This window comes from Urtica dioica, chromosome 2 (assembly GCF_054948205.1).
Source record: "Urtica dioica subsp. dioica isolate 48M chromosome 2, U.dioica_male_clone48M_v1_H2, whole genome shotgun sequence".
Lineage (NCBI taxonomy): Eukaryota > Viridiplantae > Streptophyta > Magnoliopsida > Rosales > Urticaceae > Urtica > Urtica dioica.
In genome coordinates, this window is record NC_142757.1 from 54427270 (window position 1) to 54544297 (window position 117028).

Genomic DNA, 117028 nt, shown 5'->3' on the forward strand with positions numbered 1-117028 from the left:
ATAACATAGACTCTTTGCTATGCTTTTTTTCTTCCAATAAAACGAGACAACGTGTATCCATAACATAGATAAGAAGCAAAATCATTTTCAATTTTGTTCCAGAGGCTGTCTCTTGACTTCTCCAAACAGCGACATGTGGCAGTTTCTAATTTTTTTTTTTTGTTGGTATTCTTCAAACCATTAAAACTCTTATTAAGATTAAATGAGGAAAATTAATTTGACAACGGAGGAAAAAAAAAATGTAAATAGGTTGACTTGAGGTGAAAGACTTTCGTAAACATATAATATCACGTATCTGTCTGTACATATTAAAAGATGTGAATAACATATATTATTTTAATCACACCTCTAACAGTCCAGGTCTCCATATTTACTACATTTGCGGATAACAACAAATATTTCATCTTGAGATGACAAACGTTTGATCTTGCGCTTTCCTCCTTTGTTTTTCTTCTTTAGGAGACCTGGGGTGTTTTCGCAATATGAACCTTGACCTTAACATTCACAACGCATTTGGAGCATTCCACTCATTTTCAAGACCACAAGGGTGACACAATAAATAGACATCTATGTTACACTTTGTTACAACACACGCGACATGCATACAAGGGACACCAAGAAGCTCAAACAACCCGCATGTGCATTCCTTGGTCAACATGTTTACCATGCCCTTCTCATCTCCACCGGTTACCAAAAAATCATGGTGAGAGACACCAAAATATTGCAAATGGCCGCACCATGCAGCCCAGGGGTTAGGGGTTTCCGAAACAAAGGTCGGATGCAAACCATGATCCACAGCCTTGCTTGCACTTGGACCAAGAGCTGCATCAACAATATTTATTTTCAAAGGGGTCACGCTCAACGAAATCCTTAGCTTTGAGAGACCAGAATTCTCTAACATAAATGCCGTCACATTAGCGTCTGATGCCAAAAACGAGAGGATGCATTGGTCTTCTAGGCATACGTATGCAGCTTCAAGTTTCAAATCTTATAACGATTCATCAACACAAAAAACAGCGTACACAACAATCATTAGCTCCGACCGAGTTATGTGTTTCGATAGTGCACGAAGTTTGAAACGCGATTCATTAGCATATTCTCATTTTCTCCCTTTGTTTACGCAAATATCTTCAAATAAACAGCATATATTCACGTTTGAACCTGTTCAAAAGTTAGCTGATTTAAATTGGATAAAAAAAAATGTCAAATCTATGTGAGAAAAGGTAAGAGTTCGAAATGATATTTAAAATTTCGAAATTGTAAGATATTAAGTTTAAAATGTTCGAAATGTTAACAACTACTTCGGAGTTTAAAGTTTGTAATGTTTGAGATTAATACTAAAATATTTGAAGTTACAAATCGAGACTTCGAAAAAAAAATTATGAGGAAATCTGACGAACATAAAAAAAAATTCCCGAAAACAAACTCTTTTCTTATAAAATTAAAATGCGTAAGTGATAGAAACTTACCTAATTTTCTTCTCTCAAGTGCCCAACAACATAAGAGGCCCGGGAAGCTTTCTACTTGTGAAACTTGAATTTTATGGAGACGGCGGAGAGATTGAGGCTCCGTGGGACGACAAAGGCGAAGTGGTTTGACCAAGAAGCTCTCTAATTTTCGAAGCTTTGTGTCTCTGATTTTTTGAATGGGCGTGAGAGAGAAGAACTGTGAGATTCGGCAATGAAGTGGGTTCGGCAATTGCGTGAAGTGGGGTTTCGGATTTTTGTTTTGCAATTTTTTGGGAGAGAACAGGCTTGAAGTGGAGAGAAAGAGAAGAGAAAAATAAGAGAAAGAAAAGAATTTTAATTTAAGGATAATTTTGACACCCCAAATATTTGGTTTCCTTAAAGACTTTAAAATATGGCTTGATTTTCAAATGTGGTATTACATTGGGTTAGAAACTTGAGTTTCCATATATTATATACATATAATATATCTACATTAATCAGTATAAATATTAGTATTTTATTGTAATTAATATATATAAATAGTATATAACCTATAGTTTTTAGTTTATTAGGATTTTAAAACAATCAGTTTTTCATTCCAATACATATATAGAGTTATAGACCTTGCGCAAACTATTGATATTTATGCAAGTTGTGCATTCTATAATAAAATCATTTCATCATTTTGTCTCAATATTCAATTCGTTGTCGTTATTCGTTATGTAAATATCTCCAGCAAAAGAAAAAAAAATAGATCTTGACTTTATTGACCTGGGTTTAGTCTTCCCTGTATTAAAAAAAAAAAAGTTAGGTACATGTACAACGTGAGGCCCGGGGACCATATCCCCCCTCAAGCTTCTAAAATTATAAATTATGTTCAATAATGCCCCCACTTAATTGATATTTCATCATTTACCCCTTTTAAAAATATAATCATGACTCCGCCACGGCAATATTAGAAGATATATACTTATGCAATATATATAATTTTTTTTAAGTAAGTAATGTTTGGTCTAATGTATTGAAAATTCACTGTTCAGACAAATCAGCGTTTTTCTAAAAATAACTAAAGTTTCAATATGTTGTAAATTTAAAGATTTGGCCTGTGTTATAAGAGAAAACTCAAAACATTTACATAGTCTTATATGATTAACAGATTTCAGAACGACAATCAACCATTAAAACTAATGAATCCAACAGTCATATTTATAGATGAACACGAGTTTTATAACCTGTGGGTTGTTACGGGTTAACTAAAAGATAGATATCATATTTTAAAATGTTAATTATATGTATGATAAATGTATAGATGCATTAATATAAATTATAATATTTTCATATATATTATACATACATGTTTTTATTATATTTTAAATTTAAATTATAATTTGTATTTATAAAATTATAATAAATTGTATTTACTTCGTATTTAAAATAACAATATGACGATAATATAAAAAAATAAGTGGTTGGATGATCAAAATAAAATTTCATTTCAAGTAGTGAGTTATAAATTTTGTACCCATGTCAAAAGTAAAATATAAATGATAAAATATTTTATTTTTATATATAAGTAATATATAGAAGTACATAGAATAATATTAGGAATATTAATTAAAAAAGTACTCAAAGTCCTTTTTGGTTTTATATACAAGGTTCAAACTTATCCTCTTTTTCTTTTGTTTCTTTACAACTCATCAATATATTTCTTATATATTTGCTTTATATTAATGGAATTTGGGTATTTATATTTTCTCTATTTGTCTAATGAAAAAAAATATTATTCATAGTTTTTGTAATTTAAATTAGACCATTTTTTATAAAATTATATGTAAAACCTAGTAATTAAGAATTAATTATATATCATTCAAAGAAAAAGATAACTAAATTTTCAAAGGTTATTACTACAGCTATATATAAATATGACAGCATTTAAAAAAAAATAATTATGTTATAATATATGTGTATAGCTGTGTTTATTAAAATGGACAAAATATAAGACCATAAACTAGCACAATGGATGTAAATACATTATGCTTTATGGTTTTAAAATGAAAATATAAAAATGAAAATATAAATGCATTTTTAAATGGGTCCATTAGGTATATAACCATATTTACAATTCACATTGCTATATAGTCAACGTTTTGTAAATCTTAGGTAAATAGTCACGTCCATGTATTTACACATGTAAATTGACGTAAATACCCCACCATTTTATTTCAATGAAATGGTAAACTAGGAATGTCATGTCATCTTTATGGTTTTTTACATAATATTTATCAAACGTTAGCTATATAGCAATCTCAAACGTTTTAGTTTGCTAGATACCTAATTTCTTTTGTTTTAAAATTAGTTAATTATGCTCACGACAGTTGAAAAATAGATAATACAAGTAGACTCGATATGACCATAAAGACCTATTTATATTAATTTCTACAACTTTTTATTTATTTATTACTTTACAAATTTTTCATGATGTATATAGATTTTTTTAATTTATTTTTTTATTTTTTATAGAGTATGAAATTTGAGATGAGACATCTTTTTTTTATTCTTAGTATTTGCATGGTTTTTGATGAATTTGATTCAACGGTTCTATTTTGTACTTTTGTTTTGATAAATTAACCCGAACAAATCACTTAAGTCACCCCAAATAAACCAAACCAAACCAACCCGATTAATATTGATTCAAATTGATTTGATTTCAGTATCATAAACGGTTTGAATTGAGTTATAAAAATGACAAGCCGAAGATTTCGGATCGAGTTCATGAAATGTATAACTTCTTACACTACCCTTCGCTTCTAATGCAACAAGTAGTGCACGCATTTATTTATTGTAACATACAAGTAAATAGATATTATTAGGGTTGATCAAGTTCAAGGGCAAAAGGTAACCCTGTAGTTGGTTCCACCGGGGCAAATGAAGGTACTGCTTGTGTCAATCAAACACACCGGCCGTTAATTATATAGAGAATATATTTTAATTATATTATAAAATAGTCTAATGATTATATTTTTATATAATGTAATAATTGACCATAAATATGAGAAATTATCTATGGCCAATCTAATCATTTGAAATCTAAATTTTCAATATAACATTATTAATAATTTTACTACTTTTTTTAGAGAACTAGTCAAACAATTTAATTTTTTTTACGACAGCCTCCGGGCCCTAAGGTCGGCGGGGTAGTCCCGCAAAATCCGTTCGCCAGCGCACCTAGGGCCAAGGTTGCAACCGTTCGACGTCGGCACGAACTCATGCACTCGAACGTGCCGCCGCAGTCGCTGGTCTCACACTGCCCGTTTCCGGCCGCGTCGAATCTGCAGTTGGTCCGGCCCCATATTCGGGCGGCGTTTAAGCCTTTCTTCTCGTTGATGAAGCACCTCTCGCCGCCATCCAGCTTCCGGCTTCCGCCTGGGATCGACGCCGCCCATACCGTGTATGAACATTTATTGTGGATCTCAAACACCTAACACAATGGTAGATGTTAGGACCCCACTCAGAACTTTTGAAAATTATAAATCTACCTTAGAAAGTTATTAACTTGTATATTTTTAGTCTAAATTATAGACAACAATTCTCGAGTTAGAGGACACGTTTAAAGGGGCTTATTTGAAAAATAATTCTCGGGACCAGAACTATTTAAAAATTTCATAGGTCAGTTTTAAAAATAAATTAAACATTTTAAATAAATAAAAGGAACTACGGTACGCGGCCATGATATCATATTTTGTTGGAATCGCTAACTAATTTTTCATACCGGATTGTACTTGGGCTTAGTGAGGCGGCAGCCTCGTCCGGGCAGAACACGACGTTGTACTCGATCCCGGTCTGGCAACGGCGGGACTTCGCCTGAGCGTCGTCTGGGTAAGATACAGCCTCCGGGCAAAGCCCGTCGAAAAACTTCGAGTAGGTCGTGGGATCGCAGTCTCCGACGCCGTCGCCGCAGCAAAACTGGTCGTTCTGGAAGACGGTGCAAGGGGATCTCATTCCTATCAACATGTAATCTTTTGGCCGTGTAAAATGCCTTCCAGCCGTTTGTAGGCAAGAATTCGGCCTTTTCCAATGTAAAATTCTAAAAAAATTGGGAATCCAATTAAAAAAACCAATAGATCTCTCTTTTATTCACCGCAGGTTTTTAGTCTTCTTCTTGTCATTTTCTTGTTTTTTCATATATTCACAAATCGCTTGATTATTTTGTTATTACTAGGTCTAACTGATTTGTAAAAAAATACAGAGTTCATTTTCGGAACGTTTCAAATTACAAAATACTAATTCTTTTGGAAATAAAGAAAAATGTGGAAGGAAAACGATTTTTACATGCAGATAAAGAATTCCACACATATTATCCTCACTATCGGCGTCGCGCAAAAGCCTACATTGCTGAACAACGCCGCACAAACTCCGCGCGTCAAGTTTGCGGAGAATGACGGCCAATAGCTACGACTCTAGGCTCAGAAGATCCCATTGCGAAACCTCCATTCTCATTCTCCGTGGTGCCATTGGAGTTTTTCGGCGAGAGTTTCATTGCTCTCGAGCTCGAAGGCATGACGGATGCCAAAATAGCCATTCTCCCAATTTTTTTTACTGTCTCAGAGATCAACAATTGAGCGTAATGCGATATTTGACATCGTAAATCCTATGTAGTACACGTTAATACGGATGGAAAACTATTTACAATATCTATTATATTTTAATGTATATTTATTTTTTAATGTAGTACACGTAGTCCTTCATGTGGTTTCCTGCGATGTAGTTCTCTAAGATGTTGCTGTTGGAAGTTGTTTATCTATAGAGTTAGGTTTTTTCTTTCTTTTTTGTTTAAAATAATTAGGATTTCGCTTTCAAAGGGATAAGAGTGCGTTGATTATTGGATTTTACAAGTGGATAAGTAACTCCTATTATTTCATTTTTCGAACCATATTGTTTATGTAGTGCCCTGATATGATTCTTCCTTTCTACGTCGAAGGCATGACAGATGCAAAAATAGCCGTTCTCCATGCCATCGACGTAGAGCCTCATCGTTGAATGCACAGCTCACCTCAAGAACTTATCAAACACGCCAACCGGTGAGAGTAACAGAAGAAGGCAGCTTCTTTGGGGTTTTAAGATTGTCAATCTTCTAAACTAATCCTCTAACAAAACACATCAATAATATGATTGGGATGAGTCCATTGGGTCCTCCATGGGCTGCACCTCATACACCACAATCGTCTTTCCAGCGCGCACCTCTTTAAGGAGCTTCTCTCTACCTGGAAGAAATCTGCAAGGAACTTCACGGAACGAATAATTTCTCCTCCACAATTCATCCATCCACAGTTTGGTGACCCTATCTGATAATGTATTCCAAACTAATAAATATACATTAAAAAATAATAGATATTTTAAAGAAATGAATACCATTGAAATATAATCTTACTTTATAAATAGTTTTCCATCCGTATTAACGCGTACTACGTAGGTTTTACGACGTCGAATATCACATTACGCTCAATTGTTGATCTCTGAGAAAGTCAAAAAATTTGGGAGAACGGCTATGTTGACAGGAATGATAAATTTTTTTACGGTCTCAGAGATCAACAATTGAACGTAATACGCGATATTTGGCGTCGTAAAGCCTACGTGGTACGCCAAACTGTGGGTGGATGAATTGAAGGGGGGGGGGGGGGGGGGGGGGGGGGGGGGGGGGGGGGATGGGGATCATTCGCTCCGTTAAGTTCGTAGCAGATTTCTTCCAAAAGCTGTGCATTCAACGATTAGGCTCTACGTCGAAGGCATGACGGATTCCAAAATAGCCGTTCTCCATGCCATCGACGTAGAGCCTCATCGTTGAATTCACAGCTTCTGGAAGAAATCTGCACCGAAGTTCATGGAACGAATAATTTATCCCCCAGTTCAATTCATCCGTCCACAGTTTGGTGACATTACCCCATCTGATAATCTATTCCAAACAAATAAATATACATTAAAAAATAATAGATATTTTAAAAAATGTATACCATTAAAATATAATCTTACTTTGTAAATAATTTTCCATCCGTGTTAACGCGTACCACGTAGGCGTTACGACGCCAAACATCGCATATTACGCTCAAATGTTGATCTATGAGACTGTCAATTTCTAATTCCTGTCAACATGTAATCTTTTGGCCGTGTAAAATGCCTTCTTGCCGTTTGTAGGCAAGAATTCGGCCTTTTCCAATGTAAAATCCTAAAAAAAAAATGGGAATCCGATTAAAAAAAACCAATAGATCTCTCTTTTATTCACCGCAGGTTTTTAGTCTTCTTGTCATTTTCTTGTTTTTTCATATATTCACAAATCGCCTGATTATTTTGTTATTACTAGGTCTAACTGATTTGTAAAATAATACAGAGTTCATTTTCGGAGCGTTTCAAATTACAAAATACTAATTCTTTTGGAAGTAAGGAAAAATGTGGAAGGAGAACGATTTTTACCTGCAGATAAAGAATTCCACACATATTATCCTCACTACCTGCGTCGCGCAAAAGCCTACATTGCTGAACAACGCCGCACAAACTCCGCGCGTCAAGTTTGCGGAGAATGTCGGCTAATAGCTACGACTCTAGGCTTAGAAGATCCCATTGCGAAACCTCCCTTCTCATTCTCCGTGGTGCCATTGGAGTTTTTCGGCGAGAGTTTCATTGCTCTCGAGCTTGAAGGCATGACGGATGCCAAAATAGCCATTCTCCCAATTTTTTTTACTGTCTCAGAGATCAACAATTGAGCGTAATGCGATATTTGACATCGTAAAGCCTATGTAGTACACGTTAATACGGATGGAAAACTATTTACAATATCTATTATATTTTAATGTATATTTAATTTTTAATGTAGTACACGTAGTCCTTCATGTGGTTTCCTGCGATGTAGTTCTCTAAGATGTTGCTGTTGGAAGTTGTTTATCTATAGAGTTAGGTTTTTTCTTTCTTTTTTGTTTAAAATAATTAGGATTTCGCTTTTCAAAGGGATAAGAGTGCGTTGATTATTGGATTTTAATTACAAGTGGATAAGTAACCCCTATTATTTCATTTTTCGAACCATATTGTTTGTGTAGTGCCCTCAACGACGATTATCCCTTGAAGTTTCTTGTAGCTGCTTCAATGATCTCTTTTCTACTTCGAGTTCCATGATCCGTTTGCCCGTGAAAAGAAGCTTCTGCTTTGTTGATGCTATGTGTTGTTGGAAGTTGGATTTTCTTGTAAATAATTCCTAGAAGCATAAAAATACCATAGCCTTCCCTCTACGTCACCAACGATGAGGCTCTACGTCGATGGCATGGAGAACGGCTATTTTGGCATCCATCATGCCTTCGACGTAGAGCCTCATCGTTGAATGCACAACTTTTGGAAGAAATCTGCAACGAACTTCACGGAGAGAATAATCCCCCCCTTCAATTCATCCGCCCACAGTTTGGTGACATTACCCTATCTGATAATGTATTCCAAACAAAGAAATCTACAATAAAATATAATAGACATTTTAAAGAAATGTATACCATTGAAATATAATCTTACTTTGTAATTTTTCATCCGTATTAACGTGTACCACGTAGGCTTTACGACGCTAAATATCGCGTATTACGTTCAATTGTTGATCTCTGAGACCGTAAAAAAATTTCTCATTCCTTTCAACATAGCCGTTCTCCCAAATTTTTTGACTGTCTCAGACATCAACAATTGAGCGTAATGCGATATTCGACGTCGTAAAACCTACGTAGTACGCGTTAATACGGATGGAAAACTATTTATAAAGTAAGATTATATTTCAATGGTATTCATTTCTTTAAAATATCTATTATTTTTTAACGTATATTTATTTGTTTGGAATACATTATCAGATGGGGTCACCAAACTGTGGATGGATGAATTGAACTGGGGGAGAAAGATACAAATTTTTTTTTTTGGGAATTTGAAGTTCGTTGCAGATTTCTTCCAAAAGCTGTGCATTCAACGATGAGGCTCTTCGTCGATGGCATGGAGAACGGCTATTCTTGCATCCGTCATGCCTTCGACGTAGAAAGGAAGAATCATATCACTACACAAACAATATGGTGCAAAAAATGAAATAATAGGGGTTACTTATCCACTTGTAAAATCCAATAATCAACGCACTCTTATCCCTTTGAAAAGCGAAATCCTAATTATTTTAAACAAAAAAGAAAGAAAAAACCTAACTCTATAGATAAACAACTCCCAACAGCAATATCATAGAGAACTACATCGCAGGAAACCACATACAGGACTACGTGGCTGATGGCGAGCCTCTAGATATTGCTGGTGTCGGCGACGCATTCAATTTTCTAGGTTAGAGAAATCCACTTCGTCCTCCCCGATTTCCTCGACGATCGGAAAAGATCTCCGACGCGAGCCCGGTGGAATTTCACGAAGGTCATTTTCCTTTTACCTCCGAGTATTCCGGTTATTTGGCGCCTCTTTTTCTCGATTTCAAGTTCTTCTCACCATCGCTTCATCGACGGAAGAAGCTTCATCGACGGAGCGCATTGGAAGTTCGGAGTGTTTTTATCAAGATTCTAGTCCGGCGAATTCAAAGCTGTTTCATCAACAAGAATCTATTTCCGGCGATTCAAGCCGTGTTAACTTTCAAGATCTTCTTCCGGCGATTTTCCGCTTTGTCAAGACTTCAAGATCTTTTTTTTTCTTTCGGCGATTCAACGTCGTATCAACGGGTTCAAGATCCCAATCCGGCGAGTCCCGCCGCGTCAACATTCAAGAATCTTCTTCCGGCGAGTCCCGCCGTGTCGATAGCACGTAGTTAGAACAGCAATATCATAGAGAACTACATCGCAGGAAACCACATACAGGACTACGTGGCTGATGGCGAGCCTCTAGATATTGCTGGTGTCGGCGACGCATTCAATTTTCTAGGTTAGAGAAATCCACTTCGTCCTCCCCGATTTCCTCGACGATCGGAAAAGATCTCCGACGCGAGCCCGGTGGAATTTCACGAAGGTCATTTTCCTTTTACCTCCGAGTATTCCGGTTATTTGGCGCCTCTTTTTCTCGATTTCAAGTTCTTCTCACCATCGCTTCATCGACGGAAGAAGCTTCATCGACGGAGCGCATTGGAAGTTCGGAGTGTTTTTATCAAGATTCTAGTCCGGCGAATTCAAAGCCGTTTCATCAACAAGAATCTATTTCCGGCGATTCAAGCCGTGTTAACTTTCAAGATCTTCTTCCGGCGATTTTCCGCTTTGTCAAGACTTCAAGATCTTTTTTTTTCTTTCGGCGATTCAACGTCGTATCAACGGGTTCAAGATCCCAATCCGGCGAGTCCCGCCGCGTCAACATTCAAGAATCTTCTTCCGGCGAGTCCCGCCGTGTCGATAGCACGTAGTTAGAACAGCAATATCATAGAGAACTACATCGCAGGAAACCACATACAGGACTACGTGGCTGATGGCGAGCCTCTAGATATTGCTGGTGTCGGCGACGCATTCAATTTTCTAGGTTAGAGAAATCCACTTCGTCCTCCCCGATTTCCTCGACGATCGGAAAAGATCTCCGACGCGAGCCCGGTGGAATTTCACGAAGGTCATTTTCCTTTTACCTCCAAGTATTCCGGTTATTTGGCGCCTCTTTTTCTCGATTTCAAGTTCTTCTCACCATCGCTTCATCGACGGAAGAAGCTTCATCGACGGAGCGCATTGGAAGTTCGGAGTGTTTTTATCAAGATTCTAGTCCGGCGAATTCAAAGCCGTTTCATCAACAAGAATCTATTTCCGGCGATTCAAGCCGTGTTAACTTTCAAGATCTTCTTCCGGCGATTTTCCGCTTTGTCAAGACTTCAAGATCTTTTTTTTCTTTCGGCGATTCAACGTCGTATCAACGGGTTCAAGATCCCAATCCGGCGAGTCCCGCCGCGTCAACATTCAAGAATCTTCTTCCGGCGAGTCCCGCCGTGTCGATAGCACGTAGTTAGAATTTTTCTGAGTGATCGTGTTAAGTTTTACTTCTCGCAAACTAATAAATTTTGATTGTACTTCTGAGAAAAGCAGTTAATAATCTATTGGTTGACGAAATTAGTTTCTAGAGTTTCTAGAGGTTCAAATTTCTAATTGAGTTTATGAAATTTACTGAAAAAAAACTTGTTGTACTGAAATGAATTTATCTCAGTGCCAAAATTTTAACGATGTCATTATGAACGCCATTTGTACTCTTTTGTGAAGTTCGCTAGCACAAAGCTATCCCAAGAAAACTTAACTCTACTCCTTAAGACTGTGTTTGGAACCCAAATGTTACCAAGGAATTGAGTGGAAATTAAGTTTATTTATTGCGTTAGAGTCATATACAAGATCTGAGAAAATAAAGTAGAGATTCCTTACTATTTTGTCATTCTTGCTTGGTTGTGCCTCTAAAATTTTAGGTTTGGGACTCGTAAAATGTTAAGAGGAGAGACGTCTATAATATTTTATTATCTTGTTCGAGGCAATTTGAGGAAGATAAATTTGGTGAGAATATATATAACTTCAATGCCGATACCATTTTTTCTTGAAATATATAGACAAAAATCAAGTATTTTATATGTGCATACGTATGCCTATCAAGGATTTCATTTTCCATATAATATGTGCACACGTATGCCCATTTTTTGTTCTTTGATATCTAGTATTTTATAATGTTTTCCTTGAATATTCTACAGAAGTACAAAGAATAAAATTCAATTTCCTTAGTTTTATTTATTTATTTTCTTCACCATTTAAAAAATAATAAAATCCACATTGTAGTTTTTTATTTTCCACCAAGTTCTTTGACAAATTTATCTCCCTTCCACAATAAAAAAACAAAACAAAAAGAAAATACCAAGTGATCGAGCTGTACATGATGTGTTAACTGTTAAGTATTGCTATATATCAGCGCAATCAGTGCTGATAAATATTTTTTTTAGACATATTTTTTTTTGTGTGTAGTGGGACCCACCAGCATTTTGTTTCTCCGGTCGTGCGTTGATAATTATTAGTGCTTTTTTTTTTTCTTTGTTTTTGAGGGGCAGTACAACTTTAGTTGGTATTCATCCGTAAATTCTATATTTGATTTTTTTTTTCTTTATTTTTTTGTTTGCCATTCTTTCAAATTCCGTTTCCTTGGAAATTTTCATAACGGCCCGTGTAATATCCGTTATAGAATATAACATTTGTAGTAGTGTATGCTTTATTGTTTTAAAATGAAAATATAAATGCATTTTTAAATGGATCCATCAGGTATATAATCATATTTACAATTTACATTGCTATATAGTCAATGCTTCGTAAATTTTAGGTAAATAGTCACGTCCATGTATTTACACATGTAAATTGACGTAAATACCTCACCATTTTATTTCAATGAAAGAGCAAATTAGGAATGTCATGTCATCTTTATGGTTATTTACATAACATTTATCAAACGTTAGCTATATAGCAATCTCAAACGTTTTAGTTTGCTAGATACCTAATTTTTTGTTTTTAAATTAGTGAATTATTTTGTAGGTGCATCTTTATGCTCACGACAATTGAAAATAGATAATACAAGTAGATTCGATATGACCATAAAGACCTATTTATACTAATTTCTACAAATTTTTATTTATTTATTACTTTACATATTTTTCATGAGGTATATAGATTTTTTTTATAGAGTATGAAATTTGAGATGAAACATCATTTATTTATTCTTAGTATTTGCATGGTTTTTGATGAATTTGATTCAACGATTCTATTTTGTACTTTTGTTGTGATAAATTAACTCGAACAAACCGATTTAAGTCATCCAAAATAAACCAAACCAAACCAAACCGATTAATATCGGTTCGAGTTTATTTGGTTTCAGTACCATAAACGGTTCAGATGAGTTCATAAAATGTATAAACATAAATAACCCAACCCGTACAGGCCTACCAGATACATCTTCTAGTAACTTCTTCCACAAGTACCCTTAATGCAACAAGTATTGCACGCATTTATCAATTGTAACACACAAGTAAATAGATATTATTAGGGTTGTTCAAGTTCAAGGGCAAAAGGTAACCCTGTAGTAGGTTCCACTGGGGCAAGTGAAGGTACTGGTCGGGTCGTCCTGAGGGTAACTATAAGCATCGGGACAACGTTCCTTGAAGAACCTCGAGAAGGTTGTGGGCTCACAACTTCCTTGGCCGTTGGTGCAACAATACTCGTTGGTCTTGAAAACCGTGCACGGGTTGTTGCAACCCCCGGGAGCCCTCAGCTCCCCGGGGCACTGCCCGTTGATATCCGCGGTGCACCTGATCGATCATCAATTTCGTCACACATGTACTATGGTTAGTAGTTTTCATTATTTATTATTATGCTAAAATAGACATGTGAGTGAATTTTCATTAAGATATTTATCGTACATAGTAAAATTTTTGTATTTAATTAAATTTTATCTAGCAATATTTTAACCAAAAAACAAATATGATGATAATAATTTATATGAACTTTCAAAACTCTTAATATATAAGTCAAACGTTAATGTATAACCTCACCATTTTGTTTGTACTAAAATTTAAAACACGTGATGTGTACTACATTATTATATTTCGGATAATTTTAGCAAATTTCTTCCAAAGTATATTGATAAAAAAGAAAAAAAAAAAAAAGAAAACCTAATTAATTTATTTTCTTTAACAATAATCATAATTAATTAGTGAAATAATAACCTGATTGGGCGGCAACCGCTGAACTCCATCGGAATGTTGAAGCCGTCGACTAGAGAGATGTCGAAGTAGTCGAGATTCTGGAAAGAATCCAGCGCGTACTCGGCGAGGGTGTTCGGAGGCTTCCCCCAACTCGTGCACTCGAACTTGCCGCCGCAGTCGCCGGTCTCACACTGCCCGTTTCAGGCCGCGTCGAAGATGCAGTTGGTCCGGCCCCATATTCGGGCGGAGCTTAAGCCTTTCTTCTCGTTGATGAACCACCTCTCGCCGCCCTCCAGCTTCCGGCTTCCGCCTGGGATCGACGCCGCCCATACCGTGTATGAACAGTTATTGTAGATCTCAAACAGCTAACACAATGGTAGATGAAAGTTATTAACTTATATATTTTTAGTCTAATTTATAGACAGCAATTCTTGAGTTAAGAGGACATGTTTAAAGGCGCTTATTTGAAAAACAATTCTAAAAAATTTCATAGGTCAGTTTTAAAAATAAATTAAACATTTTAAATAAATAATTTATACCGGATTGTACGCCGGGCTTGGTGAGGCGGCAGCCTCGTCCGGGCAGAACACGGCATTGTACTCGATCCCGGTCTGGCAGCGGTGGGTCTTCGCCAGAGCGTCGTTTGGGTAAGTTACAGCCTCCGGACAAAGCCCGTCGAAAAACTCCGAGTAGGTCGTGGGATCGCAGTCTCCGATGCCGCCGCCGCAGCAGAACTGGTCGTTCTGGAAGACGGTGCAAGGGGAGTTGCAGCCGCCCGGGTCCCGGAGCTCCATCGGGCACGGCGCGTTGACCTCGGTCGCGCACCGGGCAGACTCGTTGCAGACGTTGGCGGAGGAGGCCGCCGCGCCGAAGAGGATTGGGACGTTGAAGCCCTCGGCGACGGAGACGCGGAACTCGTCGCTCTCCGACTTGTTGATGGAAAATTCGACCACCGTGTTGGGCGGCCGGCCGTTGCCGGCGCACTCCAGGAGGCCTCCGCAGTCGCCGGACTCGCATCTTCCGCCGCTGCCTAAGGCGGCGCAGTTTTTCCGGCCCCAGATCCGGCCGCGGAGGCCAGACGGGAGGTCGGAGAGGGTCCACGTCTCGCCGTGGGAGAGGCGCTTGCCGCCGCCGGGGTTAGCGGCGGCCCAGACGGTGAAGGAGCAGTTGTTGGTAATTACTATTCGGGTGGACCCGACGGAGGAGGAAATGAGAGTCAATATGAGAACATGGGATAAAGATAAGAAGCTGTACGCTATCATCATTATAATTTTAATTCGTGAGCTATGTGGGTGGATTTTAATTTTATCATTTTAAAATTATCTTTATAATTATAATTTAGTTTACTTAACTTTTCTATTGACCCAGTCAGTCAATGATTATAGTTTGACCATTGACTTTCAACTCCACTACCGCTTGTGGTTCCAGTCAATTGTAGAGATGAAAAAAGGGGGATATTGAACCGGGCGTATTGATCGTGAAGAAAGCTAGCTATTCTATAAGAATTAAGCATCAACTTAATTGAACCGGGTCCGGGTGTATTGGTCTAAAACGAGTTATAGGCGAAGCTTGCTCTTCTTCTTTGGAGGTTGCTTCTTAGGAGTCGAGGTTTTAATTCATGTTCTAGTTCCCACCATTTTCAATAGACACATGAATGATATTACCATTAACGAAATCAACCAAGAATTTTTAACCATATCTTTTATAAAATGATGACAAATATCGAGTGATGCTTTGTTTACTTGTTGTGTTGAACGTTGATGTCACTCACATGGTCGGACTCGTGTTGATGGCACATGCAAACTGCAATTGAAAGACCACAACTCTTTTGTATTTTTCAATCTATGGATTCAGATACAACTTCGCTATTTAGATAATTTATTTTGTTTCTCTTGAATTGAATTAGGATTAAATTAGGTATTCAAATCCTAACAGATTGGCACATCATACTCTTCAAGCATCTATACTCTTCAAGCATTTGTATCCTTACAAAAGAGTTAGGCGCAACTACTTTCTACACGATATGTTCTTCCTTCGGTGCCTAAGTAGTAGATAACTGTGACGTTGTGCTTATTGAACCATGAGACAAAGTAGTTTAATTAAAAAAAGCATCCACACCTGATTATTTTTTCTATACTTGACACTCCCAATCTAGTCAGCATCACAATAGCCAACGAAGTTAGAAATTTCTATCAACAACACAAGGATCGAGCCATGGAGTTCCTACAGGGTTTCACCGACAACTACTCACCTCGGAGCCAAATCCTCTTGATGGAGCCATTCCTACCAGTCCAGCGCATCTACAACCTAGTTCGCCAAGATGAAAAGCAACAAGAACTCAACCTCCACTCCACCGTTTCCGCCGACTCTGCTGCCCTTCATTCTTTCAGGCATCCAAGTCCAAACAACCAACCATTTGAGAAACCCTAACTCCTGTTTGCCATCACTGCAACCGGAATGGTCACACTAAAGCCACATGTTATCAGCTTCATGGCTTCCCTGACAAAGATCAGCGACTAAGCAACTCGGGACCACCTGCAAAGCCCTCGGGACCACCCACAGGAAGCTCGGGAATACCTGCAACCTCCTTCTTAGCCGACCAACACACCGCTTGTTTTCACTGCTGGCCAAAGACTCATCCAATGCAAGGATTGAAATTCTGAGGATTCCGACCGGTTTTTAAGAGTCTTGGCACCAGTATGTACAAAATCAAAATTTTCCTTCGATTTCGAGGAAACTCGGATAGGAATTCTTTCACTTTCCGTCTTTCGCTACGTTTTTTGGAGAATCCTTCCACTTTTCGGCAGTCTTCAGGCAAATTCTCATTGTATTTCGACGGACACTTCGTGTAAGGCAATAACGAACACAATGGTAGATGTTAGGACCCCACTCAGAGCTTTTGAAAATTATAAATTTACCTTAGAAAGTTATTAACTTATATATTTTTAGTCTAAATTATAGACAGCAATTCTTGAGTTAGAGGACATGTTTAAAGGGGCTTATTTGAAAAATAATTCTCAGGACCAAAACTATTTAAAAATTTCATAGGTCAGTTTTAAAAATAAATTAAATATTATAAATAAATAAAAGGAACTACACGCTGCCATGATATCATATTTTGTTGGAATCGCTAACTAATTTTTCATACCGGATTGTACGCCGGGCTTGGTGAGGCGGCAGCCTCGTCCAGGCAGAACACGGCGTTGTACTCGATCCCAGTCTGGCAGCGGCAGGTCTTCGCCTGGGCGTTGTACACGCTGCCATGATATCATATTTTGTTGGAATCGCTAACTAATTTTTCATACCGGATTGTACGCCGGGCTTGGTGAGGCGGCACCCTCGTCCGGGCAGAACACGGCATTGTACTCGATCCCGCTCTGCCAGCGGCAGGTCTTCGCCTGGGCATCGTCTGGGTAAGTTACAACCTCCGGGCAAAGCCCGTCGAAAAACTTCGAGTAGGTCGTGGGATCGCAATCTCCGACGTTGCCGCCGCAACAGAACTGGTCATTCTGGAAGCAAGGGGAGTTCCAGCCGCCCGCATCCCAAAGCTCCATTGGGCACGGCATGTTGACGTTAGTCGTGCACCGGGCAGAATCACTCAAAGAGTGATATCTAACACCTCAAGAACGTATCAAACACGCCAAGCGATGAGAGCACAACAATGGAGAGTAACAGAAAAAGTCAACCTCTTTGGGGTTTTAAGATTGTCAATCTTCTAAACTAATCCTCTAACAAAACACATCAATAATATGATTGGGAGGAGTTCATTGGGTCCTCCATGGGCTGCACCTCATACACCACAATCGTCTTTCTAGCGCGCGCCTCTTTAAGGAGCTCCTCTCTAGTGAGAACATTCGGAACGTCGAGCCAGAAGCTATGATGTTGCATCAATTTCCATTAATTGCCCTCGAGGTCGAAGGTATGGAGGAAAGTAACTGTTCTCCCAAAAATTTAGACGGTCTCAGAGATCAACAATTGAGCGTAACGTGGCGTCGTAAAGCCTACGTGATACGCGTTAATACGGATGAGAAACTATTTACAAAGTAAGATTATATTTCAATGGTATACATTTCTTTAAATTATCTATTATTATTTTTATTTTAGATTTATTTGTTTGGAATACATTATCAGGTGGGCAAATGTCACAAAACTGTGGGGGGATGAATTGAACTGGGGGAGGAATTATTCGCTCCGTGAAGTTCGTTGCAACTTTCTTCCGGAAGCTGTGCATTCAACGATGAGGCTCTACATCGAAAGCATGGAGAACGGCTTCTGGAAGAAATCTGCACAGTTTGAATGCACAACTTCATGAAGAAATCTGCAACGAACTTCACGGAACGAATAATTTCTCCCCCAGTTCGTTTTATCCGCCCACAGTTTGGTGACATTACCCCATCTAATAATGTATTCCAAACAAATAAATCTACAATAAAAAATAATAGATATTTTAAATAAATGTATACCATTGAAATATAATCTTACTTTGTAAATAATTTTCCATCCGTATTAACTCGTACCACGTAGGCTTTACGACGCCAAACATTGCGTATTACGCTCAATTGTTGATCTCTGAGACCGTCAAAAAATTTCTCATTCATGTCAACATATAATCTTTTGGCCGTGTAAAATGCCTTCCAACCATTCGTAGGCAAGAATTCGGCATTTTCCAATGTAAAATCCTAAAAAAATGGGAATCCAATTAAAAAACAAATAAATCTCTCTTTTATTCACTGCAGGTTTTAAGTCCTCTTGTCATTTTCTTGGTTTTTTCATATATTCACAAATTCCCTGATTATTTTATTAGTAATAGGTCTAACTAATTCGTAAAAAAGTACAGAGTTCATTTTTGGAGCGTTTCAAATGATAAAATACTAATTCTTTTGGAAGTGAGGAAAAATGTGGAAGGAGAGCGATTTTTACCTGCTGATAAAGAATTCTCCACATATTATCCTCACTACCGGAGTCGCGCAAAAGCCTACATTGCTGAATAACGCCGCACAAACTACACACATCAAGTTTGCGGAGAATGGTGGCCAATAGCTCCGGCTACGAGCCCAGCCGATCCCATTGCAAAACCTGCCTTCTCATTCTCCATGGTGCCATTCGAGTTTTTCGGCGAGAGTTTTCAGGCGAATATTTTTTTATCGGACGCAAAGTTTGTTAAGACATATACGAGAGTTTCATTGCCCTCGAGCTCGAAGGCATGTCGGATGCCAAAATAGCCGTTCTCTCCCAAATTTTTTGACGGTCTCATAAATCATAATTGAGCGTAATACGCGATTTTTAGCATCGTAAAGCCTACGTGGTACGCGTTAATACAGATGGAAAATTATTTACAAAATAAGATTATATATCAATGGTATACATTTTTTTTAAATATCTATTATTTTTTTATTGTAGATTTGTTTGTTTGGAATACATTATCAGATGGGGTAATGTCACCAAACTGTGGGCGGATGAAATGAACTGGAGGAGAAATTATTCGTTTCGTGAAGTTCGTTACAAATTTCTTCCAGAAGCTGTGAGTTCAACGATGAAGCTCTACGTTGATGGCCTGGAGAACGACTATTTTGGCATCCGTCGTGCCTTCGACGTAGAGCTTCATCGTCGAATGCACAGCTTTCAGAAGAAGTCTGCAACGAACTTCACTCAATGAATAATTCCCCCCCTCACTTCAATTCATCCGCCCACAGTTTGGTGACATTACCTCATCTGATAATGTATTCAAAACAAAGAAATCTAAAATAAAAAATAATAGATATTTTAAAAAATGTATACCATTGAAATATAATCTTACTTTGTAAATAATTTTCCATCCGTATTAACGCGTACCATGTAGGCTTTACGACGCCAAATATCGCGAATTACGTTCAATTGTTGATCTTTGAGACCGTCAAAAAATTTCTCATTCCTGTCAACATAGCTGTTCTCCCAAAAAATTTTACGGTCTCAGATATCAACAATTGAGCGTAACGCGATATTTGGCGTCGTAAAGCCTACGTAGTACACATTAATACGGATGTAAATCTATTTACAAAGTAAGATTATATTTCAATGGTATACATTTCTTTTAAATGTCTATTATTTATTCTGTTTTAGATTTATTTGTTTCGAATACATTATCAAGTGAGCAAATGTCACCAAACTGTAGGCGGATGAATTGAACTGGGGGGAGGGATTATTCGCTCCGTGAACTTCGTTGCAGATTTCTTCTGGAACCTATGCATTCAACGATGAGTCTCTACGTTGAAGGCATGACGGATGCCAAAATAGTCGTTCTCCATGCCATCGACGTAGAGCTCATCGTTGAATGCACAGCTTCTGGAAGAAATCTGTAACTAACTTCACGGAACGAATAATTTCTTCCCTAGTTCTATTCATCCGTCCACAGTTTGTTGATATTACCCCATCTGATAATGTATTCTAAAAAAATAAATATTTATTAAAAAATAATAGATATTTTAAAGAAATGAATACGATTGAAATATAATCTTACTTTGTAAATAGATTTCCATCCGTATTAACGCGTACTACGTAGGCTTTACGACGCCAAGTATCGCGTTACGCTCAATTGTTGATCTCTGAGACCGTATGTTGACAGGAATGAATTTTTTTTTTATGGTCTCAGAGATCAACAATTGAACGTAATACGTGATATTTGACGTCGTAAAGCCTATGTGGTACGCGTTAATACGGATGGAATATTATATACAAAGTAAGATTATATTTCAATGAGATACATTTCTTTAAAATATATATTATTTTTTTTATTATAGATTTCTTTGTTTGAAATACATTATCAGACGGGGTAATGTCACCAAACTATGGGCAGATGAATTGAAGTGAACGCTCCGTGAAGTTCGTTACAGCTTTCTTCCGAAAGATGTGCATTCAACGATGAGGCTCTACATCGAAGGCATGACGCGTGCAAAAATAGCCGTTCTCCTTGCCATCGACGTAGAGCCTCATCGTTGAATTCACAGTTTCTGGAAGAAATCTAGAACGAACTTCATGGAACGAATAATTTCTCACCCAATTCAATTCATCCATCCACAGTTTGGTGACATTACCCCATCTGATAATGTATTCCAAACAAATAAATATACATTAAAAAATAATAGATATTTTAAAAAAATTATACCATTGAGATAAAATCTTACTTTGTAAATAACTTTCCATTTGTGTTAACGGGTACCACATAGGCTTTACGATGCCAAACATAGCATATTACGCTCAAATGTTGATCTATGTGACTGTCAAAAAATTTCTCATTCCTGTCAACATGTAATCTTTTAGCCGTGTAAAATGCCTTCCAACCATTTGTAGGCAAGAATTCGGCCTTTTCCAATGTAAAATCCTAAAAAATGGGAATCCGATTAAAAAAACCCAATAGATCTCTCTTTTATTCACCGCAGGTTTTTAGTCTTCTTATCTTTTTCTTGTTTTTTCATATATTCACAAATCGCCTGATTATTGCGTTGTTATTACCAGCGTCACGCAAAAGCCTACATTGCTGAACAATGCCGCATAAACTCGACGCGTCAAGTTTGCGGAGAATGAAGGCCAATAGCTACAAGTCCGGGTCCAGCCGATCCCATTGCGAAACCTGCCTTCTTATTCTCCATGGTGCCATTAGAGTTTTTTGGCGAAAGTTTCATTCCTCTCGAGCTCGAAGGCATGGCGAATGCCAAAATAGCCGTTCTCCCAAATTTTTTGACTGTCTCAGAGATCAACAGTTAAGCGTAATGCGATATTTGACGTCGTAAAGCCTATGTTATACACGTAAATACGGATGGAAAACTATTTATAAAGTAAGATTATATTTCAATGGTATTCATTTCTTTAAAAATATCTATTATTTTTAATGTATATTTATTTGTTTGGAATACATTATCAGATGGGATAATGTTACCAAATTGTGGACGGATGAATTGAACTGGGGGAGAAATTATTCGTTCCATGAAGTTCGTTGCAGAATTCTTCCAGAAGCTGTGAATTCAACGATGAGGCTCTACGTCGATGGCATGGAGAACGGCTATTTTGGCATCCATCATGAGCCTCATCGTTGAATGCACAATTTTCAGAAGAAATTTGCAACGAAATTCACGGAGAGAATAATCCCCCCCCCCCCCCAACTTTAATTCATCCGCCCACAATTTGGTGATATTACCCCATCTGATAATGTATTCCTAACAATTGAAATGTAATCTTACTTTGTAAATAATTTTCCATCTGTATTAACGTGTACCACGTACGTAGGCTTTACGACGCCAAATATCGCGTATTAAGCTCAATTGTTGATCTTTGAGACCATCAAAAAATTTATTATTCATGTCAACATAGACGTTCTCCCAAATATTATACGGTCTCATAGATCAACAATTGAGCGTAACGCAATATTTGGCGTTGTAAAGCCTACATAGTACGCGTGAATACGGATGGAAATCTATTTATCTTTAAGATATCTATTATTTTTTAATGTATATTTATTTGTTTGGAATACATTATCAGATGGGGTAATGTCACCAAACTGTGGACAAATGAATTGAAGTACTGGGGAAGAAATTATTCATTTTGTGAAGTTCGTTGCAGATTTCTTCTAGAAGCTGTGCATTCAACGATGAGACTCTACGTCGATGGCATGGAGAACGGCTATTTTGGCATCCATCATGCATTCTGTTAGGAATATTGCCCACTTGAAGATAATGAATAAATGATTACTAAATTCGATAATAAGATTACTTTATTAGCATTATATGATTAGTGGGTTGAGTTCTAAATAATTAGAATCAATAACAACTATCTTCCATAGCCTCCGTATTAAACTGAGTCACGTGCTGGGCACTTGAGTTCGGGCGGTGTGCTAAAACATGGTCGATGACTGATATACGCCTGGAAAGCTATATCTAAAGTCATATATGTGGAACACATAGGTGAAGGCTGATCACTATGTGGGAGCATTCTACACTTGTGGTAAGTGTACGACTTGGACAGGTCTTGGTGTAGATGTGTCGTTTAAGGACCGTTACGACACACTAACCGAGGTCACTATGATGGTCACGGTGAGACTTGATCTAAATCCTGAAGTGATCATGGACACTGGGTTATGTTACTGGGCTCTTTGACTCATTCGCTAAAAGGCTATTCATGCTAATCACAGCTTATGTCTTGGGAGTTTTCTCAGAGCATGATTCGAGTGGGAAGTGATTTACAGATACGGAATCCAGCCTTCCCGAAAGAAGGTTAATGTTCACTCACCTAAGGGTTGATTCCAAAACCGATAGATTGCTAGCACTTTCGAAGTAAGTAACGTTCGAAAGAATCTTTCGCTGGGGAAGCAACAATGCTTAGGGCTGATATGTATCAAGAGAAGTATAACGGAAAAATTGACTTCTCTTGACACGGGTTGAACCTGGAGGATCTTGATCACGAACTGACTATATCAGTGGACACTCGTCACGATGAGTAAATATAATTCTAGTATAAAGGAGAGTTCAGTCTTGGCTTACAAGGTGGAGTATTTGACCAAGATTAGACGAATCGATGGACAAAAGAGAAAGGACTATTTCGTCTTTTTCATCGGATTTGTTAAGCTCCTATTACTAGGTCCATAGTCCCCGATTCGGCTCTGATAAAGGCGGATAAGAACTTTCGTATAATAATGTCTATCATTATTAATCTCACTTGCTGTAATTGTGATTGACAGCATTAATTCTGGAAAACGGGTATTCGCAGAATTAAATAAATATTTATGGTAGAATTGTTTATTTATTGTTTGATCAAGTAAATAAACAATTATTAATTATTTGTTTATTGTTGGACCAAGTAAATAAATAATTAATTGGGTTTTAAGCAATTAGGCCTTGCACACATGAAAAACCGAATTTGGGAATTTTTGCACTAGGGTTTGCGCAAATCCCCTTGGCCGTGTGCCTAAAATTCGAATTTCATAATATTGGTATTTACCAATATTTTCTCTTTAGTTGTTTAAATAAAGGAGAGAGAAAAATATAAGATATTGTCCTATATTTTCTCCTTATTTAAATGAAAGTATTTAGGAGAATATTTAGGAGAATAATATATTCTCCTTTATTATCTCACTAAATAAATTATTCTCTATTTAAATAAAAGAATAATATCCCATAGATATTGATCTGATGGATGAGAGGAAAAGTAGGATTCACTTGTTGAGATCCAATGGCCTAGATTTAATCCACTAGTGTGAACACAATAAAATGAAATAAAATATTCTGGAAGATTCCATGAATATCTCCTTTTTACTACTATAAATAGGGGTTCATGAGAAGGCAAAAATTAAGGATTTTGACCTAATAATTTCGTGCAACCTAGCCCTCATTGGCCGTGCACTTCTGCTTCTCTTCCCCTCGGAAATTCGTTTCCATTCTTAGTAAAATAAGAGCGAGATCTCGAAACACCTAGTTTCGTGATCTAGTGAGATAAAGACTGTGCCCACTCATCTTTCTTATTCGCCTCGGAGATTACGTTTCGGAAGACTAAGGTGTCATCCTCGAGTCCTTCATCAAGACGACTCAAGACGAAGACGGATTGTGAAAGCTTTCAGTTCGTGAGCCAAAAACTGTAAGTATTCGTTTTTCGCTCTATATCGGTTGCTTGACTTATATGCTCACGTGAATTAAATTAATTAAACATAACTAGATCTTGTTAATTATAACCATAATTTAATTAGCTTATGATCAGCGTAATTAATTATTTTTTCCGCATTAATATGGTTATATGGTGGAATCATCTCAAAAGAGGCGCGTCGGAGCGATCGTTCGTGTCCGATGCGCGCTCGATCCACCAACACATTCGACGTAGAAAGGAAGAATCATATAAGTACACAACACAAACAATATGGTTCGAAAAATGAAATAATAGGGGTTACTTATCCCCTTGTAAAATCCAATAATCAACGCACTCTTATCCCTTTGAAAAACGAAATCCTAATTATTTTAAACAAAGAAAGAAAGAAAAAACCTAACTCTATAGGTAAACAAATATTGCTTCTATACTAATACTTTCCATTAATATTAACATCCAATCTTCCTATTTTTACGTCGAGAAAATAATGTAAGTAAGACAGAAGTTAAGTGATGGGTACAAACCGACTTAGAAATATAACAAAAAATTCTAACTTATTAAACATTAAAAAAAAAGAAGGCAATCTAAAATCTTTGTGGGGTTAAGACAAGAGGAGAGAGAACAAGGGGAGATAACGCAAAAAAATCATATTTACTTTGTGCATACTTAAGAGTAAAGTCTTTATCTTTAATTTGTGTATACTAAAGAGTAAAGTCTACCATTTGATAACTCATTTCTAGTTTGGACAAATCTATTAGTAAATCTTGGAGAAGAAATCGACGTAGAGTCTCATCGTTGAATGCACAGCTTCTGGAAGAGATCTGTAACGAACTTCACAGAATGAATAATTTCTTCCCTAGTTCAATTCATCCGTCCACAGTTTGGTGATATTACCCCATCTGATAATGTATTCTAAACAAATAAATATACATTAAAAAATAATAGATGTTTTAAAGAAATGAATACGATTGAAATATAATCTTACTTTGTAAATAGATATCCATCCGCATTAACGCGCGCGTACTATGTAGGCTTTACGACACCAAATATCGCGTTACGCTCAATTGTTGGTCTCTAAGACCATAAAAAAATGCAAGAGAAAGGTATTACTACATTATTTGAACTAATGGCACAAAATTAGATTAAATCTAAAAAAAACATACATGTAAAAATAAAAACTTACTTGTTCCATTTTTGGTCGGTGGAGAATGACAAGATTGGTATGCCGGAATGAGTAGCCTTAGTTCACACGCCTTCGACGTAGAGCCCCATCGTTGAATGCACAGCTTCCGGAAGAAATCTGTGATGAACTTCACGGAACGAATAATTTCTTCCCTAATTCAATTCATCCGTCCACAGTTTAGTGATATTACCCCATCAGATAATGTATTCCAAACAAATAAATATACATTAAAAATAATAGATATTTTAAAGAAATGAATATGATTGGAATATAATTTTACTTTGTAAATAGATTTCCATCCGTATTAACGCGTACTGTGTAGGCTTTACAACGCCAAACATCGCGTTATGCTCAATTGTTGATCTCTGAGACCATAAAAAAATGCAAGAGAAAAGTATTTTTTTTTTTAGGGAGCAAGAGAAAAGTATTAAGATTGTCAATATTCTAAGCTAATCCTCTAACAAAACACATCAATAATATGATTGGGAGGAGTCCATTGGGTCCCCCATGGGCTGCACCTCATACACCACAATCGTCTTTCCAGCGCATGCCTCTTTAAGGAGCTCCTCTCTAACTGGAAGAAATCTGCAACGAACTTCACGGAACGAATAATTTTTCCTCCACTTCAATTCATCCATCCACAGTTTGGTGACCCCATCTGATAATGTATTTTAAACCAATAAATATACATTAAAAAATAATAGATATTTTAAAGAAATGAATACCATTGAAATATAATCTTACTTTATAAATAGTTTTCCATCCGTATTAACGCGTACTACGTAGGTTTTATGACGTCGTATATCACACTATGCTCAATTGTTGATTTCTGAGAAAGTCAAAAAATTTGGGAGAACGGCTACGTTGACAGGAATGAGAAATTTTTTTTACGGTCTCAGAGATTAACAATTGAACGTAATACGCGATACTTGGCGTCGTAAAGCCTACGTGGTACGCCTTAATATAGATGAAAAATTATTTACAAAGTAAGATTATATTTCAATGGTATACATTTCTTTAAAATATCTATTATTTTTTTTATTATAGATTTCTTTGTTTGGAATACATTATCAGATGGGGGTAATGACGCCAAACTGTGGGCGGATGAATTGATAGGCTTTACGATGCCAAACATCGCATATTACGCTCAAATGTTGATCTATGAGACTGTCAAAAAATTTATCATTCCTGTCAACACGTAATCTTTTAGCCGTGTAAAATGTCTTCCAACCATTTGTAGGCAAGAAATCGGCCTTTTCTAATGTAAAATCCTAAAAAAATGGGAATCCGATTAAAAAAACCCAATAGATCTCTCTTTTATTAACCGCAGGTTTTTAGTCTTCTTGTCATTTTCTTGTTTTTCATATATTCATAAATCGCCTGACTATTTTGTTATTACTAGGTTTAACTGATTTGTAAAATAATACATAGTTCATTTTCGGAGCGTTTCAAATTACAAAATACTAATTCTTTTGGAAATAAGGAAAAATGTGGAAGGAGAACAATTTTTACTTGCACATAAAGAATTCCACATATATTATCCTCACTACCAGCGTCACGCAAAAGCCTACATTGCTGAACAATGCCGCACAAACTCCGCGCGTCAAGTTTGCAGAGAATGACGGCCAATAGCTACGACTCCGGGCCCAGCCGATCCCATTACGAAACCTCCCTTCTCATTCTCTGTTGTGCCATTGGAGTTTTTCAGTGAGAGTTTCATTGCTCTCGAGCTCGAAGGCATGGCGGATGCCAAAATAACCATTCTCCCAAATTTTTTTACTATCTCAGAGATCAAGAATTGAGCGTAATGCGATATTTGACGTCGTAAAGCCTATGTAGTACACGTTAATATGGATGGAAAACTATTTACAATATCTATTATTTTTTAATGTATATTTATTTTTTAATGTAGTACACGTAGTCTTTCATGTGGTTTCCTGCGATGTAGTTCTCTAGGATGTTGCTGTTGGGAGTTATTTACCTATAGAGTTAGGTTTTTTCTTTCTTTTTTTGTTTAAAATAATTAGGATTTCGGTTTTCAAAGGGATAAGAGTGCGTTGATTATTGGTTTTTACAAGTTGATAAGTAATCCCTATTATTTCATTTTTCGAACCATATTGTTTGTGTAGTGCCCTGATATGATTCTTCCTTTCTACGTCGAAGGCATGACGGATGCAAAAATAGCCGTTCTCCATGCCATCGACGTAGAGCCTCATCGTTGAATGCACTCGAAAGCGCCGCCGCAGTCACCGGTCTCGCACGTCCCGTTTCCGGCGGCGTCGAAGCTGCAGTTTGTCCGGCCCCATATTTGGGCGGCTTGAAGGCCTTCCTTCTCGTTGATGAACCACCTCTCGCCGCCATCCAGCTTCTTGCTCCCGCCCGGGATCGCCGCCGCCCATACCGTATATGAACAGTTGTTGTGGATCTCAAACACCTAATACAATGGCAGATAATCTATGTATTATCAGCGACAAAGCTATAAGAAAGAGGCTAATTATTCAGAGCTAAGCTTATTTTGAGTGTGAAAATTTCTTAGAACTTCAAGGACTTGCTAGCAATTTAGACAAAATTGAAGCAACTTGCTTTACTATTATTTCACTTTTTGAATATGATTGTTTCTTAAATGAGTTGTAGCTTGAAAATTAAATTTTATAATTTTGAGCTAAAAATATAAAATTTGTAAGCCATTTAAAGAAAAGTTGCAAGTCATTTTAATGGTTATAACTTTTCAAAAAAATTGTAACCATTAAAAGTTGTAAACTTATCAGAGGTGTGTAAGAAAAAATGTATTCTAATTAAGAGGTAAATATGAAAAAAAATTATATAAATTTAAATTTACAATATAAGATATTAAGATTTAATTTTTAAGCATTGGCCCACTCGTGATAGTGATCAACTTAGCAAAATAATATAAAATGTCGGCTCTGATCGTGATGGTGAGTAATACAATAATTTATATGACAGTTAAGGTAAATAAAGTTCATGACCATTTGCTAAATTTAGCGAATGCGAGAGGTATCGTCCCGGAGTACACTCTTTCTGGTTCCAAAACAAAAAAAATACTTTTTGGGAGTCGCGGATAAATCGATTTCAGCCGCGAAAAATGTCAGGTATATGAAAGTGATGATAATACAATACACTAAATCTCTTCTAGTAAACCTTTCCATAACAACTTTTAATTCAACAAGTAATGCACGTACGCATTTATTCAGAGAGTAACACGTACACTGAAATCAAAACAAAAACATTATACAAACACAACTTGATATCGTCTAGATTATTTTTTCTTCCATAAAAAACCCCTTCTTCTAATGCAACAAGTAGTGCACGCATTTATTCTTGCAACACAACACACATGCATATACATATACACATACATATATATATATACATATATATATACATATATATATATACATATATATATACATATATATATAAGTAGAGATATATTTGGTAGGGTTTTTTTTCAAAGGGCAAAAGGTGACTCTGTAGTTGGTTCCACCAGGACAACTGTTGGTACTCCTCTCCTCGGGGAAGCTGTAAGCATCGGGGCATCGTTGCTTGAAGAAATCCCTGTTGTTCCACGGGGCCAAAAGATAACAAAAAAGGCAGAATGTCGCATCTTTAGTTATACTATATTCTAACCGATTAGAATATTCAACAAACCAATCAAACTTATGATTGCGAGGTTGACAAGAACCCCTTTGCATATAAGCCCGACGAACTTGATCTCAGATGTAGGACTATACTCTGAAATTGGAGTTCGTAATCCAAGATCACTATGAAGCTCATAAAGATTGAATTCGAGCTTACTTGAGAAAAGAAATCCAAAGCTTAAGCACAAGTTTGATCAAAGAAAGATGAGTTTCCTAGAGAAGCATTGGGACTCAAGCCAAAGACTTAGGACGATAGTAGACCGCAAGCCTGCATTCTTCGACTCTCGGATTGGGAACACCAACCAAAAAGGAAACTTTCGTCTCGAAAAACTTTCCATTAGACGCCTCAAAAGTTACATAGAACTTAAATCCCGCTACAAGTTGCCCATTAGCGCTCACGATATTGGTAACTGTCAGATCCGTGCCCTGAGAAACAATGCAAACACATTTAACTTTTTATTATTATACGCTCAACACAATAAATTACCAAACAAAGAATAAGAAATCAGACAGACATGACTCTCGTTGTAGTGGGTGAGTCCGGCTTCAGCTGCCTTCGTAATCCTACCATTAAATCTCTTGCAAGGATTAATCCCGCCAATAAGCCTGACAGTTGTATTCGGATCAATATAATATCCCTGACAGACAAACACACACACAAAGACCATTATGTATTCTTCACAAGCGTATTTTCATCAACATAATATCCCTAGCAGACACGTACACACACACACAAACCATCACCAGATTACATTCTCTTCACAAGCTTATTTTCATCAACATAATATCTACCTAACACAGACACACACACACACACGCACAAAAACCATCACCAGATTATATCAAAACCGAACACCATCACCAGATCATTTAGATAATACCTCATATCTCTCCATCATATCTGCGAACTGTCGAGCCTCGGTAGCTGCAAGCGAACGATGGGAGAATATTAATTTGGGTTAATTACCAACACAATTCCATTCACTGCATAATTCTTAATTCTTCAAAACATAAACATAATAAAATAAATAAAGGAAAAGTACATACGTGTAGGTCTGGGGTGGTGGAGGCGCATGGTTTCGATCTCAGAGCGAGGCGACACAGAGAGAGAATGTTAAATCTAGGGTTTGTGAGAGAGAGAGGTCTGAATGAATGTTCTGATTTCTGATCGATATTTAGGACTTCAAGTTTTTAAGTACCGACTTTATAGTCTGACCAGGATCTTGCCGGCGAACCGGGCCTCATGATTGGGCCGACTGGATGTGGACATACGGCTCAATTTTCTAAATGAGAAATTGAAATATCTAATTTCTAATTTTGCACGTAAACCATAATTTTGTACAAATCTATTTGTAAATCTTTGAGAGAGTAAAAAAAGGGAAATTGCTTAATTTGTCACTAATTTTATAACATTTTTCTATTTTTCATCAAAATACTAATTTTTCCCAAGATGCCACCATCTACGTCAACAATGTGGACATCTATGTTTATCTTTCACTATTAGATGTCAATATTGTTGACATAGAGGCGGCATTTTGGAAAAAATTAACATTTTGGTGAAAAATGGAAAAATGTTATGAAATTGGTAGCAAATTAGACAATTTCTCTAAACAAAAATTGCTTAGATACTAATACTTTCCATAAATATTAACATCCAACAAACTCTTTCCATAAATACTAATACTAATACTCGATTTTCTTTGAATTTATTCTAATTATTGTGAGATATTCATTTTATGAATTGAACAAATTAAATATCTTCTAGATATTTTAATAAATATAATATTCGGATCATAACTGATATTTATATATTTCTCACATTAAAATATATTAATCAGGTAATTTATTAATATAGAATATCTCCATGATTATCTCAATAAATAATATAATATTTATTTCTCACAATAAGAGATATTATTATATGAATAGAATAGTAGATAATATCTCCATGATACTCCAATAAATAACATAATTAATACATTATTGGTTTATCACAATAAGATATATTATTCTATAAATATAACAATATAGTATAACTTCATGATACTCTCATAAATAATTACTATACTAAATACTCACAAAATGGGATCATATTCAGTATATAATATTTATTTTGTATTTGAGAAAAGCACCAATCGTATCAGGCTTTGATCAATCATATTGAGCTTTGATCAAACAAATCCAAGGCTCATGTATCTCTATGTACACAAATACCATAAGCCTTTTTTGGGCCTTGTGGACTGATTTAAATTGCTTTTTTATAAATTGAAGTTAAAGCAGTTGAAAATTTTAGATTGTTATAAAGTCATTTTATTTAAGTACTCTTGTTGTATTGTGTTTTAGACGAAATTTGCTTTGGACAAATTATTCTTGTTCATTTCATTCTCGAAAATTAGCTTGTTTCACAATTTAATTATATATATATATTTCATTCTAAAGATATGATAATTTTTTTTATTCAATTAGAATAAATGCTTTATTTTGTGAAGATGTGTTTATAAGTAAAAAAAAAAAATACCTAAGAATTCATTGGATTATTAAAAATTCTAGACATGTTCCAAAAATTTAACAAGCATGAAGTTGAAAATCAACTTAGCAAAATAATATAAGATGTCGGCTCTGATCGATGGTGAGTAATACAATTTAAAATAATATAAGGTCAATAACACCGTTTGCTAAATTTATAGCGAATGCGGGAGGTATCATCCCAATTCACACTCTTTCTGGTTCCAATACAAAAAATACTTTTTTGCCGCCATATTTTTTGTGGCTAAATCCCAAAGAGTCGCGGATAAAGCAATTTTAGCCACGAAAAATATCAAGTATGTTGAAATGATAGATAATACAATACATAGATATCTAAAAACCAATTGGCAATGAGAGGAGTAACCCATGACCTTATAAGCTCTTGTTAGTTCCCATTCACTTTCGATGTGAGATTCCTAACACGTCCCCTCAAGATGACGGCTCTTTGCGTTCGCTCATCTTGGGCCGAATCCCAACGATTGGATCGGATACCCGTTTGGGCTTAATGGGCTCTGATACCATGTGAAAGTATCATGTGGTTCCATCTCAAAACCAATTGGCAATGAGAGGAGTAACCCATGACCTTATAAGGTCTTGTTAGTTCTCATTCACTTTCGATGTGGGATTCCTAAGCTTCTAGTAAACTTTTCCATAACAGCTCTTTTAATGCAACAAGTACTTACTCAGAGGTACAAATACACGGAAATAAAAACAAAAACATTATACAAACACCACTTGATATCGTCTAGATTTCTTTTTTCTTCCATAAAAACCCTTCTTCTAATGCAACAAGTAGTGCACGCATCTATTCATTGCAACACAACACACATGCGTATACATATACATGTATATACATATACATATACATATACATATACATGTACATTTAAGTAGAGAGATATTGGGTAGGGTTGTTTTTCAAGGGCAAAAGGTAACCCTGTAGTTGGTTCCACCAGGGCAAGTGTTGGTACTCCTCTCCTCGGGGAAGCTGTAAGCATCGGGGCATCGTTGCTTGAAGAAATCCCTGTTGTCCCACGGGGCCCAAAAGATAACAAAAAAGGCAGAATGCCACATCTTTAGTTATATTATATTCTAACCAATTAGAATATTCAATAAACAAATCAGCAACAAATATTCTCGGTTGACTCTCCCGGCGGTTAATAAAAACTTATGATTACGAGGTTGACAAGGACCCCTTTGCATATAAGCCCGACGAACTTGATCTCGGATGTAGGACTATACTCTGAAATTGGAGTTCGTAATCCAGGATCACTATAAAGCTCATAAAGATTGAATTCGAGCTTACTTGAGAAAAGAAATCCAAAGCTTAAGCACAAGTTTGATCAAAGAAAAGATGAGTTTCCTAGAGAAGCATTGGGACTCAAGCCAAAGACTTGGGATGATAGTAGACCGCAAGCCTGCATTCTTCGACTCTCGGATTGGGAACACCAAACAAAGAGACAACTTTCGTCTCGAAAAACTTTCCGTTAGACGCCTCAAAAGTTACAAAGAACCTATATCCCGCTACAAGTTGCCGATTAGCGCTCACGATATTGGTAATTGTCAGATCAGTGCCCTGAGAAACAATACAAACACATTTTCACTTTTTACTAATATACCCTCACACGATAAATTACCAAACAAAGAATAAGAAATCAGACAGACATGACACTCGTTGTAGTGGGCGAGTCCGGCTTCAGCTGCCTTCGTAATCCTACCATTAATTCTCTTGCAAGGATTAATCCCGCCAATAAGCCTGACAGTTGTATTCGGATTAATATAATATCCCTGACAGACAAACACACACACAAAAACCATCACCAGATTATCAAAACTGAGCACCAACACCAGATTACATACTCATCACAAGATTATTTTCATCAACATAATATCCCTGACAGACAAACACACACACAAAGACCATTATGTATTCTTCACAAGCGTATCTCCATCAACATAATATCTACCTAACACAGACACACGCATAAAAACCATCACCAGATTATATCAAAACCGAACACCATAACCAGATCATATTATATAATACCTCATATCTCTCCATCATATCTGCGAACTGTCGAGCCTCGGTAGCTGCAAGCGAACGATTTGAGAATATTAATTTGGGTTAATTAACAACACAATTCCATCAACCTCTATTCACTGCATAATTCTTAATTCTTCAAAACGTAAGCATAATAAAATAAATAAAGGAAAGTACGTACGTGTAGGTCTGGGGTGGCGGAGGCGCATAATTTCGATCTCAGAGCGAGCCAACAGAGAGAGAGAGAGAGAGAGAGAGAGAGAGAGAGAGAGAGAGAGAGAGAGAGAGAGAGAGAATGTTAAATCTAGGGTTCGTGAGAGAGAGAGAGGTCTGAATGAATGTTCTGATTTCTGATCGAGATTTAGGACTTCAAGTTTTTAAGTACCGACTTTATAACCTGGCCAGGATTTTGCCGGCGAACCGGGCCTCAAGATTGGCCCGACTGGATGTGGACATACGACTCAATTTTCTATAATTGGGAAAATATCGTGAGTATTCTCGTGTTTAATCGAAATACAAGATTTATCTCCTTTATTTCTAGAAATATCAGACATATCCCTTCAGTTTAATATAAATGACATATACATCCCTTAAAAAATGTTATATTACAAATATCACCTTTTTCGTTTATTTTTTACAAAAAAATAATTTGAGCTCCCCAAAATACCATTAACATAATAATTTTTTATTTTCTATTCTATATTCAAAAAAATTAAATCAAAAAATTTCTTTATAAAAAGTTAAGGATTTTGTTTATAAAGAGAGATTTTGATTTTTTTTTAATAAAATAGTAAATAAATATTTATTCTATTAAGGGTATTTTGAGGAGTTCAAATTATTTTTTTTATAAAAAATAAACGAAAAAGGTGATATTTGTAATATAACATTTTTTTAGGGGAGGTATATGTCATTTATATTAAACTGAAGGGATATGTCTGATATTTCTAGAAATAGATGAGAAAAATCTCTCATTGCGATTAAACACGAGAGTAAACAAAAATTGCTTCGATACTAATACTTCCCATAAATATTAACATCCAACAAACTCTTTTCTCCGAAAGGACAGAGATCAATGTGTGGGCTAACTCTTTTCTCACTTATTACTCCAACAAGGTGTCCAAATAATTCTTTTTTTTTTTGGGAAATGGTACGAACGAATTTTTCAACTTGGGGATAGAAGAAAAACGTCCAAGCCAGTGGGGAGGGGCTGCCAAAATTCCAGGAGTGGAATGGTGCAGTTAGGCGATTTTTGTCTTAACCTAAGCCTCATATTTATAGCTTTCTAGCTTACCTCAAATAGGATATGCACTTACTCGATTTCCTTTGAATTTATTCTAATTATTGTGATATATTTATTCTATGAATAGAACAAATTAAATAGCTTCTAGATACTTTAATAAATAGAATATTCGGATCATAACTGATATTTATTTACTTATCACATTAGAATATATTAATCAGGTAATTTATTAATATATAATATCTCCATGATAATCTCAATAAATAACATAATATTTATTTCTCAAAATAAGAGATATTATTTTATAAATAGAATAGTAGATAATATCTTCATGATACTCCAATAAATAACATAATTAATACATTATTTGTTTCTCACAATAAGATATACTATTCTATAAATAGAACAATAGAGAATATCTTCATGATACTCTCATAAATAATTACTATCTTAAATATTCACAAAATCGGAACATATTTACTATGTAATATTTATTTTCTATTTGAGAAAAGCTCCAATCGTATCGGGCTTTGATCAATCATATTGAGCTTTGATCAAACAAATCCAAGGCTCATGTATCTCTATGTACACAAATACCATAAGCCTTTTTGGAACTTGTGGACTGATTTAAATTGCTCTTTTACAAGCCTATTTAAATCTAAGTGATATTATGAAGTTATTTAACAAGTAATAACTTATTCGTAAAATACTTTATTAAGAATGTGAAAGATATTGCAATCAAGTTGCCATAGTAAGTGTGTAATCAATTAACTAATTATTACGAGTATTATTATTCATCTTTATCAGAGTCACATTGGGGACTATCCCACTCACATAGTCAATGTGAGTCTGCCCCTGCCTAAATTGTTGAAAGTTAAGTTACGGTGAAATATACATCTATGTGGGTAATCACAAAAAATTGAAGTTAAAGCAGTTGAAAATTTTAGGTTGTGTTTGGTAGTTAACTCAAAAAGTTTTGGTTTTCTATTTTTAATTTTTGTAGTTATATTGAAAAATTATTTTGCAGTTGTTTTCAAAAAGCTGTTTGGTACAGTTTTCATTTTTGTTTTTGAGAAATTGAAAAAACTGAAAAAAAAAAGTGTTTGGTATAGTTTTTATTTTTGTTTTTGAAAAAATGAAAAGAGAAGATGAGGAGAAGGAGGAGAGAAGAGAAGAAATTTTTTTTTCCAAAAACACATTTTATTTGTTTTCAGTTTTCTTTACTCTTTTACAAAACAACTTCAAAATTTTTAGAAATTTTTTTCCAAAAACTTAAACCAAACATGTTTTCTATTTTTGTTTTCAATTTTTTTCCACTCAAAAACTAAAAAATTGTTATAAAGACATTTTATTTAAGTACTCTTGTTGTATTGTGTTTTAGACGAAATTTGCTTTGGACAAATTATTTTTGTTCATTTCATTCTCGAAAATTAGCTTGTTTCACAATTCAAATATATTTCATTCTAAAGATATGATAATTTTTATTCAATTTGAATAAATGCTTTATTTAGTGAAACTATGTTTATAAGTAAAAAAAAATGCCTAATGAGAATTCATTGGATTATACAAAATTCTAAACGTGTTCCAAAAATTTAACAAGCATAAAGTTGAAAATCAACTAAGCAAAATAATATAAGATGTCAGCTCTGATAGATGGTGAATAATACAATTTATATGACAGTTATGGTCAATAACGTCCATGACCGTTTGCTAAATTTATAGCGAATGCAGGAGGTATTAGCTGCGTTTGGTTAGGATTAAAAAGCCTTGTTTTTGCTTATAGAAAAAACTAAACTGCTTATCTGGTGTTTGACAAACCTGTTTTTACAAAAAATTTCAAAAGCGATTTTAGATTTTGTACATGAGATGGAAAATGTAGGATTCTTAGTTTTTAGAAAAAGTGTTTTTAAGTTTGCTATATAAATTACTGTAATATCCTCGTACAAAAATATTATTTATATATATATAAGCATATTAATAATTATTATTCAATTATTAAGAACATGTCTATTTTAGTCTTTTTACTATAATATATTTTACTTAATCGAAAATCGACGACTAAAAGTCAATCCAACTAAATTAGGGTCCACAACATTAATTTCATACAGAAAGTAAGATATCATGATTTTGGAAATTCGGGGATAATTATTCGCAGCGTCCACGAAATAACATATAGAATGTGATCTGAAACAACAAAAGGGATAATTTACTGTTTCTATAAAATAAAAAAGGAAAAATGATATTTTTTGCTCCTCAACTTTGTCACAGTAACAAGTTGGTCCCTGAACAAAAAAATCTGTAGTTTTACCCATTCGTCATTATAATTGTATCATATTTGGTCCTTACGTTACTAATATCGCCAAAATAAATGAGATTCGATTGTGTGTTTATCATGTGTTGAAAAACAATTCTATATTGGTTATAACATAAGAGATTAATTCGTGAGAGACCCATTTCGAGAGAGATTAATTACTTACCGATGGTGGCGACAATTGCTTCATGAAAGCCAAACCGTCTCAGAAACACTACCGAATGGATTCGAATGTTACGAATTCACGTTATTACCAATATATATTTTTTTAATTTTTATCCAACACATGATAGACACACGATCAAATTTCGTTTATTTTGGCGATATAAGTAACATAAGGATCAACTACAATACAATTACAATGACGAAGGGGTAAAACTGTAGATTTTTTTGTTCAGGGACCAACTTGTTACTAGTGACAAAATTGAGGGGCCAAAAATATAATTTTTCCAATAAAAAATGTAAACTACAATTTTAACTCAACTCTCCTAATATGTCGAAGCATCAGTGTTAAGCTTGTGCTCCGAGTCTTTGAAAAGTGGGTCTATATTCTTCATCGCTCTTGTAACGAACATCCTGATGGAAAACTTATATACTAATAGTATTCCCATAATCAACATGTTATTAGATTATTAAGGATTAAAAGAAAGGAAAATAACACATTTATACCATGTGTTTTAGTGAAATGTCGAGTTTAACCCTCGGTTTTCAAAAATGTCGAGTTCATACCCTCTGTTTAACTAAAATGACGAAATTATACCCTCTGTTTAACTAAAATGACGAAATTATACACTGAAATAGACAACAGTGTCACGAATATTCTTTTTATTGATTTTTCATTGACGTGGACTATAATATTTATATATAAACACCAATTATCTTTATTCATTCGCGCCATATATGTAATTTATTTAAAAACTAAAAAATAAACAACAGTCTCTTAATCGTGAAGAATACAGAAAGATGCAAGGGGTAAACATCGATAGTTGATAGTCATCAAAATCGCATATTCGAACAGAGAATCCAGGATTTAGAGTTATAATTCGAACACAGAATGAAGTCATTTCTTAGAAAGTATGAGTTTTATTATTTAATTTCAATTTAAGGCTATTTTTATTTCAAAATTGAGAATTTGGAAGTTAGGGTGCTGATTTAGATTTGATTCGATTTTTCTTATATAAGAGTTAATATCAATGAAAGGGAGATTTGTGACGCTGTTATTCATTTCATGGTATAATTTCGTCATTTTAGTTAAACAGAGGGTATAATTTCGTCATTTTAGTTAAACAGAGGGTATGATCTCGACATTTTTGAAAACCGAGGGTTAAACTTGACATTTCACTAAAACACAGGGTATAAATGTGTTATTTTCCCTTAAAAGAATACTTGGATCCATCTTGGTCGATCACCACTTGATGCGGAAAAACTTTGATGATTGGTGGTAGGACGAACACGAGCCGGGTGGTACGTGGTTTTTCTTTGCAAAATCACTTTATTCCTCCAACGAGAAAACTGAAGGCCTAACTCTATATGAGAAGAGTATAGACGGTTTTGATTTGCTTTGGGGACCATAACCATTGTTTATCTTTATATATAATTTTATAAGGAATCCCATAATTCCCTTAATCAATTATATTTAGTATCCACCCATTATTTCCATATCAATTACATAATAATTATCAAAATTAATTGACAAAATAAAATCATTCATAAATAGCTATATCATAATTACATAAAATATAATAGCTCACTAATAGGAAATACAATTTCATAACACATCCGTGCTAGGACGATCGTTATATCTCGTGTAGAGAGGAAGGGTTTGGAGCACGAAAAATCCATACATGGCTTATGAGGAGAAGAAAGACTTAAACAAAGAGAGTGACCAGAAAATTATATCTTGTGCATCTGTGACCCCCGACTAAGCAAAAAAAAAAAAAAAAGTGTTCAGGGCGGCTAATTATATTCAATATAAATTTAGAACGTTACATATCAGATAGTTATTATCTAGTCTTTTTTTTTTTTTTTTTTTTTTTGGGGGTGGGGTGGACGTGTGTTACTTTTTTTATTTAGAAACTTGTTATAGTCTTTTGGACTTGTAAAAAAATGAGATCTTATTAGCTATATTATAGAAGAGCAATTTAAATTTGGTATACTATTAACTGTATAATTTATATATATATATATATATATATATATATATATATATATATATATATAATCATGATTAGCTATAGTATTAGGGTTTTACAATAATATATTTTATTTATAAAAAAAAAAAAGTTTTAAGACCGGGAAAAAGAGATCTGCACCGGGGACATGGTCGGCCAAGAAAGGCTGGTGCACTATGGGAAGGAATACATATTTTTATATTAGCAAAATAGCCACTTTGAAACTATAGATTTTGTTTTTAGCCTATGTTTCATAACTTTTAGGGAAATAGCCAACGTGCTTAGGTGTCAATAATTAATAGACTAATTTGCCCTTTTACTTAATCAAATGGAAATAATGAATATATTATTAAATAATAGGCAATAATAATATAAAATAACAGAAAATTTCAAAATTGTTATACGTGGCACGCTAATCTAGAACGGCTCACCAAGATTGGCGTTACTGTTGAGAACCTGTCAACACAGATAATAAACGTAAATTACCGGAAATTATCTCATTCTTGAATGGAAATAAATGGAAATAACTGTAAATAAATCATACACAGTCTGTACTATTTTTTAAAAAACCAGATCTGAGATGCGCGACCTGCGCGACTCCACCCAGGCCGCGCGCGCCTCCAGAGCCGCCTGGGTCTCCTATGGCGATGCTTCCGGCGCAGAAAGCGCCGACGAGGGCCGGCGCACCTTCGCCCGGGCCCGCCTCGCCGAGCACGCCTCCACGTCGGTCGACTCGGTCTCCTCTAGCGATGCTTCCGGCGCAGACAGCGCCGACGAGGGCCGGCGCACCTTCGCCCGGGCCCGCCTCGCCGAGAACGCCTCCACGCCGGTCGACTCGGCTCTCCCTGGCGCTCCTAGGCCGACGCCACCCGGTGCCGATCTCGCCGGGCGCAGCCACGCTCGGGTTGGAGAGAGAGAGAGAGAAAACGCCCAGAGTTTTTTTGTGGAGTGGCTGGAGAGAGAGAGAGTGAGAGAGAGAGAGATATTGAACGTGGATACTAATTCAAAAGAAAAATAACTGCCTAACAATTAACGCACAAAAAAAGGAAAAAAAATATGTTAATTAAAAAACTGAGGACAAAAAAGTAAAACATAATTTGCCACCTATTACGTTTGGCTATTTCCCTAAAAAACTCCAAACATAGGCTAGATCCCAAACCTAACGTTTTAGGTGGCCTAGTTGCTTATAAAACTCTTTTTATATTTTATTATTAATATTATTATTATTATTATTAGTATATTTGAAACCATTTGTATTATTTGTTCTCCGGTGACGGAATGTGTCTTAGGAGCCCTAATGTGTCTACATTTCTAATACAAGTCATCCACCATGAATCTCCACCATCATATCATCATCAATACAAGTCTTTGCTCTTTGGAGCTTTCATCTCGTGAGTGAGGTAATATATCGTCCTTTAGTTCGTCCGCATATGTACATGATTGGAGACTATGACAACTAGAGGTAGATCTTGTGGATGATCTGTTTCGAGTTCGACTAAAGAAGTATGGGTTATGAAGTTTAAGTCAGGGAAAAATGATTTTCAAGAGTGTTCATAACCAAAAGATGAAACACGTACGCAGTCTCGTATTTGATATTATTTGATAATCCCCAACGTTTATACTTTCCTTTTATATGAGTACAGTATAGATTATACTTAGCGAAGTTAATCTTTTGATAACATAGTGCACGAATTTATTCATAGTAACTCACACACGGTAGTGATAGATTTAAGTAAAGAGATGAGATTATTATCAATTAGGGTTTTGTTCATGTTCAAGGGCAAAGGGTCGTCCTCGGGGAAGCTATAAGCATCGGGACAGCGTTGCTTGAAGAAACCCCTGTGGTTCCACGGGGCCCCATTATTACACCCTCCCGGAGCTCTCAGCTCTACGGGGCACTGTCCGTTTATGTCCGCCGCGCACCTATATATACATCATTAATCACACACACGCCGTTAAATATGCATACATAGACATGTAATATGATTTAATATGTACTATTTAGGGTAAATAAAACAGCAATTCATGCCCTTCTTGTTGCATTATATGGTAAACTACTTCATTATAATAGCCGAGGGTTATTAGCTTCATCAAATGCATATATATATAGCGAAATTGCCGTAGAGAGACCTGATGGAGCGGCAACCGGTGTAGTCCATGGGAAGGTTAAAGCCTTCGATGAGCGAAATGTCGATAAAGTCCTTCTGGAACTGATTTAGGGCAAACTCCGCCAGCATGTTCGGTGGCTTCCCAGAGTTTTGGCACTCGAGGGCCCCACCACAGTGCCGCGTTGGACGTCCAAGGAAGAAATAGGGCTAGGGTTGTGATAATTGCGAGCCGAATGAGGATCTGGCTCTCGGAGTGCACCTACTTTATCACGGAAGAAAGCTAAGAAGAGAACGGATCGATCTGCTTCGAAAAATCAGTACAAGTAGTGGTCTACTTTAGTTTGTTAGTACACCGTATTTTGATTTATTAGTACGAGACATTTTATTAGTATAATCATGAATTCATCATATGAATGAAATATATATTATTTTGGTTTATTAGATTTTATATTTGTAATTATTACGGTTGTTGCCAATATTTGTTGTAGTTAGCGTCTAGGAAAGAGCATATAGAATGTGACTTCAGAAAAAGAAAAAAATAGATAATTTATTGTTAATAGAAAATGTAAACTGAAATTATAAGTATTTCTTGTTTCCTGATGTTACTAATAATATTATTGATGATATATGTGACAATAGAAAATACAGGAATGATACTCCAAAGTAGAAAGAAAATTACTGTAGATTTTTTTTTTCTTTTTTTTTTTTCTATTCTTTAATCAATCTTATACAAAAGAAAAAAAAAATACTAAAAACGGTTTAAAAATTTAAGCAAATCCAAACCGGACTGAAAAGGTCTAATACAGTTTGGTCCTGTTTTGTTTATTTTCCTAAACGATCTACTCTTGGAAAAGTGTTTCCAAACAACAAACATAGTCAATTATCCACGTAACAATATAAACTATATTTTTATGACTCCACTCTAAACTCCAATTTTCGTAGGATAGTTGCACAAGACTAACGGATGTTGAAGAGTTGGTACGCATTCTCAATTGTTAAATCGGTTTCAGCCACGACTATAGTCATGACAAATGTCGCAGCTGAATAAGCTTCATCGTTGTTTAAACGGTGTTGTTAAAATAAGAAATGGAACGCTTAAAGACATAATAAACTAGTATCATTTTCCATTCTATCTTACATGTATCGCCGCTATGGGGAAAGCACATAAAAGTGCACAAGATATGTTTAAAAGAGTTCCAACTAATGCAACGAACAAAATCTCCCTTACAAACTTTGAACGGGAAATAGGCCTGAACCTATATCATCTAATTGTTATATGTTTAACTTTTTCTGATAAAATAACCTAACTTAGCAGTAAATAAGCACATTCTTTAAAATGAGAAGATGAGTTTAAGTCACATTAAAAAAAATCCTTTGTGTAATATAAAACACAAGTGTTGGAAATTTATAGATGTATAACTTTTGCAAATTATCAAAATATTAAATATTGTTACCAGTCTTTTAGATAAAATAAAATGACGAAATCAATTAATCAATTCCACGTACAGGTGATCGTTATGAAAAAATAAAAACCAAAACATATATTATATTATTAGGCATGAAGAAAATGATGATAATACAATACACTAGATATCATCTAGTAAACTTTTTCCATAACAACTCTTTATTCAAAGTGAGACGTACACGGAAATCAAAACAAAAACATTATATAAACAACACTTGATATCGTCTAGATTTTCCATAACAACTCTTTCAATGCAGCACGCATTTATTCAGAGTAAGACGTACACGGATATCAAAACAAAAACATTATACAATACAAACACCACTTGATATCGTCTAGATTTTTTTTCTTCTTCCATAAAAACCCTTCTTCTAACGCAACAAGTGGCTAGTGCACGCACTTATTCATTAATTGTAACACGACACACATGCATAGATATAAGTAGAGAGATATTGGCTAGGGTTTTGTTCATGTTCAAGGGCAAAAGGTAACCCTATAGTTTGTTCCACCGGGGCAAGTGAAGAGACTGGACGGGTCGTCCTCGGGGAAGCTGTAAGCATCGGGACAACGCTGCTTGAAGAAACCCCTGTTGTCCCATGGGGCCGGGTTTCTACATCCTCCCGGAACCCTCAGCGGCCCGGGGCACTGCCCGTTTATGTCCGCCGTGCACCTATATATACACGCACACACTGCTAATTATATATATATATATATATATATATATATATATATATATATATATATATATATATATATATATTGGGGTAGCCAAGGCAGCCTGTTTTCCCTTTGTAGAATAGAAAGTGATGTTACATGTTATTATGATGTCCAAAGGCATTTATAGAATTTTGATTTTTAAATAAATAGTCACTATCATGATTTAATATTGTTTGGACGTTTTTAGCATTTCATTTACGCTCTTTGGAGTCTGATGGTGAATTTAGGATTATTAACTACTATTTATAACTATTAACATCTTTTTTGCTTTGTTAATAAAATCTCGTTAATATTTACTTAAAATTTAGGAAAGATTGACTGTATGGCAATATTTAAATTTTCATATGGCGTTGTTTTGTTCGGTTAATTATTCTTTTTCCTTTGTAGAAAATGTTAAAAATTTCAAATGGGGAGCTAGAAATGTTTATTATCGCGGCTTATAATTCAGAAACAATTCTTAGAGGGTCTATATTACAAAAAAAAATTCTTTTGAGGAGAGGGGCTTAGGCCTTGGTTAGCTAGATTACAAAACCTGATGGAGCGGCAACCGCTGAAGTCCAATGGAAGGTTGAAGCCGTCGACGAGGGAGATGTCGATGAAGTCAAGATTCTGGAACTGATTTAGGGCAAACTCCACCAAAGTGCTGGGCGACTGGCCGTAGCCCTGGCACTCGAGGCGTCCACAGTCGCCAGTCTGGCATCCAGTTCCGCCAGAGTTGCACCCAGTGCGGCCCCACACGCGGCCCCCACTCGTGCCAGGCGCGACGTTGAAGGACCACGTCTGGCCCTGCTCGAGCCGCCTGCCTCCCCCCGGGGACGCCGCGGCCCACACCGTGAATGGGCAGTTGTTCCTCACGTCGAACGTCGCTGCCTCGGACGAAGGAAGAAAGAGGGCTAGGGCTGTGATAATTGCGAGGAGAGAGAGGAAAAACAAGAGGGATTTGAAGGACCTCATGTTGATCAATATAGGAATGATAAGGAAATGCTTATGCTTTTGGTCTTGGTTTGTTTTGTTTCGTGGTGTGAGTTCTCTATGGGTTGAGATTGTGGGTTTATATAGAGGAGACTATGGATATAAGTGGGAACATTAGTTATTACTGTAGCTAATTTGTTACGTATAAGCGGCGATTTGTTCTTCCAGTAGTAGCTTGGAAATCCCTCGTATTTTTTATGATTGTTGTCATGTCAGGAAGTTTGACAAGTCATCTTAAGTAAATTGATATTTTGTGAGTAATAACTTGAAAAATATGAAGCTAAATTATTTGGTTGGTTGATGATATGAGTTGCAACTTACAAGTACTCAAAATATCTTAAATAATTATTAATTAAGTCATTTAGAAAAGTAGGCTCTAGGGTCATCAAGACAATATATTTAAAATTCAGAGAGAAACCCACCACCAGAATTTGTTTATAGTAGGCTCCGTGAGATCGCTAATTAGATATTTCCATGAACACGGTTAATTTTCTTAAATTTTTTGTTATTATTTATATTTTCATATGGTTGGGGAATGATACTCCTGGTAAAAAGGAAACACATTCTGTTAAGTGGTAGAATTTGTAAATAAAATTGATGAATCCATCTTAAATTTGTGAATTTTAGAGGCAAGACATACATTGTAAAACTAATACGTGTGACAAAACGCACTCATAAAATAGATGAACAAATAAAGATACCATATATTGTTAATCTAATTTGTTGTGACATTAAAAAAGTTGTGGCATACTGGATAGAAAATCTACTAAACACTAATAGTTGATAGTGCATATGGCTTAGGGCCCTAATGTGTCTACATTTCTAATACAAGTCATCCACCATGAATATCCACCATCATCATCATCAATACAAGTCTTTGCTCTTTGGAGCTTTCGCCTCGTGAGTGAGGTAATCGTCCTTTGGTTCGTCCGCATATGTACATGATCAGAGACTATGACCACTAGAGGTAGATCTTGTGATTAAGTTTGTGATTTGTGACATGATCTGATCGAGTTCGACTAAAAGAAGTATGGTCGGGTGATGAAGTTTAAGTCAGGGAAAAATGATTTTCAAGAGTGTTCATAGTGTTTGAGTTTTGGGATCGGGTATCATGTAAAAATTGCAAGAGAAACGATAATAAATAGAGTATAGAATGAGAGAATTTTCTACTTGCATATTAAAGATATCATATTATAGTTATTTAAGTTATACTAGTTAACAAACATCTGATTTTGGTGGCATACCTCCTGCATGCATGTGAGATCTTCTCCTACGTGAGATTATGAGTTAAATTCTCCGAGATAGCGATTCGTCTCTATTATTTAATCAAAACAAAAGCATATACTATTATTGAGTATCGTACTATTAGAAAAATGATGAAAATACAATACCATACAATACAATACACTAGATATATCGTCTAGTAACTTTTCCACAACTACCCTTCTCTTCTCATGCTACAAGTATAGTGCACGAATTTATTCATAGTAACTCACACACAGCGATAGATTAAAGTAAAGAGATGAGATAATTATCAATTAGGGTTTTGTTCATGTTCAAGGGCAAAAGGTAACCCTGTAGTTGGTTCCATCGGGGCAAGTGAAGGTACTGGGCAGGTCGTCCTCGGGGAAGCTGTAAGCATCGGGATAGCGTTGCGTGAAGAAACCCTGTAGTTCTACGGGGCCCTCAGCTCTACGGGGCACTGTCCGTTTATGTCCACCGCGCACTTATATACACATCATTAATCACACACACCGTTAAATATGCATACATAGACATGTAGTATGATTTAATATATACTATTTAGGGTAAATAAAACAGCAATTCATGCACTACTTGTTGCATTATATGGTAAACTATACTTCATTATAATAGCCGAGGGTTATTAGCTTCATCAAATGCATATATAGATAGCTAAATTGCCGTAGAGAGACCTGATGGAGCGGCAACCAGTGTAGTCCATGGGAAGGTTAAAGCCGTCGGCGAGCGAGATGTCGATGAAGTCCAAGTTCTGGAACTGATTTAGGGCAAACTCCGCCAGTGTGTTAGGCGGCTTCCCAAAGTTTCGGCACTCGAGGGCCCCGCCACAATCGCCAGTCTGGCACCCTCCTCGTCCGGCTTGGTCAAAGTTGCACCAGGTGCGGCCCCACACGCGGCCCCTTTTCGTTCCAGCCGGGACGTTAATGGTCCACGTCTGGCCAACACCGTGTACCGGCAGCTGTTCTTGATGTCGAACCTCGCCGCGTTGGACCAAGGAAGAAATAGGGCTAGGGTTGTGATAATTGCGAAGAAAACGGAGAGGGTTTTGAAAGGCCTTATGTTGATCAAATATAGGAGTGATAAGGAAATGTTTATGGTATTGGTTTGGTTAAACGGTAGAAATACATTCGTTAAACGGTAGAAATATACACAACGGTCTCAGCTAAATGATCAGCCATTTGTGAAAGTATCATGGGGTTCCATCTCAAAACCAATTGGTAATGAGAGGAGTAATCCATTACCTTTATAAGCTCTTGTTAGTTCTCATTCATTTTCGATGTGGGATTCCTAACACGCCCCCTCAAGATGGCGGCTCTTTGCGTTCACTCATCTTGGGCCGAATCTCAACGATTGGATCGGATACCCGTTTGAGCTTAATGGGCTCTGATACCAGGCACTCTAAGAATATTGTTCATCTTCAGACTCATATCATTATCTGTAGGAATCACAGTCGATCATGTATGTGTAATGGACAAACGCTTACCATCTCCCACCATGAGCTTTCCTTTTCCTTTATACTCGTTGTTGAACTGCAGGTTTTCGAGCTCAGCTGTTACATGATCAGTGGCTCCGGAGTCAGCGTACCAGCACGGATCAGACATTGTCTCAGGACCAGCAAAAAATGCAGCAGCTGGTTTAGATTGCTGTGTTTGAGCTCCATCGTCGCCGGTGAAACTTTCATCGAGTCTGTGCCAACATGCTAGAGCTGTGTGGCCTTGTTTGCCGCAGATTTGGCAGGTCGGCCTGGAGTTCGTGCCTCTTCCGCCTCCATTTGACCTTCCTCTGCCTCCGCGACCTCAAGGTTGGAAGTTGTTCCTTCCTCGTCCTCGAGAGTTTCCATTGCGATTCTCTGCAAAATTCGCCACCACCGCCTGATTTGCAGCTGTCAGCTCACTGGAGTTTTGCTGTTCAATTCTCATTTCCTGCGCTAGAGCCATGGCTTGAATCTCTTGAATAGAGATCTCGAAACCTTGAATCTCAGCCATTTGAAGGCGATTGTTGACCAAGCCTACAGTCACGTCGTACTCCGCTGGAAGTCCAGTCAGAATTGCCGTGATTAGGTCAGATTCGGAGAGATCCTCGCCAGCCAAAAATAGCTGATCAGCTATTCCCTCCATCTTCGAGAAATAGTCGGAGATTGACAACGATCCTTTCCTCGTCGTCTGTAGTTGAACCTTCAAAGGCATGAGCCTCGCTTTGGATTTCACGGCGAACAATCTCTCGAGCGCTACCCAAACACCTCTGGCTGTGTTGATTCGAGTTACACTTCTGAGGATTGGAATCGTCAGTGATGAGAGAATCCAGCTAAGCAGGAGTTGATCCTCACGATTCCAGATTTCAAAGTCCGGATTCAGAGTTTCAACACTTTTCCCTGCCTCGTCTGTGGTGGTGATGAATTCTGGAGGACACGCTTTGGTTCCGAGGATGATTCCCTGGAGATTGTGGCCTCTGATGGCCGGAAAAACCTGTGATTTCCAGATGAGATAGTTATCTCTGTCCAATTTGATGGAGACTCCAGTGCTCAGCGACGATGAAAATGGAGACGCAGCTTGACGGAGAAGAGGATTTTCATATGACAACGAAGCCGAATCGGTCGAATCGATCGCCATTGAGCTGCTCTGATACCATGTGAAAGTATCATGGGGTTCCATCTCAAAACCAATTGGTAATGAGAAGAGTAATCCATTACCTTTATAAGCTCTTGTTAGTTCCCATTCATTTTCGATGTGGGATTCCTAACACCATTTAGTACCCATTAATTTCAAGTCTGGCTCTTCATGAGTTTTAAATCCTCTCACTTCAACTCAAATTACTCACAAATAAGTGGCCTAAATCCTAAACCCTGAATGATCAGCCATTTAGCACCCATTATTAACAACATATGATTTTTAGTACAATATCATAAATAATAAAAAATAATAAAAAAACCAAACTTCTCTCACTCACAAATAAGTGGTTTGAACAAGACAAGCGTCATCGCACTCACACTCACAATACAAGTTTCGCTAACATCCCTTCCTGAAAACTCAGAATGCGTAGGAGAAAAGAAGCTCCTAAAGATAAAAATATGCATTTTATAAGAGGCAAAACCTAGTCATGATTCATGACGTCTTACTAGGATTTTGGATAAGACCACCACTGATTGATTCGAAGAGGAAAAAATCGGAAGCGAATCTCTAATTAAAACAAAATTTGCATAAAATACCCAAAGCGAGTATGGCGCGATCTAGCAAACAAACAAACATGTTTTTCCAAGATAAGAATATGATGTCCGACATGTTGAAACAGGTTTTCCAAACAAGAAATATTTCAAATCCACATAAAAAACACATGACAACATAAACTATATTTTTAAATTAACTCAACTCTACATACCAATTTTCGTAGGTACGTAGCTACTTTAGATACGACAAATATTGTCGTTGTTGTTTAACGGTGTTTTTGAAAGCATGATAGACCAGTATCATTTTCCATTCTATCTTACATGTGTCCCTCTGGGAAAGCACATAAAAGCGCACCAGATATCTTTTACAGTGTTCCAACTAAAGCAACAAACAAAATCTCCGTTACAAAATTTAGACGAGAAATAGGCCTAAAAATGGCTACATATCTGTCATGTAAATGTTGTATATTTAACTGATCTTTCTTGATAAGATAAGCTAGCTCAGTAGATAAGCTTTGTGTAATATGCAACACAATTTTTGGTGGGAAGGAAAGACTAGTCGTAGTAGTTTAAAATAATTGGAAATCTATAAATGTATAGTCATTTATTATGATTTCAAAATATTAAATATTGTTACCGGTCTTTAAAATATAATCCACACGAAATCAACTAATCACGAAATATTAAATATCTCCTCAGGTGAATTAGCGGCTTATCTCTTGTACTAGACCGTCGCGGGAAAAAGACACCTTATTATGGACTCTTAGCCACTCAGGGACTTTCTCTATCTCTCAGTTCTACTATTGGAAATACTTCTTTTAGCTAGAACACGATCTTATGGAAAGCTAAGATTCCTTCAAAGATATGTTTTTTTTTATGTGGAAGTGGTATAGGGCAATCCCTACAAATGAAAGAATCAATAAGTTTGGGATCTCATTATTACCTTCTAAATGTCATTGTTGCACATTGGCGAGTCAAGAGACCATAGATCATCTTTTCTTCACTAGCGAGATTGCTGATACTTTGTGGAAGTTTTTCCGGGCTTCCCTCCAAAATTGGAGTAGAGAAATCACGATATACCTCATATCTTCTCCAGTTGGTTGAAAGTTAATGTTAAAAATCAATTTATCCGGACTAAAATATATGTTGTGTTCTGTTTTTTGAAATATATGGAAGAAAAAAAAAACAGGTGCAAAAGTTATCATGAGGATATCAAAATGACATATGAAGGTGTTAGAAGATCGGTATCGTCTCTCATAGATTTGCTTCAATGTTCTCGTCAAGGCACGGCGTGGTGCAACGGAATTTTGGCCAAAAGGATATTTTGTTGAACTTTACTAAGGCTCTTGATGATCAAAATCCTAAGCTTTCTAGGTAATCCGCACAAGGGTCTTAAGCTTAAGATTAGCGGGTCTTTTCTCTTGGGAAAAGGGGCTACTAAAGGGTTGATAAGAAACAGCTCGGGTAATTGTATTTCCTTCTTTACCGGTCCTATTGATTCATACAAGTTTTTAGACTGAAATGGAAAGCCTTAAATGACCTCAAGGATCTTGTTGATAAACTAATTGCTGGTTCTATTCAACCCCCGTAGATTATTAGTTGCATATGAAATTTCATCATGTAAGCGATGAAAAACGTTGAAATCATTCATATTTATCTAGAGAGTAATATGGCTGCGGTGGGTGCTTTAAGTATATTAGGTCATTCTTTAACTCGAGTTAATTTTGCTCGGTTAGATGGTTTTCTTTTTAATATGCGTAATATTATTGTAAAAGATAGCAAGGAACACATCTGTACAGATATCACAATTTTTTGTGTAATTTATCCCTTATGTCTTCTCTTATTTTTCTTTTTATGCCATAAGTGAGGGCTATTAATAAATTTTCCACTACGTGCACATTTATATTTTAAGGGAAAAATTAATCACTTCCACAGGTGATCAATATATGAAAACGATCTAAACAAAAACATATATTATATTATTAGGCATGAAAATGATGATAATACAATACACTAAATATCGTCTAGTAAACTTTTTCATAACAACTCTTTTAATGCAAACAAGCATTGCACGCATTGTATTCAGAGTAACACATACACGGAATTCAAAACAAAAACACACTTGATATATCGTCTAGTAAACTTTTCCATAAAAACCATTCTTCTAATGCAACAAGTAGTGCACGCATTTATTCATTAATTGTAAACACAACACACATGCATAGATATAAGTAGTATAGAGATATTGGCTAGGGTTTTGTTCATGTTCAAGGGCAAAAGGTAACCCTGTAGTTGGTTCCACCGGGGCAAGTGAAGGTACTGGTCGGGTCGTCCTCGGGGAAGCTATAAGCATCGGGACAGCGTTGCTTGAAGAAACCCCTGTAGTTCCACGGGGCCGGGTTTCTACACGCTCCCGGAGCCCTCAGCTCCCCGGGGCATTGCCCGTTTATGTCCGCCGTGCACCTATATTCATCATTAACCACACACACCGCTAATTATATATGTATATATATAGAGAATATAGTATCAATTTAATATGACATTAAGTAGTATATATAGTATCAACTTTAAACACAAAAAAGCCAACGTCATGCATGTTTTCTCTTTGTAGAATAGAAAGTGATGATGTTACAGTTTCGCTATGATGTCCAAACACATCATAGAATTTTAATTTCTCTTCCAAATATTTCTCGTATGTTCCAAACAAAACCTAAAAGTTTGTTCTTTGTAAGTGTGGCTGATTTCTTAATAAAAAAATTTGGGGTTTGTATATTTATTATTCTTCCTTTCTAGTTTCTACAATATGTTATAAGTATCAAATGGGGATACTTGGGAAACAATTCTTAGAGGGTCTAGATAACAAAATTTACAAAGAAATTATTTTTGAGGAGAGGGGCTTAATTAGGCCTTAAAAACAAAACCTGATGGAGCGGCAACCGCTGAAGTCCATGGGAAGGTTGTAGCCGTCGACGAGGGAGATATCGATAAAGTCCAAGTTTTGGTACTGATTTAGGGCAAACTCGGCGAGAGTGGTGGGCGACTGGCCGTAGCCCTGGCACTCGAGGCGCCCACAGTCGCCAGTCTGGCATCCAGTTCCGCCAGAGTTGCACCCAGTGCGGCCCCACACGCGGCCCCCACCCGTGCCAGGCGCGACGTTGAAGGACCACGTCTGGCCCGGCTCGAGCCGCCTGCCTCCCCCCGGGGACGCCGCGGCCCACACCGTGAACTGGCAATTGTTCCTCACGTCGAACCTCGCCGCCTCGGACCAAGGAAGCAAGAGGGCTAGGGTTGTAGTGATCGTGAGGAGCGAGAGGAAAAACGAGAGAGTTTTCAAAGACCTCATGTTGATCAATGAAGGAGTGGTATATATTGAGGAAATGCTTGTGGTGTGAGTTCTATGGGTTGAGATGGTGGGTTTATATAGAGGAGACTAGGGATATTAGTGGGAATAACACTATGTGACGATTTGTTCTTCCAGTAGTATGGCTTGGAAATTCCTCGAATTCATGATGATTACTACGTCATGTCAGGAAGTTTGACACGTCATGTTGTTAAGTAAATTGATATTTTGTGAGTAATAACCTGAAAAATATGAAGTTAAATTATAATGATATATTTTTATTAAACTTACCTCTAAGTCAATAGTCACTTGGTTGATGACATGTAGGGATGGCAATTTGACCCGTTACCCGCATTCCGGCCCGTTACCCGATTTATTCGGGTCGGGTAATACCCGTTCTTTTTGGGTAAACGGGTAAACGGGTAATACCCGTTAAGGTTTTAACGGGTTCGGGTACGGGTAACGGAATAATCATCCCGTACCCGGTTACCCGGGACCCGACCCGTTAACTTTTAAATATTTAATAAATCATATGTTTACCTAATTAGATGATATATTTTAAACATTGTTTTTATACATAAGAATAAAAAAAAAAGTTGGTTCTTTCATATAGACTACAACCAATCTTTCATATAGCACTTTAATATTTTTCACCTAAATTTTATTATTTTTAAACTTTATATTTTTGAGAGATTTTTATTTTATAAACGGGTAAACGGGTCTACCCGACCCGCTACCATTTTTTAAACCGGGTAACGGGTCTAATATTTTTAACCCGCTTACCCGGCGGGTATCCCCGTTACCCGGCCCGTCTCAAAATTCGGGTAAACGGGTCCGGGTAACGGGTAAAAAATTATAACGGGTACGGGTAACGGAATAGGTGTACCCGGCCTTACCCGTACCCGTTGCCATCCCTAATGACATGGGTTAAAAGCACTCAAAACATCTTAAATATTATGTAATTTATTCAATGGGGCTGAGAAAACAAATTAATTCAAGATTTGTGCATTAATTTATACATATGCTATATACAAGATGTTAATATATATATATATATATATATATATATATATATATATATATATATATATTTCCGATTTTCACTAGTCGTTAATCCTATGGCGGAGGTAGGAGTTCCAGTTAGAGGGAGGGGTAAATTTGAAAGAAAAAAAAAACATTGTAAAAAGCAAAAATTAAAAATAAAAAAAAACATACATTTTTGGTTAACAATATAAAAATGATAAAAAAAAATTAGTGTAAAAAAATATAATTTGAAACTATAAATTTTGGATAGATTCCAAGCTCATATATTTTTAAATGAATTTAATATTTAATTAAATATGTAGTAGATTATATATTTATGTTGTGAATTTAGCATACTTTTAGTACTCATAATTTTACAATTTTGGTGCAGTTCAAATATGATGTTAATGCCGAAAAATGGATCAACATTTAGAACCGGTCACGGTTCGATCTAAGGTTGGACCCTATGATCGCGCGGTAGTCAAATGATGAAGAAACTCCCAAGCTCGTCGCCTTTGCCGTGATGGAAAGAAGTTTCCGATGGTCCGTCACCTGTAAAATGAGAGAAGAGTGAGCTAGAAGGGTGCAGAGGGGTTTCCTCCGGCACGCACTTCGACGCTCAATATTAGTACAAGTGTTATGTGAGGTGGGGGCGTTTGTTCTCCCTTAGGAATTATATAGAGAGAAGGTATGGGTTGAGAGAGAGACATAGTTTTGTTAAGTTGAGAGACATTTACCTTCTAATGATGAGATTTTAAGTATTTAGTATAACCTGAAGAATCGGGGTAGTTTCGTCATTTAGTGAGACACGCCAATGAGGCCACTGGTGAGAAGGTCAGATGAGATCTACCGCTGATTCATGGTGATGAGACTCACCGATCACTCGCACTTGACGAGGCCTACCAACGAGTTCTGAGACCTACTGATGAGTCATGAGTCCTACTGACGAGTCCCGAGTCTTACCGATAATGAGTTTCGAAACCTATTGATGCATCCTGAGACCTACCGATGAGTCCCGAGACTTACTGATGAGTCTCGGGACCTACTGATAAGTCCCCAAGACCTACCAAGTCATGCTGAAGAGATATACCTATGAGTCTTGAGTCCTACTAATGAGTCCCGAGTCCTATCGATGAATTTCGAGACCTACTGATGGGGTCTGAGATCTACTGATGACTTCTGACACTTACTGATGAATCCCGAGACTAACCGATGAGTCCCGAGACTTACTGATGAGTCTTGGTACTTATCGACGAGTCCTGAGATCTATTAATAAGTCTCGAGACCTAGAGATGAGTCATGGGACCAACCGATGAGTCCCGAAACATACTGATGAGTCCTGAGACCTACTGATAACGTGGTCCTCTGACTTGTCCTAATTTTTATTGGGTCGGGCGTAGTGAGCATCTCTTTTTTCTTGGGTTGGGCCGTCATGTTTCCTGGAAAGGAAAAACGACTCATAACATATGGTTTAATTCAATGCTCCATGTTGCTATTTTAATTTATTTATAATAATATGAAGTATTTTGGAGTTTATATTTAGAATTTTTTTCTTTTTTTGAGATAAATTAAATTTAATAAGAATTATTAGTTTAATTTTTTTTTAATTATAGAATTCATTTTTATACACAATCCAATTATATATCTAATATACACTAACAAAAAGTTTAAATACCTTTGTTTCTAATAAATTATACTTAATAATTATAACAATTTATTCGGGATATTAAAATAATTTTCATTTTAACATAGAATTCATTTTGCTTTCTTAGTTTTTTAAAATGAAAAATATTAATGGTTTCCATAACTTTTTTAACATAATTATAAATGATAACCGGTGTGTAGCATAACCTTACAAGTTAAGTGGAATGTTAGCTAAGTGATTTAGAAAAATAGGCTCTCGGGTGGACAGAATTAAATAAAATTCAGAGAGAGTGCCAACACCACAATTTATTATCTCACATTCCATGACAAAACTGATGTCATCTGTTTGTCACGTTATTCAACTTCGAGAGATCGTTAATTAGATGTTTCCATGGAAAAAGATCGATCTTGTCTATCGTGGGAAAGACTTTTGCTATACTTTGCCGAGCCTGTTTTTAGTCTCTCCATTTTCGTAGTAGCTACATATACACAGTGACGGATCTAGCTAAAATTTGGAACTAGGAGGGAAAATTTAGGAGAGGTGAATATGAAGAAAATTGTTTTATAATGAGTCTTTTTCTTGAATGATATATATAATTTTGAACTAATTGTAAAATTTAGAGATAAAAATTATAATTAAATTTATAAGAGGCGTGTAAAAAAAAAATTATTCAAGAGTAGCAAATATGAAAAAATTATATAATTTGGGATAAATATATAAAATATTAAAAATGTAGAGATAACATTTTAATTTTGAAAAGTTCAGGGGTCATTAGCCTCCGCCCTTGTGCGCGCATATATATATATATATATATATATATATATATATATATATATATATATATATATATATATATTATTGTTAACTTAAGTGAACTAATAAGTTTATATATGTATACACGAAAAATACGTATACATACATCTTAATATTCATGAATATGAATAGTAAAAGGTGAACTAAGTTTTATACATGTATGTTTAAAAAACTTAAGCAGGTAAGAAAAAAAAACGTTTTTTTAAAATGGTATCGTCGAGTTTAGAAACTTGTTTCAAAGGGTATGGTCAAGTTTCAAGCAATAATCAAAATATCGTTATCGATGCTATACCGAAACTCGGATTTTACTGGGTTATCAAGAGATATCAATGGTTTACCAGGGTATCCAATGAGAGTAAAGGTATACAATATCGATAAAGTTACCATTATCGACATGATTTACCGACAAATACTTGATTTACCGAAGGGTATCCAGTGAACACATAATTATATATATATATATATATATATATATATATATAACTGTTTTCATACATATGATAAAAATGCAAATAGTCTACAAAATATCTTCATCATTACTATAACTCACGTTTTGCAATTTTACACACTACACACTCATTGAAGCAATCAACCCTCTATTATTTAAAGCCCGTGACTATGGGCTTAAAATTTCAAAAATTTCAAAAGTCGGCCCACGATCATTGGCTGAAATTTTTTAAAATTTAAAAAAAGAAAAAAAATTAATTTAAAAAATTGACCTATTTTCGAAGTTTCGGTAACTAATCCAGTTTTTTTTTGCTGGTAACCGGCGATTTTTCCAGTATCTAACGGTTTTGTTCATACCGCTACTGGGAAGTGCTAAAAAACAGTATACCGACCAATTTTCTCTCAATTTCTCTAGTTTTAAATTTTAAAAAATTAACATATTTTGGGGGTTTCGGTAATCGATCTAGTTTTCTATGGTAACCGGTGATTTTGCTACCGGAAAGTGCCAAAAACCGGTATAGCGACCGATAATTTTCTCCGGTATTTCAATCCCCGTTCCAATATCTTGTTTCTAATTATTTTCTGAAGTTAATGCACGGCGATAATTATGCTTGCGTTTGACTGGTCGTATAAGGTTGAAGGATGACTGAAGGACATTAGTTCAATTTTAGTAGCTTTAGTATTCTTGAAAATGAAGTATTTATCGTTAGTGTGATGTTGTGGAATTACGCAGCGAAGATTCGATTGTCCATATGTACATTATCTATAATATTGGAAAAGTCATGTATTACTACTATGAGGATAAGAGACAAGAAAATATAAGATATTTATAATCTAATATTGGAAAAATCATTACTCATATAGCTATGGTGATAAGAGCAAAGAAAAAAACGAAAAAGGGAAGTCTAAGGGTAACTATACATATTATATTTGTATTTGATTTTTTAGCTTAATTACAACATGAACTATTACACGAGACTAATTCCTAAATTATTGTTTGGAAATTAGTGATCTTAAATTATTGGTTTTGGAGTCTTTAGTCAATTTTTTTTTAAAGTATCTCGTTCTACGAAACTCCAGTCTCCAGCACAACTAAAAAAAATTAAGCATATTAAGTAAATTGTTGATTATAAAAACAAAACTAATTAAACTGTACTATTATGATCTTAAAATACACGAAGTAATATTTTGTTATAATAATATTTTTTTAAATTTATATGCACGTTATTTTAATGTATAAGTTAGGCTTTATGTTATAAATAAACGACTAAAATGCTGTAATAATTTAAGAACAATTTTGCTTCAAAAAATAATTCGAGGAAAGATCTATTACATGATAGTTTAATGACTATTCGGCTATATAAAGATATAGGTATTCAAGCGCAAAATAGTATAGAATTGTCAAAATATAGGTTTTCCAAAAAATTAGATAATCAGACGAAGCTTATTTAAAACAAATTAGCTAAAATCGCCCAGGATTGTTAAAAAATTGCATTATTACTAATATGAGGATAAGAGACAAGAAATATAAGGTATTCATGTTCTTATATAAAAATAAATAAATAAAAAGTCATTACTATATCTTGCTAAGGTGATAAGAACGAAGAAAATAACCAGAAAGCAAAGTGTAAGTTTAAACTATACATATTACATTTGTGTTTAATATTTCAGCTTAAATAATACATAAACTATTATATGAGACACATTCCAGTTGTCGTTTTATCATTGAGGAAAAATGGTACCCGTAATAAAAAAAAAAAAAAAAAAAAAAAAACGACACGGAAGACAAACTAAAATCTCAAGTTCAAAGATCAAGCCTAGTCCAGACACTTGAGACATAGCCAAAAGATGAAACACGTACGCAGTCTCGTATTTGATATTATTTGATAATCCCCAACGTTTATACTTTCCTTTTATATAGATTATACTTCACGAAATTAATCTTTTGATAATAGCATAAATTAACTTTAATCTCTAGTTGTCGTAGAATGTATACCGTATAACTCTCTTTTTTCACTTCATTTGGGGAATGACGAAGAAAACAATAAAAACAAATGTTGGAATAATTTTGGGACTACTAATGTCATTAAATAAATGTGTTGGGTCATTATTAATTAAGTCAAAATTGATGTGATCTAATTTAGAATAAAGTTTGTGACTTAAGGACATATTTGTCATGAAGTTATTATGTGGCTACCATAAGTGCTAATCTAATTTGATGAGGGGCCAAATTAGAAATAAGCAATAGTTATTAGTAACTGTTTGGCAGTTATTAATAACAGGGTAGGTCCCTGATTGCAGTACGTACGATTATTTTCTTGTATCCTCATCAACAAAAATTCTCCAGACTCAGGCAAACTGCAATCAGAAGATCATCCAACTTTTGGTGTTTACAATCCATGGATTCAGGTACGCTTCCGCTATTAAGATCTATGGTTTGGTTTCTCTTGAATTGAATTAGGATTATTTTTTTAGGGATTTAAAATCCTAACAACAAAAGCATATACTATTATGATGAAAATACAATACAATACACTAGATGTATCGTCTAGTAACTTTTCCACAACTACCCTTCTCTTCTCATGCGACAAGTATAGTGCACGAATTTATTCATAGTAAGTAGTAACTCACACACAGTAGTGATAGATTTAAGTAAAGAGATGAGATTATTATCAATTAGGGTTTCGTTCATGTTCAAGGGCAAAAGGTAACCCTATAGTTTGTTCCACCGGGGCAAGTGAAAGTACTGGTCGGGTCGTCCTGAGGGTAACTATAAGCATCGGGACAACGTTCCTTGAAGAACCTCGAGAAGCGTGTGGGCCCACAACTTCCTTGGCCGTTGGTGCAACAGAACTCGTTGGTCTTGAAAACCGTGCACGGATTGTTGCAACCCCCGGCGGCTCTCAGCTCCCCGGGGCACTGCCCGTTGATATCCGCGGTGCACCTGATTATTGTTAATTAATCACACACGTACCGTTAATTATATCGAAAATATTTTTAGAAGAAATAAACTATATTTGTCTTAAGTACATTATAATTAAGACAACATGTACGCTTTGTAGTATAGAATAGCCAAACTCATATATAATTAAAAGGGTAATTAAGCTAAGTAGCCTCCTGAAAATAGCCAATTTATTTTTAGCCAACGTTCTGTAAATAAGTGGTAAATAGCCAGGAGGATTTATTTACAACAAAAATTGGCCGAGACTACCCTTCCAACCGTTCCCGCCCATTAACATGCTGAAAATAAAACATTTAATACAAAATATTCTGAAAATATAACCGCCCATTAATGTCATTAAGATTATTAATTAAGATCATTAATCAACCAGGCCTTTTTTCTTTTGCTCTTCTCTTCCATTTCGCGTCGCTTCTAGTTTCTTCTCCGAATTCATCCATGACCAGCAACGATCCCGAGCACCGTGAGGACTAGGAGACCCGGCCGCCAAGGACGAGGACACCGAAGCGCAGGTCGCTCCGATCGTCAAGCTCGAAGAGGTCGCTGTCAGTACCGGCGAGGAAGACGAAGACGCCGTCCTCGATCTGTAAGTTTCTGTCTCATCGCCGATCTCGCTGTAAAACCCTAAGTTTTCTTTCGCTCTTCTCTTCCATTTCGCGTCGCTTCTAGTTTCTTCTCCTAATTCATCCATGGCCAGCAACGATCCCGAGCACCGTGAGGACGAGGAGACCCCGGCCGCCGAGGACGAGGACACCGGAGCGCAGGTCGCTCGGCGGCGGTTGAGGCGGCGTTTATGGCGGAGGAGGCTACAGCGGTGGCGGTGGTCGCGGAGGAGGTGGAGGCGGTGGGAACAACTGCTTCAACTGCTTCAATTTATTATTTTGGGGTTTTTTTCTAGGGTTTGATATTTGGGGATGGGTGTTTCGTTTTCAGTTTGCGCGCTTTGTTTGGTTGGTTATGTTGTTTTTTTTTTTTTTTTTTTTAATATACAGTATGTTCGTGTAAATAGATAGCCTATTTACAGTATGTTCGTGTAAATAGGCTATCTATTTACAGTATATTCATGTAAAAACGAAGCTTATTTACAGTATATTCATTGTAAATACAAAGCCTATTTACAGTTAATCGTGTAAATAAACTGAAAAATTCTGGAAATATTTTGAGCACGAAAATTCTGGAAATTATGAATATATGGAAGACAAAAAAATATCAATGAATGAAGAATTAATTCGAAATTAATTACCTAATGAATTGCAACGAAAATAGAAACTAATTAACTAAAGTCAATGTTAAAAATTTCCAAATACATAACAATTAATGGCTGATATCTTTCAAAATCTGCTCAAAATTCAAATTTCAAATTTCAAATTTGAAACTTCCATTTTCGGTTTAATATTTAATTCGAATTTTTTTAAAAAAATTGCCTAATTAAAATAGCTGAAGGACAAAAAAGTAAAACTAATTCAATTAATAAGCTGCCACGTAAGCAAGATGGCTATTTACAGGAAATTAACGAAAGGTTGGCTAATTTTAAATTGCTACACTTTCCGTGGCTTATGCAGCCAATTATTTGTAATTAAAACTATATATGAAACTATATAGAACAGTCAAACTCATGTCTGACTATTCTATACTACAAAGCGTACATGTTGTCTTAATTATCATGTAATCATTTACCATAGACATTATTTTTAGCAATCTAATCATTTTGAAATATAAAATTTCAATATAAGATTAAAAAAATTTCAATTTTTTTTTTGTTTAGAAAACTAGTCAAACTATTAGCTAAACCAATTTATTTATTCAAATAAATAAATAAAAACTCTTGAAAAATGTAATGGACACACTAAAATAATAACTAGTTTATTCTTTTATTAAAACATTTTGTTTAACACCGCTAGTTTACTAATAATTTGTTGTAATACGTATGTGGTATACATATATAACATGTGTATTATTTAGGGAATTTGTTGATCAAAAACTCTGATCAATCAACTTAGTTTTTTTTTTTTTTATATATAAAATTCATTTTTGGCTAGTTATTTTCGGGATGTCCAAAAATAAAAATTACCTAATGGATCGGCAACCGGTGAAGTCCATGGGGAGGTTAAATCCGTCGACGAGCGAAATGTCGATAAAGTCCAAGTTCTGGAACTGATTTAGGGCAAACTCCGCCAGCGTGTTCGGCGGCTTCCCAAAGTTTCGGCACTCGAGGGCCCCGCCGTTGCAGTCGCCAGTCTGGCACTCGCCTGCGCCGAAGTTGCAGCCGGTGCGGCCCCACACGCGGCCCCCGACCGTGCCAGCCGGGACGTTGATGGTCCACGTCTGCCCGCTATCGAGCCTCTTGCCTCCTCCCGGGACCGCCGCGGCCCACACCGTGAACCGGCAGTTGTTCTTTATGTCGAAAGTCGCCGCGTCGGACCAACAAGGAAGCAATAGGGCTAGGGTTGCGAAAAGAGAGAGCGAAACGGTGAGGGTTTTGAAAGACCTCATATTAATGTGCTATTAGTTTGTTGTTGTATATGTGGTGGTGTGAGTTTTATGGGTTGATAATATGGGAGGTTTATATAGAGGCTCTTTTAGTAGAGAGTGTTACTAGCGATCTTCGTCACGACTTTTCTCGATGTAGCTAGAGACTAGAAGGTCTGAAAATTCTGCCGATTTGTGATGAAGGAGATATGATGTCATGTTAGGAAGTATGACTAGTCATGTTATGTTACGTATTGATATTTTGCTGAGTAACGTGAAAATATATATATATATATATATATATATATATATATATATATGAAGTTAAATTGGCATATATATGCTAAATTTTGAAAAAACTGGCCTAATTTTGATTGAACTACGTAGTCAAGTGGGCCCACCAATAAATTAGACATTGGTGCATGTACAGAGCACCAATCCCACCTCTTTTGTATATTAAAGTAAATAAAACAATAAATTATATACCACAAGTCTCGTAAACAAATTTAAAAAAATAGTAGAGTGGGACTCACTTTAAATAATTATTGGTGTTACACCCATAGGTGTTTTTTATTTTTGTAATGAATGATATAGATGAAAAAAAAATATAAGATGCGTTAAATTTAGACACCTCTAACCTCTAAGACACTAATTATTAGTGGGTTGATGAAATTAGTTAAACATTTTAAATATTATGAAATTTATCTAATGCTGCTGGAAATTGATTCATTTAACTAAGTGATCAAGATCTAATAATATAGCGTCCATTTTTATAGATTTGCCTCTGATTTGAACGTATGTAATAAATGTGATGTTAGTACTATGGTATTTTAAAAAAAATTATCTACACATCTGTATTATATATATATATATATATATATATATATATATATATATATATATATTTAAAGCCAGCCGACATGTAATGTTTTCCGCGTGACGACGTGCATTTGATTGGTCGTATCAAAATCTAGTGGCTGTAAAAACAAATTGATTCAAGACACAGGGCATTAATTTCTACGTACCATATATGATGGTAACAGACAGGCCCTACAACCATTTTCTACAAAAGGGTTACTAAAGGGTAAACTTGTACAACTTGTTTCATTTTTCAAGTATTCGATCCCATCGACTCGTTAGTAAATTTATATTTATTCGATCACATAACAATTATACCAGCGGGACAAAAATAAGCGTTATTAATGCATATAATCTAATTTTTTAAAGTGTCGGCACTTACTAATCTTAATTAAGTATGATGATATGAGACAGAAAAATAAAGATATAGGACGTAGAAGCTCGTGGTGTGATTGAATTGGAGGTGCTGTGATATTGTGATTGTGAGAGATAATAAAGTGACTGTAATAATGAAAGGTTATTATTTTTTGTTGTTATTTTAGTGGTATGGACTAAAATAATCAGTTTATGGACTAAAAAATATTACAAGCTAGAGTCGTTGGTAACATACATACGCTTTTCTTTATTTTAAATGTGGGAATTGATATACTTGTTACATAAAGAACACTTGTACTCTATGCTTTATATTGTTTTGATTCTCAATCAATCCTAGGGTCTTATATGCAGCTATTTTTTAGTCCATAAACTGATTACGCAAGTTGGCCAAAATATAAATGAACTAATACACCATTTCAAAAGTGAGTTGGTAGATTCCTCAAAAAAAAAAAAAGTGAGTTGGTAGAGGATACTATAAGCACAGTATCCGTGCACAATATCTATATCCATGAAGAGTGATACAAAAGCCAATTAGATATCCATGGTTTAACTTTCAAGCATTAATTATTATCATATAGCATACGCTTATATAGTGATGACATAACATCGATCATATATAGATATATAAGTAAGTATAGTATTGTAAATGGATTCTAAGGGCAAAACACAACCCTATAGTTGGTCCCACCAGGGCAGGTGAAAGTGCCGGTGGAATCGTCTTTTGGGTAGCTATAAGCGTCGGGGCAGCGAGTCTTGAAGAACCTCGAGTAGTCTGTGGGCCCGCACTTTCCGGAATTGCAACAGTATTGGTCGGTTTTGAACACCGTGCACGCGTTGTTACACCCGCCCGTTGCCCTCAGCTCTCTAGGGCACTGCCCGTTTATGTCCGCCGTGCACCTGAATCCAAACAAATACGTGACTCTCGCAAAATTATAATACCTTTTTATTTCCTAAACCTATATATTACAATAAGAAATAACAAGAGATTTTTTTTATATATAAGTCAATGGTTTACGTACCCTCGATTAAAATTATAGTTTAACTATTCAAAAATATTATTTATAAGATTTCTCGTAGTATATAGCTATATATGGCACATATTGTCGTATAAATTGAGCTATTTTCTTATTAATTATTGAATATTTAGACTGAAAATTAAGACACGTAATCCGGATTACGGATCGTAAAAGTACGGGATGTCATCAACTTCTAACTATATTTTAAACAGAAAATAAAAAATTTTAAAAAATTATAATAATATGACATAAGTCATAAACTGAACAAATATATTCATTTCATTTTATCTCTTTCAAACTAGTTGTATCTTGATTTTCTTCTTCCCTTTATACTTTTTTGCAAGATTATATTAATTAAACGCAAATTTCTCTCTTTTACCTATGTTGATAATAACTAGAGTAAGACTATACTTTGACATAAAAATAAAAATAAAATAAAAACAACCGAGTGTACCTAATTCCGCGGCAGTTTCCAGAGGTAGGGCTAAAGTCCATAGCGACGTTGAAGCCGTCGATCAATGAGATATCGAAGAAGTCGCGATTGTTGAATTGATTGAGGGCGTACTCCGCTAGGGTGTTGGGCGGTTGACCATAGCCCCGACACTCTAGGACCCCACCACAGTCTCCGGTCTGACACCTGCCCCGACCCAACCCATCAAAACTACACCCGGTTCGAGCCCAAATACGAGCCTGGGTTGTGAAACTCCAAAACTTTACCATCAAATAATTAGAAATTCGGGAGATAATATACATTTTTTTTTATAATTTTTTTTTCTTGCCTTTTGTGTTATGCTCGTTTCCAGGCTGTGAGTTTTTTTTTAGCTTCAAGTAAATTAATCTAAAAGATTATTACAATACAAAAATAATCTTTTTTTATGTGTATATTTATATACACACCAATACACGTCAGTCTATAAGGTATTCCTTAGTTGTATGAGGAAAGTTTTGATTAGCTATAGTTATTCTCTTAGATACATACATATAAATATATATACACACATATATGCATGTGTATAGATCAATCGGTGGCAAAGTTTTCTTTTGATATTAGTCACAATAAAACAAAATAATATAGTTTCCGAATTGGTGTTTTACACTTCCTTTTTATTAAACCTAAAAAAAATATATGAAGAAAGTGTGTGGAGAGAATATTTTATTTTTGAATATGGTTATATATGGCTACTTACGTTCAGTAATTTAATCGTATTAAGAGAATGGAAGGCAATCGTTACCTTTTTGTCCACACTCATTTTATGAAAGAATTAAAGTTGTGATTTAATTAGATTAATATGAGACTTTCTATTGGTTGCTTTTGAATCTTCTCTTGCCTGTCTCTGAAGCTACGGTCAAATACTCATTTTCTTCCCTCTTCCTCACACACACTTCCATATTCTCTCTTTCTTTTCATCCTTTTCAAAAAAAAAAAAAATCCTAATTAACCTAGTAGTATTTACCTTGAGTTTGATGTTCATACAAAGATCAAGGAGCATCTTTTACGATTGAATTATTCAGAGGTATTTTTTTCCCTATGTGACATATTTTACATGATAACATTGATTGTTATATTTTTTTTCTTATGAACAATACTCAATACAATAGTTCTTGTTTTGCAAAGGTTTTTGAGAAGTAACGTAAATGGTTACATATATATAAAAAAAAGGCTTAGTTTATAATTTTAATCTGAGTATTTTATACATGAATATTTAAGATGATTTCAGTATGTGTTTTAAATTTCATGATTTTTGGATTAACCGTTTTTATTATAAAAATCTTTTACCATCGGTACGTAGAACTTTTTTTTTATGATCCAATCAGCTTGTTTTGATTTTAATAAAATAGCTACAAAACGAATTTTGATTTGAAATTTTTTATACCAAAATATTCACGATGTTTGTAATACATGTTTTAAATTTCGAAATTTTTGGATGAACCGTGGTTTTTCTAAAATTCAATTACGGTCAGTATGCAAACTTTTTATTTCTGTTTCAAACAGCATGTTTTGCTATTTTTTTAAAATACTTGCAAAACTTATTTTGGCATGAAATTTTTATACGAGACACATATATTTGTTATTGTTATATATAAAAATAATTAGGATTTTTCTGTTACCGGAAGTATTTTTTTCAGCCTTTATCTTAACAAGTGCTCAGATCTGTCCCGTTTTCTCTAAAACTCAATTTTTAGACAATATATGTTTAAATTAGTTTTCGTCATGTTGGAGTCGGATTTTGGCACTTCCACTGAAGAAGAAAATGTTTAAAATTTTATTTTCTAATATATGGAATTTTTCCAGAATTTTTCTCGAAAATCTTTGTTTTTCCAAAACCCTAGAGCAAAGGGTATTTTTGTCTTCTCACTTTCGAGTCCCGTCTCTGAGTTTTTCCAGAAACTTTATCACGCCAAAAATTGTTTATTAGAACCTGATTTTCATTCTTTCGTTTAGGTCCCGAGCCAAATACGTTTTCCAATCGTTCGATAGTTTAAAGTCGCACGTTCCCGAAACAATGTGAGAATAATCTCACTACAATACGGATTAGTTTAAAATTAATTATGATGAGTGTGTGATCTGAATTGGTTAATATGTGTTATATGATTGATTGTGTGATATTTCTTATATGCGTGTATGTGTTATTGAGTGAATTGTGATTATTATGTTATGTCTTGTTATGATGAGTTTATGTATGAGTTTATTACAACTTTGGCATAACATGTTCTTTTTATTAGCATGTTTTATTTATGGTATGTCATATGTCATCTTTGTATGTAACGCAAATAATCAAGTGATAAGATAAGTAAGAGAGTCGTACCGCCTCGAGCTACGGAGGTATTAAGAGAATTCTCTCGAGCCGACCTACGGGCTCATAAAGGGAGTTTTCTCATATGATATGTTTGTTAGATGGTGCGAACTATGGGAGGTCGCAGCCCCGTAGTTCGTTTCCAAAGTGTACACTGAAAATTGGTACGACTACTCTAGGGGCACCCCGAATAAAATATGATAAGATTTATGATACGAAAGACAATGACACCGTTAGAACTAAAACACTAATTAATCGGTCATGCATTGCATTACTCATCTTTTTGTGAGTTATAGTTATTCTCGCTGAGCGTTAGCTCATATTATGTGTTTTCGTCCGTATTGTAGGTAAGCAACAAATGAATAAGTGAGGAGGGTGGATCAGCGGCGTTCGTTGGCTAAGGGGTTGGGTTTTGGTTCCGCTCGCTTATTTAAAAGACTTCTGCTACGAAATTTTATAAACACTCGGTTTGAGATTTTTATGCTTAAGATACTTTCCAAGTTTAATTAGTTGTGCAAAACTGAAGTTGAATTTTTATGGTTTTATTTCCGTTGAATTTTCCAACCACCTACTTTAGTTTGGAATTCCGAATTAAGTGTTTCTCATATTTTCAAATAATGTTTTTGTAAGATTTCAAATGTTGGTTATTTTCAAAGTTGTTTTTATTTTAAAATCTAAACTTTATAAATTTATGAAACGATGTTTTAAAAAAAAAAAATTATCCACTATTTTTTTAAAGTAAGAGAATTAAGCTTAGTATGACGGTCTGAAAAGCCGGGTCATCACATGGGTCGTGCCGGGATTAACATTTATGGTCCACGTCTGGCCTCGATCAAGCCGTCGGCCACCACCTGGCACGGCCGCGGCCCACACGGTGAATGGGCAGTTGTTTCGGATGTCGAAACAGGCCGCTTTTGTGACTGTTATAAGCCCAAGAGAAGAAATGAGGAAGAAGGGAATTACAACGAGCGATAGGGTTTTGGACAACATTTTCATTGTTGGTATGAGCATATATGGTTATGTCTTACGTTATATTAATATAATATGATAATGAGTACGAGATTATATAGAAGGTGTTATACATGTACAAATCACACTTGGAGTGGATTGATTTGTTTGCATGATTAATTTAGCTCTAGAGTAGAGACGTAGAGATAGTACGTAGTGCGAAATAGCCGCCGGGCAGTAGATACGAGTCACGACTATGATGAGCATGGTTAATTTTGACAAGAATCTAATTGAGTTAGCTCCATAGCTTAGAATCTTAGTTCCATAGCTTAATTAATAAGGATAGATATGGGACTCTATTTTAATGGAGGTATAGATATGAGTCTTTGAATCTTAATTATGCAAATAAAATACTTTAATACAAGAAATACTTCAAATTTTCATTTTACACCTATTCACTCATCTTTGTGTGCATTGAATTTTTCGTTTCATCTAAAATCTAAAATTTGAAAGTGTGGTTAATTAGACAAATCAAACATTATATTCGCAAAAATAAAAGATGCGTTGTATCTTTTTAAATCTAAGCGATATTCCGAAGTTACTTAACAAGTATTAACTTATTAAGAATGCGAAAGATATTGCAACCAAGCAGTAATGAGTGTGTAATCAATTAATTAATTATTACGAGTATTTCTATCCATCTTTATCATAGTCACATTGGGACTATCCCACTCACATAGTCAATGTGAGTTTGCCCCTGCCTAAATTGTTGAAAGTTAAGTTACGGTGAAATATACAGCTATGTGGGTAATCACAAAAAATTGAAGTTAAAGCAATTGAAAATTTTAGATTGTTATAAAGACATTTTATTTCAGTACTCTTGTTGTATTGTGTTTTAGACGAAATTTGCTTTGGACAAATTATTCTTGTTCATTTCATTCTCGAAAATTAGCTTGTTTCACAATTCAAATATATTCATTCTAAAGATATGATAATTTTTATTCAATTTGAATAAATGCTTTATTTAGTGAAACTGTGTTTATAAGTAAAAAAAATTACCTAATGAGAATTAGGTATCGTCCCAGTGCACACTCTTTCTTTCTGGTTCCAATACAAAAAATACTTTTTTGCCGCCATATTTTTCGTGGCTAAATCCTAGAGAGTCGCGGATAAAGCAATTTTAGCCACAAAAAATATCAAGTATATGAAAATGATAGATAATACGTACAATACATAGATATCTTCTAGTAAACTTTTCCATAACAGCTCTTTTAATGCAACAAGTAGTTATCCAGAGTTACACATACACGGAAATCAAAACAAAAACATTATACAAACACCACTTGATATCGTCTAGATTTTTTTTTCTTCCATAAAAACCCTTCTTCTAATGCAACAAGTAGTGCACGCATTTATTCATTGCAACACAACACACATGCATATACATATACATATACATGCATATACATATACATATATATATATATATAAATATAAGTAGAGATATATTGGGTAGGGTTGTTTTTTCAAGGGCAAAAGGTAACTCTGTAGTTGGTTCCACCAGGGCACTTGTTGGTACTCATGTCCTCGGGGAAGCTGTAAGCATCGGGGCATCGTTGCTTGAAGAAATCCCTGTTGTTCCACGGGGCCGGGTTTCTACACCCTCCCGGAACCCTCAGCCCTCCCGGGCACTGCCCGTTTATATCCGCCGTGCACCTAATCATCATCAATCACACACATCGCTAATTTTATATATTATTAATTTAATGTGCCATAGAGTAATAATTTAGTTATATAGCAAATAAAAATTCAAAAAGGTTAAAATGCAGCACAAAAAAGTTGGGGGTAGCCAAGGCCCAGCCTAAGATGGTTGTGGGTCCGTCCAAATCTAACAACCTCTTTTTAGGAGGGACACCAAGAGAGACACCACAGAAGATCTGGATTCGAAGAACAATTGTACAACTAATAAGTAGACTCTATTTCCCATGAAATATTTGGTGATAAATGAAATCAATCCTAATTTTTGCAACGTGCCCATATTTTTGTCTACTTTCACGCTTTCGGATCCTGCTTGTTTCATTTTTCATATTTTCAAACTCTAAACACATAATAAAATTTGGATTCTCCTATTTTTCCCTCTTATTTTCTGTGTTCGCAACGGTACTTTAAAGTTTGTTCATTGTCTAGATCCTTTAATAAGCCACTATCTACGGTTTTTTCATTTATTTTTTTCCTTTATAGTGAGGGCTAGAAATGTTTAGCACGGGAAACTAATCGAAAAAAAAAACATTCTCAAAGGTCTAAAAAATAAAATTTACATATGTAAACTATTTAAAAATAAATAAAATCATAGTAAAAATATATTTTTTTAAAAAAAAATTTTGAGAAGGGGCTTGAGCCTGTTGGATATGGTCCCTAAATCAACACATCAAAGTCATAGACACACACATAGTTTCTACAACAATAAAGAAACTAGATTAAAATAACCCAACAAAGCCCCTAGGAGGCCTTAGCTGTCTAGACATATAGATGGCTAGAATGCACTAAAATAAAACCTGAGGGAGCGGCAACCGCTAAAGTCCATAGGAAGGTTGAAGCCGTCGACGAGGGAGATATCAACGTAGTCAAAACCCTGATACTGATTTAGGGCAAACTCGGCTAGAGTGCTGGGTGACTGGCCGTAGCCCTGGCACTCGAGGCGCCCGCAGTCGCCAGTCTGGCATCCAGTTCCGCCAGAGTTGCACCCAGTGCGGCCCCACACGCGGCCCCCAGTCGTGCCAGGCGCGACGTTGAAGGACCACGTCTGGCTCGGCTCGAGCCGCCTGCCTCCCCCCGGGGACGCCGCGGCCCACACCGTGAACCGGCAATTGTTCCTCACGTCGAACCTCGCCGCCTCGGACCAAGGAAGCAACAGGGCTAGGGTTGTAGTGATCGCGAGGAGCGAGAGGAAAAACGAGAGAGTTTTGAAAGACCTCATGTTGATCAATGTAAGAGTAGTATATATTGAGGAAATGCTTGTGGTGTGAGTTCTATGGGTTGAGATGGTGGGTTTATATAGAGGAGACTAGGGATATTAGTGGGAATAACATTATGTGACGATTTGTTCTTCCAGTAGTATGGCTTGGAAATTCCTCGAATTCATGATGATTACTACGTCATGTCAGGAAATTTGACACGTCATGCATGTTGTTGGTAAATTGATATTTTGTGAGTAATAACCTGAAAAATATGGTTAAATTGTAATGATATGTTTTTATTAAACTTACCTCTAAGGCCATCTCCAACCGATCACTCTATTTCTCACTCTATTTCTCACTCTATTTTTCAGTAAACAGTGATTTCTCTCCAATCGAACTCTATTTCCCACTCTATTTTTCACTTTATTTTTCACTCTATTAATAAAAATTACAACACAAAAAAATAAAATTGTTAATGTAATTGTGTTTGATATTAATTTATTATGACCGTTTTAATATTATAATTTTATTGCAATGTGCATATATCATTGTTGTATTTTAAAATATTGTTGTCTTTTAAATTATGCTAAATATTAAATTTTATATAAATTAAATAATTTTAGGGATAAATATTAAATAATTATATAAAATCTGGGTATTTGAGCAAATTTTAAAACTTATAGAGCAGTGAACAGTGCAGCGCTACAAATAGCGCTGCACTGTTCAAAATTTCCATCCCACGCTATAATAGCGTGAGATATGAAGACCCACTGGAGCACCCACGCTATAATAGCTGGGATTTGGCGCTCCAGTGGAGATGCTCTAAGTCAATAGTCACTTGGTTGATGACATGGGTTAAAAGCACTCAAAACATCTTTAAATATTATGTAATTTATTCAATGGTGCTGATAAAACAAATTAATTCAAGATTTGTGCATTAATTTCTACATATGCTATATACAAGATGTTAATATATATTTCCGATTTTCACTAGTCGTTAATCCTATGGCGGAGGTAGGAGTTCCAGCTAGGGGGAGGGGTAAATTCGAAAAAAAAAACAAAAAAAAACATTGTAAAAAGCTCAAATTAAAAAAAAAAAAAAAAAAACATACATTTTTGGTTAACAATATAAAATGATAAAAAAAAATTAGTGTAAAAAGATATAATTTTAAACTATAAATTTTGGATAGATTCCAAACTCATATATTTTTAAATGAATTTAATATTTAATTAAATATGTAGTAGATTATATATTTATGTTGTGAATTTAGCATAGTTTTAGTACTCATAATTTTACAATTTTGGTGCAGTTCGAATATGATGTTAATGCCGAAAAATAGATCAACATTTAGAACCAGCCGTGGTTCGATCTAAGGTTGGACCCTATGATCGCGCGGTAGTCGAATGCATGATGAAGAAACTCCCAAGCTCGCCGCCTTTGCCGTGATGGAAATAAGTTTCCGATGGCCCGTCACCTGTAAAAGGAGAGAAGATGAGCTAGAAGGACGCATAGGGGTTTCCTCCGGCGCGCACTTCGACACTCAATATTAGTACAAGTGCTATGTGAGGTGGGGGCGTTTGTTCTATCTTAGGAATTATAGAGAGAGAAGGAATGGGCTGAGAGAGACATAGTTTTGTTAAGTTGAGAGACATTTACCTTCTAATGATGAGATTAGAAGTATTTAGTACAACCTGAAGAATCGGGGTAGTTTTCGTCATTTAGTAAGACCCGCCAATGAGGCCATTGGTGAGGAGGTCGGATGAGATCTACCGCTGATTCATGGTGATGAGACTCACCGATGACTCGCACTTGACGAAGCCTACCGACGAGTTCCGAGACCTATTGATGAGTCGTGAGTCCTGCTGACGAGTCCCGAGTCTTACCGATAATGAGTTTCGAAACCTATTGATGAATCCTGAGACCTACCGATGAGTCCCGAGACTTACTGATGAGTCTCGAGACCTACTTATGAGTCCCAAGACCTACCGATGAGTCATGCTGAAGAGATCTACCGATGAGTCTTGAGTCCTACTAATGAGTCCCGAGTCCTATCGATGAGTTCTGAGATCTACTGATGACTTCCGAGACTTACTGATGAGTCTTGGTACTTATCGACGAGTCCAAAGATCTACTAATAAGTCTCGAGACCTAGTGATGAGTCATGGGACCAACCGATGAGTCCGGAGACCTACTGATGATGTGGCCCTCTGACTTGTCCTAATTTTTCTTGGGTCGGGCGCAGTGAGCATCTATTTTTTCTTGGGTTGGGCCGTCATGTTTCCTGGAAAGGAAAAACGACTCATAAAATATGGTTTAATTCAATGCTCCATGTTGCTATTTTAATTTATTTATAATAATATGAAGTATTTTGGAGTTTATATTTAGATTTTTTTTTTAGATAAAATTAATAAGAATTATTAGTTTAATTTTTTAAAAAATTATAGAGTTCATTTTTATGCACAATCCAATTATATATCTAATATACACTAAGAAAAAATTTAAATACATTTGTTTCTAATAAATTATACTTAATAATTATAATAATTTATTCGGGATATTAAAATAATTTTCATTTTAACATAGAATTCATTTTGCTTTCTTAGTTTTTTAAAATGAAAAATATTAATGGTTTCCATAACTTTTTTAACATAATTATAAATGATAACCGATGTGTGTGTCAAGTTAAGTGGAATGTTAGCTAAGTGATTTAGAAAAATAGGATCTCGGGTGGAAAGAATTTATATAAAATTCAGAGAGAGTGCCAACACCACAATTTACTATCTCACATTCCATGAAAAAACCGATGTCATCAGTTTGTCACGTTATTCAACTTCGAGAGATCGTTAATTAGATGTTTCCATGGAAAAAGATCGATCTTGTCTATCGTGGGAAAGACTTTTGCTATACTTTGCCGAGCCTGTTTTTAGTCTCTCCATTTTCGTAGTTGCTACTTATATACACAGTGACGGATCTAGCTAAAATTTGTAACTAGGAGGGAAAGTTTTGATTTTTTTTTTTTCTAAATTTTCTAAGGGGCGTAAGAAAATAATATTAGGAGAGGTGAAAATGAAAAAAAATTGTTTTAAAATGAGTCTTTTTTCTTGAATGACATATATAATTTTGAACTAAAAATGTAAAATTTAGAGATAAAAATTATAAATTTATAAGAGGCGTGTAAAAAAAATTTATTCAAGAGTAGAAAATATGAAAAAATTATATAATTTGGGGTAAATATATAAAATATTAAAAATGTAGAGATAACATTTTAATTTTAAAAAGTTCAGGGGTCATTAGCCTTCGCACTTGTGCGCGCATATATATATATATATATATATATATATATATATATATATATATATATATATATGTTGAGTCTTCGATTCAAACCAATTCAATCTGCGCACAAAATTAATGAACACAGACGTAACTTGAATCGCAAGCAACACACGCAAACACTAACAATAACAGAAAACAAGCGGAAAGGATAAGGACTCAGCAATTTTATCCTGGTTCGGTCGTGAATTGACCTACGTCCAGCCTTGGAGTTTCTTCACTATCAATGAGATCAATCGTCTCTTGGAGATGTTACAGATTACAAGTATTTCGAGAAATCTCTCAACTGTTCTTTTGATCTCACAGCCTTTCTCTCTCTCTCTATACTTTCTCTCTCTACAAAAGTGTCTCTCAGAATACAGAATGAAAAGTTACTTCGAAGAGGCCAAGCCTAACTCTATTTAAAGACCCGGAAGAAGAAAGCTTGCACGCCACGTCATGAAGATCCAACGACCGGACGAACTGCTGTCCTTAGTTCGCAGTTCGCACAACACTTCAGATCTCATCTCGCTCAACACAGCTCGCAGCTCGCTCAACTTCTCTGCTCGCAGCTCGGATTAGATCACTTCATAACAATATATAAATATATATTATTGTTAACTTAAGTGAACTAAGTTTATATATGTATACACGAAAAATATGTATACATACATCTAAATATTCATGAATATATATAGTAAAAGATGAACTAAGTTTTATACATGTATGTTTAAAAAACTTAAGCAGGTAAGAAAAAAAACGTTTTTTTTTTAAATGGTATCGTCGAGTTTTGAAACTTGTTTCAAAGGGTATGGTCAAGTTTCAAGCAATGATCAAAATATCGTTATCGATGCTATACCGAAACTCGAATTTTACTGGGTTACCAAGAGATACCAGTGGTTTACCAGGGTATCCAATGAGAGTAAAGGTATACAATATCGATGAAGTTACCGTTATCGACATGGTTTACCGACAAATACTTGATTTACCGACGGGGTATCCAGTTAACACACACACACACACACATATATATATATATATATATATATATATATATATATATATATAAGTGGTTTCATAAATATGATAAAAATGTAAATAGTCTACAAAATATCTTCATTACTATACATCACGTTTTGCAATTTTACACACTCATTGAAGCAATCAACCCTCTATTATTTAAGTCCATGACCATGGGCTTAAAATTTCAAAATTTCAAAAATCGGCCCACGATTATTGGTTGAAATTTTTTAAAATTTTAAAAATTGGCCAATTTTTTTTTAATTTAAAAAATTGACCTATTTTCGAAGTTTCGGTAACCGGTCCAGTTTTTTTTGCTAATAACCAGCGGTTTTTCCAATATCTAACGGTTTTGTTCATAACGCTACTGGGAAGTGCAAAAAATCAGTATACTGACCAACTTTCTCTCAATTTCCCCGGTTTTAAATTTTAAAAAATTAACCTATTTTGGGGGTTTCGGATGTCAAATCGGGCCGCTTTTGTGATTGTTATAAGCCCAAGAGAAGAAATGAGGAAGAAGGGAATTACAACGAGCAATAGGGTTTTGGACAACATTTTCATTGTTGGTATGAACATATATGGTTATGTCTTACGTTATATTAATATAATATGATAATGAGTACGAGATTATATAGAAGGTGTTATACATGTACAAATCACACTTGGAGTGGATTGATTTGTTTGCATGATTAATTTAGCTCTAGAGTAGAGACGTAGAGATAGTACGTAGTGCGAAATAGCCGCCGGGCAGTAGATAGGAGTCACGACTATGATGAGCATGGTTAATTTTGACAAGAATCTAATTGAGTAGCTCCATAGTTTAGAATCTTAGTTCCATAGCTTAATTAATAAGGATAGATATGGGACTCTATTTTAATGGAGGTATAGATACGAGTCTTTGAATCTTAATTATGCAAATAAAATACTTTAATACAAGAAATACCAAATTTTCATTTTACACCTATTCACTCATCTTTGTGTGTGCATTGAATTTTTCGTTTCAACTAAAATCTAAAATTTGAAAGTGTGGCTAGTTAGCCAAATCAAACATGATATTCGCAAAAATAAAAGATGCGTCGTATATGTTAAAAATGAGCCAAAATCATTATAAATGAGTCTTAAAAACAAAAATGTAAATAACTAATGAAAAAACAAGAAATAAATCACATAAATACCCTCTTTGGATTCTCAAATTTAAAAATCCAAAAAATTTAGAAAACATATTATAATAAATCAACTCGATCATCAAAGATCCTTTTTTTTTTTTCTCGTGTAGTAGTTGTTTCATGTTTATAGTTGTTAATAGAGGTTCATGATACCAATGCGTATGTCAACGAAATCTAGAACACACATATAAATATCAACTTTTTTTTTTTTTTTGTAACTATCCATATCATATATAAATTGACACAAACACCCAAAAAAAAAATACGAAATCAATAGCGCAAACATTTAAAATAACAGTTTAAAAAGGTTAACATCAATGAAAACAAAATATAATATAAATCGTGGTAGCTAGCTTGGTCTAGCGGTAATCGACAGAGAGGTCATGGGTTCAAGCCCCCATGGGATGCAGAAATGCATGCCCCCTAGGATTTATTCTAATAAGTATGTAATCTTGGCCAGTAGTGCCACCTACTATGTAATCTTGGCCGATAGTGTCACCTGCGCTTTGCACTGCTAATATATCATGTAATCCTGGCCGATAGTGTCTCTACTAAAAAAAAAAGTATAATACAAATCAAGAGCAAAAAAATACATATAAATTTGTTTATAGTGTTTAATATTGGTTTATAGGCACATGACATATTTGGTCAATTTGAAAAAAAAAAATATATTAAATCGCGTTTAATTTTAGACCAACACGTGTATTTTCAGCAAATTTATTGACTTTTTTAAGTGTATAACTGAAACTTAACATTAAATATTAGAAAAATTGTACAAAATAACCATTTGAAACTTATTGATTAGCAAAATATTCAAAGTTTTAACTTTTCAACAAAGTAGCCAAATTTACGTTTCAAATTTTTTTTAAAAGGAATGATTAAATTTTTTTGACGATTATTATAAGTAATTTATCACTTTCAAACAAATTAATCTTTGGGTCAAAAAAAATTTTGAAACCAGATTGCTGCACATTTTGGCTATTTCACTAAATTAAGACAAACCTTGGGTATTTTGCATGTTCGTAACTTAAATTGACTATTTAGCTACATCACCTTTAAATATTTTTGCCGCGGAAAAAAAATAAGTATTTAAGTGTATGTTTCCGAAAAATATTAGGTATTTGTGCCATATATATGCATATATTATATGTATATTTTTTTATATATATTCTGCAACATTATTTTCATTCGGTTTTCCATCGAAAACGGCATTTGAAAACGGCATTTCATTTGTCATTTTTCCCGTTCAATTTTCTGTCGACGTGTCGATGTTTCGTAAATCAGGAGGCTCGAAACGACATAAAAAAACGGCATTTAAATCTTTGCTTCCAAGTCACCACCGTGACCCAAAAGCTCGATTCAATTTCTAGTACAGTTTCTATATCGTGAAAGAAACAATCAAAGACAATATTGCCTAAAACTTGAACAAAATCAATATATTCGGAGTGTCAATAGTTTACTGTGTGTTTGAAATTCTCAAACCCAAACTTTTAACATGCAAAAGTTACCTTGAGAAATTACAAAGATAAAAGTTAGCTGCTATTTCAAATTCTTTCAACAAAAAAAAAGTTGTATAACTGTAAATAGTTATTTTCCAACTAAATTAAATTATAATCAGTAAATAAAGTTAAATATAGTCCAAATAGTCAACACTTCTTTTTTTTTTAAAAAAAATTTAAACATAAAAAATAAAAGCTATATTCGTAATAAAAGTCCTAAACATGCCATTTTTGCGATAAATTACAAAAAACGGCTATCGAAAAGCAATTTCCGCAAGTGCTTACCCATGTTTAGACGAATTTTGAGAGGCCCAAAAAGTGTGTAACCGAACCATATACGTAAGCCCATCCAGCCCAGACTTATAGAAGGGCAATATAGTAAACTTACAATCGAACCGTCTTATAGACGCTACCAATTCAAAAACGCTCAGCACACAATGCCGCCATTTATTTATGGATGTAAATTCTAAGCTTCCAACGAAAGCTTCTTTATTTATTGATTTTCTACGAATTATTCAACTCGCCTCTATATAATACAAACCTTGTCGCCGACTCTTTCACATCTCAAACTTATCAACAAATCAAACCAGTCAATAAATAAATAGATCTTCACAGTATATCTGTTCTTCATTGCTCTATAAGGTAAGTCTATACGATTCGCTTGTTCTGTTCATCAGAAAGTCCTAGTAAGGATTTATAGAAAAACTTTCATCGCTCATTTCATTCTTTGCTACAAAAGAATCTAGCTTTGACTTGCTCGTTAAGTTTGTTTGGAATATGTGTATCGAATTTTACTTGTCACGCAAGTTTCAAACGTCTATTCTTTTTTTTTTTCTTTTTCTTTTTCTTTTTTTTACTATTTCTTACATATGAACTGGAAAATTGTGTATGTTTTTTCCCTATAATGTTTTATCCGTTGAATCTTTGTGACGTGCTCAATATCTTTACTTAATAAGTCTCCTCTCAATTGGGTATTTAGACGATATGCTTCTTAAAATTGATCCGACCATTAATCGTTCACCTTTAAATTAGCTTTTGATTAAGAGTTACGTCAACCTCTAATAATATTTAACGTTTAAGTGAAGTCGTGACGAATAACTAACTAGATACTTATTCATATATGTTAAAATAAATTTGAAAAATAAATGAAATTCCTCTTCGTGCAAACAGGAGTCCAAAAAGTATTATATTCTGAGCTTGTCAATGAAATCGCGGAGAATGGAGGTACTTAATAAAATATCAATGCCAAAAAAAAATTAATTATTTGCTTTGCTTACATACTCGTAGCTCTAATTGTGTTAATTTTTCGGGTTAAAATTTTTCAGGTGGATCATCAATGCGGCGACGAAAGGTGAAATAATAATAATAGTAATAATAATAACTTTCCATCTAACTAGATTTGTTAAAGTACATGAAAAGAGGTTATTTCATGATGAAATTTCAATTTGGACAGGACTAAAAACAAGGCAATTGAGAATCACACTTTTGGAGGGATTGGGAATAAGAAAATGAAGACTCGAAACGATTCAGAATCAGATGATCAAGTATTGTTTGATCTGAACAAAACGCCACGTGGCCACACAAATTCCCATCACAGATTTCTCTCAACAATCTCAAGCCCTGAATTTATACTGAGAAAGTCGGCGCTGAGCTTCGCAAACACGCCTTCGATCATAAGGAAAAGGAATGTGAAATCATCCAATACTAATAATAATAATAATAATAATAATAATAATAATGGGCTCGATCGCACCGACACTTTGGTGAGATCTTCAATCGCTGTAAAAGTAAAAATGCTTGATCTGGAAAGTGATTTCGGTGATGATGACAAAGATGTGTCCTCCTTCTTGTGATTTTTAGGAATAAATAAATTCGAATGTACTTTATATCTTATATATGTAACTACAACCAGGGGATTCGATGTTAAATGTGAATCTTGAAAATGTGTTGGAATGTCGGATGATTCGGATTGATTAGTTGGGGGGTTTAAATGTGGTCGCAAATAAAGATTATACAAAAAAAAGTACATGATTACAAGTGGCGTTTCAATTTAGGTTATAAAAAAAGGTGTATTATTAACTTAATAAAGCTTGAAATTATCATTTATAATTTCTATTAATGTGTGTGTGTAAGTGAGCGGATAATAAATTATTAGGATTATTTTAAAAGCATGAATGAGTTTTTTCGTATTATTATCCATTAGCAAGATTTTTTTTTTCTTTCTACTTTCATGTCATAAAAAAAACTACATTTAATGATAAATATTGTTATGCCGTCTTTTTCTTATGCTAAAAACGACGCCTCAATTGCAAAAACGACGTTACAATATAAAAGGACAATTTAGTCAAATGCTAAAAATATGCATGACTAAAAACAAGCGAATTTGGGACAAGCGACAAGCGAATTTTCAACAAGCGACAAACGAATTTTCAACAAGCGACAAGCGAATTTTCAACAAGCGACAAGCGAATTTTCAACAAGCGACATGTTTTCCAGCCAGGGTTGACCTCCAGGCGAGCTCGACCTCCAGGCGAGCTCAACCTCCAGGCAGGATCGACCTCCGGGCGAGCTCGACCTCCACGCAGGCTCGACCTCCAGCCAGGGTCGACCTCCAGGCGAGCTCGACCTCCAGGCGAGCTCAACCTCCAGGCAGGATCGACCTCCGGGCGAGCTCGACCTCCACGCAGGCTCGACCTCCAGCCAGGGTCGACCTCCAAGCGAGGCTCGACCTCCAGGCGAGCTCGACCTCCAGGCGAGCTCAACCTCCAGGCGAGCTCGACCCCCAGCCAAGACCGACCTCCAGGCCAAACTCGACCTCCAAGTAGGCTCAACCTCCAGGCGAGCTCGACCTCCAGGCCAGGAATCAAAGACGAAGAACGCATTCCCGACGAAGAAGAAGGCAAAGCATTGTTTCCCTCTTTACGATTCTAAGATCCTCTGAAGCTCTTGGACGCTTTGGGCTTTGTCCCGAACTTCCTTGAACCCTTTGGACTCTCGAAAAGTAATTTGGGCCGATCCAATACTAGGCACGTAACTATTCCAGGCACACCACGTGTCCTCAAATGTTAAATCCAAAAAACGGCCTAACAAATATATCATGAATAAAACTGAATTTAATGAGTATCATAAAAGTGTATTAAAATTTTACTTGTTGATAATGGAAAAAAAAAGTCTTCTAATTAATCATACTTTTAGAATAATCCTTAAAAAAAAAAAAGTTAATCTCGGCTGACTTATTTTTTTTCCTTTTAAAATCAAAATATACCAAAATACCCTGAACGTAAAAAAAAATTTAAAAATTAAAAAAAATAAAAGTTAGAGTTTTCAGTTAACTTTTTTTTATCCGGTCAAAATTAATCCACGGTTAATTTTAACCATTTTTTTTAATATTACTAGTAAAAAAAAATAGTTAATCTAAAATAACAACGAGCCGCTTGTTGTTGTGAAACTGATACAAATAACATTTTTATCACTACAAAACAATTAATCACATATTGTTTAAGTGCATATCCTTGCTTGGGTTTTGGATTTGTTTATGAAGAGATTTCTTACCACTTTTTTGTACCCTTGGAAACACTAGTACGGCCAAACAACAAAACAAATATTGAACTCAAGATAATAAACAAAATTAAAAAAATAAAAAAGGCCTCGATAATAATTGAGGTTCACCGATAAAATTGGCTTATACTTGATGAGCTACGAAAAGATAAGCTCGTCCACTAGTATCAATCAAAGAGCAAACACACTTGTTTGGAGTACAATCTCAAAGAAAGAAAGAATAAGAAAAAGAAAAAAAAAACACTAAAATATAAGGGAGATTAAGATGTGTGTATAGTATATCCTCTCTATTTGCATGATTAGGTTCTTAACAAAAGTAAAGATTAGGAACAAATTAGATTGAGTGTCAGATCTAATTATCAACGATCTAGAAAAGCCTTCACTAATTTAAACAAAAGATTTACCTAATGACGAAGCCACATAATTTGAAAATCATGTAACTTTTTGTTTTGTGCTCCTTCAATAAATAAATAAAAATTCCATGCACCTTCGACAAAAATTTGGGCTCCGCCACTGATTACACTGAGAGTGGTATTGAGAAACTTCGAGCCTGATACAAGTAGTGACGGAGTTAGGAATTGAAATTAAGAGGGAGTAAATTTGAAAAAAAAAACCAGAGGGGTTAATTTAAAAATATATAAATTTTTAAAAAAATATAAATTTAAAAAAATTCAATAAATTTGCCCACCTTAAATTCTTTGTAGCTCGGCCTTAGGATGCAAGATCCAAGCTCGAGCCGAAATGGGCGAGTCCGTTTATTTATTTACTTATCTAGATTTATTTGAGTGGTTTGGTTAATTGTCCTATTTATTCTTGAGAAGATTATCATAATGTGCCTCTAGATGCGTGACGTGTATGGCATTTTCGGGTATAGGGCTTATCTCGCTTTCATGCCTTCATTATTTTCATGATTAATTGTTTTGGCTAAGATTTCATAGATTTACTTTGGTGTGACTCATCACCTTCGTATCTTTGTGTAACGCTGAGAAATGTGGCGTCATTTTATTTCGTTTTGTGAACGCAAGGTATGGGCTTTGCTTTGCCATTGACATCAGGTATAAACCGTTTTTTTAATGGTATTTTTTTTTAATATATATTTTTTATCAGTATATTATTTGCTCACGACATGAAATCAATCAAACCCAATTTATTAAGTAAATGGATTATCCATAACATAGATAATAAGTATCTACGCTCCTTAAACTCCTATCCACGCTCTGCCACGTGGCACTCCTTTGCCACCTTCTTTGCGCGACACGTGGCTCAATTGGCCTATTCCTTGCGTTTTCTTTTCCTCTTCCTTCTTCATATTCATTCGATACCCACGCCATCGATTCGTCTTCTTCTAAAAACCCACGCCATCGATTCGTCTTCTTCTAAAAAATGAAAAAGAAATCAAATTCATTTATCTTACTTCTTTTCTTTTCCTCTTTCTTCTTCACTCGACCACGCCCAAAAAACACCCAGAGAAGAAAGAGAGCGAGAGAAGCAATGAGAGAGGGAAATCGTGAGAGATCGGAATTCCTCTGCCTCATCCAAGGTAAGGACTCGCTTTTTTTTTCTCCTTAATCGCTCGGATTTTGTTGATTCTTGAGCGTGATTTTTAGAAGATGAAGTGGAGATGAAGAGCGTGAATCCGTGATTCCTGATTGGAACCCGATCGACTTTCACACTTCTTCTTCTTTTTTGGCACTCTCTCTAGATCGACCTCGATCTTCTCTCTTTCTTGCTCTCTCGAACTTGTCTCTTGTCAGTCCCTCATCTCGTTTGCTCACTCTCTATCTCCTGAAAACCAGGTGAGCTCGACCTCCAGGCGAGCTCGACCCCCAGGTCAGGCTCGACCTCCAAACGAGCTCGACCTCCAGGCCAGGCTCGACCTCCAGGCCAGGCTCGACCTCCAGGCGAGCTCGTCCTCCAGGCGAGCTCGACCCCCAGGCGAGCTAGATCTCCAGGCGAGCTCGACCTCCAGGCAGGCTCGACCCCAGGCGAGCTGGACCTCCAGGCGAGCTCGACACCCAGGCGAGCTCGACCCCCCAGGCGAGCTCGACCTCCAGGTCAGGCTCGACCTCCAAACGAGCTCGACCTCCAGCTCAGGCTCGACCTCCAAACGAGCTCGACCTCCAGGCAAGCTCGACCCCCAGGCTAGCTCGAGACCCCCAGCCAGGCTCAACCTCAAGGCGAGCTCGACGAGCTCGACCTCCAGGCCAGCTCGACCCCTAGGCGAGCTCGACCTCCAGGCAGGCTCGACCTCCAGGCGAGCTCGACCTCCTAGGCGAGTTCGACCCCCCAGGCGAGCTCGACCTCCAGGCAGGCACGACCTCCAGGCCAGGCTCGACCTCCAGGCGAGCTCGACCTACAGGCCAGTTCGACCCCCAGGCGAGCTCGACCCCCCAGGCGACCTCCAGGCGAGCTTGAGGCCCCCAGCCGAGCTCGAGACCCCCAGCCAGGCTCGACCTCAAGGCGAGCTCGACCTCCAAGCAGGCTCGACCCCCCAGGCGAGCTCGACCCCCTAGGCGAGCTCGACCTCCAGGTCAGGCTCGACCTCCAAACGAGCTCGACCTCCAGGTCAGGCTCGACCTCCAAACGAGCTCGACCTCCAGGCAGGCACGACCTCCAGGCCAGGCTCGACCTCCAGGCGAGCTCGTCCTCCTGGCGAGCTCGACCTCCAGGCCAGCTCGACCCCCAGGCGAGCTCGACATCCAGGCAAGCTCGATCTCCATGCGAGCTGGACCTCCAGGCAGGCTCGACCCCAGGCGAGCTCGACCTCCAGGTCAGGCTCGACCTCCAAACGAGCTCGACCTCCAGGTCAGGCTCGACCTCCAAACGAGCTCGACCTCCAGGCGAGCTCGTCCTCCAGGCGAGCTCCGCCTCCAGGCGAGCTCGACCCCCAGCCGAGCTCGACCCCCAGCCAGGCTCGACCTCCAACCTCAATATCTGAACACCAAGCTCAAGAAAAAGCCAAAAATCGAAAAAAAAAAAAAAAAAACGTGTTACTTTTGTTGAAATCAAACTCTGTTTTTTTTATTTTTTATGACGTGTCCTTGAATTCACTCTTTTGATTATAGATATAGAATGTAGGCTGCTCTTGAAGTTGGTTTTTTTTTTTTTTTGGTATTACCCGCATGTTTCGGTTGTTGATCTAGATTAGATTTTGCGATATGTCAAAAATCGATCGTTGGTCGTATTTTTAACAACATTTTGAACTTGAAAATGACAAGTATATAATTATCTTATGTTCATGATATTTAAAGTCTCCATGTCATTTACTTCATACTTTATCAATTATATATAAGTGGAATTATGTTCAATAAAAAAAAAATCAAAATCGGAAGGAAAAAAAAATGGCTTCCACTGTCGCTGCCTGGCGACACCAGGATTCAAGTTGAAATAAAAATATATACAAAATATATTGATGAGAGAGGGAAAAAAAATTAAAGATCGGGAAAAAAAATGACTTCAGGCAGGCTCGACCTCCAGGCAGGCTCGATCTCCAGGCCAGGCTCGCCCTCCAGGCAGGCTCGACCTCCAAACGAGCTCGACCTCCAAGCCAGGCTCGACCTTCAGCCAGGCTCGCCCTCTAGGCCAGGCTCGACCTCCAGGCCAGGCTCGACCTCCAGCAAGGCTCGACGTCCAGGCAGGCTCGACCTCCAGGCAGGCTCGACCTCCAGGCGAGCTCGACCTCCAGGCAGGCTCGACCTCCAGGCGAGCTCGACCTCCAGGCAGGCTCGATCTCCAGGCCAGGCTTGACCTCCAGCCAGGCTCGCCCTCGAGGCCAGGCTCGACCTTCAGGCAGGCTCGACCTCCAGCCAGGCCCGATCTCCAAGCCAGGCTCGACCTCCAACCAGGCTCGCCCTCCAGGCCAGGCTCGACCTCCAGCCAGGTTCGACCCGAGCTCGACCCCCAGGCGAGCTCGACCTCCAGGCAGGGTCGACCTCCAGCCAGGGTCGACCTCCAGGCGAGCTCGACCTCCAGGCGATCTCGACCCCTAGGCGAGCTCGACCTCCAGGCAGGCTCGACCTCCAGGCCAGGTTCGACCTCCAGGAGTAAGTCCAACCCAAAAATTGTGAAGGCAATCACAGCTCTGCCAAGGGCTAGGAAAGAAAAGTCCCAGCCCTGCCAAGGGCCAGGAAGGAAAAATCACAGCCCTGCCAAGGGCTAGGAAGGAAAAGTCTCAGCCCTGCCAAGGGCCAGGAAGGAAAAATCTAAGCCCTGCAAAGGGCCAGGAAAACCCCTGCCCTGCCATGGGCAAGGAAGGAAAAATCCCAGCCCCGCCGAGGGCAAGGAAAGAAATATTTCGGCCTTACTAAGGGCGAGAGGGGCGACATCCCGACCCGTCCAAGGGCAAGGAAAACTCCAACCCGACCAAGGGCAAGGAAAACCCCGGCCCTGTCGTGGGCAAGGAAGGAAAAATCCCACCCGCCAAGGGCAAGGAAAATCCCTGCCCTGCCATGGGCAAGAAAGGAAAAATTCTAGCCCCGCCGAGGGCAAGGAAGGTTCAAGCATTGTGCATAGTCAGCCCCTACAAAAATCAAGGGAAAAATGAAAAGACCATCCTACCCCGACTCAGCACACTCCTATAAATACCTTCAGATTCCTCATTTGGAGGTAAGTTCTCGGACGACTTACAAAACCTGTGCCTCTCTCTCATCTGAGACTTTCTCTCTCTAGAACCTTGAACCAAGACACTTGGACTAATGTTGAGCGTCGGAGTGCCCGTCGGAGGAAACCCCTCCGGGGTTCTTTAGCTCACGTTTCTCTCTTTTTCAGGTGAAGAGACGTCGGAAACCCTTTTCCGACACGGCGGAGGCGACAAGTGCCGAGACAACTTCCCCGTTCGACCACCGCGCGGTCATAGGGTCCGGCCCTAGGCCGAACCGCGGACCGATTTTCGTGTTGATCCATTTTCAGGTATTAACACATACTTTTACCAAAATTTTCATCAACGATTTGAATTTCTTCGAACTTGCTTGTTTTCGTTTTACAATCATTCGCGCGTAGCGCGTACCCATTACTAGTAGTTAAATAAGTCTAAATGAGATGTTTCCACGAATTAAATATTCAATTGACACCTGTCCCTCTTTTTTAATAGAGATAGACATCTAATTTTCATAATTAAAACCCATTACAGAGTGCTCGCAATACTGAATAAGTACATAAATATTTTATTTTATTGCTAAAAGGTACATAAATATTTAGTTAATCGCATGGCAGTGTTCAGTTTTGAACTAGATATACACAAGAATTAGAATCTCTATAGCTAGCTAATTTTTTTTATTATTATTTATCAAAATATAGCTAGCTAATTAATTACAGCCTAACAATCTTATCCAATATTTATTGCCTCGAAAAAGGTCACTATATTTGTTTTGCTGAAGGATGGGGTCCTCTTAAAAAAAGAATTTAAAAACAAATTGCTGTTATGGTGCTTCTCTTTTCTTTTTAGTCATTGCTTTATACATGTTTATGATTTCGATACTGTTTTTTTTTTCAAACATATCCTAAAAGATATAACTTTTACGACTCGAAATCTACTATGTGACATGTCATCTTCAAAATTTGCAACACAAAATTTCTTTTCTGAAATTAGAGAAGAGGATAAAAATCTAAACTTTACTATAAAAAATTCAACTTCCACTAACAAATAAAAAATAAAAATAACCAAGCTGGCAAAAGTTCACGCAATTTGTCGTCGCAAATCACTCTCGTCGGTCACACCCAAAAAAGGCGCAAAACTAATGACTCCCTATAACAAATTGCATGGTTCAAAATGTGAAATACACGTAACATTCCATAATTATATGATAATTGATAACATCATGATTCATGGTTCAATTTTTTATAAAAACTATTAAAGATCTTATCTTTAAATGACTAAAAATGATGTGGCATTATTTTAAGTAAATAATTATTAATTATAGTAATGTGATATTATTTGAACTTGTTTTTAGTATTTCATTTATGTTTTTAGAGTCTAATATTTCTTTATAATTAATAAATATTTATAATTATTAATATTTTTATTTTATTAATAAAATCTCGTGATTATTTACATAAAATTTATCAAAAATTGATTATACGTCAAAACTTGAACGATCTAAAAAGCCTTCATTTTATCCACAGTGCCAAGATCCAAGTTGTAGCTTAATTGAGTTTCATGTTGATCAAGTTAACATATAAATGTTGAACTTGATAAAAAAAAATACTAAGGAAATATGGAGCTAAATAAAATTGAGCGCCAATAAAGCTAGAAAGGATTTACTCTCGCACACACTTTATCTTTGTACACTAAATACAAATATAAAAAATAAAAATTAAAAAATATTAAGGGAAAAAAACGGGCTTCTTTCTAACAGATTTTTCGGAACAAACAAAACCCTCTCTCTCTATATCTCATTTTCACCGCCTTTTTTCGTTGTTATATTTCATTCATTTCACTCGCCGAATCATCATCATCATCGTTATCGTTATTATCAGTTCAGAACTTTCCTTGCGATTCTGTTCTTCTCTCTCTCTCTCTCTCTCTCTCTCTCTCTCGGGTTCAGGATAAGCAATGGTGTCGGTGAAGCAGTCGATCCTAGTCACCGGAGGAGCGGGATTCATCGGAAGCCACACCGTGGTTCAGCTTCTGGAAGAGGGATTCGCCGTCACGATCATCGATAATCTCGATAACTCCGTCATCGAGGCCGTCGATCGGGTCAGAGACCTCGTGGGACCCACTCTCTCCAAGAAGCTTCACTTCCACCTGGTTCTCTCTCTCTCTCTCTCTCTCAGCTTGTCTGTTTGGTTCCCGAGAAATTTCGGAGGAAATTGAATCATCTTAGTTGTTCATCTTTGATTTTGGAGCTCGGCGAGATCGGGAATTTCGGAAATTCGATTTCTGTTTCAGTTTGTTATATTTCCTTCTTTATATTCCCGCAGCTTATTTAGAGTAAAAATGAGATCAGATGTTTTGAATTTTATTTTCCCATTCAGTTTGACTGTCCTATCTGCTTAAGCTTTTTCTGTTTTTGGAAGCTCTGTTAATTAATTAAAGAATGAGATCAGAAATTCGGTAAAAAAAAAAAAAATTTGTCAAATATAAAATGTTGCTTCTTTTTGGCATTTTGTATGCTTGGTTTCCCAGGCAATTCAAAACCAAATTGACAGTTGAAGAAAATTAAACTAGATGTCAGTTGACTAAGGAACAAAGAGGATATTAACACTTGTTTTTAATAAAATTATACTTCTTTTTTGGCATTTGTTAATTAATACTTGATTCCAATTGGACTAAACTGAAGAACTTTGGCTTAATTTGTCTGGGTTTACAGGGTGATCTGAGGAACAAAGAGGATCTGGAAAAGCTCTTCTCTCAAAATAGGTATTTGCTGCTAATATAAATATCGGTGGTCAAACTGAATCGACACGTTTATTGATTCCGTAGCGAAATGCAGATTCGATGCGGTGATACATTTCGCCGGCCTGAAAGCCGTCGGCGAGAGCGTCGCAAAGCCTCTCCGTTACTACGATAACAACTTGATCGGCACTATCAACCTCTACGAAGTCATGGCAAAACACAATTGCAAAAAGGTTCGCTATTCGAGTCCTTTTTTTTGGTCGGTCTTGCCGTGCCTGGTGTGGAAATTACCCGAGCCGCCTCATTTTTCGAAAAATACTTCATTTTCTCTATCATCGGAAAAATCATCTGAAAAAGATTAGATAAATAAATGAGTTATTTATGAAATGTTTTAAAGTTCGAGGTATACACAGGCAATCACGATCGTCTTAAAACGAGTGAAATTTTCCGGTTCTTGATTTTTAAGTCGTGATTCGCAATCTTTGCTCTCTTTTATAGATGGTTTTCTCTTCATCGGCGACGGTGTATGGCCAGCCCGATAAAATCCCGTGCGTCGAGGACTATCCCTTGGTCGCATTGAATCCGTACGGAAGAACAAAGGTACGTATTTGAATTCATTCGCGAGAATAAGATGTCTTTATTTTTGCTTATTTAATCATTCATGTTCAATGCTATACATATATATATATACACAACAGCTTTTCCTCGAAGAGATCGGTCGGGATATTCAAAAGGCGGAGCCGGATTGGAGAATCGTGTTGTTGAGGTACTTCAATCCCGTCGGCGCTCACGAGAGCGGTGAAATCGGAGAAGACCCGAAAGGCATACCCAACAACTTGATGCCTTACATACAGCAAGTGGCGGTCGGAAGATTACCCGAGCTTAATGTGTACGGTCACGATTACCCGACCAAGGACGGTACTGCGGTGAGTCACATTTACGAGATTGAAATCCAAATCTAGAGAGAGATGATATAAAGATCTCGTCTTTTTGTGTGCTGAGACAGATCCGAGACTACATACATGTCATGGACTTAGCGGACGGGCATATCGCTGCCGTTAAGAAGCTATTTACAATGGAGAATATAGGTATATTCTTTTTATTATTATTATTTCTCTTCAATACTCGCGAAAGATGTATTATATGACTGTCTCTCGAAAGACCGTGTAAGGTCATTTATTGGGCGCCATATGGGAAATTTATCAGGTTTGTTAATTATTTATTGGTGTAGAGCATATGAGAGAATTGAGCTCTACGAGGGAATCGTACTCAAAACTCAAAAAAAAAAATTATTATAGTGAAATCTGCAAGTGGACGTAGCTCTCTTATTCAGAGAGAACTACTATAAATCTTTGTGTTATTTTATTATTTGCTTTTTTAGAATAGGTCGAAATCAGGGCTCTAATCCTAACAGATTGGCTAAAACATTTTAGGTTGCACCACTTACAACTTGGGCACCGGACAAGGATCGTCTGTGCTTGAAATGGTCGCCGCATTCGAAAAAGCCTCAGGAAAGGTGATCTCTCTCTCTCTCTCTCTCTCTCTCTCTCTCTCTCTCTCTCTCTCTCTCTCTCTTTGTAGCTAATATTTCTCTTTGTGTCGCAGAAAATTCCGTACAAGCTATGTCCGAGGAGACCCGGAGACGCCACGGCCGTATATGCATCAACCAAAAAAGCCGAGAAAGAACTCGGTTGGAAGTAAGTATAGAACGGTGACGGAGAGAATTTAGACGCCGTTTTGAGCGTTATTTGATTCGGGTATCGTTTTTTTGTTTCCTTGTTTTTTTAAGGGCGAAATACGGAATAGCCGAGATGTGCAGGGACCAATGGAAATGGGCGAGCAACAATCCGTGGGGTTATCATCAATCCAAGCCTTAAAAAACCAGTAATATCAATATACTAACATCCTCAGTTTCATACTAAATGGTCAGAGCTGGAAGAGAATTCCGGTTTAAAATATTTATTGTATGTTTCCACTTGATGATATATATTAAGCTTTATGTTGAAAATAAAGTGTCACTATCTTAGCCACATTTTTTTTTTTTTTTTTTGTACTTTTTGGTATCAAGTTTTCATAAGGTTTATAGTGTCATAAGCAGATCGGTACTTGTGAACTGTTGAAATTTGTACACGAATTGTATGCTTTATAAATGTACACTATACAAAACAAATACCCAAAAAAAAAAAAAGTTTATTTTTCTTAGCTTCATTCTTGGCAAATATATATATATATATATATATATATATATATATATATATATATATTTAATTAGGGTCAAGCGGTTATATAGTCAAATAGAACTTAAGCTTTTACAAAATAGTCATAGTTTGCCAATTATAAGCAAATTAGCCCAAGTAAGATTAATCTAGGCTGAATTAAATTTAATCCCAATGAACTATAAAGACATAATGTAAGCTTTATGAAAGCTGGATTAAAATTAATCGATGCAGGATTAAAAGTCGTAATACTTTCAATTGGCTATTTTGGTATACCTAATGAAACTATGACTATTTTACAAAAGTCATAGTTTGAATTGGCTACTTCATATCATTTTTCCTTTAATTAATGTAATAGTCATGTTTTTTTTTTTGAGGGAAGGGTAATAGTCATGTTGGTGCACGGAAGTTTCATAGGAAAAGCTCAAAAACATGTACGATGAAAATGTTTGAGACCATTAAATGGGTTAGAATATAATATTAAGAAAAATCAAAGTACTTATTTTGTTTCCTCGCGAAATTAGATAAGTTTATACGTTCTCATCAGCTGACTCTGTGAAGCTTTCACGTACGTTGAGCTTTCTTTATCAATTTCCCATTTACCTGCCCACATATTTAAATTTCTAAAAAAAAAATAAATAATACACCAAATGGTCATCATTCATCACTAGTCTTTCCATGAAACTACACACAATTCATTTCCATCAAAAAGTCAATTAAACCAAAAGAGAGAGAGCTGAAAGTGGCCTATAGACAAAGATGAGCCTCTCTCTGATGAGCCAAACACCAATGAAAGAAGAGAGAGACCAAAACAACACCGATGGATTCGTGGCCAAAGGTTTTCCGGTGGCGGTTTCCGATGTGCGATCATCAATACCGTCGCCTTTCCCGGTCTCGTCTCCGTTCTCGGTCTCGGTTGACTCTCCCGGTTGGAGCTTGATAAGACCTCCAATCAACTTCTTCAATATCTTGCTTCGATTCTTCGCCTTTGTCTTCTCTTTTGCCTCGGCTCTCTCGCTCGTGATTTTTCCACCCCAGAAGAGCCATGGCTTCACGTCGTTTTACCCTTCAAACTTCACCGAAAGTTCCGAATTATTGTAAGAACAAAGATATAAAAGCCTTTCTCATGGATTTTTAGTCGAGGTTTCTTTTTTAAGTTTATAGTTTTTTTTTTTTTTTTTTTTTTTTTTTTTTTGTATTAATGGAAGGTACTCTTTCACGGCGATCATGATCGCCTTTGCGTACTCGCTCTTTCAACTATTCAAAGGGATTCTCGAGATCAGCGACCGAGGCGTTTTCATGTCCGACGTTGTCTCCGACTATACGACTTTCATTCTTGATCAGGTAACAAAAACGTTTATATTAGAAAGCTCATTCTTTCTTTTTTTTTACTTAATTATGCTTTTGGATTGTTTCAGGTATTGGTGTACCTTTTGGTTTCGTCTTCTTCGGCGGCGATACCGGCCATTAAAGCGATCGGAGAATATTCACCGCTTCGCAAAGCTTCAATTATCTCCGTCACCTTCTCTTTTGCAACTTTCTTAGTCATGGCTATTTGTGCTCTCTTATCTGGCTACAAGCTTTGCAAGAGAATCATATGGTAACAACAAAATATTCTCGAAGAAATTACCTGGTGTACCTATTTTTCAAAATGTATTCCACAATTACCGGATAAAAAAATTTATCCTGTAAAATATTCTGTTCACAGTTTACAGTTTCATGTAGATTTTTTTTACTGTTAAAGTTTGTTAATGAATTCTATTACCATTAACAAAAGGTGTATTTACGGAATTTTCCTATTCTACTATGATTATTTAGTCAAATAGGGCGTATTTTCATCTTCTTCGTGATAGAATAAAACTCCAGTAACAATTTGCTGTGCGTACAAGAGAGTGATGGACTGTTTCTGTGATTGAATGAACTGTTTTTATAATTGAATGATGTGTAGTTGGGAAATGGTCACTAACAATTTTGATACTTTGGATTAAAATAAATTAAATTATATTTTTTAATATTTTTATTAATAATTGTAGACATAAAAATATACAGTTGTCATAAATTATAGATTTATAAATACAAATAATAATAATAATTATAGATATATAAGTCTACAGTTATTAATATAAATGTTTTAAAAGACTTATTTTGGTCAAACTATCAAACTTGATACTACTTATGACATTTTCCGTGCAGTTTTTGTTACTTTAAAAAAAAATTGACTGGCCTTTACATGAGACAAGTAAAGCACTTGTTTTTATAATTGTAGAGAAATAATAAAAAATTAAGAAACGTCACAAAAATGTCATATATCAAAATTTAGTTTTGAGCCTCAAAATGCATTAAGCTAGTAAGAAAAATGTATTTGCTTACAGGAAGGGTTAGCTCTAGATAAACTCTAGGTAGGGTAGACCATACCTATGACTCATCCTGGCTATCGGATGGTATCGGCAGAACTGTGTCCGACGACGCAACCTTTCCGAGTCAAAATGGGAGGAAAATTTCCGGGACTTCAGGACGGCAGTTCCGTGCTATCGGCAATGGAATTTCCGTCGCCCGAATTAAAGCTTGACGGAAATAAGAGCTTCCAAGCTCTTATTCAGTCTTTAATGGCAGACCAAGTCTTGGCCGTTGGATTTTACATCCAGATTTAAAAAAAAAAAAAAAAAAAAAAAAAAAAACCAAACAAACAAACATGTGCGCACATACCCAGCCTTCCATCGTGTTCCTTCGAACCCCAACGTCACTTCCTTCGATCCACGGAAATCAAGTTGCCAATTCCGTGCGACACGGAACTCGGAATTTTCGTCAGGCACGCAGGCAGTTTCGGAACCCGTCCTTCCGTGTGCTTCCGTACCGACAAGCCAGGATGACCTATGACATTTTTTTATACTATCTTATTTATACCCATTTATTTTTAACAGGTATGAATTTTAGTAAAATCCTAAAAAGTACAACGGGTATTTTTTTATCCATTTAATATTAGATTTATTTATAAAAAACAAACAAATTTAAAAAAATACTTAAATTAATAACTATAATTTTAAATTTGACTAGAATCTAGTAACTGCCAAAAATTTGATGACCGTAGTCTACTTTCACATACTCCATTTTTAGACCAAAACGTAGTCTTTAAAAAAAAAATTTGTAGTTGATAAACAGTTTTGTGATAGTGAGATGACGGTGAATATGGTGATACATATAGGGGCGAGAAAGAACGTTGCGTGGCATTAAGACGTGACACGGTCTCAAACTCTACGTAAGTTTGCATAAGAGCCCTTTGCACATGAAGATTGACTTCCTAATTAGTGGCGCAAATGTTGTTGTAATGCATGTTGTCAAGACCAAAATCTCCATCAGTCTCGTTGACTGTTTCTTCTATTGGGCTAGAGACTGTGATTGGGTCAGGTATTTGAACTACACTTTTTTTCCTTTTTTTTGGCGCACAAGTGAACGAACAATGACTACATTCTTCTCCTTGCAAGTAACACATATAATGGATAATTCTAACCATATTTGATGTAGTCAACTATTTTCTCGTCATTGTTTATCACACTTCGAGAACATTGAACATCACCAATCATGTACGGAACCTTTATTTTTAAATAAAAAAGAACCTATCCACATTAAGTAGCTCTTATAACTTATCCAATACCTCAAAAACTTAATGTTCGTCGGAATCTCCATAACATGAGTACTAATTCCTCTAAAAGCAGCTATTTTACTATCTTTTAAACCCAAAACTCGTCGAACATAAAATAAGACCACTGAAATCTATGAAAAAAAAACATATTAATTGATATTTTAAACAAAACAACACATAAAAGACATTGCAGTACGCCACAAGCAACCACAGAGGGCTATTAAAAACCTCGATCAAATTTGAGATAAGTATTTTAGTTTGTTATTTAAAGAAATAGACTTTTACTTAAAATACATTCATTCATATTACACACTTAATTATGTTAGAGTTAGAGATAGGAAAAAAAAAACATACTACAAATTAACCATTAAATTTAACAAGGAATATTTGTTTTACATTCAATGAGATTTGAATTTTCATTATAAGCATATGGACTATTCCTTGGGGTCTTGCTTTACTTTATTCCTCAAACCTCCAAATTTTTATATAGTCTCTAAAATCATGGAAAAAAAAGTCAAACTAAATTATACTTAGAAACGAAATCTAATAAAATTAAGGGACTATAGTGAGATTTAATGAAGATAAAAATAGGAAATAATTGTAGCGTCAAAATAGAGAAGCTTCTGGAAAAAGACATTAATATTAAATAAATAAATAAATAAAAAGAATTTTAATCACACACGTGACAGGCTCCTCCTTCCTTACTTCCTTCTGGCGCCTTCACATCCATTGTCCCCCTTCGGTGGGTCCCACACCAATCCTTTTTGGCACTGTTTTTTAATTTATATTTCTTTTGGTCTCCTTTTTCCTCTTTTTCCCCTGATCCGTCTTTCCACTAATATTTATTTTTTCTTTTCCTTATTTTAATTTATCCTTCTCGAACACACGAATTCCAATTCCATCTTTCTTTCTCTCTCCCTCTTTCCCTTATCATTTACTCTACTCAATCTCAACCAGAAGTTTCTAGAACCAACCACACAAATCCTCTCTTTCTCTCTCAGTCGTCCTTGCGAATCGAATGAAGAAGACCTCGATCGAGTTTGTCAGGTTTTCCTGTTTGGCTCCCGATAATACGTCACCGTTTTCGTCAGAAAGATCGGAATATTCTTAGTGCCTCTATTCGCTTTGTTTTCCAGGTAACGAAACAATCACAGACTATTCTTTCTCTTAATTTATATTCCTATTATAAAAAAGAGTAGTAAATACGTTTCAATAGCTTGCTATAGTGGAATATTTTGCTTTCTTTTTTAGGCTAGCTTTTTCTCCTAATTTATATGTGCATGTAATATTGAAAAAGTGCACTTTTTTTATTTATTGTAAGAATTTATGTATATATTTTTTTTTAATTTTCTATAATTGGAGTGAAAAACAGTGCTTTCGTTAGGGTTTGGATCTGGTATAGTATAGTATGTCTCCATTGCCGGTGGTGGAGCAGACCGGCGAGTCTGTCCACGGTGGAAGCGCCGGAGGAAGTTCCGGAGCGGATTCACAGAGGACTCTTCCGACGCCATTTCTGACGAAGACGTACCAGCTCGTTGACGATCCGACCTTCGACGAGCTGATTTCATGGAACGAAGATGGATTGAGCTTCATCGTTTGGAGACCAGCCGAGTTCGCCAGAGATTTGCTTCCGAAGTACTTCAAGCACAACAATTTCTCTAGCTTCGTTCGTCAACTCAACACCTACGTAAGCCGAGAAATTGAGTGCTGATTCAATCGATTTGATTTACATTTTCTTCTTTCGGAATTTTTTTAGGGATTTAGAAAGGTAGTACCGGATCGTTGGGAATTCGCGAACGATTGCTTCAAACGCGGAGAGAAAATCCTCCTCCGCGACATCCAGCGCCGGAAAATCTCTACGGCCACCACCGCAGCAACCACAGGTCCGGCGGCGATTCCGATTGCGGTCCGAGTTTCGCCCTCGAACTCCGGCGAGGAACAGGTGATCTCGTCGAACTCGTCTCCGACTCCGTCCGCCACCGCGTCGGCGTCGCTGCCGAGAACGACCGCGACGACCTGCACGACGGCGCCGGAGCTCGTGGAGGAGAACGATCGGCTCCGCCGCGAAAACTCGCAGCTCAGCCAAGAGCTCTCTCAGCTCCGGGGACTCTGTAACAACATTCTGACGCTCATGACGAACTACGCGTCGTCGCAGATCGAGAGCGGCCGTTCGGCGGCCATGGAGACGGAGGCTGCGGCGGCGGCGGAAACGGAGACGGAAGCGCCGCCGCCGCCGGAGGAGGAAGAGAACGGGGCGGCGATGACTCAGAGATTGTTCGGGGTTTCGATCGGGGTCAAGAGAGCGAGGAGTGACGAGGAAGATCATCGCTGCAGCGACGAAGATGATAGGCAAGGAAGCGATGGAAATCGATCTGCCTCGGCGGCGGCGGCGGCGATTAAATCCGAGCCGCCGGATGAGATCCGCCAGGAAGCTCCTTGGCTCGAGCTCGGAAAATAGTAGTTAATTGGATTGCGAAATGATGATGATGAAAATTTTCGAGGCTTTCTTCGAGTTGGTCGATTCTGATCAACGCAGAGACTGTTATCGGACGGACTAAAAACGGCTTCAGGACTTCAACGGTGTAATTATGAGCTCAGAGAGAGCTCGGGTCGGAGATTTTGAAGTTACGGTTGATATGGCAAAAGCGAACAGTCTCGATGAAAGGGTTTTCGAGTCTTTTCGCTGTTCTCTTGGCAAGTCCTAAAGACAGAGATTCTTTTGGAGAAGGATGTTTAGCTGTGAAAATAGTTGTAGAGGAGAGAGCCAGTGAAAAAGAATATGAATCTCTTCGTGGCACGCCGGGTTGTATGATTATTTAATATTTTTTTAATTTAAGTTATGATCAACCTTTGATTATGCATTGTATTGTAGTTTACATTCTAAGTTGTAATTATATTTAGAGGTATATTTATGTCACTTTTGAGCATTTACTTCAATGACAAATTAATTTAACTTTTATGGAAGATGAATTTTTTTAGGGATTTATATATGTCCGATTAAAACAAGAGGCAATTAGGTAAATAGTTCAATAATCCATTTTCGTTTTAAAAAATAGCTAAAATTTTAATTTATATAAAAAAAAAAAGGATTATTCCTATTCTATGACTTGTACCATGATTTTGGACCAAAATCTATTAAACCCAAATAAATCATAAACTATGACTTAATGAAATAAGTAATTACATATTTATCCTTCATATTTAGTTTATTTTTATTAGTTAATTAATAAAACAAAAACAATTATTTAGTTTATATTATGAAAACAAACATCATTACAAAAACCCGGAGAGCAGCCCTGGGAATCTCCAACGCTGAAGCTCCTGGGAACGACGGTCATGGCCGCCGGAGAGCAGCCCATGGCCATCCCGGTGGCGGCGATCTCGAAAAGTCCGCCGGAACAGCCCGCCATGGATTCCGCGTAGAATTTCTGTGGTTTTTAAAGTTAAAAAACAAAGAAAAAACGATTCTCGCGATTCTGGATAATTTTGAAAAGTTTCTGAAAATTTATGGGTTTTCGTTGAAGATTTATTGACGTTGATGTCAATAAAAATGCATATTTATTGACATCAATGTCAATAAATCTTCAAAGGAATTTTCCAGAATCGTTGAAGATAAATCTTCAACGAAAACCCAGAAACGTTGAAGATTTATTGACATTAATGTCAATAAAAATGAATATTTATTGACATTAATGTCAATAAATCTTCAACGGTTCTGGGTTTTCGTTGAAGATTTGATTCTGGATAATTTTGAAAAGTTTCTGAAAGTTTCTGGGTTTTCGTTGAAGATTTATTTACATTAATGTCAATAAAAATGCATATTTATTGACATCAATGTCAATAAATCTTCAACGAAAACCCATAAATTTTCAGAAACTTTTCAAAATTTTCCAGAATCCCGAGAATTGTTTTTTTATTTGTTTTTTAACTTCAAAAACCAAAAAAATTCAACGACTTAAACACTTTGAATAGGATCAAAAAAAATTTCATGAAAATCTAACCCTAAACTAAAAAGACAAATTGAAAAAACAAAGATGAACACAAACAAAGATGACGAACTGAAAAACGAAAAGAGAGAGTGGAAGAGAGCTGAACCCAAAACGAAAAGAAAGTCAAATAATTAAATAAGAAAGAAAATCAAATATTATTAAAAGTAATGGTATTTTTGTATTTAGTGAAAATAGGTAGTCATAGTTTATGATTTATTTGAGTTTAGTAGATTTTGGTCCAAAATCTTGGTACAAGTCATAGAATAGAAATAATCCCAAAAAAATGGTCTACAGGACCGAAGCTAATTAATTAACTAATTAAGTTAATTTAATTTACTTTGAAAAATACTTTATCGGGTCAAAAATATTTTATCGGGTCGAAGTGAATTAAATTAGTTAATTTAATTTATTTTGGTGGATTATTTTTATAATAAAATGAAATTTTAATTCGAAGCTTAAAAAAAACTAGTGGATTGGTTAGTTACAGTAAATTCTTCTTAAAATAATACGATTTGTTTGACTTAATCTTCATCTTTATGTTTGTCACTGCAAATAAATTTATTTCACAATAGTTAATTGCTAACTTATATATATGCAAAGCAATTATATATCAACACAAACGGGATGCTCACGCGTTGCGGCGAAGATGTTTATACATTCTGATAAATATGGTTTTTTTTTTTTTTTTTTTTGCTTGGATTCGATAAGTATGTTCCTATTCATTAATTACATTAAATACTTTAGAAATAATAGATTTATTAAGTAAAATTTGACCATCTAAAGAAAATAAATTACTTCAAGATATAACCCATGAAAGTTTCAAATGACATATAAGCCAATCATATACAAACTCTAATTATTATTAATTAAATAAGAAGCATGTGTGTTGCACCAGGAGTCGATTTCTCAACAAAAATCTTGAAATGTTACAATCTATTTTAAAAAAAAAAAGCAATAAGAGATTAAATATATATCAGTTAAAAAAATATATATCTAATGACATAAAGTATTTTAAATGAGTATGAAGCTGTATTATTATTATTATTATTATTATTATTATTATTATTATTATTATATATAAAGAAGAGGAAAGTATAAATTATAATTTTTTTTTATTTGTTTTAGGATAAAGCGAAGTTAACTTGTTTCAAGTGAATATTACGAAAGACAATAATATTATTATGAAGCAAGTATTCTTACGATATTAATTAATCCTATCGGTAATGGAATATAAATTAAAAATATGATTTTTTTATAATCATAAAAACAGTGGCGGATCCAAACTCGGAAGGAGGGAGGGGCCAAAACTGAAATTAGACTGTAAAAAAAAAAAAAAAAAACCCCCAAATTTTTTTTTGAGAGGGGGGCCAGGCCACTTGAGCTCACCACCTGGGTCCGCCACTGCATAGAATTGGAATAATATATGTGCATACATATTCAAATATGCAAATCACATTATTTATATATAATTTAGAAATCTACATATATATACAATGTGAGGATAACTATGTAAATCAAGGAATCGCAAAGACGTTTAGTTATATATAACATTGAAAACACAATGTTGTTGCTCTTGTTAGTTGACTTGAAATTCTTTTACAATCAATGATAGAAATAAATTATTCCAACAACTAAATTTATAGTTATTTCTCTTTTCTTTTCTTTTTTTTTTTTTTTCTTTTTTTCATATCCTCCTCTCCCTCTATTTATCTTTTTTATTATTTTTAAAACCCACACTTTAATTTGATATAATAAATTCTAAGTCTGTAGCTCAAGCCCAAGTCCATTAGCCTATATTGCTGATCCAAAACAACGACCAAACATTTTCTGTCATTTAATCAAACCACAATCCTCACCATACCATAATTTCTATTTTCAACTGTTAGATTAGGTATTATATACTGTGTACAAATTGGCGTTTTATTGCTTTCGGCTTGGGTCCTTGGGATAAAGAGAAGCTATTTTTTTTTTTTTTAATTGTCTTTTATTGGGCTCATCTTTCCTGCTGAAGTCCATTTCTATAAATAAAGTCTTTTATCATTAAGCACTTATAAATAAGAGTGCTGCTATTTGTCACGGGCCCGATTTCTCACGATTCATACAATGAGTGACACGTGGATGAAGTTTTTTGGTGTTTATTGCTTTTGTGGGTAATCGTGTGAATCGTGAATCATGTTAAAAAATCATTTCCATATAAATAATGCTTAGCTATTATTATAAAAAAGTTCTTATTATATAAAAAAAAATCAATTAATAATGTTCAGCTATTATATTAGAAAACACGGTAAATTACCTATTATCCAACTGAAAGTATATATTGATAAAAGTCAAAAATATTTATTAGAAGATAAGTGTTGACAAAATGCATAAACCCTTTAGTTTAAATAAATATATATTTTTATTAAATTGGAAATAAAAATATTTAAGTCATTAATTTTGTTATTCGATATATTTTATAGCTAAAATATCATATATTTTATTCATTTAAAATAAAAGATATAAATATATATTATTTTAACATATTATGTACTATTATTTATGTTAAGTTTTTCATCGGCATGTCGGTTTCCATGAAAAGCGGCATTTGAAAACGGAAAATTAGTTGCCATTTTCCACATTTTTCCAATCGATTTTCCATCGGCTTGTCGGTTTTCCGTAAATTAGAAAGATCGAAACGGCATTTACAAACGTCCGAGAATTGAGAGTATCACAAAAACCATTTCACCAAATCTCTCTTTTTATCCTTCTCTATCGATCGTTCTCTTTCTCTCTTTATCTGTCTCTCTCATTCTCTATTTTCGTTTGTGCATTTCATCTTACTTTTTTTTTCTTTTTTAACGATTACATTTTAAAATTCTTTGGCCGACGATGTTTGATTAGCAAACTTTAACAATTTATATAAACACCACTACTACAAATATAGGCATCGGGTGCGACGAAAGTCGCCCCGATACCCAGAATGTCACACCCGAAAATTCTTCGGGTGCGACTTTAGGTGCGACATTGTCGCGCCTAAAAGTCTGTTGCTAAAGGCTTCGAGAGCGACATGTCGCACTCGAAGTCGCACCTATTTTGCTTCAGAATATCTCAAAAAATGAGTATTAGGTGCGACTACGTTATTTTAATAAAAAAATTACACCGAGGGCTGAGTTGGCCGGTGAGGGCGAGACCGGCGAAGGCGAGGCCGGCGAGGGCTAGGCCAGCGAGGGCGAGACCGGTGAAGGTTGAGACTGACGAGGGCGAGGGAGGAGGGGCGGCGAGGGTTAGACTAGTGTTGTGACGGGGCAGACGCAGCCATCGCAGTCTTGGATGGCGGAGGGGCCCTGTTGGAGGGCGGAGAACAAAAGAGGTCGCGGTCTTGGGCGGCGGAGATGCTCAACGCGCGGAGGTGTCGAAGGAGGAGCTCGGCGGAGGTGGTCGAAAGATGAGATCGTGTTTGACGACGTATGAACTGCCAGCTCCGGCGCGGAGGAGGGGCGGCGAGCAGAGCGACGTGAGAGAGAGATAGAGAGAAAATGAGAGAGGGATAGGCTATGTAAAGAAGAAGAAGAAGAAAGAGCGGTAGTTTATCATTTTAACCTAATACTATTAGGTGCGACATGTCGTACCTGTTGAGTGTATTGGGTGCGACATGTTGCACCTAAATGAGCATTAGGTGCGACATGTCGCACCGGTTACTAAAAAAAAGAATTTCAGGACAGTGAAAATAAGATGAGGGATTTTAAGTCCGCCTAAAATTTTTAAAATTTTTAGGTGCGACATGTCGCACCGGATAGTTTAGGTGAGACATGTCACCCGATACCACTCAAAATGAGCGAAATTTTTTGTTTTTTGGAAAAGTATTCGATGCGACATGTCGCACCCAATGCCCATTTAAGTGCGACGTGTCGCACCGGATTCCCTTACGCACCAGAAACTGAAATTTGAAGTAGTGTACACACATGATTAGTTTGAAAAAAGATTGGAGACAAGTTTGGATCCCATCTAATTAAAAAACCATAGTCAAGGCAATGCTTGGACAAAGTTGATCTGAGGATCTATCTCTGAAACTTTTGGACAAGTTTGATCAGTGAAAGATATCACCTTCCTAGAAAGAAAGAAAGATTGTTGAGTCATTAAAAGCAGTAATATTCATAAATAAATAATATATTGCGAGTTATGCATTCGATAAATCAAACACAAAAAACATGGTCAAACAAACTCAGCCAAGAATGCACAAAAGTCAATCAACATAGGAATGATATTTTGTACAAAGCATTTAACATAAGAAATCCTGTGATTTAACTAAATAATCAATTTAAAATAATAAATTTGCAAACTAACCAAAATTTGTCTGAAATTGAGAGTCAAGATTTTGTTAAGAAGCCCAAATCGGGAGAGATGAACTGGAAATCAAGCCATGGAGGCTCTAATTCTCTAAATCTAAGATGTAGAATATGAGGATTTGAAAACGAATGGCAAACTCTTTTGAGCAGCTCTATTTTAAGTTTGTTTCTAAATTAATTTCTCATTTTTTTTAATTAATTATGTGTATTTGTGAGACACCTAGAAGGGGTATAAGAGCATACGGACAATTAAAATTAGTGTCACCCTCCTCGGTCCCAATCTTGATTAAAACCTTAAACATTTTGATTGTTTTCATAATTAATTAGTTTAACATGACTATTTTGTCAGATTTCTTTGTAGTTCAATTCTTTTTACTTTTGATTTAACAACTTAATCAAGCCAAATTTATGTGTAAAATATATTAAAAAGTTAATATTTGCATGAAAATATTTAAGATTATACAAAAACCATTACTCTGAAAACTAATTATTTATAAAATTAGTTTGAGGATCAAGATAATGGTGTCATTAATATTAGGGTAATTAAGCTAAATAGCCTCCTGAAAATAGGCAATTTATTTTTAGCCCACATTTTGTTAATAAGTGGTAAATAGCCAGGATGATTTATTTATAGCCAATATAGGACGAGACTACCCTTATATTTTCCCGCCCATTAACCTCACGAAATTTAATATCATTAAACGCAATATCTTCGGATAATAACTGCCTTGTAATTATAACCACAGATCACGCAATCTTCTCTCTCATAGAAACATAAATTTCAAACACGAAATCCCACTCCTTCTCCTTCTTCTCTTCTGCGCGCGGCCACCAGCACCAGCCCGAGTCCGAGCTTCTCTTCCTCGCGCGCGCCATCCCGCTGAGACCGAGCGCCGCCGTCTTCTTCTCCTTCTTCTCTTCTGCGCGCGGCCACCAGCACCAGCCCGAGTCCGAGCTTCTCTTCCTCGCACGCGCCATCCCGTTGAGACCGGGCGCCGCCGTCTTCTTCTCCTCCTTCTCTTCTGCGCGCGGCCACCAGCACCAGCCCGAGGCCGAGCTTCTCTTCCTCGCGCGCACCATCCCGCTGAGACCGAGCGCCGCCGACGAAGAGACACCGGAGAATAGGTGGAAGTGCGCTGGAGAGTTCAATTCCAGCAGTATCTTTGAATGTGGGTTGTGGCTTCATGAAAGTGTTTGGCCGTGTCTTTGATTTTGAGTTTAGGCCGAGTGGTAAATACGAAGCTTATTTACAGTATATATACTGTAAATACGATGCTTATTTACAGTATATTCATTGTAAATACGAAGCTTATTTACAAAATATTCATTGTAAATACGAAGCTTATTTACAGTATATTATCGCCAATAATGAATGAAAATAAAGATAATAAATGCTAATTATATTGAGATATGGTGTATATTCTATTCTGCCACAAAAATAGAAACAAATTTTCTAAAACCAACCGCTATATATTTCAAATACACACGTCCAACATATCAGGAAATGCAATAACTGCTTTCCAAAACAGTTTATTCCGAAAATAAAAAAAAATGGGAATAAAATATTAAAAACCGATATTAAATGAGCCAACACACGTCCATATAACTACTTTCCCTTTCGGTTTATTTCAAATTTAAAAAAAAACTGCCTCTAATATAATGAAGGCGAAATTAATAAGGGCAAAACAGTAAAAACAAATTCAGTTAATATTATGTCACGTAAGCGTATTGGCTATTTACAGGCAATTAACGAAAGGTTGGTTAAAAATAAATTGGTACACATTCCGTGGCTCAAGCAGCCAATTATTTGTTAATATTATGGGCAATTAGGTCAGCGGTCCAATTTCTCATCATCTTTAATTCAATTTTTGTGTTTTTTTTAAGAAGATAATCAACCATGCAGTAAAATAATGCTTAAAAGAGAATATACCTACACATAATTTTCCTACTCTATATTAGCAAGCAACGTACAAATAAGTACTACTTTTTTATATAATATTTTTAATCTGACTTATATTTAGAAGGACTAACCTTTTAAACATTAACATATAATTTCTTTTCACATCTGAATCGTTACGATCTCAAATGAGATCACCTCAAATGCGTAAGATTTTGCCATCTAGACTAAACTTTTTTTAGGGTTCCCATAAATATTACTTAAAGACTACTAAAGGTCCGCAATTTAATCCGTTTTTTATTTAATTTGTTAAGTTGTTTATTGGTACTCTATTTTGTAGTGATGTCATATGTATTTTATTTTGTATTAGAAATGGGTTAATTGTATCATTAGATTTTAATCTATATAAATTAGAGAATCATCCTTTTCATAACCAAAGACGAAGTGATGTAATTATTGATATACTTGATTCGACCTAAAAGTTTATTTTGCTTCTGTTTTTCAATTGTATGTATACGTGAGTGTTTTATGGGTATTCTAATAGACTATTGGAATGAAAAAAAAAAAAAAAAAAAAAATCATCTACGTGTACAGCGCAATCGACATGTATAAACAAATCATCCTCTTTTTTTTTCCTTGATATAAAGTCTTAATTCTCACCTAATTTGATAACTCTGAATATATTCATTTGCTTTTCACTCAAACCAATCAGTTTGTGGAAAATGTTGAAGAGCACAGAGTCCTTTTGGAAAGCCGCTCAACAAACAACAAATGACCTATTTTGATTGGTGCACTTTGGTTGGCATTTTATCGGTTGCTTCTGTCTCTGTGTGTGTGGAAAGTGAAACTATTATTCTTTAGCCGAGTTCTACGACTTCTTACTGGTTTTTTTAAAAAGAAAAAGATAGAAAAAAAAGTTATTTATAATATTTTTTAAATAAAAGGCAGGGCCGGCCCAATTGTGATCTTAGGCAAAATTAAAAATTATGCTTTAATTAAAGCTTTTTTAATATAAAATATTAGGCTTTTAAATTATAAAAAATTCAAATTGAAATTTATCTCAACTGTTTAGAAAAAAGAGGCATAAATATAAAGTAAACATGACTCCTCGAATGTGAAGCTTAAAGCGATTGTCTATGTTGGTTGAGGCAAAAATCGGCCCAGATAAAAAGTATACTAATACAACTATAAATTTTTTAAAAAAAATCTCATAAAAATAATTGTATTTAAACACCCTCTAGCACTCTAGCTCTTGTCACTGCGTATGCATCATACCCATCAATAATATTTTTCTCGTATAGTGTTTATCATTGTTAAATTGCTTATATTCAATATTTTTAGAAAAATTTCAGAAATTAGGTCACTTAAAACATTACATTTGTAATCTAATATCACATTTAGTGACGTGACCTCATTAATCGGATATATTATACATGATTATTTACAACATTTTCAGACGTTAATTTTGGTTAATTTTGATGAATGACTAATTTACAAAAATGTTAGCAATATTATATTAATATTGATGGAAAAAATAAGACAATTTGCATGGAAGGAAATTACACGTAAAATAACAAAATACACATAAAACCGGTTCAACCTTAGAACCAGAAAACCAAATCCGAGAAGATGGAAGGAAACAGTCGAGGCCCGTTGGACGGTTTCCTTGAAGCTTTTTATCGCCCTCCCACGGATGCTGGAACTCGTGAGCGAAAGCCTCCCAGGATACAACGACGACAGAGGCAACCTTAGAACCAGAAAACCAAATCCGAGAAGATGGAAGGAAACAGTCGAGGCCCGTTGGACGGTTTCCTTGAAGCTTTTTATCACCCTCCCACGGATGCTGGAACTCGTGAGCGAAAGCCTCCCAGGATACAACGACGACAGAGACAAGCTTAGCACCAATAGGCTTGACTCTCGGCGAACTAGAACCTGCGCGAACCTATCACCAAGACAGAAAAGAAGGAAAAAAGTTTCTGGAGAGGGGAGAGATTGGAATAGTAGGAGAGATGGATTTCTTCTGTGTGTATTCGAATGAGAGAGCTAAGCCTTCTTTATATAGGCCGAGGTAGAGTGAGGTTACGAATTTGAACCACCCAAAACCGCCCAGCCTTAAAGGCTTTTATTTCCATTAACGCCCATTAACACGCTCATAAAGCTCAAAAACCATTGCGTTTAAGCATACAAACCGTTGGCTTTAATTCTCAAACGTACACATGAGTTATTTGAGGTATTAACACTTTCAGAAGTGAAATTGGAAGTAAAAAGAAAGCCCGAGACCGAGACATTCCCCAAAGCCCGAGCCCGGCCCGGCTCGGCTCGGCGGCGGCGGCACGCGCGAGGGGTTAAGAGATAACCCACCCACACGCTCCTCTCTTGCACTTGCTTGACCACTAAAGAAAGAGGCTGGTATTTAAACACTACCACAACACACATCCCCAACCAATGTGGGACTCTTGGTTTTCACTTCCGCAACACAACAACAATTGTATTTCTTTAGCCTACTTTGAGCATCAATTTCTCATTCATCTTAGGTCCGATTTTGGCAAACAAATATTTAATTTTATAGCCCTCGTTACGAGGAATCCGTATCACTTGGAATTATTAAATTCCGATGAGTGGAGCCCACTTAAATTGTTGCCACAAATCAACCATACACATGTTAATAAATAAAATTTATTAACTTTATTCCAACAAAAAATAAACGAAGCATTTGCTAGTTCCTTAAAATCAAATTTAAAATTACCTAGATAACTACGACGCATATATTTTTAACACCAAACAAAAAAATCTCATATATTTGTATCACTATACTCTTTGAGTTTCTATTAAATTATTATAGCTTTGATTATTGACATATTTATTATCATTCTTTTGTTAATATGTATGAGAACTTTTTTCTTTGAATTTATTTTTTATATGAATACTTGTCAAATTTCATCATTGATAAACAATCCACCCATAGATAAAAACTTCCCAACAATAACGATTAGTTTGCTTAAAAAAACAATAACGATTACCAGTCCTTTTTATCTATTTTTTTACATATCGAAATACGTATGTAGTCGTGGAGCTAGAAATTGCAATTCTGAAGGGGAATTTTGAAAAAAAATAAAAATATTCAAAGAAGATAAACATGAAAAATTTATATAATTTTAGCTAAAAATATAAAATATTAAAAAAGTTAGAATAAAAATTATAATTTTTAAAAGTAAAAGCAGCGAGAACATTCTTTTTATTCACTTTTCCACTACTTAGGATTCATCGCAACGTGTACAAAGAAAATGACATCCGAACCATATTTCACAAATCCTACGAAGCTCTTACTTTGCTTAGTAGTAGCATTATATTGACAATCTCTTACTATAAAGTACATAACACGAAAGTTTCATGTTACAAATAAAAAGTCACAAATGTTTTCTATTATTGCCTACTACCGACTTAATTAGAATTATTACGCATGCCTTTCGTTTCTTCTTAAACAAAAGAGTGTATAAAAGAAAAGAAAAAAAAAAAGTAGGAGAGGAATCGGCTACTTGTAGACATTATAAATGTTAAGATTATTGTATATATTTTACTTTTATACTTTTTAGCTTGAGGAAATAATATAAAATAAACTAAGACGGAAAATTCGCTTTGGAAGATAGGCATTGAAAATTGCGTTAGAAATATTAACAAGTAAATTAATTTTTTAAAAATAATTTCCATATTAACGTGTTTTGAATTTGAATGGCACAAAGTGAGGAAAATTAGAAAATGAAGGGAAAAAAACGGTGGATTAATGGACTTTACTCGTCTTTAGTAATGGTATTGTTAGAAAAACAGCTCATGTGTGACTCACGAGGCGTTTCGCAGCATTCCATGTGATTATCTTCACACACTTGTTTTTTTTTTTTTTTTTTTTTGGGACTACGGTAATCAACTAACTAGGCAAATATTACATTAAATAAGTCTTTATATATATATATATATATATATTATATCTATATAGATAGATAGATAATAAGCATTTCAAATTTTAAAATATACATCAATTACTTTACACATTAATCACAACTATTACAAAGTGTTAACATTGCAAAATGACACGAGGGATTTGCGAGAAAACTGAAATATGGGATAGGTTTTAACTTTTACTATTTGAATTCAAGAGAAAATATAAATAAACAAATAAATAAAACAGTGAGAGCAAAAAAATAAATAGTCGAGATCGAGATAATAAAATGCTAAAATTTAAAATTATCCTTATACAATACATTTAGCTAATAGGAAATTAGGAATTATAACGAAATCTAAGTGACAGCCTATCACATATCTTCTTTAGACGTGTAAAACATTTAAGAAAAACCCTCAAATATTAGATTTTTTAAAAAAAAAAAAAAAAAAAAAAAAAAAACCCTTACATTTAGGAAGTTGACAAAAAAAAAAAAAAAAAAAAAAAAAAAAAAAAAAAAAAAACTCTTACATTTAGGAAGTTTACACAAAAAAAAAAAAAAAAAAACATATTTCTCCTTCTCTAAGTCACTCTCTCTCATGCTACCAAAAATTCCACAGGCAATTGCAGTGAAGTGAGTGAAACTCTCTCTCTGTTTCTCTACTTAAAAAAAAAGAAAAAAAAAGAGTCCCTCGAAATCCATGAAAATTCAAGAGCAAGTACAACCCCAAAAACCAGCTCAAGAAAATGCCAAATCAAAACAACCCTCTATCCATCGAGATAACGGTCGTCTCAGCCGAGGGCCTCAAAACGCCGTCGTCCAAGCGGTCCCTCTTCTCTCGCCGCATCCGACCGTTCATCGCCATCTCCACGTCGCCCCAGGAATCCGACGGCCAGAAGCCCCGCCACGTGTCCGTAGACGAGCTCGGTGACCCCACGTGGGGCGACAAGTTCAGCCTCCCGATCGACGCGAGCTTCTTCGCCAACGGTTTCTCGGCCGTACACATTCAGCTCTACGCGAAGAGGCTCTTATTGGGCCGGGCCCAATTGGGCTGGTGCCGAATTCCGGTCCAAGACATTTCGGCCCAACCAATCGGGTCGGACCGGTTTTTGAGTTACCGGCTCAGAGCCAGGGACGGTTCGAGGACGCCCGGAATCATCAACTTGTCTGTGAAGCTGCTGGGTTTCGCTCACGTGGGATCGGTTCCGCGCTCGCCGCCCACGTGTCAGACCGTGATTGGCATACCGGTGGGATCGTATTTCCAACGTTGGTGAGCTGTCTTCCACGTGTTATGGCCGGTTTGGCGTTAGTTTCGCCCAACGTTGACTTGTGGCCTGTGGCATAAGGTTTTTTTTTTTTTTTTTTTTTTTTTCAAGTTTAATAACTACTCTACGCTCTGTGGGTTTTTTTTTTTTTTGTCAAACGGCTATATTTGGTGTTTTTGCAAAATAGTCATAGTTTGTCAACTATAAACAAACTAGCATGAGTAAGATTAATATAGGTTGGATTAAATTTAATCTCAACGAACTATAAAGACCGAATGTAAGGTTTATGAAAGTTGGATTAAAATTAATTGATGCAGGATTAAAAGTCGTATTACTCTCAATTTGCTATTTTGCTATACCTAATAAAACTATGGCTATTTTGCAAAAGTCATAGTTTGAATTGGCTACTTCATATCATTTTTTTTTTTTTTTTTCAAAAGAAAAAAAAAACACAAATAATTATGTATCATGTAATATCTATGACGACCAACGTTATAGATAATTTATCAAATTACGAAGCACGCCGTTTTAAAGGTCTTATATTAAAAAAAAAAAATTATAGATATAATTATTTACTTTAAAAGCTAGATAATTTTGAGATAAAATCTCGTGAAGTTTGAATATAATATATAAATTTAACACTCTCAGCTAACTTGACAATTGTTTAGAGCTCTGTCACTTTTCCTTCCTAAAATAAATTATTATACGTATTTGTTGCTCTATTTGGAGGCAAGAATTTCTTTATTTTATTACTAATTAAGAAACAAAAATTGGGAACTCATATATCGAGCTACAATTACAAAGTAGATTAGTTGTGATAGATGTCGTCATTAAACTACAAATATCGTTCACACATGTAACGTTTCCACGTCTGAAAATAGTCGAGGTAATCACACTTTTCTCCCCAAAAAAACTCTGGTTAACGCCAGCCAAAACATGGCTTCTTCAATGACCATAAAGCCTATCATTACCAAGTAGACCTTTGAGTTGTAAAATGTAATGTAGTCTTTATAAGTTTTGGCGAAATTTCATAATTTAGAATTTGTTTTAGGGTTATTGACCGCGTAAATATCTGAATTTTTCGATTTTATACATATTTATACTACGTTTTTTTTCGACGACAAAAATACCTAACGTTACTTTTTAATACCACCGTTATTCTCAGTCCGTTAAAATGACACGTGGAATGTTATTGATGGCATAAATACTTTAACTTTTTGATTATATACACTTTAATACCACAATTTTTTCTTTTCGAGGACAAAAATACCTAACGTTAGTGTTTATCACCATCATTACTTATAATCCGTTAGATGACACGTGGACTCTCATAATCGAATAAATTGAATAAAAAAATAAAAATCCGAAAAGTAAATAATAATTAAGTAATTAAAGCAGATAAGAGAAATAATTAAAAAAATCAAAAGTAAAAATACAGAGCAAGGTTGTTCTTCAGCGTGGGCGGACGCAAACGTGAAGTCGAGGAGCAGTGTCGGCGATACCAAGATGAAGATGTTGGGAACCACACGACAACGGCAACGACTCCTATTTCTTTCTCTTCCTCTTCCTCTTCCTCTTCAGCAACACGCAAACCCGAAATCGATAGGTCTGTTTGTGAAGATGTCGTTGCAGTCATGAAGAAGGCAACGTTGATGTTGGGCACAAAAGCTTAGCCTCTATCGATAGAAAATGATAAGCCCTCTGAACTGAAAAACAGCTTACATGGCGTCTCTCATCTTCTTCTCAATGAACCAGATGTGAGTTATAAGCTTGCCTTGCTCAAGGTGTTTTTTTTTTTATTCTAAAATTTGGTGTGTATAATTACTAGTTCGTAGCAGTTTAAATTAAGTTGCGAAGAAATAAAAGGCTCAAAAAATTAGTCACATATTTAAGTTCTGTTATTTGAAAAAAAATGTGGTATAAAAGTGTAGAAAATAGAAAAAGTTAAGGAATTTATGCCGCCAATAATCCCCCACGTGTCATTTTAATGGACTGAGAGTAAGGGTGGTACTAAAAGTTAACGTTAGGTATTTTAGCCGTCGAAAATAAAGTTTTGGTATAAAAGTGTTATGTCGTTATTTTCACATGGTATAAATAACACCCGGATAGCAAAAATTGACATATCAAGCTCATACACAAAGCAACAAGCGCCAAGCGCCAAACGATAAGCAACAAGCGCCAAGCGAAAAGCGTCAAGTGCCAAGCAACGAGCAACAAGCGTCAAGCGCCAAGCGCCAAGCGCCAAGCAACAAGCAACAAGCAACAAGCAACAAGCAACAAGCAACAAGCAACAAGCAACAAGCGACAAGCGCCAAAATCCTGTAAATACCCCATCTCTCTCTTTCTCAAGGTAAGTCATTCAAAACTCAGAGAAGTCATTCTCGACTCATAAATTCTCTATGAACTTGAAAAGTTCTCTCTTAACTTGAAAAACTACGCCTCTCTCTCACTAAAGAAACATTTCCTCTCTCTACCCTCTAGAGACGAGATGAGACCCCCCACCCCTGCTAATGTTGAGCGTCGGAGCGCGCGTCGGGGGAAAACCCTCCACGCCCCCTAGTTCATGTTTCTTGATTCTCAGGGTGAATAACATGAAGAACACGAAGGCCAACTATTGACGAAGTGACGAGGAGCCGAAAATCACTTTCCGGCAAGGCAAGGACGACGAGAATAGAAGAACTTCACCACACCTAACCTACGTGCGGTCATAGGGTCCGACCCTAAATCGAACCACGGACGATTCTGAATGCTAATCTAAAAAACGCGATTAACAAAAAGTGTATAAAATAAAATAAAAAAGTTAAGGTATTTATGCGGTTAATACCCTTGTTGTATGTCCACACTTCTAACATTGTAATTGAGTAAGATATGGTTTTGGTGTTAGGCCACCCATATATTTATTTCTTCCAACTATGTGGTCTACATACTTAATGCAAGATTTTAATTCTAACCTAATTTTTCCCATCTTTAAGCGGGTAGGAAGTTGCATCTTGAGTCTTGAGCTTGACAGGACAAAGAGCAAAATAAGCGGCAATACGTGAGCCATATATATAATTTTTTTTCCCCCTTATTGTAGTACAACATGACATGATTTCCAATAAAATATTTCTTTGATTTTGGATGCAAATACAAAAGACAAAAGAGATATTGACTTCTTAGTCATGCACTAAATCAACTAAAAGAGAGATGATATTTGTGTATGTAAAAAATATAGACTAGTGGTTGTAAACTAATAAATTAACGAGATGAGAGTAAGTATAGGATATAGATAGAGTTTCACTTGATTCGAGAGTGTTTGGTTATTGTATGCTCAACAACGAATCATAAATTTGAGATTAAGGATATTATTTGATTCTGAGTAATAATCATGGATGGTCCACATTTTCCCTCTCATTATTGTAATACAAAAGCCATTGGCCATTAAATTTAATAGGGAAAAAGAGAAAGTGAGAGAGGATTGTGGCGACGAAGGTGGTGGCAAATGGAAAGAAATGAAATTGTCTTTTCAATAAGATGTTTTTTTTATTTATTTATTAGAAGTGGCACTTTCGTTGGATAATTTGGTGCATTTCATTGCTTAACGGAAGTGGAATTTCTGTAAGGCTTAATGGAAATTAAAAAAAATAAAAAAAATCAAATTTAAATGGTCAATAAAAGGGACTAAACTGTTAAAATTTTAAAAGAATGTATTAATATGTAAAATGAATTTTATCTTTATTAATAACTTTTTAAAAAAAAAAAAAAAAGTTAAAACATTACAACAAGATTATGAGTAAAACATTACAATAAGACTATATTTCATTAATATTCATGTTTTGAAAGTTTATATCAAATTATCAACTATATTTTTAGATAATAACTATATACCATTGTAGCATTGTAGAGTAATGTTGTAGAATTTAAATGTGAGTTGTGAGATTAATTGTGAAAAATAAATTAAAATGAGGTTTATTTATAGTAAATATGTGAAAACGGGTTGAAAGTGTAAATAAAAGAATTATCAGCCAACGTCCGAAATTTTGTAACGGTCTAATGAAAGCAAATGTCTTGCCACTGTCATTTTCCGTCGTTGCTACTTTCGCAAGTGTATCAGAAACTTTTTTCCGTTTCCAAGGCATACATAAATTATTCATTCCGTGAGGTATGTGACAGTGTTCGAAAGTCATTCCTTCTGATATGTGTCATACCGATTGCCAGGTTTACGGTGGTGTCGAAATTTTTGCTGATTTTTTCTATTAAAAAAAAATTGATCGATTGTCTTTTGGTCTTACAACAATATAAAATCTATCAAAATTTTATGACTGTCGTGCCTATATGAAATCGTTTGTCCCCAAGCTGTGAAGTGTATTGCAATTGCTAAAATATATTATCTTCCAACGTCTACAATAATAAGGTTTTTTAGCAAATTAACCGAACCGAGTTTCATTATAAATTTTATTTATATTTTATATTTGTAATCTGAACCATAAGTAGATGATAATCGAATTATTTATTTATCAGCCTTTTTTTTAATGTTTCTTAACTGAGTACTGATAAAAACTAAATTATTTGAAATTTTTTTTTTTTTTTGCTAATAAGTTAGCTTCAAATGATTGTCTTGTATAATTTTATTCCTTTGATTACCACACGCTAACTGTTATGTCTTCATCAATTGTTGTACGAGAAAGCAATGTTGTTTAATTTTTAACAGATGACTTTTAAGTCCGATATGGTACAATGTTTAAACAATTAACCTTCATACTCTAATGGAAAACGTCTCTTCGGAGAAACCCGATACTATAATGGAAAACAATATCCAGTGCAAATCAGTGACTTCTATAGAATCAATTTTAGTAGAACAGTCTTTAATATATGATATATATATATATATATATATATAGCATTTTTTATATATAAATTATATAAAGTGATTATTAAAATACATAAAGTCAGTCCACCATTGCAAAACAATTTAAAGAAAAAACACTAAAAAAGAAAAAGAAAAATGGGGCTATGCTACATAATTTTTAATTGGGATGATAAAACAGCCGAGTGATGCTAATTGCTAGATCTTAGGGGAGCATAAATTAATTATAATCAAATCTTTTCAATTAGCTAGAAGCCATCCTGTAAAAAAAAAAAAAAAAAAAAAAGGTCTAATTTGCTTCAATGCTTATTTAATAAAATGAAAAATCAATTTCCCCAAAGAAAAAAAAAACCTCTATCTTTAGTCACGGTTCATCATACTCTTGATATTTTGTTGACAAATTGATGAAAGTCATGGTTGCCAACTTGCCAAGATTTCGTAAAGTAAAGACTAATTATGTTAAAAAAAATCCAAAAGTTAAGCCAATGTGACGCAATAAAATTGAAGCCACGCTTGCAAATAAACCTAAAAGCTTATACTATAAATTGTGGTCATTGGACATTAAATCATATTATAACGGCTGTGAATATGAATAAAATTTAAATCTAATGGATAATGATGCAGATATTAATTTAAGCATGGGAGGTGAAAAACTCATATCTTAATTCATTCATGATCATGATCATGATCATGAATCATGAGTTCTTGCGTTAGTTGATTTTGGTGTGAAACAGCTGGAAATAATAAAAAACAACAAATAAATAAATAAATAAAACTTGAAAGTGAAAACGGCTTCTTATATAGTTTCCAAAACCTAACTACTGTATTTATAATTTTATATAACTTATGGTTAAGTACTTCATAAGAACGAAAAAAAAAAAATTATATTGTGCCGTCCTTCTTTATAAAGAAAGCTCTCATTTTCATTCCGCCAAAAACATTTTATATCCACCCCGTTTCTCTTGATAGATATAATTCCTTTTTTTTTGTTTGGAAACTTAACATTATCCTAAATTTACAAGCTTTAACATAATTCTTATTATTTATCCCGTAACAGTTTGCTTATAAAAATAAAATAATGGCTAGTGTACTGTATTGTACCATATATAGCACGATTAGTGCTTTTTTAAATTGGTTATAATAATAATGTAGCGAAATAGTCTGGCTTAATCATAAATAAAGACTTTCTTGCAAGTATTTTCGGTCTTGCAAATGCATGTAAATTTCGTCTTAGACTTGGGATCAATCTTGGTCAACGCTTCAAAGATCATAGCTTTAGGGGTTCTAATTTTTCCTTCAGGCTTTAGAGATATTTGTAATGGTCAGTTAAGAAAAATATATTAAATGAGGGCAATTTGAAATTGATGTGATCAAGTATGTACTAAGAAGGTAGTAACTAGGATAGCCTAGTGGTAATTCCACACCACTTCCTGTGTGGAGGTCGTGTGTTCAATCCCCACTGCAAAAAAAAAAAAAAAAAAAGTATGTACTAAGAAGCAAGTAGAGGAGTCGTGATTTATATTTGAGAAATTTCATTAAGTGGGCTTAATAAGCCATTAAATATCAAGATTAGACCCTAATGTTTAAAAATATCTAAATATGGACTTTTGACCCAAAATCGGACAAAAATACCCCTCTGAACCCTATACATCTCTCACACTTCATTTTTATCATTTCAATCACACTCAAATCCACTCAAATCATCTCTACTTAAGCGGGTTTCAAAAGAATCATGGGTAAGATTACTAACTTAATCATTTTTACAAAGTTTATGATTGTATATGATAGAATGGAGCAAAAAAAATCGATCATATCTGAAAACAAAGTCCAAAA

At 35.7% G+C, this 117028-nt stretch overlaps 14 protein-coding genes, 1 long non-coding RNA gene and 1 pseudogene across 18 annotated transcripts; 5 read left to right on the top strand and 11 right to left on the bottom strand.

Annotated features, from left to right (window-relative positions):
• Positions 1–13224: 13224 nt before the first annotated feature.
• On the bottom strand, positions 13225–15412 carry LOC149405754 (thaumatin-like protein 1). Its single transcript, XM_089608021.1, has 3 exons — positions 14670–15412; positions 14152–14495; positions 13225–13734 (listed from the first exon to the last, which is right to left on the bottom strand). The coding sequence occupies exons 1-2, from the start codon at positions 15393–15395 to the stop codon at positions 14331–14333; spliced, it is 891 nt and encodes a 296-aa protein (XP_089464147.1). The 5' UTR covers positions 15396–15412; the 3' UTR covers positions 13225–13734; positions 14152–14330.
• A 13867-nt stretch (positions 15413–29279) lies between these two features.
• On the bottom strand, positions 29280–30741 carry LOC149405755 (Cystatin/monellin superfamily protein). 2 transcript variants are annotated; one of them, XR_016295583.1, is made up of 5 exons: positions 30622–30741; positions 30456–30499; positions 30090–30212; positions 29732–30000; positions 29280–29491 (listed from the first exon to the last, which is right to left on the bottom strand). XR_016295583.1 is itself a non-coding variant. In XM_089608023.1 (4 exons), the coding sequence occupies exons 1-4, from the start codon at positions 30647–30649 to the stop codon at positions 29806–29808; spliced, it is 390 nt and encodes a 129-aa protein (XP_089464149.1). In that variant the 5' UTR covers positions 30650–30741; the 3' UTR covers positions 29284–29805. The 2 variants fall into 2 exon arrangements, 1 of the variants encoding a protein (XP_089464149.1); XM_089608023.1 differs by having other exon boundaries at positions 29284–30000.
• A 2062-nt stretch (positions 30742–32803) lies between these two features.
• Positions 32804–34496, bottom strand: LOC149405756 (uncharacterized). Its single transcript, XM_089608024.1, has 4 exons — positions 34323–34496; positions 34148–34191; positions 33766–33888; positions 32804–33676 (listed from the first exon to the last, which is right to left on the bottom strand). The coding sequence occupies exons 1-4, from the start codon at positions 34348–34350 to the stop codon at positions 33482–33484; spliced, it is 390 nt and encodes a 129-aa protein (XP_089464150.1). The 5' UTR covers positions 34351–34496; the 3' UTR covers positions 32804–33481.
• Positions 34497–41319: 6823 nt separating this feature from the next.
• Positions 41320–42100, bottom strand: LOC149405757 (pathogenesis-related protein R major form-like). The gene is made up of 3 exons (XM_089607874.1): positions 41994–42100; positions 41579–41786; positions 41320–41358 (listed from the first exon to the last, which is right to left on the bottom strand). Exons 1-3 carry the CDS (start codon positions 42098–42100, stop codon positions 41320–41322), a joined length of 354 nt encoding a protein of 117 aa, XP_089464000.1.
• Positions 42101–43497: 1397 nt separating this feature from the next.
• On the bottom strand, positions 43498–45174 carry LOC149405758 (pathogenesis-related protein R major form-like). The gene is made up of 2 exons (XM_089608022.1): positions 44686–45174; positions 43498–44106 (listed from the first exon to the last, which is right to left on the bottom strand). The coding sequence occupies exons 1-2, from the start codon at positions 45105–45107 to the stop codon at positions 43911–43913; spliced, it is 618 nt and encodes a 205-aa protein (XP_089464148.1). The 5' UTR covers positions 45108–45174; the 3' UTR covers positions 43498–43910.
• A 1496-nt stretch (positions 45175–46670) lies between these two features.
• On the bottom strand, positions 46671–47563 carry LOC149405759 (protein P21-like; annotated as a pseudogene).
• A 4108-nt stretch (positions 47564–51671) lies between these two features.
• Positions 51672–52932, bottom strand: LOC149405760 (pathogenesis-related protein R major form-like). The gene is made up of 2 exons (XM_089608028.1): positions 52470–52932; positions 51672–52011 (listed from the first exon to the last, which is right to left on the bottom strand). Exons 1-2 carry the CDS (start codon positions 52889–52891, stop codon positions 51816–51818), a joined length of 618 nt encoding a protein of 205 aa, XP_089464154.1. The 5' UTR covers positions 52892–52932; the 3' UTR covers positions 51672–51815.
• Positions 52933–59496: 6564 nt separating this feature from the next.
• On the bottom strand, positions 59497–62505 carry LOC149405761 (thaumatin-like protein 1). Its single transcript, XM_089608027.1, has 2 exons — positions 61847–62505; positions 59497–59760 (listed from the first exon to the last, which is right to left on the bottom strand). Exons 1-2 carry the CDS (start codon positions 62266–62268, stop codon positions 59511–59513), a joined length of 672 nt encoding a protein of 223 aa, XP_089464153.1. The 5' UTR covers positions 62269–62505; the 3' UTR covers positions 59497–59510.
• A 1625-nt stretch (positions 62506–64130) lies between these two features.
• LOC149405762 (thaumatin-like protein) lies at positions 64131–68304 on the bottom strand. Its single transcript, XM_089608030.1, has 3 exons — positions 68075–68304; positions 64948–65183; positions 64131–64374 (listed from the first exon to the last, which is right to left on the bottom strand). Exons 1-3 carry the CDS (start codon positions 68297–68299, stop codon positions 64131–64133), a joined length of 705 nt encoding a protein of 234 aa, XP_089464156.1. The 5' UTR covers positions 68300–68304.
• A 1035-nt stretch (positions 68305–69339) lies between these two features.
• LOC149405763 (pathogenesis-related protein R major form-like) lies at positions 69340–71248 on the bottom strand. The gene is made up of 2 exons (XM_089608029.1): positions 70792–71248; positions 69340–69952 (listed from the first exon to the last, which is right to left on the bottom strand). The coding sequence occupies exons 1-2, from the start codon at positions 71211–71213 to the stop codon at positions 69763–69765; spliced, it is 612 nt and encodes a 203-aa protein (XP_089464155.1). The 5' UTR covers positions 71214–71248; the 3' UTR covers positions 69340–69762.
• A 7508-nt stretch (positions 71249–78756) lies between these two features.
• LOC149405764 (uncharacterized) lies at positions 78757–80187 on the top strand. The gene is made up of 4 exons (XM_089606870.1): positions 78757–78833; positions 79362–79415; positions 79517–79542; positions 79645–80187. The coding sequence occupies exons 2-4, from the start codon at positions 79395–79397 to the stop codon at positions 80042–80044; spliced, it is 447 nt and encodes a 148-aa protein (XP_089462996.1). The 5' UTR covers positions 78757–78833; positions 79362–79394; the 3' UTR covers positions 80045–80187.
• A 1018-nt stretch (positions 80188–81205) lies between these two features.
• On the bottom strand, positions 81206–82497 carry LOC149405765 (uncharacterized). Its single transcript, XR_016295536.1, has 3 exons — positions 82438–82497; positions 82154–82299; positions 81206–81274 (listed from the first exon to the last, which is right to left on the bottom strand). It is a non-coding gene; the product is annotated as an uncharacterized LOC149405765 (long non-coding RNA).
• Positions 82498–88100: 5603 nt separating this feature from the next.
• LOC149405766 (bifunctional UDP-glucose 4-epimerase and UDP-xylose 4-epimerase 1) lies at positions 88101–91114 on the top strand. The gene is made up of 9 exons (XM_089608032.1): positions 88101–88494; positions 89057–89106; positions 89180–89315; positions 89581–89682; positions 89781–90008; positions 90089–90170; positions 90516–90598; positions 90688–90779; positions 90872–91114. The coding sequence occupies exons 1-9, from the start codon at positions 88300–88302 to the stop codon at positions 90957–90959; spliced, it is 1056 nt and encodes a 351-aa protein (XP_089464158.1). The 5' UTR covers positions 88101–88299; the 3' UTR covers positions 90960–91114.
• A 250-nt stretch (positions 91115–91364) lies between these two features.
• Positions 91365–93214, top strand: LOC149405767 (CASP-like protein 4A4). The gene is made up of 3 exons (XM_089606448.1): positions 91365–92395; positions 92507–92642; positions 92717–93214. The coding sequence occupies exons 1-3, from the start codon at positions 92058–92060 to the stop codon at positions 92900–92902; spliced, it is 660 nt and encodes a 219-aa protein (XP_089462574.1). The 5' UTR covers positions 91365–92057; the 3' UTR covers positions 92903–93214.
• A 2571-nt stretch (positions 93215–95785) lies between these two features.
• Positions 95786–97869, top strand: AT-HSFB2B (winged-helix DNA-binding transcription factor family protein). Of its 3 annotated transcripts, none has more exons than XM_089608035.1 (3): positions 95786–96074; positions 96323–96625; positions 96695–97869. In XM_089608035.1, exons 2-3 carry the CDS (start codon positions 96347–96349, stop codon positions 97394–97396), a joined length of 981 nt encoding a protein of 326 aa, XP_089464161.1. In that variant the 5' UTR covers positions 95786–96074; positions 96323–96346; the 3' UTR covers positions 97397–97869. The 3 variants fall into 3 exon arrangements, with proteins under 3 accessions (XP_089464161.1, XP_089464159.1, XP_089464160.1); XM_089608033.1 differs by having other exon boundaries at positions 95787–96074; positions 96311–96625; XM_089608034.1 differs by lacking the exon at positions 95786–96074 and having other exon boundaries at positions 96114–96625.
• An 11760-nt stretch (positions 97870–109629) lies between these two features.
• On the top strand, positions 109630–110682 carry LOC149405769 (uncharacterized). Its single transcript, XM_089606472.1, has one exon. The coding sequence runs from the start codon at positions 109831–109833 to the stop codon at positions 110356–110358; it is 528 nt and encodes a 175-aa protein (XP_089462598.1). The 5' UTR covers positions 109630–109830; the 3' UTR covers positions 110359–110682.
• The last annotated feature ends 6346 nt before the right edge of the window (positions 110683–117028 follow it).

Coding starts and splice junctions, on each gene's coding strand:
- LOC149405754 (XM_089608021.1), bottom strand. CDS start 15,395: ATGATGATAGCGTACAGCTTCTTATCTTTATCCCATGTTCTCATATTG. Junction 14,496..14,669: donor CAAGCCCGGCGTACAATCCG/GTATAAATTATT, acceptor CCATTGTGTTAG/CTGTTTGAGATCTACAATAA.
- LOC149405755 (XM_089608023.1), bottom strand. CDS start 30,649: ATGCGCCTCCACCACCCCAGACCTACAC. Junction 30,500..30,621: donor CCACCACCCCAGACCTACAC/GTATGTACTTTT, acceptor GTTCGCTTGCAG/CTACCGAGGCTCGACAGTTC. Junction 30,001..30,089: donor CCCACTACAACGAGAGTCAT/GTCTGTCTGATT, acceptor ATTGTTTCTCAG/GGCACGGATCTGACAGTTAC.
- LOC149405756 (XM_089608024.1), bottom strand. CDS start 34,350: ATGCGCCTCCGCCACCCCAGACCTACAC. Junction 33,889..34,147: donor ATATGATGGAGAGATATGAG/GTATTATATAAT, acceptor TTTGTCTGTCAG/GGATATTATATTAATCCGAA. Junction 33,677..33,765: donor CCCACTACAACGAGTGTCAT/GTCTGTCTGATT, acceptor ATTGTTTCTCAG/GGCACTGATCTGACAATTAC.
- LOC149405757 (XM_089607874.1), bottom strand. CDS start 42,100: ATGCTGGCGGAGTTTGCCCTAAATCAGTTCCAGAAGGACTTTATCGAC. Junction 41,787..41,993: donor ACCGGTTGCCGCTCCATCAG/GTCTCTCTACGG, acceptor ATGTATATATAG/GTGCGCGGCGGACATAAACG. Junction 41,359..41,578: donor TACTTAAATCTATCACTACC/GTGTGTGAGTTA, acceptor ATACTTCTTTAG/TCGAACTCGAAACAGATCAT.
- LOC149405758 (XM_089608022.1), bottom strand. CDS start 45,107: ATGAGGTCCTTCAAATCCCTCTTGTTTTTCCTCTCTCTCCTCGCAATT. Junction 44,107..44,685: donor AGCGGTTGCCGCTCCATCAG/GTTTTGTAATCT, acceptor GTGTATATATAG/GTGCACGGCGGACATAAACG.
- LOC149405760 (XM_089608028.1), bottom strand. CDS start 52,891: ATGAGGTCTTTGAAAACTCTCTCGTTTTTCCTCTCGCTCCTCACGATC. Junction 52,012..52,469: donor AGCGGTTGCCGCTCCATCAG/GTTTTGTTTTTA, acceptor TGATGAATATAG/GTGCACGGCGGACATAAACG.
- LOC149405761 (XM_089608027.1), bottom strand. CDS start 62,268: ATGAGGTCTTTCAAAACCCTCACCGTTTCGCTCTCTCTTTTCGCAACC. Junction 59,761..61,846: donor ACCGGTTGCCGATCCATTAG/GTAATTTTTATT, acceptor AACAATAATCAG/GTGCACCGCGGATATCAACG.
- LOC149405762 (XM_089608030.1), bottom strand. CDS start 68,299: ATGCTCATACCAACAATGAAAATGTTGTCCAAAACCCTATCGCTCGTT. Junction 65,184..68,074: donor TTAATCCCGGCACGACCCAT/GTGATGACCCGG, acceptor TTCACAACCCAG/GCTCGTATTTGGGCTCGAAC. Junction 64,375..64,947: donor GGAAACTGCCGCGGAATTAG/GTACACTCGGTT, acceptor GTTTGGATTCAG/GTGCACGGCGGACATAAACG.
- LOC149405763 (XM_089608029.1), bottom strand. CDS start 71,213: ATGAGGTCTTTCAAAACTCTCTCGTTTTTCCTCTCGCTCCTCGCGATC. Junction 69,953..70,791: donor AGCGGTTGCCGCTCCCTCAG/GTTTTATTTTAG, acceptor GATGATGATTAG/GTGCACGGCGGATATAAACG.
- LOC149405764 (XM_089606870.1), top strand. CDS start 79,395: ATGAAATCGCGGAGAATGGAG. Junction 79,416..79,516: donor TGAAATCGCGGAGAATGGAG/GTACTTAATAAA, acceptor AAAATTTTTCAG/GTGGATCATCAATGCGGCGA. Junction 79,543..79,644: donor CATCAATGCGGCGACGAAAG/GTGAAATAATAA, acceptor CAATTTGGACAG/GACTAAAAACAAGGCAATTG.
- LOC149405766 (XM_089608032.1), top strand. CDS start 88,300: ATGGTGTCGGTGAAGCAGTCGATCCTAGTCACCGGAGGAGCGGGATTC. Junction 90,009..90,088: donor CGACCAAGGACGGTACTGCG/GTGAGTCACATT, acceptor GTGCTGAGACAG/ATCCGAGACTACATACATGT. Junction 90,599..90,687: donor TCGAAAAAGCCTCAGGAAAG/GTGATCTCTCTC, acceptor TTTGTGTCGCAG/AAAATTCCGTACAAGCTATG.
- LOC149405767 (XM_089606448.1), top strand. CDS start 92,058: ATGAGCCTCTCTCTGATGAGCCAAACACCAATGAAAGAAGAGAGAGAC. Junction 92,396..92,506: donor ACCGAAAGTTCCGAATTATT/GTAAGAACAAAG, acceptor TATTAATGGAAG/GTACTCTTTCACGGCGATCA. Junction 92,643..92,716: donor CGACTTTCATTCTTGATCAG/GTAACAAAAACG, acceptor GGATTGTTTCAG/GTATTGGTGTACCTTTTGGT.
- AT-HSFB2B (XM_089608035.1), top strand. CDS start 96,347: ATGTCTCCATTGCCGGTGGTGGAGCAGACCGGCGAGTCTGTCCACGGT. Junction 96,626..96,694: donor TTCGTCAACTCAACACCTAC/GTAAGCCGAGAA, acceptor GAATTTTTTTAG/GGATTTAGAAAGGTAGTACC.
- LOC149405769 (XM_089606472.1), top strand. CDS start 109,831: ATGCCAAATCAAAACAACCCTCTATCCATCGAGATAACGGTCGTCTCA.